This window comes from Haemorhous mexicanus, chromosome 17 (assembly GCF_027477595.1).
Source record: "Haemorhous mexicanus isolate bHaeMex1 chromosome 17, bHaeMex1.pri, whole genome shotgun sequence".
NCBI classification, from domain to species: Eukaryota; Metazoa; Chordata; class Aves; order Passeriformes; family Fringillidae; genus Haemorhous; species Haemorhous mexicanus.
The window spans coordinates 11,558,070-11,695,276 of record NC_082357.1 but is presented as its reverse complement, the minus strand read 5'-3'; the positions used below and the strand labels follow the sequence as shown (position 1 = coordinate 11,695,276).

Here is a 137,207-nt window from a genome sequence, read left to right as displayed (position 1 = left end):
TGACATTATGTGCCTCTCTATTGAGGATATTTCACAGCATTGCATCTCTACAGCATTTCATTAGCATAAGACTAATTTTTATACCAAGGTCATTAATTAAAACATTAAATGATGAAAACATTGGCATTCCTGAAACCTGCCCTTGAGAAACCTGGTCAGCCCTTTGCTTAGTGCTTCTCTGCTCCTCACCACCCCCACCTTTTATCCCACTAATTCCCACCTCCTTGTTTAATTAATAGGACGTGAGACAGGTGAGGCAACCAGGCTGTGAAACTGCCTAGAAAATCAGTTTTGGGGTAATGATGGAATAAAGGGCACAGCTTAGGGAGGTGACAGGTCTGCACCCACACAGCTTGCAAAGGTGACCCAGCCCTGAAGTGTACACCTCAGCAGCCTTGTCTCTGAGGGAGGAGGGGACCACACAGGTGCTCTTAGGGACAGACTGAGGCCCTCTGTGGTCACAGGGACAGCCTGCTGTTAGTCACTGCCTTCTCAGGAAGTGGGAGCAATGTGGGGATTTAAAGGTCTGTGTCTGAACTTAGTTAGAAAACACCCCAAAACCTTCCTCCTTGCATACATCCTTCCACAGTGATGCCTGCACTCCTTAGCAGGAACCTCAGCCCGCTCCTGGAGCACCACAAACCTGTCCCAGAGATCTTGCCATGGAAAAGAACAGCCTTAAAGCATCTCCACATCCCAGAGGGATCTCTCTGTTAGCACTCACTGCATGTGGATCACCAAAGTTACTCTGTGTGTGTGTGTGTGTAAAGAACCCAGGGGCCTGCAGAGAGGACACTGAAGTGCAAGGGACAAGACAGAGAAGGTCCCCAAAGGACGGAGGATGCCACAGTGTCCTCAAGGAGCCATTCCAGAGCCTGGCTGGTGGGAAGGTCAGTGCACACCTCCTCATGGCCCAAAGACTTTTTAACTCTTCTCTCCAGCTGAGTGGCAGGCAAGAAGTAACCTCAGTGATTGCATTTCTTTGTATGACCCCATCTAAAACTTTCTGCATCAGATAAACAACTCCCAAGGGTCAATTAACATGTCTTGAGATGATTAGAGTCTGACACTGATGAAACCCAGCAGTAATTAGCAAATTAAAAAAAAAAACAACCCTTTTGATTAGTACTCAGCATAATTCCCTCCAATTATTCAAAGTTCATGACTACAGGGGGTGGAATATCTCCAGGAATATTTATTTATATCCCTATTTTTTTCCAATCAACTTTGTGAATCTAGTTAATCATCAGCACTTGAACTTGTTAACTTGGAGAGTTTCAGAGCTGTCACTCTGTCTGATTGCTGGAGACAGCCCGTGGAAGAGTTTGGGGAGCACAGAGAATCCAAATACCTGTCTCAGGCAAAGAAAAAAAAAAGAAACAAAAATAAGAAGAAAGAAAAAAACTCCAACTGAGTGCAGCAGCAGAGAAAATAAAAATACCCTGTTTTCCCTCTCTTTGTTTCGAGTCACAGCTTGGTGCTGGCATGTTTTGCATTAGCCTGTCAGACAGTGCTTTGCAAAGGCAATACATTTCCTTCTGCACAGGGACAAAATCCTCTCCGAAGGGATGCTCCTGCCTGCAAAGCCCAAATATCTGGGCAGGAGCAGCCCAGGCAGCCAAGCTCCCCTGAAAATGTGCTCCGTGGTGATGCATGCAAAGGATGGTCTGAAGCTGTGAAGCTCCTTGTCTGCAGGCGCAGTAAATCAGCTCCCCAGGCAGCCCCCCCTGCTGGGGCCGGGGCAGGGATGACCTGCCCACCATTCACGGGAAGGGCAAGCCGCAAAAAAGCTGGAATTGCTCTGGAAGTCGCTGTTGCCTGCAGGGAAGCTTTGCTAAAGCATTTCATGCCTGTCTTCAGATGGTATAAGAACAGTTTTCCTGCCCTAAATCCTCCCACATCCTTTCCAGCAGGGAGCCATGAAACCACTCCTTCACTACCCCTCCTCAAAGGGAGGTCACTGCTCCAGTGACCAGTGCTCCTGGCTGAATGGGGGACCAGCATTCCCACACTGCTGTGACAGGGAAAATGTGTGATCCCACCCCACTGCCACATCTGCCCCTGAGCTGCTGCTGTGTCCCTGCTCCCAGAGGTGGCTCCCCACCTATGGGAGAGGCAGATGAAGAGGGAGTTGGAGATGCTAGCACTTTGAAGGACCACAATGGTCTGAGCACCACGAGGCTTTATCAGGAAACTGCTCCAGTCGAGTCAGAAAAAATTTACACTTTGCAGAGCGGACAGGCACTCTCTCATCTTCTGGCACAGGCTCTCAGCATCCCCATCTCTGCTGGCCCCTGCCTCCCACCAGCCACATCATTTGGGCAGAGACACTGTCCACCCTGGTGGCCTGCAGGGACTGCCCTTGTTGACCTACATGGGCAAGTGCCAGGGGCATGGGGAAGTGGCCACATGGAAAGTGGGCTTGTCAGGCTCTGAGCTGCAACTCCTCCACCCTCTGCTTCATTAAAAACTTCTTCTCTCCCTGACTGAGCCCTGAGGGATGGAGAAGTCTAGTCCTAGATAGGAAGACATACACTTAAACCTTTCAAAGCCATTTTTCATTGGACTTTTCTATATTCATCACTGCAGACTAACAGAGATTTTCTCTCTAGTTTAGATGATTTTTTTTTTAATTTAATCCTATCCAGAGAGAGCCCTCTAGGGAGCTCCTAACCCTGCTTTAATAACATGCTCATTAGCGAGGTTATTCAGGGAGTGGTTTCTATTTGACACTCCAGCATCTTTCCAATTAATGTTGCTTTAAAACAAGCAAACCTTAAAAAAGAGAGAATATCAAACAGCTCAGAGTCAGCACTGCAGGAAGCCAGCAATTCCTCTGGATTTTCATCTCCCTTCTCTCCAAAACTTGGTTCTTAGTATCGCAGCCATTTGATGAGACAGAAGTAAATTAAAAGACTACAATGTCCTGCCATCTCCATAGCTCAGGGGAGTTAAATGAGAAGCCACAACACCAAGTGGGACAACAAGGGGGGTTTAGTTGAGCTGGATCAGGTCCAGCACGATGCATTCTCTGGGCCATGCAAATGCAAGGTTGTACCAATGCACACAGGTACTCTCAAGGCCCAAGGGACAACTGAGTGACATTTCCTGCCATCTCTACAACTGGAAATCTCTCCACCAGTTCAACACTGCACAGCACAGGAGGTCTTTCCCTTGGTCCCTCACTTGAGGCTCCCAAGGGGAGGTCACTGCTCCAGTGATCAGTGCTCCTGGCTGAACGTGGGACCAGCATCCCCACCCTGCTGGGATGGGGGTGGGTGTGTGACCCCATCCCACAGCTCCATCTGCTCCAGGTGCTGCAGAAGGTGAAGCATTGCACTGTCAGGACATGACTTATTGAAAACCATTTCAAAACATGCTCAATTTGCCCAAGATAAGCAGGACTGAAGCACTTCCTCCCCTGCCCACCACTTCCCTGCTGCAATAACAGGACATATTAATTTCATTTTAGGTGTAGAAAATTGAAATCTGGGTCGGAAGCGTGGAAAGCAGAGGCACACAAGGTACACAGCCACTGCAAAGAAATACCACCCCTGGCAAGTCAGCAGCTACAAAGGGAGCAGCACAGGGACAAATGCTGCATTGTCCAGCACCAGTCCAGTGGCCAAAGAGAACTGCAGCAATTTGTACCCAGCTGAGCTTGGCCCCCAAGGGCTGAGAGCAAATACTGCTTGAGCTAGGAATGAAATCAAAGTGGTGAAGCAGCAAGAGAAAAAAGTGTTCAGAGCCTGTGAGTTCCTAGAGCTGGTAACAATCTCAAGACTTGTTACCCTTGGTGTTGTCCCCAAGTCACTGCCCACGACTTGGACTGAAGTAAGTGCATACCAGTGCTGCCTACCACAGCTCACACACCTTGCTGCTGTGATGCAGGGAATGTCAGCGTTGCCTGGCTGTGGGAACAGATCAACTCTGAGTAAGTTTTCTGGCATCCTCTGCTCTCTATTATCACAAGTCCCCCTCAGGCTCTTGTCTTTGCCTTCCCCAGCCTTACACAGAATTTTGGCTCTTTCCTTGTTAATTAAATGACAGCCGTCTGCAGCCAGAGCTTGAATTACACCTGCCTAAAGCGATCAGCAGTGATTGGAACTGTCGGATCATTTTGATTGCAAAGATTCCCACACGAGTCAAAACAAGCAGGGAGTGCAGGCATATGCTGAGAACTCTTATGAGGCTGAGACTATTTCCTTTCTGCTCACAAACACCCAAGGCCTGTCCCAAGCTCTTCTCTGCAAGAGTTAGAGCAAGGCTTAGCAGAGTGTATTTGTTTCCCTTGGGCTGCAGCTCCTTGCAATGGTTTGCAGTGGGAGCAGATGATGCTGCTGCTGGCCAGAGCTGTTTGTGGGACCCGAGGTAGTGCTAGAGATGAGGCACAGCCCACGTACATCCTGCTCTGCTGTTTCAGGATTATTTCTTCACACCAGGCTTGCAGCAGTTGATGCTTCCCTGGCTTGTTTTACAGTTGTGGTGGAAGAAGAAAAGCCAATGAAAGGGATATAACTGAAATAGAGCAACTTAGAAGCAGGCACATAAAGATGAAAGAGTACAGATCAGTGAAGCTCTATGGGAGCTCTCCCCAGCAAGCATCCTGCCAGGATTTCCCCAGGGATTGTCCACTCCTGTCTCTACTGCACTGCGGTGCAAACACCAGCCCTCCTCGGCAGCTCTTCTCCACTCCCCCATAAAGTCTTGACTGCACACACATCAAATGGGATGCTCAAGACTTCCCAGGACATCAGGAAAAGTCTATCCCAGAGCTCATGGGAGGCAGTGATGGCACACTGGGAGTGCTACAGGAGGACTTAAGAGTAGCCTGGGGAGAGGAGGGTCAGGCACCAACTGAACCCCTGATCCCCTACTTCCATCAGCTCACATTGAACCAGGCACATGTAAAATGTTCTCAGTAAATATCAAACCAGCCAGGAAATGGACAATCCAAGAATTCAAAATTGTTGGTGAAATCAGGCTGAATTTGGGAAAGTTTCAATGAAAATCCCTGGGGGAAGAAGGAAGAAGAAAGATGTTGCCCTCAATAAATGAAATTTCTAACTTTGGTTCCAAAGGACAGTTTTCTTTAAGACCAGACCTCATATTTAAAGTGAAGCAGGGAGAAGGCAGGAAAAGTGTGCATCAGGTTAAATAACCTAAAGCAAAGTATTTCAATTCAGGTCTAGTGAGACAGCTGGGGTCCCCAGGTGAAAGACGAAGCAGGGGGAAACTAAACCAAATTTTCCCCCCAATTTATTGGATCAGATACCAGCCAAAAGCCCTCTGACTTGCCAGCTCTGCTCTCCAGCCCAGGGCCGTGCAGGGGCACAGGACACTGCTGGGGGAACGTCTCCCTCCTGCTGGATCCCGCTCAGGAGTTGCGGTGCCCCTCTCTGTTGCTACAGAAACAGCCGTGATGTCATCCCCGCAGATGGGGAGGCAGCGCGGGAGCTCCCGGGAAGGGCAGAGAGGTCACCCAGGACTGCATCCTCCCTGTGCCAAGCCCCAGGCACTCTGCCCCCGGGCATGCAAAGGTGTGCCGGGCAGCACAAGAGCTGCAGGGGAAGAGGTGAACAGATTTGTGTCCTCGGGAAGCACATTTTAAGCATTTTAAGTACTGAAAACTCACATTTTTTTGGAGGTCTGGAATAGATTCTTCAATGTATTGGTTTGGAGCAATAATGACATCCAGTGGCTGGTTAGCTTAGTTCTCAAGGGGAATTGTGCATGAGCATCCCCTGTCCTGTTGCTGCTCAAGGGTGTTAGAGAGGGGCAGGCTGGAGCAAACGGGGCTGTCTGCAGGTCACTCCACACTCCTATTGCACCTGGAAGGAGCAGCACTAGGATGAGAGGTCCAGCAGCTAAAGAACATGCTACCAGGACATGCTCCTGCTGCATCCTCCCCAGCAAGCCCCAACCCTGCTTCTTTTGAAGTTAAATCTGTTGGTTTCAGGGAGAGAGCAGAATGAGAGCCAAGAGCTCTGCTGCTTCCAGCAACCCTGGGCTTGCTGGAGAAGCCTGTAGGGTGAAGATCAACCTACAGCAGCCAGTCAGCTGCATGGGTGCTGAACACTGACATGGTCTGGGCAATTGAGTGATGGGAGCTGAGACATCTGAGGCCAAGCTGAGCAATTTTTGTGCCCAGGGAAACCAGGGAACCCTGAAACACTGAGACAGCATGGCAGGTTACGTGGGCCACAGGATGCCAACACAGAGCAACGCCACTGGATGCCACTGTGCCCGTGCCAAGGGTGACACTGACTGCTGTGCCCCACAGCTTTCCCAAAAATTGCCCTGAAAGGGGTCCCCAGGCACCACGTGGAAGGGTCCAAGGCCTGGGGCACATTGCAACCTCTGCATAGAAGAAACACTTTTGTCTGCATGGTGGGCAGGAGCACATTTCCTTGGTGTCAGGCAGATGGTCTGGAGTCAGCATCTCTTCCCAGCCCTGCTGTCCCTCCTTCAGTCCCAGCCAGGCTGCGTGTGTGGCATTTGCAGAAGCAGTGGCTGGAGTTCCTCTTGGCAGACCTCCTCCTGCAAGGTCAGGCTCCCAAGCAGGCACAAAGCCAACCTTAAAAAACCAAGCAGCATCTCAGGGCCTTTGGCAAGATGCAGTTGTGTCCCTGTTGCCCAAACCAGGGAATGGGACAGCACAATTTGGGGATCTGAGGCATGGCATATTAGCAGATTTACATGGGATTCAATGAGATTCAACCCCTGGGGGGTGGCTTCATCACATCACCTAATGACAGCAAAGGCAAGAGAATGATTTATTTGAAGCCAGAGCCCAGTCGTTGGGTTTTTAAGGTCTCTGAACGCATCCCTCGCAAAAAGCCAGGTTAGCAAAGCCTGTCAGGAGTGGTTTCTCTGCTCATCCCTGCCAATGATTACTGGGTCAGGCAGAGGTTTCACTCTGGAGCTGATGGCTTTACATGCATGGATGTTCCCTGTTCCCCTCAAGGCTGCAGCAGCAAACACAGCTCAGCTCACGTGCGCCTGCCCAGACCCCAACCAAGGCAGTGAGACGTGAAGGATGCAGTTATGCAAGCAGAGAGCAGGCTCCAGTGCCTTTTCCCTCTGAAACTCAAAAATGTTGCTGTCAGAGGGGCTGGCACGGCATCCCCCCACATCCCTGCCAGAGCAGACAGGATGACTGGGATCAGTGCTGTGCAGGCCATGGCTGTGGCACGGTCCCAGGAGCCTCTCACCCCTTGACAGCAGCCTTAAAGCTCTCCCTCACATGTGCTAAGAGTGTGAGATTTGCCCCACATCCGCTTCTCATCTGTAACAGCATCTCAGGGGGAGCCACCTTTGTCCTGGGTGAGCAGATGGAGCCATTCGTCTCTGAGGAACCTGGGAGAATGCTAAAGTCAATTAAGGCAGGGTACTAATTGCAGAGGGTCAACAGGCATCTCTCACCACCCTGGAGGATGTGCAAAGACCCATGAACAATCAGGGACACAGAAGATCAGTGGATTTGGGGAATCATCATTACAAACCAATTTAACAGTGAGGCCATCACCTCATAGAACGATCTGTGCTCTCTGCAGTGACATTTTCCCACTATGGGTTGCACTGGTTTCTATCACAGCCTATAAGCTCACAAACACCTTCATTTCAGTGCTGTGAGGGCCTTGCTCACACTCCTCACTCCTTGGAGAGAATTACTCCATGTGCCCAATGCCCAAACACAACTGCAGGTGGAAAGTGCCTCCTGGCATTGCTGTTAGCAGGGCAAGTGTTTGCTTTAACAGCTGTATGGGCCTCCAAACTGCCTCTCTCCAGCTCCCAGGGAAAAGGGAGTTTGCCAACAAATCCCACAATTCTCTGTGGGATGTTTCACCCAGGTGAAGAATGAATAGGCCTCTTGTTCTTTTCTCCTTTTAAAATTAACAGCAAATGCTCAGAGCCACATCTGCATGGGAGATGCACTGTAGAGTCCACTGTGTCCCTCTCCTGCTGTTTCTGACAGACCACCAGTGTCTCAGCAGTGCCAGGAGAGGAGGTGCCCTGAGGCTCTCCCCTTGAAGTGCCATGTGCTACTGTGACAGGGAAACCTCTGCTGAAGGGGAGATCAGCCACAGCTGGTTCAGGTGCTACCTTGGCCAGCTCACTGTCTGGATGGGATGTCTTTGTCTTTGCAGAGCCTGGCCTCAGGAGCCTGGGGGTCTCAGCCAGCTGCACAGAGAGTGGGAAGCAATCCAGGACAGTCCTGCTGTGTAGGTTTCTCAAGCAAGGAGCAGAAGAAAGAGATCATTGCAGGAAAACTTCTCAAATGTGTTGTAAGGATTTTTTCTGAGGGAGACATGAGGGACAGCCAGCCTTTGGGAGAGCAGGGAAACAGAACACAGGTCTGGCTTCCCTGCTTTCATTTCAGAATGACAGAAATTATGGAGTTGGAAGGAACTCACAAGGATCATCGAGTCCAGATCCTCAGTGAATAGCCCAGATAGGGATCAAACCCACAACCTTGGTATTATTAGCATCATGCTCTGACAAACAGAGCTAATTTCATTGCTGTTGCTCATTTCTGGTCTGAGGTGAAAGGAAAAAGGGGGAAAGAAATGGAAAGGAAGGGTGAAAAGGGAGGGAAAAAAAAAAAAAGAAAGAAAAGGAAAGGGAAAGAGAAAAAGAAAGAAAAAGAGAAGCTATTCCAAACCCAAAGGACCTTCCAGGCTAACATTTAGTAGGTTTTCTCCTGTTATATTAGCACTAGACAATCAAACTGTTCAGCACAAGGTTATTTCACTCCTGTTCAGCACAAGGTTATTTCCCTCAAGGATAAAGCAGTGACCTGGTGAATGCTTCAGAAGATCTAACAGACATGTTATTTTGTTCCTGAAGGCAGAGGGATCACCAACAGCTCATGCTGGTCTCTGATGGCCTCATGCTGCTGGATGTGATGGGTTTGGAATGAGATAAACTGGATGTCTCAGCTGGAGGAAGCCATCCCAAGCTCTGCCTTTTGTCCCAGGGAGGAAGGGACCCTATTCTCTGGCCAGCAGCCTCAGACATGTGGCAGCTCTGTCCCAGCTCACCTATGCAGACACGTGGCTCTGCTGGGCTTCCCAATGTGCTCTTGCCAGCTGCCATTGAACAGCTGCCACTTGGCCCCCTGAGAGGTTTCCTCATGCTGGAAATGCATCCAATTCTCCACTGCCTCTCAAAATGTGGGAACAAATACAGATCCTACCCACAGCATCCTCCAGCTACTGCCACAGCCCCCTCTGCCTGCACTGGGGACACTGAGGGATCTGCTGCCCAATTCCACTGCAGGGCCCAAACCCCAGCCAGTCTCACTGCTGAAAAGTGGGTTTCAGTTATGCAAATGGATTTTCTTTCTCTTGCAGCTCATGGCCACAAGGTACAGTTTTGTCAGTCACTAATTAAGCAAAATCATATATTTCCTTCCTCAGGCAGGGCTCCTTACACCCTTATATCTTAGGCTGAATATCCTCTGCTTTCCTCTACAGATTTCATTTCCTTAATCTTTTGTCCTGTAACTCCTCCCTGCAACTTCCCATGATGGTCCCTTATTGACATGCCCCAGTCTGGGATTCATCTGTAGCATCCCTGTGCTGGACAATGCAAACAGATCCTGGATATTACACACCAAACTCCATGTGGTACCTCACTCACCACAGGATCTTTTCCTTCTCTTCTCTTCTCTTCTCTTCTCTTCTCTCTTCTCTTTCTCTTCTCTTCTCTTCTCTTCTCTTCTCTTCTCTTCTTCTCTTCTCTTCTCTTCTCTTCTCTTCTCTTCTCTTCTCTTCTCTTCTCTTCTCTTCTCTTCTCTCTCTCTCCTCTCCTCTCCTCTCCTCTCCTCTCCTCTCCTCCTCTCCTCTCCTCTCCTCTCCTCTCCTCTCCTCTCCTCTCTTCTCTTCTCTTCTCTTCTCTTCTCTTCTCTTCTCTTCTCTTCTCTTCTCTTCTCTTCTCTTCTCTTCTCTTCTCTTCTCTTCTCTTCTCTTCTCTTCTCTTCTCTTCTCTTCTCTTCTCTTCTCTTCTCTTCTCTTCCTCATACCTCATACCTCATACCTCATACCTCATTTTCTTTGAGTGTTCTGATTTCAACCCCCACTCACCACTTCTGTCATATTCCCTCTCATTACACCTCATTTTAGGCCTCTAGTTTACCAGGATTGAGTTATATTACAAAGGCTAGAAATGTCCATGTAGTTAAAGCTCTGGGGCTCAGAGGCAGGGGTTTAACTCCCCTCCCTGACACACTCTGTTTGTACAATAAGGTGCTTAGATATGACACCAGTGAGACCCATAGAAAATCCCTCTAAGGCTCATTTATGGAGGATGGTAAAGAGCATTTGAACATCCAGTCCCTACAGGTGCAGAGTTGCTCAATCTCACTCCTCCTACTCCATGTGACTCTTCTGTGGAGTTTAGAAACCTCAATATTCCCCAGCCTAGCACTGCTCTGTTGCTAGCATAAATCCCAGCTCCCCCGTGCTGCAGCAAGCCCTTTAGAGCTCTTTTAAATGACATTACCTTTTCTTTGTATATTTTTGATCCAAAGCACAGGAGAAAGCTAACAGAGGGAAATCAGCATTTTAATCAGGATTGGTGATGTGGCATTTCATAAGCAAGTCAGCTTATACATGGGTTTGGATGATACAAAAATTGGCTAGTGGGAAGAATATTTACAGGAGTCTTTTCCCAGCTTTGGAATTAGAGAAAATAATCCTACTAAATTAAACAAAAGTGATAATAATATAAGAGAGTGCTTCTTAAACACAACAGCATCCTTCCTTGCCAGCAACATAGAATTCAATGTTTTCAACACATGTATAATGCATTTTTAATGTAAACGGCATGAGGCAAAATTCCAGCATAGGATGTGAAATAGAAATTGTTCAGGAAGGGAGCTGGGGAAATTGCTAACGTTGCACACAGAATGAAACTTTCTCTAAATCCCAAGCTCTGTCTGTGGGGCATTACAGAATCAATACCATTATCGCTGCACACCATGGGCCGCTTATTGCTTTTAATTATGTTAGCAAAATAAAGGATCCTTTCTGGCCAGACTGGATGGACAATGTTAAGCCATGCTGGCAAAGCTGGATAAACCTCATTAAGGAGAATTTGGCAGAGAGAAAGATAAGGCTGCATGCTCACCGAGCTGAGGATACTTCAAAGGGAAAAAAGGCTTTTGATAATGGATTTCTTGGGAGTCACAACATGACTGGGCACCTTACTCATCCTGCAGCCAACTGCAGAGGAGGGGAGTTCTTCCTGGGAAAAGGCCCTCTGCTTGCCTTGCCACCTCCACAGCCATGTGATGTAATAGTGCTGCACCACACCCTGATTGTGGGATGACAAGACTCTGCCCCGTTGTTTTAGTGCCCCTGAAACCACTGAGCATGCAGTGAAAGGATTGTGGCCCCAGACATGCACAAAATGGGATGGCAGAGCCCTGCAGATCAGCTGCATCCAGTGGCTCCCAGACTGTATGGACAGGTGGGCTGCACATTCTCCTGGGTTTGCTCCACTTTGTTTGAAGGGAAGATGTGGCATTCACATTCTCTGAAAAATCCCTTTGCCCAGGATTTTTCTCCTGGGAAGCTGAGAAGCTTCAGAGAAAAAGGAAAATGAATTCTTATCTCATTTGCTTCTCCTGTGTTGTGCTCACATGTGGAATGTGTTTGGAGATTGTTTACCCACAGGTGATTGTTTCATTGCATTCTGCTGTGAGTTGTTTTGACTCAATGGCCAATGAATGCCAAGCTGTGTTGGGACTCTGGAGAGAGTCATGAGTTTTCTTTATTATCCTGTTAGCTTTCTGTAAGTATCCTTCCTGTATTCTTTAGTATAGTTTAGTATAGCATTATTTTATATAACATAGTATCACAAAATAATAAATTAGCCTTCTGAGAACATGGAGTCAGATCCATCACTCCTTCCTCCGTCTGGGGGCAACCCAAATACAACAGGAAGACACAGTGAGGGATGAAGGAGCAGGGTTATTATGCATGCAGACAAGAGTGATTGGGGAGGGATGGCAAGGACACTTTGGAGACAAGGTTAGAATTCAGAATTATTTAGACAAGTTGGATGAAATGGCCCCAAAAACTGAGGTGAAATGCAAATGGGGACAACAGCCAGGCACTGCATTTCAGCAGGAAGCACAAACTGCTCACATCCAGTGTGGGAATAAACAGAGACATGGCTTTTCTTCCAGAAAGGAGCTGGGATAATGGCAGTTACAAGGTAATAGTCTCTCCTGCAGCTCCAAATGAGGAATGGTTCCTCTCCTTGCATAGCTTAACAAGTAGCAGAGAAGAGATGTTAACTTTGTCTCCTCCTCAGCTTAACTATTCAGGTGTTAAGGCCTTTAAAAGATAACCTTCTGAGGAGGGGAACAGTTTGTCCTGCACAGCTGCAGCAGACAGGACAAGATGTCACAGGTTTAAATTGCAGCGTGAGCAAATCAGGTTAGACATGCAGGACTGTTTACAGGGTCTGGACTAGATAACTTTGGGATGCTGGAGAGTCTCCATGTCAAGAGCTGTAAACTTTTCTTTCCTGTTAGTCTACAGGTATTTTCTTCCTTCTGTGATGTCTAAAATGCTGTCTGGCAAAGGAATTTTAGAACTTTACCCATCCTTGAGGCAAGGAGCTTGTCTTGGTTCCCCTGAAGCATTTTCCCTAGCACAGGGGAGGCAAGGCCAGCTCATCATGCTATGTACTAAGACCGCTCTGAATATTGGGAAAAGATAGAAGCAATGCTATTTTTGAAGGCAATATTGAATATAAATAGACCTGGCAAGGTGCCAGTTTCAAAACAGAACTGTTTCCAATAGCACTGGGCGAGGCACTCAAAGAGTCTTTTGAAAAATCCATTAAGGCTCCATCAAAACAAGGAGCTTCTCAGGATGACAGACACAGAGGTGCCTCCTTCAGCTCATTCATTGAAATAGAAAAATCATGCATGTTTTCTCCTTATTTCCTTTCATTCAGATTCAGCCCCTTAAGAGGGAAAAAAAAAGTAAATTAAAGTTTCTGTTGCAGAGAAGAAGGCAGCACCATTTCAAGTTTTAACAGCTCTTCTATTGATCAGGCTTAAATCAGATGTTAAATCAGCTGTGCACTGCCTGCAGTCGAGCTCTCAGCTCCGCTGCACTGCTGCTGACAGGGAAAGGACTTAGCAGGAAAGCAGAGAGCTCCTGAGTCTGCAACCCTCATCTGGTGCTCAAAGCTTCAAAATGCAGAAGCTTTCAAGTCTGAAAAGCCCAGGCTTTTGCCTTTCCACCAGTAGGTCTTTGAACACCTCTGGGTCTTTGTAATAGCAGCATCTGCTTCATCATTTCAATTTCTGCATGAGTCACAGTTCCCCTCATGTACTACTTTTCCTTTCCCACTCTGCCTCAGAGATAAGAATTCACTGTCCCAGAGCAGAGATTTGAGAAACCTCAGGCAATGGATTCATGTCCAGAAAAAAATGAATCTTATCTATGACAAAGAGGGAAAAGGAAGGGGGCGAAATGTGTTTGTAGTAAAATTGTTAAGAGACCAAATCTGTGCTTCCTTAGGAAGTTCCTGGGTTGTAAAGCACCAATTAATGTGCACATGATGTGAAATATGAATAGACCAGGGCTTTGACTCACCCCCCCAGTGCAAAACAAGGGAAGAGCTTGAGTCGGCAACACAAGTAGCAATTTCAGGAGGGAAAAGGGAAGCCTTTCATTTGAACTGGATGTGCCTCCAGCCACAGCAGAGGGACAGAGGAAGTAATACAAGTTAGGAAGTGCCAAGATGTGGAGATGTGAGAAAAGGGCACCTGGGGTCTGCCCAGGCCCCTTGCCAGATGACAGCCCTGGGTCCTTGCAATTATTTCCATCATGAATCCAACAACCACTGCAGGTTTGCACACATAAGCGAGGACCTCAGATTCCAAAGGAACAACACACACTTCAGCTGTGGATCCCCAAGCACTGGGTCGTGCTGATCAACCAACCCACTCAGTGCCTCTGGCAGCAGAGTATGTTTAAAATATTTTAGGAGATGGGACAAGGATAAAATTGCTGAGAGAGCCAGCAGAATGATCATTTGATTCTTCAGAAGATGCTTGTTCTACATGATTGCAGCTGAATGCTGGGGACAGGAGGAGATAAAAGGGTGATACGTCCTTGATTGTGACCCCCAACTGTCCCAGGCAACACAGCATTGGTGCCCTGCTTTACCTGATCCCTTGATTGATATTGGGGACCCAGCAGAGTTGGTGTTCAGATGCTGAGGACAAGCCAAAGCCATTTCTGGTGCACTCTCTATTTACAGCTGCAGCACAACCAAATCCATCAAATGGGAAGAGTTCAGTTGTCACTGTCACATCCTGGAGGAAGACTGGGCTGACTCAATTAGAAGACATACATGAGTATTGATTATTGCCAAGTACAAATTCTCTCTCCCTCTCAACTATGTGGTATACTGTTAGTTTATTTTCCCCCTCCAGGTTACTCTTAATTTCAAAATAACGTGATTGTTGTTGTTCCCAATGTACAATACAAATTGACAATATAATGTAGCTTGTACTACCACAATCCTACTGGCTTCAGAGGAGTTAGTAATTCAGCCATTTGATTTCCTCATATTTTTTCCCTTTTTACTTGTGGATTCCAAGTGCTCTGAAAATGTATTTCTTGTTTATGTTCAAAGCTAAGGCACCTCACAGCTGCAGGATGCCTGAAAGATCTTTCTTGCCCTTTGACTCTACTATAGAGGGGGCTGGATCTGTTCCAAAGATCTCATCCTGTAATTGCAGCCATCAGTCACTTATTCCCAGGGAAACTTATTTACAGGGCATCAGAGTGAGGTGAGGGCAGATTCCTGGGAGCCAACCCTCTGTGTATGCTGGGACAACTATTTTGGAGGGGGCAGCAGAGACTGTGAGCTCTCTACTTCAGCTTACAGGCTGGGAGTAATCAAGAAATGGATATTGCAAGCTACAGTATCCCAGGGTAAATGAAGTGTTAGATTCCACCAAACAAATCTGCCTAGAGACCTTTTTATTCAAGTGGGAATCCATCATCCCTGTCTCTGGAAATAAAGCCATTAGGATACCTTGCCATAAACTCATGAGACTAAAAAAGAGTCTCCCTCATCTGAAAATGGAGATCTTGTGGTCTTGCACAGCAAACAGAAAAGTCCAACTTTCTACACAAACATCATCACTCTCCTGCCCTTCCAGGGGAGTCTGGGAACTCAAATTCTCCCACACCTGCAGTTTCCTGCATGGAATTGGCAAAATGCACTGACTGCATTGAATAAGCCTAGAGACTCAGAGGTTCCATGATCTCAACAGGAGATATTAAAATTCTTCATCTTCCTCTTGCCTGATGAAAGAGGGATGAACTGTGCTTGGACCAGTTTGAAATTAAACTATTTCCAGTGTATAACATCTATTGCTCTCCTTAGGGATGACTCAGATGTGAGTTACATATTTCTGGTGGAATGGTACTGGAGAGGTCAGCAGGGCCAGCACTTCAGGTCTGTATTTATGGATATCATCAGAAAAGTTTTATTGGATACATATTTTGCATCACTCTCTCTGGAGGATCTTGCTACTTTCACAGTAGTTTTGTTCTCTTGTTTTCAGTAACTGATTTTATACATGTATGTATACAGAGGGGATTTGATTAAGAATTCCTCAAAGTATGGAGAAACATTGGGAGTTTCCTACTTTATATAGGGAAGGAACATGGAACTCCAGCCTTGACTGGAAATCCAAAGGGGCTGGAGTGGGTCTAACCCTCATACTTGTCACCACATCACATTTCCCTCCTCTAAAAGAGGGCTGCCATGACTTGTCCTGCACAAAGGCCACCTGCCAAGGCTGTTTTTTCTCCCCAGCAAGACGTGCTGTTTTCTCCATTTAAGTCACCTATCAAGGGCACCTGAGTACCCTCCTTGAGAGCTAATCCTGCTGGAGATTGCCCCAAGGAGCCCTGGGCTGTGTTTCAGAGGGTGTAAGTCTGCAGCACACAATCCCAAAAGCCTTCCTGCCAAGCACTGAACCCAGCCTTCCCCAGAGACAGTGCTCACACGGTGGCACAACTGAAACATGGGATCACTGTGTAGATAAATACAAAACCCATCTGCATTCAGATGCACCAGTGAGAGATTCAGTACCAGTCCTGGTTTAGCACCTTGATCTAGGTACACATGCGCTCATGTGTCGTCCTTTCTCCAAAATGTGAGACATCCTAAGATTTTCACCCAAATAGGGAAAAAGGAAGAACTATTTTAAAGGTTTTCACAAAACCAGCATGTCCAGCAGGTAGTTTGGGTCAATCAAATGTTTTCCTTTGCTCACTTCTCCTACATAAGATAAAATGTGGATAAAAAAATCGACATGAAGTGAAATGACTGCAACTTTGTTTGAAAAATCATCAAAGCAGAACACTGTAACCTAAAAGTTACTTTTGAAAAGGGAGTGATCAAAACAATACAGCCTGATGTGTCGAAATAACATTTCCAACAAAAATTCCTTTAACAACATTTTCTCAAAAGCTCTTCATTGCACCATTCCCAAAAGGACCATTCCTGGTGATAACATGAAGAGATCACCTAGGAATTTTCTCCTCTTATGCTTCCTTTTAAGGCAGTGGTGACATGCATTGGTCTCTCCTTCTCTCTGCATGTGCTGTCTATGAGACTTTTAGTCTTTTGTACCAAGTCCTGTTACTAATGTTGGGCATGGGAAGCAGGTGTGTGAGATGCACAGCACCACAGGTGTGTGAGATACACAGCACCACAGACCCTGCACAGCTCTATCACATTTGCCTGCAATAATGGGGGACTCATTGGACTGACATTGATGTCCTCAGGACAGCAGTGATCTTTCAGAAGGAAAGCAGCCCCACATGAAGGTCACACAACAAGTTTTGCCCCATTCGTATTGGTAAGTACAATGTGCTGCTGTTTGCTGCTGTGCATGTACAGAGCAGATCCTCAGATAAGAGGGGGTGTGCTCATGCACTTGTCAGCAGAGCATTGAGATGTCCAGCACGCAGCAGAAATATATATAGGAGATGACTGTTGGAGCATGATTGTGTGATCCCTCAGCCCAAGATAGTACATGCTGAACTCTGTCCACACCAGTAGGCTGGTACAGACCTGAACAGAGCAGAATGAATGCCCTACTTCATCATGCAGGTGTCACTTCTCCTGACTCAGATTCAAGTACACTCCTGGAGCTGATTGCAGATTTCAGCCTACCCTTGCATATCAAGCACATATTCGATGTTCCAGGGACTCCAGGAAACAAAAAGTCAGCACGTGGTCTTCCCTACAGCCCCTGAGGCTTGTTCATCCCTGGTGGAGCCACATAAAGAATGAGTTTGGCCTATTTTGTCAGATGCAGGGATATCTGTGGGATAGTATGTTCAATCCTTTATGTCATCTATCTCTTCTCAGCAAAATGTATCTGTGATTATTTCTCCACTTGGTGGGTTTTTAAAATGCAGAATTATACAATAACCCTCAAACTGAAGGAGAGCGGAATAAAAATGTTTAATTTAAAAGTTTAACTAGTCAAAACAAAGTTAGGGAAAGCACTGAGCATCTCAGGTGCTGGTTAACCTATAAATGAAAAATAATGAAGGCTGGAAAAAGGAATATTAAATTAAGTGTATTCTTAGAGGAATCATATCTTGGCTCATATACAAGTCCTCAGTGCTGCAGGAAAGGAATGGGAAGACTGAGCTGGAAGAAAAGGGAAAATCAGTGTCTTCTCATGAAAAACAAGGGAAAACATTAGTAGCTTGGGTAGAATGGAAAATAGCTCCACTTTAAAAAGTTTAGGTCACATTCATACCACATAACAGCAGCAATGTGTCTTGCCCTCAAAAACAAAGAGTCCCATGTTCACATACAGCTTATCCAATCACACAGCCCTGTAAGGGTTGTTCCTGAATGGAGCTCCTGTCTTAGAGAAAAGATGGAGCTGTAGTGTCAGGAGAGCACCCAGAGATGGAGCTGTACAGTTCTCTTTCTCCTCCAGACAGGGATACAGTCCCGTTGGAACACACACTGGCTTTTGCAGACACAGCCCCCTTCCTAATTTATGGCAAGCCGCCTCAACATCCTCCCTGGATGCCTTCCTTTCCCCTGGGCAGGCATTTGGGACCCAGGCCCAGTGCAAGGGCCATCCCCTCCAGCAGCAGGTTTGGGGACAAGGGTGGCTACAGACACAACATCTGCTGTCTCCAGCTTCTCTGTGGGAGCTGATGCTGTGGGATCCATGTTGCATTGTTGTCTAGAAAAGTAGAAACTCCTCTCCAAAGCTCTAATGTAGCTTCCAAGTCAACAGTAAAAAAACTTCTGCAAAGAATGCTGAGTTGTAATGCTGGTCCCAGCTGGTTTGGGGAACATTGTTCTGTTGGAAACTATATTTCATGGTCTGTAACTGTGACGGGGTTTTCTGAAGATGGCCAAGCATGTGGGAACACTTCTCAGTCCCTGGAAGCTAATGGTTGTTCCTCAGCACAGATTTACAATATAATTGAAAAAAACAAAAAGAGAAAGAAAGACAAGAAATTTTGATTAACACTGTTCTTAATCACCAAAGCTTTAGCTGGAAACTACCTGTTTTGCTAGCCCAGCCATAACATGTATCAAAGGACTGACAGCATAAAAACCAGAGAGGAGAACAAAAATAAGAATGGGGTACATTATGGTCTCACTTGCTCAGGAGCAACTCCATGACATAAATAGCTACTCTGCATTTATGTGGTTGCAGAAGTTCAGTTTGTCCCAGTGCCTTCTCAACAATGAGCATTTGTCCTGCTTTCTAATCTTTAGGACTTTCCCCTAGCAAGTGTTCTGCTCTTATTTGTCTTGTTTGCATGATATATCAGGAAACATCTCTAAAAAGAGACATCAGTCTGTGGCATGGAATTCTCTCTGGGAAATAATCTGCTGTGCTGCAGGCTGTGTAGGGGAGATCTGTTACCATTTAAGAGCTGTCCCATTCAAAAACTGCTGAAGCAAAAAGGAAAAATTCTTGGAGTCAACCCTGAAGCAAAGTCCCAGCCAACAACAGGGAGCCCTTTTCTGTTAGAAGAGCCTCTTTTCAGTTAAGACTTTCATCCAAGGTTATCTGAATGCTTGCAATCAAATGGCATTTTGTGCTAACATTAATCCTGGTGTCCTGGCCACCTTCCAGTTTGAGTAACAACATTCTGCCAACCTAAATTCTCCAGAGGTTTCAGTAGGATGGAATGTTCTTCTTCCTTTTTGTCTTCCATTTCTGGGTAGTTAATTCTGGGCAGTGCAAAAGACTGACCACCTTCCAACCCAGTACTGGCAGCACGTCTATCAGGAGGAAAGTGGACCTTCAAGTGGGAAGGACCAAAATCCTGCATGAAAACACATAATTAATAATAAATGGCTTTTAAAACACTTCAGCACTTTTCTTTTAAATTCTGGCATCAGTTGAAAATGAAGGGCTAGAATACTACTGACATCTCTGAGAAAGTTTATCAGCAATCCCAGTAATCAGAACAGAGAGGTGCCTTTTAACTTTTAATCAATACACTTGTGACACAATTGAAAGGGAGATGTTACATAAGGAGGTTTTTCCCACTGGAGAAAGCGCTGACAGTTATTGCACTGAGGAGAGGAAGTCACCCAGATGGACTCTCCGTCACACTAATGAAGCCATCTCATAACTGTAACAGAGACCTCATGTATCTGCTGTGACACTTAGCAAATCTGGGCATGAATAAATAGCCAAAGTCCAATTGAATTAACCTCCAGCTGATCAGCCCTACTAAACAAATTATCCTAAACTCTGAACAAGATTAGAAGGACTGGCACAGGCCAGAATCATGTGGCAGGAGTGTTAATTCAGTTTAACAAGTTTAAAACTAATCCTCCAGTGTTCTCAGATGTCAGGGTTTCAGGGCAAACTAGTTCCAAAATGCTCTTGGAAGGGTGAGAAAAGGAGGCTCACACGAAGTTGAGAACAAAAACATGAGCTCAGCCTAGAGTCACCTAAAGATACAGAAGAAGAATTGCAAATGCAGAGCAAAGAAGGATTTAGGCAGAGCATTTCTTACTGAAACAGAAGAGAGTAGGAAAATAACATTGATTTCCTCATGGAATATTCCAACCTCATTTCCAGGATGAAACTTAAAAACTTGATAGCATATCTGCCTTTCTTAATTATCATGTTTCTTGAGCAGAAACAGGAGATAAGCACCTATGAAATAAGGGACAATACTCCATTTTAATGCCATTTTCTCCAGTATATAATTGTATTTTCTTCTAAGAGTACATTTGTACAGTCCATCAAAAGCCCAATTAAATTATCACAAACTTCAGCTCATTACTTAGAATGGCACTAACAAACAACTTCAGTACTTGTTTCTTTTTATGTTGATTCATAAAAGAATTTATATGGTCAGTTAAAATTAACTTTGAACTTCGACTTCAACTGACTCAATATTTTGCAGGGCTTTGGAATATTAAATCTGCTTCCAAGAGGAAATATTTATTTGATTACTCTCTAGACAGAGGAGGAGATGTAGTAAACTCCACAAGTTTTCTGAAATGGAGATAACCAGGATTAGAAACTCTCCTAAAAACAAACTCCTGCAGTACATGCACATGATGCCTCACAAAATCTTTCAAATCATAATAATCTTCATAAATGTATTTCCAATCTTCTGTTATAGGTATGTACTTCAATAGAGCTCCCAGATTCCTAAAATCTCTCTCTTTTCAGTGAGTCTGATTAGTTTAGGCAGATGAAGACAGAAATCTGAGAGTCTCTACGGCCCACTAAAGGACACTTGCCTGTACTCTCCTGCCTTGCCATGGAATGTCTTTATGCAAGACTGACTTGGATTCTTTCCTGTGGCTTCAGTTTTATGTGCTAAACTTAAGCACCAGACAGCATGATAATTTTGACTAGATGGCAAACAAATTGAATGTATCATGACAGAGACATTCAGACACCAGGCAATTCCACCATCTTCAATATCTTCAACACATAAAGAACTTAAAAATCAGATTAGGCAAATTTTCACCTAATATTCAGAAGTAATTAATAAATCATTTTGTTACTGTTTCATTGGCAAGGCATTGTTGCCCATTTTGTTGAGAACTGCCTGAATGCTTCCACATATTTGAGTGTTGAAAATTAATACTCCTGTAATTCTGAAACTTTTGTTACACAACCCTCAAAATGGAATCATGACTTGTCTACTGTGTACTTGGCTGTTATTTATGCAGTTTATAAATGCAAGGTAAATATTTGTTCTCATTTTCTACTGTGTGCACTGCCTGATATCTCCAAAAGTTAACAGCAGCATTATGAACTGCAAATGATGACATATTGTCAAAGTTGAAACCATTTGGTTAGATGCCTCTTACATTCTCAAATATTCCCAATGTAATTTCATAACTGTCTTGAACATAATGAGACAATGGATTTTTCCTCCTTCAACAGTGTAACAATGAACAACTATTAGAACCACTTTATTATTTCCAGAGTTTGAGGGATCAGTGGCCACAGAGAAAGTATGCCCTTTTCAACCAAGTTTTTAATTGTTTTCTCACTTGAAAGAGGAGCTAATTTATTACTGGCAGCACAGAAGGCATTTGTCTCATCAAGATATATCATTTTAACTGTGGGTGAATTCTAGACAACAACACTATTTAATTTGCTGTCACAATTAAGTGATTTATAGGACTGACTATACTATTAGCATCATACTAATACTCTGACATTCTTGTTACTTCTGCAAGGGCTATGGAGTTATTTTCAGTGCTTTCACACTTCTCAGGAACAGAGGGGTATGAGTTTTACTCTTAGAAGCTATGCCACAGTAATTTTTACAATTCACTCCATTTGCATGTTGTCTTCCATCTGACAGATCACCACAAGCACCTGAAAACCTCCTACATAAACTGTAGTGAGCTTTAAGGCAATTACTGCTGTCTTTACTGATCCATGGAAATAATTCCTTTGGCCACTGCAGCAATACAAAGCTTCTGCTGCTCTCAGAGAAGATCTGCTGATGGATGATAGCATCCACAGGCGCTGTCATGGTTGTGATCTATGAGGGGCTGTTATTTGACAAATGAAAATTATGTAAACAGTACTCAAACTCAATCTTGCCTCATGATGACTCTGTCTGTTCCATACCCCCTGCCTACAGTGCCCAGAACAGCCAGCTGTTATCTCATGATAAATATCGAGGATAAAATTATCATCAGACAGCACCAGGTTGTCTGCATGATGTAATCCTGACTCTTTTAGGTAGCTGGAGCTCTTTTAGCTCTCTTAGGTAGTCTGGAGTGTTTCTGGAGGTGTATCTCACACATTTCCAGAGAGTAATTTTCATTTCAGTGGTTATTGAAATAATTTCTGCAGAAATTTTTGCAAAGAAATCTAAGATGTGCTGGTTTTAAGGGTACTGAATATATGAAAAGCACTTCTGTTTGAGATCAAGCACCCCAGAAACTGTTTTCAGCAAAGTCCTTCTGCAGGTGTGACTTGCTTCACTCTTGCCAGCCTCTGCAATCTCAGCAGGAGCCCCTTCCCAAAATTCTCCCCCAGCACCAAGTTTGCTCCTCTCTCCTCTTAGCCCCATGGATCTGTAATCCTCCTCCCCCAGCCTGCAGAGCAGCTCAGAAAACACCAATGACACAGCATAAAAAAGTCCTACAAGGTCTGGAGTTCTCCTCTATTTATAGGTCGCTAAATCTGACTAAAAAAAACTTCCACAGAGCACCAGTCAAATTGCTACCTAGATGTTTCCAGGCCCAGCCAGGGCCTGCTGGCTTACTGCCATGTTTTTAAATCCTACCCTGTGCATTGAGCTTTCTCAGGAAAATCTGCTAGTGCTCATATGTGGGCTGTTACTATTGACACAAACATTAATGAACATTCCCCTATTGCTTCCTTACTAAGCTGCAAGTGCAAGAAACCAAAACAATAACATGACCTGACAGTCTTAGGCATGTAAGCACATCCAGCACTTATATTTCAGACGTGCAGCTGAGTGCAGCTCACTCAGAAAGGGAACAATTTGGGTTTAAGTGTTATGTTTGTTTTTTTCTTCTAAGACTATGTTTTTTGCTGGCTGAATTCTACACTGGGAAAAAAAAATCTTTCATCAACAACACAGTAGGTTGGAGTGGTTCTGCAATGCCTGATGGATTGGCTGAGCCTTCCTCTCACACAGTCAATAAGAGATGTTCCATACAATAAGAGCCATGGGGACAACTTCAGAACAAAGCAAACCTCTTAGAATTGTCTCTCAGAATAAGAACTTATAATCTTGTTATCCTAGGGAGTACAGCAAAGGGAACAACGCACTAGAGAGCCAGAATCCCCTCATCTTCCTTCAAAATATAAGCACATAAACTGAGAGCCTCAGAGCTTTAACTCTGAGATGCTGTTCAGGTATCACCTAATCCTGGACACATCTGAACTCCTCAGCAGCTCACACTCCAACCTCAGGTTCCCCTGCACACCTGATGTCCCGTGTGCAGAAGCTGCTCAGCTGTGGTCCTGTTTGGCAGGCTTATACCTCTATCAGGAGGAGTTCTAGAAACCCAGGGATAAACCAACCAATGTCAGGTGCACCAGGGGTGACTCTTGACTGCAGACAGCTGGGTTCAAAGCTCTTTCCACTCTGCACCAAAGGACAAAGCCTCTCTCTGCTGACTGCAGCCAGCCAGCCAGGGAGACCCGACTGCTGGGCTAAACAGCCCCAGGTGTGCTCCTCTCCCTGCCTCCCCCAGGGCCTCGATTCACTATCTCCTCCAGACTAATTAAATGCAGTGGGGATGGCTTGCAAGGAGAAATCCAGGAGGTGAATTTCTGCCATTCTTCCACTCCTTTTACAATGGCCCCATAGAGAGAGCCCTCACACAACCCCGCACCACCCACACCCCCGACCTTGCTGTGACAGTAATAAGATGAAAAGCAGAGTTCTGATATTGTCTGGCCCGAGAAATTTACTCACAGGCAGCTCTACTTCATGTACCTTATTTATAACAAGGGTCAGAATAATTCCCAAGCAGCTCTTGCATCAGGGAGCAAACTAATTCCTTTCCTCTCTCCTCGGCTGCACAGCCCAGAGTCCAGCTGCACCCGAGGTTCCAGCTCACAGTCTATATTTTGCATCATAAAAGATACAAGAGAGAAATCTAAACTGGAGAAGTAATAACGTGTAAACTAATAAACCAACCCAGCACTTTGATAGTGAGGCACTCCCCAGAGCAGGGATTATTAATGGGTGTCCTGAAACACCATGTGTCTATGTTCGAGAGTAGTGGGAAATATTTCTGATGCTCTGTGGATCTTACACATATGTTCTTATAAAATCAGTTCAGATAAATGCAAAGACTAATATAAAAGCAGCCTCCCTCCAGCCTACACACACAGAGGCACTTAAGCAGTTTAAAAAGAAAAGCAGTACAAAACTGCTTGAATAAATAATAATAAAGGTATTAAGCTGCAATGTTAGGAGTAGTTTTGCTTGTCAAAGTATGGGGCTGCACAGTCATTCATTTTCTCTTATAATTGAGATAGTGACATGCATGACTTATGTTTCTTTGCCAGCAAGTGCATGGGGATGGAAGAAGGGATCTTGAAATCCTGTGAAATCTCCAGCTGAGGATTTGATGGCTCTGAAACTGCTATCGGTCTCGATTCTTTATTTCCCTCGAACCATAAAATGGGTTATATTAACAATCTGTTATGATGGAAGACAGTTTATGAAGCTAAATGTAATAACGTTTGCAATGTGATCAGGGATCTGTGGAGATAAAGTGTTGTAGAAACCAGGAGAGTGAGTATGGATACAGATCCTTCTCAGCCAGAAATGCTGGGAAGCAGATGACAGGCAGACAGACCCCCTCAGGAAAGGTCCCATTACCTGTCCTGGCGTGTATTCTCAAATCCCCATCCTCTCAGTCACACAAACAGGAGTCTTCTCCTTAGTTCTTTTAATGTATTCACTTTCAGTGATGAGGATTCAGTGCTCAGTTGCTTCAGCTTGCTATATCCCATCTCAGCTACATCCCAAAATGAGACATCCAATTGACTGAAACTGTGAAAGACAACTTTTTTTTTTGTCCCAAACTAACGCAAAACAGCAAAGAATGGTGTTTCCATGTAAATCTGAACTACAGTGGACTCCCTTTGTTCCCCTGTCATGTAAAAAATAAAATGAAGTCTGGCAAGGATGGCAGGAAGAATCCAGTCCTTTGTGTCCTGAAGTAAAGTTACTCTCTGGAGAAGGCAGAGCAGGAATAAACTTCTTTATGAGTCAGAAGGTTTTACTGACAATAGCTGCTATTATCTCTGTCAAACAGGCAAAGCCTCGAGTGATTGTGGTAAGCAAGAAAGAGGAATGCTGTTTATTCAGTGCTGGAAAACAGACTATTTGCCAGACTGCAAAGAGTACTGAAAAGGTATCGAGTCTCTCTGTTTGAATTAACCACAAAAATAACCTGCTGAATTAAAAGCTCTTCCATGGATCTCTGCTGCTCTCTAATGGTGCATTAAAGGATTCTCAGCACAAAGTCTATGTGTTTCTCCTGTAATCAAGTTTTGATATAACTTTTAATGCGAAACAAACAAAAGAAGTATTCATGAGGTCCTTCAGAGGTGTTACCTGAACAGATAACCCATAGATCAGGTAGCTATTGCTGTACTCATGGCCAGGATATTTGGGATACGGTGAGGATGCTGGCAAAGGAGAGCTAAAACATGGGAATGCAGGTTTTGACTGTATTTTAGATGCAGCAATTGCAAGAGTCTGGGAGGTTGCAAACTTCTGGGAAATGCCAATTTTCAGGGCTTTGTACAAATTAGAACACAACATTTTTATTCATGAGTACCAGTATTTCAAAGGAAAAAATTAGCATTGTATTAATTTGGTATAATTAACAGAAACGAATGTTTGCACCTGGGACAAGCACATTTGGTTTCACTCTCCTCACACAGATGTCTTTATTTTATCCCCCTCTGCCAATGCTCACTCAACTAATGACAAGACCACTTCCATGACCAAAACCAGCCTTGTTTTCATAGAATCACAGGATGATTTGGGTTGGAAAGGACCTTAAAGATCATCTTATTTCACCCTGTCATGGGTGACAACTTCCACCATCCCAGGTTGCTCCAAGCCTTGTCCAACCTGGCCGTGGGCACTTCCAGGGATGGGACAGCCACAGCTGCTCTGGGCAACCTGTGCCAGGGCCTCAGCACCCTTATGGGGAAGTCTGAGTCCTAACAGCAATATACATTTCTTCCCTTTAAGTTTAAAAGCATTCCCCTTGTCCTATCTCTGTCTATATAAAAAGTTACCTCTTTCACACAAGCCCTCTTTATAAGCCACTTTTATTAAGATGGGAAAGCACACCTGGGGTCTTACAGTGTGGCCTAACAAAACCCAGTACTGGGAGCGGTCGTATCCCATGGGGAAACAAAGGGAAAAACAATATTCACAGCGCTTCTGTGTCCCCAGGGTCACCTGTCCCCTCAAAGCCACCCCCTCATGGCGCGGGGGGGAGCCTGCCCTGTGAGTCCTCCCCAACTCCCGTGTAAAAAGTGGAGAAACCGGGCGTGGAGACCGGACCTGGGGAAGGGGATCATCCTCGGGAAAGGGGTTCATCCCCAGGGGAAGGGGATCATCCCCGGAGAAGGGGTTAAGTCCCGGAGGACGGTCCGGGTGCAGCAGCTCTGCCCAGGGCGAGAGACCGTGAGGACAGCGCGGGGGGGCCGGAAATGGCGCCTTGCTGCGGCGGGTAATGGCGGCGGCGCTGAGGGAAGGGGAGGGGACAGGCCGTGAGGGCAGCGGCCGCCCTGCGCCATCGCCCCCCGCCGGCTGCGGGAGGGAGAGAGGGAGGGAGGGAGAGAAGGGAAAGGAAAAGAAAGGCGCCGCTTCCGCCACGGCGGGGCGGGCCCGGGCGGAGAGCGGCGGCGCGGCAGGGCTGGCTAGGGTAGGGGCGGTGAGGGCTGCGGCCCGGCGGGATGGGGTGGCTGTCTCCCTGTCTTTCTCAGGAAAAGCCTGGTGGAGCCGGGGTGGAAAGCAGGGCTCGAGGTTTCCCCCTCGGTACTAGCTATCCGCGTTGGAGCCCCTTGTCGGAGGCAGCGGGGCCATGCGGGGGCAGTGATGCCATCGCTGCGGGGCTGCGAAGTCCCCCACCCCAGTCAGGGGTGCGGGTTTGCACTGAAATTAACCGTGGGTATTTCAAGTTATGGGAAGGATTCGGTCTTTTTGTAGCTCGTGGCGTATGTTTTTTAATCTAATGTTGTCACACTGTTGTCGTTTTGTTCTTTTTCGGAAGCGATGGAAGCGAGTCCCATCGTGACGTCCAAGCAGCGAGAGGAGGTGGTGCACGGGGTGCCGACGGAGGTGGTGTGCACGGCCTTCTCCAACTCGGTCCTCGTGGTGGTCACACAGTACGGCAAGATGGGCACCATCGTCTACGTGGACCCCAACACCATCGGCGACAACGTGGGCAGGCCCTCGCTCACCACGAAGGTGCTGCTGGGCAAGGATGAGGTGAGGTGAGAGCGGATGCGAAGCGCAGAGGCAGCAAGGATAAGGGGGAAATGTAGTAGGTGGGGCTGTGCAAGTTGCCAGGGAGTTGATGAATCACAGCAGTTAAGCAGTGTTTGAATAGTGATAAGATTAATTTTAAAATGAGGAAAGAGGGGCTCATCAGAAAAGTATGTGTGCTCGTCTGCTCTTGGACATAAAAGTTTAACTAACTGTGAGTGGTTTGGCGATCTGTTGTTTTTATCCTACAGGATATGGATTGCTTCTGCATGTTTATGGAAAGTTTGATAAAGCTCTGTTGATTTAAGGGTTGCAAGATTAAATATGCAGCCATTGATAACCTTTTTGGATTTCTGTTCCAGTCAGTTTGTTTTCCTTTTCAGGTCTGTTTTGCCACCCCCATCCTCCCCCGTCTATTACAGCCCTATAATGGACTTTAGTTGCCCACTCCCAAGTGTGCCTGGCAGCACCTTCCCATGATAAAGTTTAATTTGTTTTGCTTCAACAAAATGAGGTTTTTATTGACCATTTCACAAAGCTAGAGAGAAAGCAAATGTGTTTCTAAAAGCATCAACTGGTCAAACATTAAAACAGAAAGTTACAGACCTACAAGATTATGAGGCTTTCCATAAGGGTTGAAGCTATCACATATTACTTGCTAGCTTTAACTAGACAAGCTATAGCAACACAAGTTCCTGATTCTATCCATGACTTCCCCTTGTGGAGTTCTTTTTCTTGAGCAATAGCCTTCCCTTTTTGGGAGATATTTTGCTTTCCCTGCTTTGATATCTGGAAATGCTGACCACCTCCACTCCCAAGCTTATTTTGGGTTTTATTTGGAAATGGGAAGTGCTATGTTTACTTTGTTCCATTCTATTTTTAAATAATTTTAACTAACTGATCTAAAGTTCAAGAAAAGTCTTTCACTAGTTTGCTGCTTTCCTGCCTGTCACCGCTAACATCATTCTTTGGGATGTTGCACACTTCCAAACAATAGCTAAAATCAAGCAAACTCATCCTTCTGACAGAGACACAGCTCTGGGTGTCAGTAAACCCTAGAAAAGCTGGGTGGTTCAAAGCTGTGCTGGATGAGGTTAGACTGGGCATGAGAAAACACCTCTTCACCAAGAGTGTGTTCAGACACTGGAACAGGCTTGAGGTGGTTGATGCTCTGAGCCTGTCAGTGTTTAGGAGCCATTTGGACAATCCCCTGAATAATGTTTTAACCTGAGCTGTGAGTTGGTCTGGCACTTGGGCTAGATGTCATTGTAGGTGCCTTCCAAGTGAAATAGTCAATGTTGTTCTGATCTATTGTTGTTAAAGAAAGCTCATGGGAAATGTTTTATCCCTTTTTTTACCTCCTTCAGCCTCACTATTTATTTCTGCTTTTCATGATTCTGTTAAAATAAAAAACGTGTCTGTAACACCAGGCATACAAAAACTTTGTATATAACACCATTTGGGGATCTCTAGGAATTACAAAAATAACATGTTTTTCAGAGCTTGTCAGTGGAACATCCCCTCTTCAAAACAAGTTTTTAAACAAAAAAACTGTACTTGCAACCTTCTTTAGAAGCCTGGCTGTGAAGGAAATAAAGGCATTTAGATCCACAGCATTTCATATAATTTAACACTGGTGCCATAGTTCAGGTGGGAGGATTATGGAAGGAAAGATTCTCCGTACTGAGTTTCCAAGTTTCCCAGACAGTGCTGAACTCAATTCAAGTGCAGCTCCAGTAAAGTTGTTTCAGGGTGGTGTGGGTGGCTGGCACACTCATGGGACCCAACTCTTCCCTTTTAAGCTGGTTGAGAAAGTGCTTCCTGAAGTTCACTGTCCCATGGCTTGCCTTTGCTGATCATGTTGGAACTGCTCAGTCTGAGTCCAGGATCAACAGGTTCTCCACGTCACTCCAGGGCTCTTCCTCTCCTAACTCCTGCAGGAGGACTCTCCCATCTGTAGGAGTGTACATCTGTATCCATTTGCTTTTCAGCCCCTCGTTCATGTTTGTGCCAAAAACCTGGTGGCATTTGTGTCGCAGGAAGCTGGGAACAAACCTGTTCTCCTCGCCATGGCTTTAAAGGACAAAACCATGGAAGGAATACAGGCTCTACGAGAAGTGATCCGAAGTTGCCAAGTGTGGTGAAGTTGTGCCATCTGGATTCAAGGAAATGATCCTGAGCCCATGACTCATCACCACCTATTTAAAAGGACTAGAAATGAAAATGATGGAATGTCTTTGTGGTGGTTTTGGATGTCCTGAGGAATTTCATGAATTTTTCTCTACTGTGTAGAACATTTGTGGGTTTTCTAACTGGGGCAGGTTTGCAAGTCCATATAGACAGTGGTGAGACGAGAGCAATTGTCTCAGCGTAGGAGAGGAGTGCTACTTTTATCATGTTGGGTGGGTCATTTGTTTGGGAAAGGGCTCGGCTCTGCACATGTGTCCTGAGGAGCAGCAGATGCCAAGCTCTGTAGCTGTGCCATACCGCAAAGGGGGAACACCCAGTGCAGAGGGAATAAAAGAAACATTGTCAAATCTAATTTTACCTGTTTTCTTTTTTGCTTTGTGAAAATCACTTAATTGAAATACAAGCCTTGGTAAAAAATCAACAGTTGTATAATGGGAAAGATTTTTCTTGCCTTTTCACTCTGATTTTAAAGAGAGGCAGATCATGACGCTCTGCAAATTTCATGAAAGCTGATGTCAGGGTGGAAGACAGGAACCCAAAAGAGTGGTAAGAAAATAATTTCTGTCAATGGATTACGTGGAACCAACACATTGGAGAAACAGAACACCCATAGGCTGATCACCTGCAATGAGCATCTGTCTTAGGAGATGTGGGGACAGATGGTTTAAGGGGTTACACAGGGTTGTTTCTGACAAGTAATTTACAGAAAGTGTCAGATTATGTTGTATGAGCTGATGCAAAGATTAGCCAAACTTTTGCCTTTTGCTTGGAAAGCATGTTTGTTTTTACCTCTTGTAATAACAACAAGTAGTAAATTTTTAAGTGAACTGTTAAACGCTTTTGTCACTTATGAACTTGACAGCACAGATGGAGGCCAGGTCTTGGATTCTGGGCAGGGAAGAGTTGTGCTAAGACCAGTCAGTACAGTAGAATCAGCACAGAGCCTGTGCCTGCCCCACCACGGTGATCCAGCTGCCAGGTCGTTCTGCTGCTAAAAAATCCCCTAGAAGTAGAAAAGCAGAAAATGGACTTGAAAGGACTCTTTTCTCTGAAGTAAGAGTTATTTACAGCATTTAAAGGGATTATGAGAAATGAAACTATCTTTTAAAAATATGTTCAGACACTGCAGGCTTCCAGCTGCCCTTGACAAGAAACTTCATCTAAAAATAATTTTCTAAACTGTGCTTCCAAGAATCAAAGATTCGCATCTGTCAGAGCTATAAATTTTTCCTCTTTTACACTTCCTTTTTTTCTTTTTTTTTTTTTGTCTAGGAAGGCAGAGAGAGGCATGTGGAATTCTTATTGTCAATCTTGGTTTGCTAGTAGGGATTCTCTCCTGACACAAAACTGAGGCTCTTACTGTGTCCATAGCTCCAGCAGCTTGAGGAGAACATGCATGAATCAGCAAATTGGATGGAAATTGCATCTCCCACTGTGGTGATACAGTGGCATACCACTGCTGTGCCCCAAAGAGCTCAGTGTTACTACCTAAAAGCCAGGCCCAAGTTAAGTACCTTCACTTCCTGGCTGTGTATGTGCCACCTGGTCTGCATAGGGCAGTGGGTAAGGAAGAGCCAGGACAGACTTACCTTGCTGCCTTTCCATATGCAATAAATTACAGCACGAGCAATTGGTCCTTCGACTTTGCTCCTCTCTTCTGCACAATAAACCACGGGGAAGGCCTGCTCAAACAGCAGGCACAAGGTGCCACCAGCTGCCTGCCTTTTAGTCACCGCTCTCCTCCCGGTAGGCATTAATTCCCAGTTGCTGGGAAAGCTGCCTCTGCCACCCAGGCAGAGCTCTTGCCCTCGGCCGCAGGACGTGTGCTGGGCGGGGGGCAGCGGCGTCGGGCCGCGGCTTTCCATCCGTGTTTGCTTTCCGGGCGTGGGTGCTGAGCACGGCGGACTGGAAAAGTAAGTTGGGTAGCTTTTCTGCGGGAGACAAAGCCCGTCCTGCTGCTCCAGCTCCCGCGGGGCCCGGGGCGCAGGGAGGGCGCTGGCAGGGTGAGCCGGGCACAGCCAGGGGGTGCGGGTAAGGTAAGTGGGGCGCCGGCGAGCCCGGGGCACGGGAGGGCCGGTGGGGGGCTGGCAGGGAGAGTGGGACGCTGGTGGGAAAAGCGGGGTGCTGGAGGGACCCTGGGAGCAGCGAGGGCGAGTGTGGCACTGGTGGGAGCCGGGGAACAGCGAGGGTAACTGGGGCAGCGGCAGGGCCCGCGGCCAGCAGGCGGGCAGGGCTGGGACGGTGTCCGGAGGAGGAGTCTACAGCGGTGCAGGTGGAGGAGGGCACGGAGGATGCAGAGGCCGGTGCACGGCAGCCAGACTCCCTCCCGGAGGAGCCCCAAAGGGTGAGTGGGACCCTGGGGGGTGCACAGCGGCTGGGGCAAACTCCACAAATCAGGGTTGACCCAGTCATTGATTCTGAGCACCTGTGGGAGCCGCTGGGAGGGCAGAGCCTCCTCTAAGAGCCTTATGCCTGCGTCATCCACTCCTCCAGATGGGCTTCAGAGAGGGCTCTGTGCTGCCCTGCCGCGATCTGGAGCTGTGTGCTGTAGGTCCTTCCCACCGAGTGCCTGGTGGTGGTGTGGAGAGGCTGGTCCTCTCAATAACCCGAGTGTCCCGGCTTTATCTGGCAGCAATCAGGAGGAAAGGCATGTCTCCTGCTCTGGTGGGGCTAAGCCTGGATGCTCCCCGCCCCAAAATATGAGTCAAGGATCTCAGAGGTGCTCCTGGGGGGCGGCGAGTGCTCACCTTTCCCTGCTGACTTGTTTCACCCCACAGGGGGCTGCCACTAAGCTGGGGACTTGTCCTGAGTGCTGCAGGTCACAGGGAGGGATGTGAGCTGGGAGTCTGGGCTCTGGCAGCCTTCAAATGGAAGGGAATCCCTGGCAAGGTGAACAGCCCCATTTGCAGATGGCCTGCCTGAACACAAGCTTCACTGCTCAGTTTATCTTTCAGTTCTCACTTAGCCTCTCTAATATCCCAGGGAGTGCATGTAACAGGTAGACTCTGTATGGCAGATTACCTGCAAGGTGTCTGAAAACAGACAGATTGGATATGGCTCAGTCCTATCGAGGAGCTGAATTTTGCAGCTGGTATTATTCCCGGTGTCTCCTTGCTGCCTTTGTTTTGGAAGTAAATGGCTCTCTAACTGCATTGAATTGCCTGACTACCTTGCACAGCCGGGATCTAATTACCTGTGGAGCTGGGAGCCCTGTCTGTGAGCGGCACCGAGGCTTTTGCTTTTAATGACTTGTTCCTCAATGTTCCGAGTGTGACAATGTCGGGGAGGCTGCCAGGACTGGCTGTTGGTGCCACTGTGCTCACACCGCGATGGCTGGGAAAGTTAATAGGAGATGGGATGTCTTGGGCCAAGCATCTGTGGCACAGCACTGGGTTGAAAACAGAATAAATGGATCTAGTGAAGAGCACAGCTCTCTGCCGTGTCTTGAGGAGTAAGCTGGATCACTAGAAAAGTGAGTAGAAAAACACAGCTAGAAAGAGTGAGTTTTCATCCTGCTCTGTCATGATGCTGTAGCAGAGGCAAAGCGTGGCCAAATGCAGCCATTTAGCCCCAGCCAGCAGAAAAGATTGAGGAGTGACTGGGAAACAAGGCACAGCTGGACTCTCATCTCCTTCCCTGTGCCACGAGCTATCTCCGTCCTCCTGTTAATGTTTACAAGGCAGGTCCGGCAGCATCCAAGTCTGTCCAAAGACCAGATCCCGCCCCGGCTTTCCCGGGATCCTTTTTCCTGCTGGCTGGGGCAGGAGCACAGGACGGTGTCAGGGAGGAAGAACGCGGCTCCCTGCTGGCTGTGTAACAGTATCGGCCCCGCTGCTGTCCCCGCCGCCAGCTCCAGCTCCACTTTCCCGCTCGCAGCGCAGGTACTCGGGGTGAGCTGCTGGGGCCTCGCCAGCTGCCGCCCGGGCATCTCCGCTTACACGGACTGCTGCCAGGCGGAGCCGGGGAAAGGTATTTTTAGGGCTGTTGATCTGACACCAGCTGAGTTTGCTCTCCTGTGAGGTTGGGGTTCGGTGAGAGGGCAGAACAGGGAGCTGCAGGGTCAGCTCTTGCTTTGGTTTGTTTTCAGTGTTTAATTGGACCGAGGTCATTCCCTACCACTCTTATCTGTGGCAGATATTTTTGTGCTTCTCTCCTGTTCATGCTTACAGTTTTACCCCAGGCGATAGTTACCCAGCAGCTAAAATATTTGTTTTTTAACAATGCTCTGAGAAGCATCTATATTGTTAGAGTTCAGCTTGCAGGTTGTTGGATTTTTAAACCACAATTGTTGTACTTGGGAAAAAGCAGCTTTCCATAGATTAACAGAAAGAAAACCCAAACATGGCAGTTTGTGCATCTGTTGACCTTGAGATATGAAGCTGCCCTATAAATAATTGCTTATTATTAGGTTGGTCCTTGCTGTCTGTAGCCACAGGGTACACAGTGTCCGTATGCCCAGCCATCCTCTGCACCAGGAATGCTCAGTTCCTTGGGGCAGCCAGCTTTGAGGAGCACACACCAAGCAGGGAGATGCCATAGCACTCCTGCATCCCCAAAGGGCAGCAGCTCTGCCTCTGGCATGGAAGACTTGCTCCCTTGTGCTTAATTTGGGTGCAGGAGGGACTGCTGGCTGTCCTTCAGGTCTTGGGGTTGGCACTACTGGCACACTGACACCCCCACAATCCCAAAATAACTGGGTGAAGAATGTGGGTGACACCAAATGCCTGGTTTCTTGGGCAGCCCCAGGCTTTGCCCACAGCAGGCCACACATGATGAAAGGAGCCAAACTTGGGGGGGTACTTGGTGTTTTCTGGGCTCCCAAGGAAGATGACACAAGTGTCCTGATGGCTTGTTGGTAAGGGACTCGTTATTATTCTGGGTAAGGGATTGGTTTAACCCTTAAGTCTCTGGTTTCTGATGGAAAAGATGCACAGATCATTCCCTTTCAAGTGGGAGTGATTCCTGAGAAAGCAAGAAGTAAAGCTGGGAAGGAGAAGAAGTGTGTTTTTTGTGAGACATGGGAACTGCATAGACCTCCTCAGGGAAAAGAGGGTCTGCTCCTGAAGGATATTTGCATTTTTTCTGCTGGGAAAAGCAGACTCAGTCATGGCAAAGGGGCTGGTTTGGGTGAAGGACCCCCTGGAAAACCCTAGGGAGGAGATAAACCTCATAGGAGGTTTGTACATGCTGTGTGGGCTGGAAATCTGCTGGGACCTTCCCTGTCCACCACTCTCCTTCCCTCTCCCTCCCTGCAGATGAGTAATGCCACACGTGCTGTGCCCTCTCCCGTGGCACCTGGCACGCCGGGGCCTGGCACAGCAGCCAGGCTGGCCTCAGCCCCACCATTCTCAGCTGTTGCCCTGCTTACGGCTGCCCACAACAACTCCCAGGAGGGCCAGCAGCTTTTCCTGACCACGACAGCAGCACAGGTCATCTCTGGCATCTTCGTGTGGACAGCACTCATCATCACCTTCCACCAGGTATGGGCTGCAGCAGAGGTGGGGCTCAGCACAGGGGTTGACATGAGAGCAAAACTATTGATTGCCCCCAAGTCCATTGCAAATCACTCAGCTCCTGGTATTTCTTCCTGTTGCTGCCCAGAGGTGATATCCCTGCTGTCAGGAGCCTGGTTCTGGCAGCTCATAAGGATGGACTTTGCCCACACTCTCCCCAGCTGGTTGCCAGAGCCAGGAGAGACTGCAGGGTATTGGCACTGCCCAGAGGCAACACCCAGTGGGGCATTTTGGGTGTTTGGGGTGCCCAGCACCAGCTGCCTTGAGGCATACCCCGAGTGGGCATGGTGTAGGGGGCTGTTCAGGTCCACGCTGCTGAAGACAGGCCCAGGGCAAGCAGCTGTCTCCAAGCACTGGGATAGGGCTGCACAGGGGAGGACACATTCCTTACACAGCCCAGGGAAGGAACCTGATTTCCACATTTTTTCATGCAAGGGATGGGCCCAGGGACTGGGATGGAGCCTGTTGTGTGTGTTCATTGCAATGGGACTTTGGTGGAAAGCTGGCAGAGCTCTCACCCCAGAGAGGAGGGTCAGCACAGCACCCCTGTGCCTTGGGGGCTCCCATCCTGACCTGTGGCAGCCACAACTCTGCATGCTGGGCACTTTGCAGATCTACACACACCTGAGGAATTACACCATCCCCAAGGAGCAGCGCTACATCATCCGCATCCTCTTCATCGTGCCTGTCTACGCCTTCGACTCCTGGCTCAGCCTCCTCCTCCTCGGCAGCCACCAGTACTACGTCTACTTCGACTCGGTGCGGGACTGCTATGAAGGTGAGCACAGCACCTGCTCAGCACAGAGGCTGAAGGCATCCTGCTGACCTGCCTCTGGAGCACCCTGGGTTGTGAAGTGGCAAATCTCCATTGCTTTTGCTTCCCACTCTCCCTTCCTCCATGAAGAAGTTTTCCCCTTCCTTCTCTGCTGGCAGCAGGGAGGGGATGCTCCCCACACAAACACGAGCTGCTGCCTTTCAGACACAGGCTTGGAGGGACCCCAGCACCACAGTTGTGGGAAAGAGGTTTTCTGGCTGCCTGTGGGGTAGAAGTACAGCTTCTTTAAAACATGAGGCAGATACACCCAAGAAATTGGGGAGTTGGGGTATGTTGAAGTGCAAGGGAAATTTGTCAGGGTTAAGGCTGTTTTTCTACCTTGGTCCTCTCTTCCTCAGGAACTAAGTTGTGTGGGCATTTGCATTACTTCAGGTTTGGTGTATATGAAAAATAAGTGGTGAGGATGTCCAAGAAAACTGTTTAGGACCTGCTGCTTGTTGGCCACCAGCCATTTCGCTGCCCCTTAGCAATTTTGAGGTACTTCCATGCAGATGGTCCCTGGATGGACTGTGTGTGCCCACAGGAGCTGCTGTTGTCTGTAATGAACTCTGTGCACATGGTGCAACGTGTCTGACTTCACTTGGAAGTCAGATAGATTTGATCTGCTGCTCCTCTCACTGGGCTCCCACCCACCAGCATCCCAAATCTTGATGCAGTGCCAGGTTGGATGAGGAAACACCTGAGCAGGAAGAAATTTGAGATGAAACAACCCCCTCCAGGACTTCCATCAGTCCTGTTGATCCTGTCTGCCCTTGCCTTGGCAGCTTTTGTGATTTACAGCTTCCTGAGCCTGTGCTTTGAGTACCTCGGAGGGGAGAGCACCATCATGACAGAGATCCGAGGGAAGCCCATTGCGTAAGTTCCAGCATCCTGTGAGTTCCTCCTCCACCCACTTTCCCCACCCAGCACCCCCAATGGCATCTCCTCACCTTCTGCTTCCAGGTCCAGCTGCTTTTATGGGACCTGCTGCCTTCAGGGTATGTCCTACTCTATTGGGTTCCTGCGCTTCTGCAAGCAGGTGGGTACCCTGTGGGGAGCATTGACTCCACTTCCCTCAGATGAGGGCTCTCTGGGAGGCAGGTTCCTTCCCCACAGCCCTGCCAAGGGGGCTTAGCTTCATTATTCACTTAAGATGCTGGATTTGGAGGCTTTTTTCCTCTGAGGGAGGCAGGTCACCAGCTTGCTGGCACCTGGCCAGCAGCAAGGCAGCTTGCTGTCCTTGCCTCTGACTCACTGCTGAGTCAGGGTCTCCTCCCACTGCAGAGCTCAGATTGCCATCTCTGTCCAGTCCCAGGTTAGCCTGGATGCTGTCTCACTCCCCAGGACTGCACTGTGGGCTGAATCCTGTCACCTGTCTGTCCCCAAGCCCTCTGGTCCCCCACCTTGGACTGGCTATGCTGCCTTTTGAGAGCTGCCTTCTGGAAACCCCACTCCCTCACATCTGCAGACCTTGTGCTGGTTCATATTTCACCCCAGAGCACTGCTCTCTCCTCTGTGTGTGTCCCTGGAGCAGAGGGGTGGAATGTCCTACTGCTTGTGGTACACCATGTCTCTTCCCTGTGCAGGCCACGCTGCAGTTCTGCATTGTGAAACCCCTCATGGCAATTGTCACCATCATCCTGCAGGCATTTGGGAAGTACCACGATGGAGACTTCAAGTGAGGATGCTGGGTGGGGCTGGGGGAGGTGAATGGGAGAGGATGGATCCCTTCTCCATCACCAGTGTGTCCTGCCAGTCTCCCCAGGAAGCTGCTCCACGGATAGTGAGAGCACTGTGAGCCCAAAGTGCTGGGGAACAGAGACTCACTGCCCCCAAACAATAAAGGGACAAAAGTCCTGTGAGCCATAATAAATTAAATAATAAATTAAATAATAAATTTAAAAAATAATAAAAAAGGTCCCACCAGCAGAGAAGAAACTTTTACCTCTGCCCTGCTCCCCCTCCTGGGCTGTGTTCTCCCCCACAGCACAGCTATGAACCCTCCCCTTCCCCATTTGATCTCTCTTTGCCCCCAGCTGCACTTTCTTTGCTCCCCACAGCTCAAGGCAGCAGCTCTCTCTCTCTCTCTCTGCCTGCAGTGTCCACAGTGGATACCTCTACATCACCATCATCTACAACTTCTCTGTCAGCCTGGCCCTTTACGCCCTTTTCCTCTTCTACTTCGCCACCATGGACCTGCTGCGCCCATTTGAGCCAGTCCTTAAGTTCATCACCATCAAGGCTGTCATCTTCCTCTCCTTCTGGCAAGGTGGGTCCCACCATGGATACTCAGCTCTTCTCCTCCCATAGCCCCACCTGGATCAGGGGTGGAGGAGCAGAACTGATCCCTCTCCCTTCCCCCACACAGGGACACTGCTGGCAATCCTGGAGAAATGTGGGGTGATCCCTGAAGTTCAGATCATCGATGGGAAGGAGGTGGGAGCTGGGACAGTGGCTGCTGGCTACCAGAACTTCATCATCTGCATTGAAATGTTCTTCGCTTCCATTGCCCTGCGCTACGCATTCACCTGCCACGTGTATAGGGAGAAGAAAGAAAACTCAACAGGTAATTCTTCCTCACTTCTTCCTTTCTGCAATGACTAAGAAAAGAGGAAACCTCCCTTATTTTATTACTATCCTATTACCAATGGGATGCTAAAAGCTATAAGAGGAATTTCTTTACCCTGTACTCCATGCATTTCTTCTCCCTCTTCCCTCATGACACCCACTAAAACAAAGGGGCAAGTAAGGAGACCATGGTGTGGCTGGGCAGGATTAGGGGATGGTGGTTTTACCCACATGCTCTTGGAGAGAATCTATCCTTTGAAACATGGAGCTGGGATTGCCTTCTTTCTCCTTGGAACTTGGAACCACAAGCTGACGTGGCCCACAATGAGCCCCTGATCTCAAATTTCTAAGTGTCCTGGAACACTTGTACTCATTGATTGTCTGCTGTCCCATCACCCTCCTGCTCTCACTGTTTTGCAGCAAACCTTGCCCCGATGCAGAGCATCTCAAGTGGGCTGAAGGAGACCATCAGCCCCCAGGACATCGTGCAGGATGCCATCCACAACTTCTCACCCACATACCAGCACTACACCCAGCAGTCCATGCAGGAGGCAGAGCGCAAAGCACCGGGGGACAACGGGCACGTGGCCTCCAAGATAGATGGACAGAGCAGCAGGAAGAGCAAAAACATTGAAAAGAGAATGCTAATCCTGTCAGATGAGGAGCTGTAGGAGGTATCAGAAGAGACACTGACACTGAAGAGGTTTTAACCCATGCAGAGGAGAGGTGTCTTGAGGCTGAGACAGCCTGGGCTAATCAGAATACTGAGAAGCCAGGAACTCTATCCAAAAAGCCAGTCTCTCAAAGGGAAGATGCAATAACCCAGAAAAGGTTAAGTGAAATAGTGCCAGCTTCTGCTGTCATGGATGAAGCTGTGTTGGACCCTGTGATGCAGCCTGGGCTTTGCTGCCCCACTGCTGCTGTCTCTCTGCCAGCCCTGTGCCAATGCTGGGGGATGCCAGGCAGGGAGGGGAGCTGGGGTGCAGGACAGACCCGCCGCCCTTGCCCTACTCTTACCTCCAAGCAGTGCTGAGGCCTGAGAGAAATGCTTTTCTCAGCACAGTTCTGCTCTAGTTTCTCCCAATTTGAGTAAAAAATGATCTCCAAGGGCTCCATGGAGAAAACCAGCCCAGGAAGGTGACTTCGCTTCACCTCAAAACCCGGTAAAGGTTGAAAGACGTCATTCCTTATTTTTACATCTTTCCCCCTCTCCTTCTCACAGCAAAGCTTATAGAGATGTGTGAAAGACCTTCACCGTGGAGAAAGAGTAAGTCATCCTCTTCTCCCTCCAGATGTGGATGCAGCTGTCCAAGTAACTCCCCTGAGAGTGTGGCAGGACCTCACTGGGACTAACCAGAGGTCTGCAGCTGCGTTTCTGAGAGCTGCCAGTGACAGAAGTGCTTGTTTATGTCTAAACCAGCTTATCTCTGAATGGATCAGAAGTTAAAAGGGATTCCAGCTTCCTTATCAGAATCTTTATTAGGGAACCAGACTGTGACTGGTGGCGGTAGGAATTCACTTACTGGGAACTGTCTGTTCCTCCTAACCCTTCACTATTCCCCATCCCTGGGCTTTGCCTGACCTGTGAGAAGGCAAGCAGGAGCTGAGGCCAGCTGGGTGACCATGGTGAGGATAGAGAGGTGCTGAGCGATGTTGCCACGTGGGGCAAGACCATAGGCAAGGGAAGACTGTGTATGTAGGGATGCTCTTTGGTTTTAGTCTAATTTCTATTCTCTTGTTTATGAGATGATCCCTGGGAATGAACTTAGGCACTGGTTGGGTAGTTGTCTGGGATGGTAGCTGGCTAGTGGAAGGATGAAGGCAAATCTATAGCCTCATATTTGAGGTCATGTGGCAAACAAACCAATGGATAAGTCTTGGAGCCCTTTTAAACACAACTCATAGAATTTGGATCTTTTTTTTCCCTGTTCTGAAGCTGCAAAATGTAAATCACAACACAAAATTATTTATTTTTTTTTCTAATAAACAGCAATTTCTAGCACCAAGCAAGCAAGCATTTTCACTGAGCTCAGCAAGCAAAGCCCACGATCTGCCTGTTCCTGCTATAATGCTGATGCTCTTAAGCTTAACGTCCTCCCTGCCCCTCAATGCTGGCCCAGCAGAAATACCTGCACACGCAGCATCCTGCACATTTTGGCATTCCTACAGGATTTGTGCTCATCTTTTTCACTCCACAAAGAACGTGTGTGTGTCCTGCTTCCTCTCCTTGCACAGCACCTCTTCCACCCCTCAACTAAACTGAGGACACAGCGGTTCAGAGGTGCTGGATCTGGTTTAGCTAAGCTAAGCCCAGACTCCAGCACCAACAAGACAAGCTCCGTTTTTTATTATTATTATTATTGGAAAAATCTTACCATGCTATAGCCCTGACTCCACATGAGCAACCTACAGTTCAGCCAGTCCTGCAAGTCTCTCTAGTCCGAAGGAGCACTGCTCATACCTGCTCAGCCGGTGAGACTGCTGCCACTTTTCCTTCAAGGAGATCCATAAACAAGAGCCAGATGCTGTGCACAGCCAGGCATTCATCCAGGATCCTGCACATTCTGGGAGCAAGACTGTCCTGCATAGAAAGTGCAGCCTCAGTACTCGGGGACAAGGCTGCTTGGCTTTGTAACACAGCCAGCACAGAAGCAGGAACATCTCAGCTGAACATCTTGGTCTTCACCCCTCTGGGAGAGGACAGCCACAGCTGCAGGAACAGAGGCTGCTCTGGCTCCTGGGGTGAGGACAGACTGCAAAGGTGATGATGGCACATCTGCTGGCGTGCTCTCAGCTGCTGAGATAAAGACTTGCACAAGAACACAGCAAGAACCGTGGCTGTACTTCATTGCACAAATGATCGACTCCGGTGCATAATGGGCTGCCTCCACTGCTCTGCCAGCAGGTGCAATTCCCAATGCAGACAATAACATTTGCCTATTTATGTCAAGCCCTGATTACTGTATTATATGTAAAACAGATCTTTCTTGCAAGCCAAACAAGGGGGGGAAGAAAAAAAAAAAAAAGTCAGCTGTGACTCATGCAAGCCAGCAGTGTGATACCAGCCTGAAGGAGCCGTGCTGGGCTGGACACCAGCTGGCTGCCGCGACGGCAACAGCAGGCACCCTCCCTGCTCCAGCCTGGGCCTCCTGCTCGTCCTTCTTCTTGGAGAGGGGAGAGAGGCAAGAGCTGATGGCTCAGGCTGGGCGCTGTCATGGCCCTCAAACTCTTAGGCTGTCAAAAGGCATCCATGGGGAACAGAAATGCCACCGGTGATGTAGGCTGGACGCGGTCTCCTCTGCTCACGCGTCTCCTCCACCTCCTCAACAAGGACACGGGGAAAGCTGGCGGTGAGCACACGGGTGACCTACACAGGAGCCTGCTGTGCCTGGAGCCATGCCAGCAGGCAGCCCAGGAGGAACAGGCGTCTCTCACTGCCAGCAGCAGGCTCCAGTGGTCGGCAGATTTGTTTTCCCGTTGTCGCTTGTCCTCGGCTTTCCCCAAGGACAAGGCTGAGCTGCAGCTATCGGATCTCCTGGTGGTTTTCGGGCTTAGATCAGGCAGGTTTACACCTCACTCATGTCAGGGATGATCATTACAGGCATACCTTGCCTCTACACCTGCAGGAGCTGAGGCTGACCTCCCTGAAAGCAGAGGGGAAGGAAGGCAGCCACTGGCACCACAGCAGAGGCAGCTCTCATGCATGGCTGCTCGCTGCACAGCACCCAGTCAGAGACAGACACTTCTTTTTTTGGGTGCTAGCACTCACCAACAAGTCCCTGGGCCCAGCTGCTGACAGGCACCAGACTGCCAGACCTGTGCCAGTGAGCAGGATTTGCTCTTTTGCCACCCTGTTCACACAGACCTTCTATGCTCCTCCCCTATGCATGGTGAAGGTTGAGTTTTCTTTCACTTATGAACCTTCACCTGGCCCATTCCTGATGCCCTTTTCCTCCTGAACTAATGCTCCTCCATCCCTCCAACATTCACAACTGGCCCACCTCCCTGTCCCCTCTGTTGTCACCAGCTCCTCACTGCAGTGACTCCAGGAAGGAGCCAAAGCAGCTGATGCTGCTTTGCTCAGCACAGAAACTGCCATCACCCTCAGGCTTCACCCACGTGCCTGCTCAGCCAAGCCTGCCTGGCCCCACCTAATGACCATCCATTACCTGCTGACACACAAAGCCTTTCAGCCCTGCTCCTCTTCACTTTGCCCTACCTCTTAATTCCAGCTCTGGCCAACACACCCATCTGTCTCCAACCTACTGCCTCAACACAGGCCAAGTGTTTTACCCCCTTCAGCTGTTCCTTCAAGAAACTGCCACTTGAAACAGGGAATTAAAGCCAACACAATCCCTGAAAATCCCAATCACTGGAACAAGGTATCACCTTTTTAAAATCCCCAACAGGGAAAAGCAAAAATATGAAGTATTGATATAAGGGGTTAAAGCAGTTTATTCACAAGCAGTCACACAGGGAAACCATTAAGGGATATTTCACAACTAAAGGAAGAGAGCACTTCCAGACAGGTCACAGTGTCTCCAAGCCACAAGTGGCTTTGCTCAGCATCACAACTACAGGCAGGTGCCTGCTGAGCTGTCAGTCCTGCTTGTGCTAACACAGACAGCCCCTGATCGTGCACAAAGACAGAGCCCCGGGTCAGGAACAGACACACGTGGTCTGAGCATGGCATTGACCTGACAAACAGCTTGGACAACAGCTATCCCTGGAGCACATTCCAAGTGTCCCAAGAAAGCACCACAGCAAGGCTGAGATGGGCTCCAGGAGGTTGGGTCAGATGATTGCAAAAGCCCAAGCTGCCATCCCACTCGCCTTAGCCCAGCCTGCATCCAAAAAACACATGGCTCACCGCAGCGCCACGGCCAGCCGGGTGCTGGGACAGACAGCAAAAAAACCCGAGGAAAACACTCCACTGAAGATCAATTCAGGCTCCAAAATGCTGACCATAGACCAGGGCAAGTCTGAAACCAGAAAATGCTTTATTGGAAAGGTACAAAAAAACCAGTCACTGCAGCTAAATTTACAGCAATAAATTACGTTGTGGCTGTCAAGAGAAGTAATGGACACATACACAGGGCTATTCGCCTTACAAACAGGAATCCACATCGCTTGGTATATCAATAATTTATTTTATAATAAAAAAGCAGCACAAAAATAAATATTGAAATGAAATTACTGAGTAACCACAGAGGATAGAATGAGCTGGTGATAAAAAACAACTTAAAACAGAAGACTTCTATCATTAAAAAAATTAAAGCAAGTATCCACCATCTACGGAAACACCCCAGCAGACTGAAATACAGACGAAGGAAAACAAATCCACATTACAAAAGTTTTTCGGTTTTGTTTTGTTTCTTTTTTTTTTTCCTTTTTTTTCTTCTTTTTTTGCCTTTTTTTTTTTTAAATAAAAACAATCATGACAATGAAGTTTAAATGATTCGAGAGAGAAAAAACTGCCACCTTCTCCTCCTCCCCGGGTCTGAGCCATCCCGTGGCACAGCTTGCCTCCGCCCCGGCCCACCGCCAGCGCCTCGTCCCTCCCGCCGTCCCGGAGCTGCCGTGGCACCCAGGTCTCTGCACTTTGTGGTCTCCTCCTGGCAGATGCAGAGCTGGGCAGGAGCAGAGACGCTGCCTTGTTTCAAAGGGATCTGGAGCTGCCCTGGAGGGAAAGGTTCCCCACTCCCAACAGAGAGCACAGCAAACACGTCTATGAGAACAGAGGTGTCCCTTCCCGACGCCTTCGTCTTCTCCTGCCTCCCACCCAGCCTCGCTTCCCACGTCACACTGTGGATGGGGAACAACCAAAGAAAGGCCAGGCCCAGGGGAGAGGATCCCAGCACCCAAAAATCAGAGTGCCCGCTCCTCCTCAGTGGGGTCGGGGGGACAAACTAAGAGGGGCAGAGAAGGGAGCCATCCAAGGTACTACAGCAGAGAGAGGCGGGAGGTGCGGCTGCGGGACGCATCCCACGCCGCCAGCTCCCCACGCCGCGCTCGCCCTGGGTGTCAGGCTGGCAAGTGCAGGACGGAGAGAAAAAAAAAACAAACAAAACAAAACAAAAAAATTAAAACACAACAGAAACAAACCGAACCCCAGAGGAATGCAACGCGACAACCCCAAGCTGGAGGGCCCTCCAGGGAGGAGGGTGGAGGAGCTGGGTCTCCAATGCAATCAACAGCTTTCGGGTCATTCCTCCCTCCACGTTACCTTGCAATTCTGATCCCTCTGTGGAAGTTTAGCCAGGACATTTCATTCTCCTCCAGGTCACCACCCAGGGAGCCCTGGACTGGCAATTTCTTTTAATAAAGATTTACAGTATCAAACTTGGAAAAAAAATTATTTTTTTTCTTTTTTACGAAAAATCTGTACGATAAAATGTATATAATTATATATTTATATATATATTTCTCTCTCTTTAAATATTTCCACGTGGTCCTTATGGATATCCAATATGGATTACCTACCATGGCTATGGTATCAACAGCTTTAACAACACCCAGGCCTCTTGTTCTTTATCGAGTGACCAGAGATTTAAGTGCCTACCAGCACTAAACTAGCAATCACTTGGACAAGCCTTTGGCACCCTTCCAAGAACTGGAAAAAAAAGAAATACTTGGCCACAAGGGAAGTGCCACATAAAGATATGTTTCTCAACTCATTCCAACAGCAAGAAGACCCCAGGAACAAAGTTCAACCTCTGTCCCCTTCAGTGAGACAGGTCTGATTTCCCCGGAGGGGTGTCAAGGGCAGCCAGAGGGTGTTCCTATCTAGCCAGGAATGTTATGGAGCTCTGGAGCTGTTTTAAAGACTGGAAGCATTTGGGCATTTTCAAGTCAACTGGCCTTTTTCAATGAAGTTTTCATTTAAAGCCCCAACAGTGCCAGGAGTCTCCATTTTGCCTGTTTTTGGAGGCACCTGTAAGGTCTGGGAAAGTGTCCAATGTCTGTGAGCTGGAGAACATGAGAGGACCAGGAAATGACCGTAACATCTTTCTCTTCCTCAGCTTCTGCTGTGGGAGTCAATAACTGGTACTGATACACAGGACATCGATCTGCCTGTTTGGAGATAGGGAGGGAATGGAGGAGAAATGAGGTAACACTAAGTGCCATCCAAACTCTACGTGTTGGAAAATCACTTGAAGGAAACTTCCTGCTCCCCTCCAAAACGTGTGGATCTGGCAGGGGGAACGAGCCTTCAGGAAGCATTTCACTGACACCCTTTCTGGCTCAGTAAAGTCACGGCTGTCGATGTTGGGGACTGAATGAGAACCAAGTCTGAGGTTTCTCTTTTCATTAACCTATTTCACAAAGGATCCTCCTGGGAAATCCAGAGACTCCGATGACAAGGTGAAAAAAAAAAAAGAAAAAGCAAGCTAACAACTTCTTCCAAAGACAAGTAGGGCTTCACTAAATTTCTACCAACTTACTGCCATTCAAGGCAAGACAAAGCCTCAAACAACAAATTATACTGGGTGTCAGATGCCAGTTCACTGTCCTCTTTCCAACAACGGTAGCACTTGATTATTCTCTTTCAGTCCAAACCACTTATAAATTCTCCGTGATCTTTGTTCCAGAGCCCAAATTCTCTAAGCTCTTCTCCTCATCTCAAAACCTCAGCAATCTCATTCTCTTCTCACCTGCATGACAACAGGCATCGTCCATTCCATAAGTCTCTGACCTGCCCTACAAAACACACAGTCCCTTCCATTTCCTACTTCAAGAAGGAAAAAAAAAAAACAACAACAAAACACACAAACACCAACATAGCTATTTTTTTTTTTTTTTACAGTGACCTGGAAACATTCATTGTTTCATCACTGCTGCGTGACAGCAGAATCTCTCCTTTCAGCTTCCCAAATCCTGCCCACTGCCAAGCCAGAAATCCCTCTCCCGAACCACTGCTCAGAGCCAAACAAACGACTTCTCCATCCCAATTCTTCTGCCCCCTACATGCACATTGATTTTCCATCCTGCCCTCATTATAACTCACCCACTTGCAAGAGAAAGCATCAAGTTTCAGGGTCACATTCACACAGGTTGTCTGAACACTGAGGGTTGTTCACTGTACTCTTTGGATCCCAAATCCAGCATCTGATGTGCTATGGAGAGGGAAAGTCTCTTGAAGCTCCCATCTGACCTCCCCACAGCCCTTCTCTGATCACCAAGGACTGGTGAGCACAGCTCTCCAGCTAAGGATGCTAATTGCTAACATACCAATGCTTTTGTCAAAGAGGAGACTCTAAACTTCTCTCCTCCTGGCTGAATGCTATTACCCTCTAGTTACACTTCAGTGCTTTAGAAACATCTTTCCAACACCCTCTGCACAAACCCCTTCTGGCAGTGCTGATCCCAGCAGAACTGTCCCACCTTCTCTCCCAGCCAATTCTGCCTCCACCACTAATACGTGCAGCATTTTTCCTCCTCATCTCTCCTTCTCCTCCTCACCACACTGCTCTTCACAGCATTTACTGTGCCTCCCTCCCTTCAGCTTCAGGTAACCCAGGAAAAAAAAAAGCTGCTACTTCAAGACTGTGGATCATTTGGAAGAAATAAACTGCATAAATATATCCAATTCACAGGCACACCTTTGGGAAGGAGCTATCAGGAAACTTGGGCTTGGAATAAAGGAGGCTGCAATGTAGTTTTTTTTACAGGCCACACAGGTAACGGGGCATATTAAAATATGTAAAATATATATTTTTCCATATTTTAACAGCATGGATTGAAAACAAAAGGTTATTCTTAATGGGTGTGGTCAGACCCAAGCATTTATCTCCATCATCCTCCCACTCCCATCCACTGTTAGCAGGATGAAATCAAACCCAAAAAGCCTATATTCCTGCCCTCATAACATCAGGTGGAAGTGGGGAAGGTAGGGGAGACCCTTCTTACAAGGAGTAGGAGGCCACTAAAGGAAACTCTTTTTCCCATACATTCATCTCACATGATGATTTCTACGGTCCATATGTTTCCTGGCTCTTGAGCATCATTCACGAAGACTCCGGAGGCTCCTCAGGTATCTTCTCCCAGCTGGAAAGCTGCCCACAGCTGAGAGGGGTTTGTGGAGGCAGAGGGAAGGAGGAAGCAGATCTTGCAATTTGTACTGCATACAGAGCTCAAATCCTGGACACGAGAGGTTGATGGAGCCACTGAGTCCAGACAGAAGCAGCCAGTTAAGTTCCCTTTGTAGGAACCCTTTGGGTTTGTTTGTTTTTCTCTTTTCTTTTTTTTTATATTCTTCTGGTTTTTTGCACTTTTGGAAGAGACTTCTTAAAATGCCAATTCTTGCCGTGACCAAGGACTCCGGAACAATGCATAAGAGCCTTATCCCCTCCCCTCTGAAAGGCTGCTAGTTCCCCCCACCGAGGGCACTAGGAGGCTGCTGAAAAGGGCACAGAACTGGATGAGATCTCGGCTGATTTCACGATGGTGATGACACTGGTGGTGGCAACTTTGGTCGGGGTAATAGGCCCTCGCGCCACAGTACGAGCAAAGGTCTGGAGTGCTTCGTACTTGGAGCGCAAGGCATCCAGCTCTAGCTTCATGCTGCTGTTTTCTCTGGCCAGCTTCTCCACCTCTTGCTGCAGCTCAACCCGCTGCCTCTCGAGCTCCTCTTTCTGAGTCACACGCTTGATGCGGCAGCTGGCAGCGTAGCCCCGGTTCTTCAGCGTGCGCCTCCGCTGCTTCAGACGGATGACCTCCTCTTTGGTGAGACCCCTCAGGTGCTGGTTCAGCTCCCGTACGGACATTGACACGAGTTCATCATCACTCAGCACTGGGGCATTCTCTCCTGACTCCTCCTTTACCTGCAAATACCAACAGCACAGGGGTAGCAGCAACCCGACGTGAACGGATGCTCCGGGTGGCAGAAGGAGAAAAGGCCACCCCTCATCAACGTGACAACCCTACCTGGGAAATACTCCTAATGTGCTGTGGAGAGCACAAGCTCCACTAAAACATCTGGGTTAAACACGGCAGAGATCTGAGCATTGCAATTTTCTGTGGTTGGGGCACCCTCTTAGGTCAGAGAAAGCAGTGATCTTTACATAGCCAATGTGAACCCAACAGCAAGGGGATAAATGTAAAGTCAGCTGAAGCCTTTTTGTGTGAAGTCCTTTGTCAGGACCTGGAATTCATAATGAATGCTAAAGACGACACCTTATCCCAGCATTATGCTGGGACACCAGTGCAGCATCTCAAAAGCAGAACAGCTGCTTCTGTGCAGGGCTTAATTCAACATTTTATGGTTTTTCGTTGAAGATTGCTCATTTGAGTTGTGAACAAAACCAACCATGCTTGGCTTCAAGGACTGCTTGATTTGGTTTTGCTGGGGCACAGCATGTAATAACTGAAGTTACATGAGAAAACCACCAAGGCTTTGCCCTTTCCTCAAGCACATTTGCCACCATATTATTTTCAGAATCAAAAAATTGTTTAGGCTGAAAAACACCATCAATACCACTGAACACAACTTTTAAGACACCGTCCTTTTGTCTTTTCAGATTCTGCAGGACATATGGAATGAAGAGCCAAAACACTAGAAAGAAATTTCAACCACGCATGAACAGCCCAGGCACAGACCACCATCAAGCTGGTTTGTCTGAGGCATTTACTGTCTCATGGATGTGGGAGACACCAGCTGAAAAAGTCCCTTCCCCAGTGCCTCCCAGTCCTGAGAGTAAAAGTAGTTCATTGCCAAGACTGGGAGCACTGGTTTCAGGATGCTGCCAATACCTCCTGTAGTCAGAACTCTCTTGGATAGCTGCTGAGATATGCCAGCCTCCATGCCATCCTAGAGACTTCAGGCCTCTTTCTGGGTAATGCCAACATTCTTCTACCCTAACCTTTCCTGCAGACAGTGGGAAATTGTACCAGCACCCATTCCTAAGAGTCTCTCGGAATGAAAAAGAACAGTCACGTACGAGCAGCACGGCACAGCGACAGCCTCCCCAGCCACCCAGCACCACCCACTCAGCCTCTTCCCTACCTTTAATGCCTTGTTCGGTTTGGGATTAGTCGTCATAACCTGAGCACAGTCTTCCGGACAAAACTGCTCAGAAATTGCAACTGGAAAAACAAAACAAGGTTTCCAGGTTAATCACAGAGACGAGGGCAGGAAGAAGATACCCAACACACGGCCCAAACCCCCAAATCAAGCACCATTAAAAGAAATAAGCACACAGTTGTTTGAAGCACTGAGATGGATTCAGATATCATTTACCCTATTCAGATAAGAGAACGAGAAATTTGTGTTGACAAGTGCATTGCTTTTTAACACCCAGACCTCGTATTTTGCTGTTAACCACACTAAGATGCAGCAGAGAAGACAGGGCAGGGAGGAAAGAAGGACACCCACATTCATCTGTAAACAAGAGTCACACTAAGCATCACACACCACCTTGCCATGTGCCACCCCTTCCCAAGGGGAGAATGGAGCGTGGCCTCCAAGGCCCCGTCACTGGCTCACCTCCCTCTGGAGGCATCCCAGACGCTCCAAATGGCCTATTAGGGACTGAATTAAGAGTTACCTCTGCTCATAAAAGGCACTGAAAAGCCACAAGACAACAACTCCCTTCATTCTCATTTTGATGATTATTAGCTCGGCTCGAAATTGAGCCAGCAACCCAGAGAGAAGCTGCCTGGTTTGTAACCTGCTTCCAGCGCTGTCCCCACCCAAAGGAGACGCTACCAGAAAACCCAAACAACAGAAACAAAAGCCCCCCCGATAACAAAGCCAGGAAGGAGTTCACCTCTCCCAACACACCAAGACTGTTGCTTCCCAATCCTCCAGCGAGGAGGACTGGGAAGAGCAGACCTGCTTGATTATTTCTAGTGACGTGGAGGCATGTCCATCCACAGCCAGCCCGTCCCCTGCCGTGACACTGCCCTTCACTCTCACCTTAGCCAAGACTACACCCCTCCAACCAGCTCCCTGCAGAAAATCCACCTGCCCACACCTCCACCCAACCCCTTCACCCCGTGGTCCAATGGTACCTACCCTGGGAGAGGCACCAGCAGCCGTGCCACCATCACAGCCTCTGCTATGGCTCCCCAGAGGGGAGGGGTGAGGCGCCGGTGCCCCCGACACAGGGCGGCTTCGAGGGCTGCACGCCCGCGGCACCGCAGAGCTCCTGTCTGGCGGGAGTCCTCGCTCTCCCCCCACCTTCTCCTGCCCAGCCCAAACCCTCCCCATTTCCACGTCTGCATCGTGTCACACATCCTAATCATTCATGAAAAATCCAGCCAAAGCATCCCAAGCATGATTCCCTTCTGATAGTTGCCATGGTGACCTTGGGAAAGTAGCCAACCCGGAGACAGTCGCCATGGAAACAGAGAAGCCCAAAAGCAATAATGACTTCAGGTCATGTCTGTGCAAAGACATCACGAGGTCGTCGGAGAGTAAACAAACTCATTCATATCTGCAAACAGGGGTGTCGGGATTTGGGGGGGTGCAAAGGTGGGGTGTGGGGACCAGTGGGAGCCGAGTGGGTGAAGGTGCTGGCTCAGCCCGTGCTGCTGTCACTTGAATTTTATCAGTCAAGGCACCTCATCATCACACGACTTACATAAAAATCAAGATGAAGAGAAGGAGGGGGAAAAAAATAATCCTGTAATTGCAGAGCTGCAAGATACTATCCTAGATATTAGGGAGTGTATTTAGGCGCCTCCTCTATTTTTAAGCCTGAGACAGCACAGCTCTCCATGTCTGGAGGAGGGACAAGGACAGCCGCACAGCACACAAGCCAAGATGCTCCGTGATGAATGGACCACTTACAGCAACTGGTGTGCGCTGCATTTTCTAGAGCATCAGCGAGTCCTTCCCTGCTCTCCTCCAGCACCGAGCCCCACCCCGGGCACACCTCCAGCTACAGCAGCCCCTTGTCTCGCCAGGACAGCAGGAGTGGGCAGGGCACGGGGCAGGGGGGCGAGTCCCAGCCCCCCTGAGCTGCCTCCGACAGACGGGGATGCGCCCAACCTCTGTCTGCACGCTCTTCAGAGCACCATCTCCTGCGAGCACAGGCACCTCTCCAGAGCCCAGCACTGCCCTCGCACCGTCCATCGCTTCCCCTCCACACCAGGCATTCGCTGCCCACCCGTACCTCCCGGCCGGAGCCGCAGACGTAGGCACTGGCAGCCGGGGGGGAAGGAAAAAGCTCCTTGTCTTGGCCGAGAGGTCTCGGAGCTGAGGAGCGCAGCGGCGCTGCCAGTGCGGAGAGGAAAGGGCCGGCAGCCCCCTCCCTGCAGAGGCGCAGCCGGGCCGCAGGCAGTTGGTGCCATAGTTATGCAGTGAGTCACCAGCTGTTTACAGAGTTTGAGCGCTCACATTCCCACAGCATCAGAAACTCTTCCTTCCCTCGGCGGCATCCCCCCTCCCGCGCCGCCCCCATCCCTACAAGGGAAGGGGCGCACTGGCCGCTCGCCGCGCTGCGAACGCCGGAAAAGGAAAGGCAAAAAGGAGGGGGAGGCCAACGAGAGCCCCGTCACACCCACCGACTGCACAAAAAGCCTTTTGATCCTCACCCAGCGCGTCTTCAAAGCGTTTTGTGCGCCAGCCGATGGAAAAACTGAACGCGGCCACTTGGCCGCGCGGAGATGGAAAGAAATGTAAAGTATCATGGAAAACAAGAGGCGAGGGGTGAGGTTGCCTCCAGTGGGGGTCAGCGTGAGGGCTCACCTGCCACCCTGAGCAATGCTCCAGCTCTGAGTGATGAAACCCTGCTGGTCACCTGTTGCTCCATGTCACCAAAGCAACAGCTCCTTACCCTGCACATTCCTCAGAGGACAGCACAGGCGCTTGGCTCGACGTCTTCTGCTGCACACCTGTCTCCCCCCACACCAAAAGACCCTGGATGGGCCAGCATCCCTCAGACATAGGCTGGGATCCACCCTACTGCACATGGGGCCATGGCCAGAGTTGCTGCTGACACATATTAACGAGGAGGTTCAAGACACCATCAGGAACTGTGATGCCAGACCCTCTTAAAACAAGGGTGGGAGACTGTGGGCTGTCCTGACCCATAGGGCAAGATTTCATAGAGCAAGTAGAAACACTCAAACAGGCTCAAGTCTCACAGTCAGATATGAGTGCAAGGGTGAGTCTTATCTCTGCACTAGGTGAAGGCACAGGTGTGGTCTGGGCTCCTCTCGAAACCGATACAGCAGCACTCACAATCCTCACCAGCAGTCCTCCAGGGCCCTGGGCCTCATCTCATCTACCAAATCCTTCCCATCAGGATTATTTGGGACTATTCAGCTACCAGCAAGAAGACACTAAAAATCAGCACGTCATCTCCCTTACATTTGTTACTTACAAAGCAAAACACCGCAATGAAATCATAAACCACTCTGCAAACAAGTCATACCCAGCAGTGTTCCCTAAACATGCCGCACAGGGGTCTTCTGGGACCCTGCCTGCGATTTGATTATTAGAACCCTTTTAGTCTTTACCCTACTCCTGCCCTTCTTTCCTTAATTGCATTTGCTGCATCACATCTAAAATTAGGAGCTCAGCTTTTTGGAACAAGGACCGCGCTACATCCCTGCTCTGTAAGCAGTACAACACATTCCGAATGCCACATCAATAAAGCAGCAAGTAGTATTACACCAACTGTGAGGGGAAAAAGCTTTTCCAGAGCTGCTCCACGCTCGTATTTACAGCAAGTGTTTTGACTGTGGGTTACATAAAGAGCCCTTGTAATTCTGCAATAAAGTTACCCATTGACAGCCTTGCCAACGCCCTCTCCCTCTCTCAGACAGCTCCTGTGCTTCCCGCAGCATCCTCCCAAAAACCTGGAAGTCTCCAGCTGACATCCTAACTCTGACAGTCTCAGCTTAGAGCATCTAGAGATCCCAGTTCCTTTGCTTTGAAAGGGAAAGGCAGCAGAAAGCCTGACTCAGGCAGAGGTAGGACAGAGCTTTCCACACAAGGCTTGCAATTAAGAAAGAAAACATGCCAGAGTGAGATTTCAGACTTTCCACGCTACAGGGCTTTCCAAGTGCATTACACATTAAGGAATTACTATAAAATCACTGCCGACACCCGACAACTGCAGATGAACTTGAATTTTAAAACTCTTTCTACACCGAAAGACAAGCCCGGCCACAACACGACTGCCTGGCAGACAGCCCTGCTGGTGTTTAGCTTCCATCCTCACACACATAGAGCAAACTGAAAACATGCAAGCCTCACCTTCCGCCAGGCCAGCGACGACTTCCCGAGGGCAGAAAAACAGCGCAAGGTTCAAGCGGCGACGGGGACCTCTGCCATCACGTCTCAATTCGGCACCGACAGCTACGCAGGGAATACTCTACTCATTCCCAAATGCAGCCATTTAAATCCTAGGCAGCTGTTTAAATTTCTCGTTTATCCTCAAGTTGCTCCCAGCTCCAGAGCGCTAGCCAAACGGATGTGCCTACCACGGGTAACATCTGAGCTGACAGGTGAAGGCAACTACAGATGCTTAAATCCTCATCGCCGTGCCTCTGCCGCTCGGAGGCACGACACGGATTTCCAGCACATTGCAGCATGGTAGGCAGAGCACCATCCCTCTCCCCATCACTCAAAAAGCCATTCTCCTGCTCTGACAACCTTCACACATCCTGTAAGGCAGACTGACGCTTGTCACTCATTTGTAATGAGAGCGGGGAGGGACGGGCTGGTGGTGTGAATCAGAGAGTAGAGAAGCATATGCGAAGCAATATATTTGACATGAAGAGGGAGAAGACACAAGGAGGGGGTGAGTCACTGTTTACTGTTCTAGAGGAGCTCCACGCAGCCCTCGCCCAGCTGGCCAGCTTTCCATTTCCCTTATGGATCGGAACCAGCATCCAGCAGCAAAGGGGAGATTCAGGAACCTTCAGAGCACATTTGAGAGCTGCCAGGACACAGCTCTCTGAGGCACTCTCTGGGGAAGCCTGGACATGGATCAGAGAGTCTTCAGTGCTTTGGTAAACAACCTAGTCAGAAGCTGCAGAGAGCCTGTGGTTAGGGAGCAGGGATACAGAGCACCAGGCGGGTATGTCTGTGTGTCACCTCTGAAACTTCACTGGAGGAGGAGGCTGAAGGGGAAAGGTATGTGACAGCCAGCCCTGGTACTGACAAGCTTACAGCACTTTTTCCATCACGTGCTTGTAAAACATGGTGACAGAGATATACTGGAATTACACCTCAGCATCACCAGCCCAGAGATGCAGCTCCCCAGCCGGACAAGCTGAGCCACCAAGCAACAAATAACTTTCTTGGATGCACAGCCAGAGCGTGGGGCAGAACTGGGATTAGGATTCCTAACTTTGCTGCTCCTGACCCCAAGTGCCAGCCATTCAAGTCAGAGATCTTCACTAACTGTAATAATGGAATATAGCAGCATTGCTATTTGGCGTCCTGCAATATTGCAAAGCAGTGGGATCCACTATGCAGCCTGTCCCTCAACTCAGGAGCACAGTGCCAGGGTAATTGCTCTCATTACTGCCTTCCCCCAGCCCTTGTGCTGATGGTCACAGAGCACTGCATCACTTGGGCTTGCTTCATGCTTGGAAGACTCTCTGCCCAAGTTTGAAGATAGCCTCAAACAATAGCTGAGACAGAAGTGGAAATTGCCTGTTCATCTCTACAGGGTGCTGAGCCTGAAACTTCCTGATAATTGAAAGTGCTAGCACCGCTCAAGTATTTCACAGCTGGATGTTTACAAAAATGATCAGCGAGCGAGCTTATCCCGCAAACCCCGACTGCCGCAGGGGCCAGCGCTCCCAGCTGTCCTTTCTTCGTTTCCCAAACATCTCACACAGCTAGAGATTTTCAATACCAAGTCCTGCAGCACATTCCATGCCATTAATCATCTTCCAATGCTGATGGAAATCAGAGGGTATCAAGCTGATCTGTATTTTTCCCTTTCAGGAGGCACACAGCAGTACTGAACTCCATGCCGCAACAGATTGCTGAGACGGGCGACGACGCAGAAATGACATAAAACATGACAAAGCACGCTGTCCTTGACAGGCAAGCAGGGAAAAAAAAAAATAAAAAACCCAACAAATTTCTACCTCTGGTTCAGAAACAGTTGTGAAGCAAGGCAAGAAGCTGGCGTAATACAGCCAGGAACACTTAACAGGGCTCAAAGCCCTGTCAAGCTCAGAGCCCGCAGAAGCGGGCAGGGTGTCCTGACGGCCAGAGTCACCGTGTGCCCAACCTTGCGGCAAGTGCCCGTGGCTGCTCGCCGGCAGCCGCAGGTCCGGCAGCCCGGCCGGGCGGGAGCAGAGTTAACTCCGGGGCCGCGCAGCCCTGCGCGCTCGCTGCCATTGGGCAGCCGCGGCGTCCATCAGCCCGAGGAAGTGACTGCACGAGGAAGGCTTGAGGAAGGGCAGCACCGCGGACACACACGGAAGGAGAGGGGGGAAAGAGCGGAGGGGACGCACGCTCGTTTCATCAGTGAGAAAAAACCACACCAGGTAAACTCATTCGCTGCTAGAACCCCGACAGCACCAGGCGCTGGGCTGGGGCGCAGGGCTGTGACCGCCACAGGGCTCACAAAAACTGAAAGTGCAAGAAAAAGGCGTGCAGCTTTTCAGGGAAACACTTTGCTCTCACTGGCTCCCTCCACCTTCCGCAGTCCCAGCTCAGCTTTAGGCACGCTGGCAAAGGAGGGGGCGGCCAGGTAAAAGCGAAAATGGAGGCCTTTCCCTTTTCTGTAACAACTTTGCCCAAAGGGGGCTCGTTCCTAATTTGAGACCTCATGGCCTGCTTTCAGCAGAATCTGTAAAATAAATCCTCCACGGAGAAACCCACGAGGGAGGGGAGCGCGCTCTCAGCCCGAGGAAGAGGAGGAAGGAAACAGACCCTGACACAGTGTGAGAGTTTGGCGATCTCAGTTCCCGTCGCTTGTGGCCTGGATATTTCCCCACCTTACGCCGCTGCCATCACGGGGAGGTTGAAGAGGTTCCCCCCACCCACCTCCTCACTTCTGATTAAAACCCCAAACTGTCCCGCACCCACCAGACAGTCACGCGGCACTGCCCGCTCCCGGAATGTCACCGTCCCCTTTCCTCCCACGGCCAGTCCTGGGCGGCCGCACAGCACCCTGTTTGCAGGGCGGCCCCATGCACACGCATCCCTCCCTCCCCACAGGCTCCGGGACCAGCCCGAACACACCACGCACCTCTCCCTCTTTCCACCCGACCAGCAGCTGTGCTCAGCAGAGATAAGCCCCCCACCCGCCGCATCCCTGACCCTCAGCCCATCCGACGGGCAGCGACGCGCCCGCCTGGCATTTCCCGGTGGCGGCGGCTGCTTCTGCCCGATAACCCGGGGCGGACAGCAGATCACGAAGCCGCCACCACGCCCGGCCAGCGCCGCACGCCGCGGCCACGCTGCCCGGCCCCGGCTGCGCCCCGGCTCCCTCCGTACTACAAAAGCTGCTATTTTTAGTCGGCGGAGCGCGCGGCGTCACAACAGGTTTCCTCACATGTATTTTAAGAGCCATTCAAAGGCAGAGGCAGGCAGCGCGCTCATCCTCGGGGGGAAGAAAAATAACAACAAGAGACAGGGAAAGCATCACCCCGGCAAACACCCAGGGGACCCCCAGCCCCGTGTCCCCGAGGGTGCGGGGGCGCTGCCAGCCCCGTCCCACGGGGGTTCAGCGGTGCCGGCTCCGCACTGGTGCGAGGTGACAGGGAAGCTGTGACGGCGGGGCCGTCGCGCCTCCGCCCCGCGGGGGCTTCGGGGGCCGCTCGGTGGGGGCGGGCGGCGCTCCCCGAGCCCCCTCCCGCTCCCCCACGGCGGGACCGCCGCCGCCCGCCCCTCGCCCCCCGCCGGGCCCCACGTGCGCGCCCGGCCCGGCCCGGCCCGGTGCGAGGGGCGGCGGCACCACGTGCCCGGCGCGGTGGTGACTCAGCACTTTTACCTCCGCCGCCCCGCCCGCCCGCGCCCAACCGGACCCGACCGGACCGAGCGGAACCCGGGCCGGACCCGGACCGAGCCGCCCCTTCCCCCGCGATCGAGCGGCAACGCGCGGCCACCCCCCCTTCCCGGCTCCGACCCACCCCCCCGCCCCCGCCCCCTCCGCGCCGCGCCCGGGCGGCTCCTCACCTGCGTGCCGGCGGGAGCGCCCCGTGGCGGGGGCGGCGGTGGGGGCGGCGGGGGCGCGGGGGCGGCGGCGGGGGCGCTGCGCGGCTCCCTCCTCCCTCCCTGCCAGCGAGTCCCGCGGACAACAACAAGCGCGGGGCGGCCGCCTCCCCCCCGCCGCGCCGCCGACCAACCAGCGCCCCCGCCGCTTCCGGCATGGCGCGTCACCGCGCGCGTCACCGCCCGGCCCGGCCCGCCCGCCGCGTCACCCCGGGACCGCCCGCGCCGTTCATTCATGGGGAAGGGCGCGGGACGGGCGGGGCGCCGCTGCCGGCACGTAGTCGCCCCCCTTCATCTTCATCCCCGTCCTTATTCTCATCCTGGTCCCCATCCCTCCGTCATCTCCATCTTCCTCCCCATCCTCACCCTGATCCTCATTCCTCTATTATTCCCCCTTCATCCCCATCCTCATCCGCGTCTCCTCTACACCACGCCCCGTGCCTCCTCCCCGCTGCGGGGCTCACCCCTCTCCGACAGCTCCCTACCACCCGGATCAGTCCCGATGGCGGGGGCGCAGCGTGGCCGGGGGTCTTGCACGCTCTCACACGGGTGCGTTTCATAGAATCGTGAATGGTTGGTTAGGGAGGGATCTCAAAGCTCATCGCGTTTCAACCCCCCTGCCATGGGCAGGTACACCTTCCACTAGACGAGGTTGCTCCAAACACCATCTAAATTGGCCTTGAACACCTCCAGGGATGTGGCATCCACAACTTTTCTGTGCAACCTGTGCCAATGCCTCACCACCGTCACGGAAAAGATTTCTTCCTGACTCTAATCTATACCCGCTCTTTGTCAATTTAAAGCCATTACCCCTTGTCCTGCCACCACATGCCCTGGTCAAAAGTCCCTCTTTAGCTTTCTTGCAGGCTCTCTTCAGACAAAGATGGCAATAAGATCTCCCTGAAGCCTTTTCATGTCCAGGCTGAGAAATCCCAATTCTCCCCTTTCCTCATAGGAGAGGTGCTCCATCCCTCTAATCAATTTGGTGGCCTCCTCCGGTCTCACTCCAACAGCTCCATGTCCTTCCTCTGCTGAGGACCCCAGAGCTGGACACAGCACTGCAGGCGGGGTCTCACAGAGCAGAGGGGTAGAATCACTTCCCTTGACCTGCTGCCCCCTCTGCTTTTGGTGCAGCCCAGGAAACGGTTGGCTTTCTAGGCTGCAAGCACTTTGTTGGCTCATATCCAGCCTCTCATCCACCAGCACCCCCAAATCCTTGGAAGGGCTGCTCTTGATCTGTCCATCCCCCAATCTGGATTGATACCAGGAGTTACCCTAACCAGGTACAGCACCAGCCCTTTGCCTTGTTGCAGGGCAAATGATGGTGGGGAAATGTATCCTGGGCATCCCAGTGCTCTTGGGAGGACTTGCTTGTTCCTTGGGCTCCTTGAGGTGACCAGCATTGTCATCCACTAGCTCTGGACCAGCCTTTGCCAGCACTGCCTGTCCTGCAGCACCCTGAGCTTTGCAGCAGGGCCAAATCTTGCCCAGGGCTGGATCCTCAACCCAATCTTTGCACTTTGTTCATACAGTTGTGTGAGCTGCTAAACACAGCACCCTGACCCCAATGGTGTGAACATCATTTCAGACCCTGGAGGCATCCAATAATGATGATAATGCATCAAAAAATGTAGTAACACAGGCAATTGACTAAACCAAACTGCCTCCATCTCAGCTGGACTTGTTTTGATTTCTTTGTGTCCATAACAATGTTGGAAGGTCTGTGTCAGCCCGGTGCAGTTTGTGCTTTCCAGCTTTGGGGCCAAATACTGGAGCAGCTCTAAGGGCCATAATTGACATTGTGAGTAAGATCCCATCTCTCCCTGCTCCCTTTGAACAGCACAAGCTGCAAAACACAGGGAGCCTCATATCTGGCACAGCCCTATGGATCTGGGCAGCCAGAGCAAGGTTTAGTGAATGCACCTCCCTGATGTTGAGAAATCCCTATTTATCATTGGAACTGATCTAATGAGGTTGGCTAATGCTCCCAGGTGATGGGTGGCATGAAGCTGCTGTCCAGTGTAGCTGCAACAGCTCTGGCCTTCACCTCTCCCAGATTTGCAGGCACTGGTTGAAATCCTGCACTGGGTGCTGGGACAGGGTGAGCTAAGGGCTAGAGGGCAGATTTTAGCCATCACTGTGGTCTCTGGTCTCTGCTGATGCCTCTGAGGTTTGTCTCCAGATCTCCTTTCTATCCAGGAAGGTTCTAGTGGCTCAGAGAGCCAAGACAAGCAAGGACAAGGATGCTGGGTGTGGGAGCCTTTGGGGCCAGTGATGTCCCCAACACAGCCACCTGCTCCTTGTGCTCTCTCTGAGTGGTGATATCCAAGAGTGGTCAGAGCCATCCTAAATCATCCAGGGTTTATCCCTGAGACATCCACGAGATGGTGGTCCTCAAGGAGGACCACCAGAAGGGATGGGCTGGCTGCATCCTGGACGGGGGTTTCACCCTCTGTGGTGACAGCCCCACACATGGGGCTCACCAGAATTGAGGTATTTCCCCCTGTTTCTGCAACAACACAGGATTTGACAGATCACATATAGCAGGAGGGGAGCGGCTGTGTCACCTGAAATTCTGTTTCTGGATGGATTGCCCTGTTCACAACAGGTTACTTTTCATTTTCATTCCCTGGGGAAAGTACCTCTGCTCCAAAGGTCTGTTTTCATACGCTGCTGAACTTTAGACAGGGTGGCCTTCAACAGTAAACAAGGAGCAGCTCTCCAGTCCCTTGAAAAGTGGGAAAGCCTGTGCAGCACACACACTTGTTAAGCAAATGAAGAGGAGTGCATGGGAGACAGGATGGAAACTTGGATGGAGAAAGATTCTGGGATGTGTGGGGTTTTGTGAGTCTGGCCCAAAACACACCCAGCATCACGATTCTCTGAAGCCACTGAGCAGGGATAAAGTGCTCTCAGCCAATAGGAGGGCACAGAGGTTTAGTCACCTAAACAGAGGTTTAGAACACCCAAATAGAGGTGTTCGTTCTTTGGGTTTTAACACCCTGCCTGCATTAACTGTGGAAAAAACTAAAAAACCCGCTGCTCACCCATGCTCTCAACCCTTGAACAGCAGCGAGCGTAGACACAAATATTAAAAATAAAATTTAAAAAGGCACCCAACGCGGAAGAGCGAGCGGAGGAGGGGCGTGTGGGGATGCGCTGCTACTAGAGAGGCGCGGTAGGAGCCGGCCGAGCCGCTCGTCGGGTGTTTACGGCGGGGCCGGCGGAGCCGCAGCGCCGGGAGCGCTGCCCGCCCGCCGCCCGCTGCCCGCCGCCCGCCGCCACAATGTCAAGAGGAGACACGTGTATGTAAGCGCCGGCACGGCCGGAGCGGGGCCCGCAGGCGGGCGGGGGCTCCCGGGACGCGCCGCTGCCCGTGCCCGCCCGGGGACGCCCCCGCCGTGTGTCCCCCCCCCGGCCGTATGTCTGCCCTCGGCTGTGTGTCCCCCCCGGCTGTTTGTCCCCCGGCCGGCCGGGCACTGCCCCCGGGTGCGTGTGGCCGTGGCGGGCAGAGGGCCCCGGGGTTCGCTGCCAGCCCGGAGCCGGCCGCGCCTGGGGGAGCGGCGGGCGGCTGCACAAGGCGGAGGCGCTGCCGCTCGGGGAGGTTCGCGGCCGGGCCCCGGCGGGTTGAGCCGTGGTGGTGGCCCGAGCTGGGAGAGGGCTGGGGACTAAACGTGTTTGTGGGGGATGGAGGCGTTTTCTGAGCGTTTGCAGGGAGGAGGGTGAGGGGAGCAGGACCTGAGTGAGAGGGAGGAGACGGAGACAAGAAAGTTGTGGCTCTTTTTTAAGATGCTGAGATTGCTGCCTGCAAACTTAACAAGAGCATGGGGGTCTCCTTTGCTCAGAGTATGGGAGGTGTTTGCCTGAGAGGCTGTCAGAATCAGCATTTATCAGTGGAAAACAAAGACTAATGGCATATTCCCAGACATCCCTTGCTCAGCCCTCCTCCGGTCTAAAACCTCTGAGTCAGGGCTTTGGACGATGATGACAGAGGATGCTCGAAGAGGATGCTCAGAGCAGAGGAATGCTCAGAGCAGAGAATGCTCCTCACCTCGGAGCTGCAGCTCTCAGCATCACAGCTCTGTTCCCACAGGAAGAGCAAGCTCGGTTTTGCTTGCACCTTCCAGAAACACTGCAGCCCAATAATTCAGACCTGGGAAAAACTCCTTGAGGGGCCACTGTGCCACCTCCCAAAAGCAAATGGTGCTTTGACCTCTTCACAGAGAGCAGCAGGCACACTTTGACCCTTGGGATTGGTGGACAGTTGGGTGTCAGTGTCTCCCCACATTTAGCAGGCTCAGGACCACCTGACCTTGGCAAAGCCTTCCTTTGCTGAGTTTGCCCGGTGCCTCTTGGCTGAAGGTGCAGATGTGATGCTGCAGGGTGCTGAGGGAGCATGCTCTGCCCAAACCACAGGCATCAGGAGAGGGGAAAGCTGTCCTTGAGGCCTGGGCAAGCTCTCCCCCTCTGTCTCCTTCACCCCTTCCATCCAGCAGCAGGACAATGAAGTCATACCAGAAGCTGACGACAGCACAGCCAGCAGCATGCCAGCTGGAAGAGGAGGGGGCTGCCTCGCTGCCCTCCGGCCATGGGAAGCTGGCCCCGTGGTGGGTGGGCAGCGGGCTGCTGGTGGCCTCTGTTCTGCTGAGCACCATCACTGTCTGGGTGCTGCGGCAAGTGTCGGGGGGCTGGCTCAGACCCACAGCACCCCCAAAATGCCTCGTGGTACCTGAGAGCCATCGCTTTGACTGCTACCCAGAGCGGCGCGTGGTGGTGACCCAGGAGCTCTGCGAAAGCCGAGGGTGCTGCTTCATCCAGAGTCCCCCCCTGGCAGAGGGCAAGCAGGGGGTGCCCTGGTGCTTCTATCCCCCTGACTTCCCCAGCTACACCCTGGAGAGCCTCAACCAGACAGCGCTGGGCGTGGTGGGGCTGCTGGTGCGGAGGGAGAAGGCCTATTACCCCCGGGACATCGAGAGGCTGAGGCTGGATGTGGAGTTTGAGACGGACACACGGCTGCACATCAAGGTGAGCTTCCTGCTGGCTGCCCTCAAGAGCCTGTGACTGTGCTCCTGACCCTTGCACCTGCCATCCTGTAGGGAACCATCCCTTGCTTGGATCAAGTCTGGAATCTGCTGTGCTCCAGGCATGACTGTGTGTAGCCAGTGAGCATCTCCAGCACTTCGCCCTCTTGCTTTGCTCGTCTTTAAAGCCCTTTTTCTCCCTTTTGCAGGTAACAGATGCAGCCAACCCACGCTATGAGGTTCCCCTTGATGTTCCCCGGGTGACGAAGAGAGCAGAAAACCCCATCTACAGTTTGAACTTCTCCTGGGACCCCTTTGGGGTGCTGCTGCAGCGCAAGGCAACAGGGACAGTGCTGTAAGAACCCACCTCATGCTCACACTGTGCCAGGTGGAGAGAAGCTTTTCCCACCCTAGGCAGGCTCCAGCATGATTCCCAAAGGTTTTCTATTAGAAAGCCCATGCTGTGACATCTCCAGCCAGTTATTACCCTTTGTCTTGCATCTTCTGAGCGGTGCTGACATGGGCATGTGGCAGCAGATGGCTTCCTGGCCCTGGGCTGGCCACATGCTTGCTTTGGCCATGGCAGACCTGTGTGGAATCAGCATCTCCCCAAAAACTTCCCAGTGCCCTGATTCCTCCCAGGATGCTACAGAAGGCAAACATTGTGTAGATCCCAGCACATCACCATTAAATGATCTGGTGGCTCAGGAAAAATGTCGGAGAACAGTTGTGGTTTTGCCCTACTCTGCTTTTGGGTTTTCCGTGGCTGTCCAAGCTATAGGGACACCCACAGCTCCAGGCTTTTTGTGGAAAAGGACTGTGGGTGACTTTGCTGTACAGCTTCTGTCACCTCCACAGCTTTGCCCACACTAAGTTGGTGGTAAGCACCACCAAGTCTGGTCAGGGTGTGTTTTGGGATTTTCTTTCCTCCTCTTTCCCATTTGCTGGTGGCTGTGGTCCATTCTGTACTTGTAGCTGCTTATCAGTGACAACAGGCTGAGAAACCCCATGGCCATATCACCTCAGTGGTTATTAATAACCTGGGTGGAAACTTCTGGTGTCAAAGGGAAGGCTCTGCTGTGCTGGGTTGGGCTATGCCTTGTGTCCAGCCAGACCTGAATTTGCTCCTGGGCCAGGGTGTTGGAGGCTGGATGCAGGGTGGGATGTGCTAGACTTCCCCTTGAGATGCTTTGAGAGGGAAGAGATCAGTTATTGATGGGCAAATGGATGCTAATGAGTCCCAGAATCCTCTTTTGACCCTCTCTCTTTCTTGATGTCACCCTGGCAGGCTAAACACCACCGTGGCCCCCTTGATCTTTGCTGACCAGTTTCTCCAGATATCCACATTACTCCCATCCAAATTCCTCTATGGGCTGGGGGAGCACCGTGGCAGCCTCCTGCACAGCCTGGACTGGAACACCCTCACACTGTGGGCCCGTGATGTCGCTCCCACGGTACATCTGCCCCCTCCCCGTGGGGGTGCAGGGGATGAGGGCAGGAGTGCCACTCTCCTGTGCCTTGGACAAACCCTGGGAAAGCATGGCAGGGGTGGGCAGCAGCACTGGGAGAGGCTGATGAGCAGGTATGTGCCAGGATTTCAGAGCAATTGCAAAATGCTCCTGGCACTCCAAGAGCACTGGGTGTTTCCGCTCCACCCTGCTCCTCGTGCAATGTGTTGTGGTGAGGCAGGAGGCTTCCCCCTCACCCAGCCCAGCTCAGTGGCAGCCCCTGAGCTGGAGGAAGAAGCAGCCTCCCATGGCCTTAAGCTCCAAACCTATCCTCATTCCTTGCCTTATGCTCCAGAGGAGTGACAGATGCCTGGTGAGGTGGTGGCAGCATATAAAGCTCAGGATCATTTATTCATCTTCAGTGACATGGGGCTCTCCTGCTTTGCCCTCTTTGCTGTCTTACTGGGCACCTTTCCTTGCAGGAATCCTTCAACCTGTACGGTGCCCACCCCTTCTACCTGGTGATGGAGGAGGGTGGAAATGCTCATGGTGTTTTCCTGCTCAACAGCAACGCCATGGGTAGGTGTCCAGGGGACCCCAGGCCAGCTTGTCCATGGTGGAGGACCTGGCAGATTGGGACAGATGGGAGCTGCTGGAGTGGCTAGTTTGGGACCTTGGGGTGAGAGGAAGCCATAAAAAGGAAAGATGTGGTTTGATGGCTCCGTTATTGAGCACAGCCATCTGTTTCCTGGCTACGGCGAGGCTCTTTAGCAACTGCCGAGCAGTTTAACCACACGCCCAGCTGCCGAGCTGCCATCAGCAAAGCAAGTCCCCTGCATGCAGGTCCAAGCCCATTCCCCTGCTCCAGCAGCAGGGCACGGCTGGGGCACAGCCAGGGGTGCCATCTGTCACCCTCGCTCTTCCCAGCTGTGCTGCGCCAGCTGCGGCCGTGGGACCTGCCCGTGTGAGCCAGCTGATAGCACAGCAGCGCCTGCGGGCTCCTGCCATGCCAGGGACGGCACCAGGACCACCCGTCCCTCCCTGCAGCTGCCTCTTGCAGCCAGCTGGGATGATGCTGCTCACCCCAGGGCTCTGGCAGCTCCAGCTGTGCTCAGCTCTGTTGCCCTGATGCTGCTGAGGAAAAGGCTGCTCCATGTGAGGAGCCCTTCCCAGGAAGGGCCTGGCACCCACGTGCTTGCTTGTACAAGTGGCTCTCAATTCACTTAGGAGGGGATTTCGGGGGAAGAAGCATGAAGGAAAGCACTGCACTGAAGTGCTTAGTCTTGGTCCAGAAGCTGGCACAGATTTGAGATTAAAGAGATTTTCAAGATAGCATAAACCCATGATCTCTCTGGGCTGTGATGATTTAAGCTTCCAGACACCCATATAGCATCTGCTGAGTGGAAGACAGGGATTTCTCTATTCCCCTGAGCATTGCCTGTGGTGCTGCTTAGGCCTCATCATAGGGGCTAAGGTCTGGGGGTTGCTTCCCAATTGTCACTACCTTTTTCTTTTCTCTTCTCTTCTCTTCTCTTCTCTTCTCTTCTCTTCTCTTCTCTTCTCTTCTCTTCTCTTCTCTTCTCTTCCTCTTCCTCTTCCTCTTCCTCTTCCTCTTCCTCTTCCTCTTCCTCTTCCTCTTCCTCTTCCTCTTCCCTTTCTACCTTCCCACTCAAAGAGGTGGCTCTGCAGCCTGCTCCAGGCCTGACCTGGAGGACCATTGGAGGGGTGCTGGATTTTTACATCTTCCTGGGGCCCGATCCCAACATGGTCATCCAGCAGTACCAGCAGGTGATAGGTAAGTGCCCACACCCCAGCACAGCTCTCTGCAGGCACCTCCTTCATGCCCACATCCCTGTCTCACCCCAGCTTCACCACCATCCCCAGCCCTCTCAGCTGGGGAGGGATCAGCATCACCCAGCTGTCCCATCCCCAGCCCTTCCAGCACACTGCAGTCAGTGATCACCTTTTATCCTCCCTCTGCCCTTACCTTCCCATCCATTTGAGATGCTGCTGTCATCTTGGGAAACCCCATCCCTGCTCCCACTGTCCCACTGCAGGTTTCCCAGCCATGCCACCCGTCTGGGCTCTTGGCTTCCACCTCTGCCGCTGGGGCTACGGATCCAGCAATGGGACCTGGCAGACCGTGAGAGCCATGAGGAACTACCAGATCCCCCAGGTAACCCCCAGGCCTGTGGGGCAGGGAGTGCACTCTCCATCACCCATTCCTGAGCCTCTTTCCCGCAGGATGGGCAGTGGAATGACATCGATTACATGGACGGGTACCGGGACTTCACCTTGGATTCCCAGAAGTTTGCCTCCCTGCCCTCCCTGGTGGAAGACCTCCACAAACATGGGCAGCACTACGTTATGATCTTGGTATTCCCCCTCCTCTCCCACTGTGCTGTCTTTGCTGCAGGGATCTCAGACAAGGGCATAATGGATGCTCCTGGTCCCAGCTGGTCATTCCTGGCTCTGGGGATTTTTGTAGGAGGCCAGTTCCCAGTGCTGGTCAGGCAGCTCTAAACTGACTGGAAATCCCCCTAATGCAGGGACCTTGGAGACACAGCCAGGTTCTTGTGCTGTGCTCCTGTCTTTCTGTGGGTACAAGGATGGCCCTGACTCCTGTGAGAGAAGGAATGGAGGAACTGTGGGTCAGGCAGTTTAACTTGTGGGTGCTCAGCTCAGGTGCCCTCGCATCCCCATGAGTGCTGGGGTCTTATGACCTGGCTGTGATGTCCCTTCTTCTCTCTGCAAGGAGTGGGGGCATGGGTTCTGCTTGCTGGAGGCAGTGGAGACCAGCAGGTCCTTGCAGGGGGAAGTTGGATTTCCTCCTCATTGAACTCTGTAGTAGCCCTGTCCATGACCTGACATTTCTTGCATAAGAGCAAGAGTTCTTGTATTTGTCCCCCCTTCCCAAAACACCATAACGGGTCCTGGGGACTTGCAGAAGTGGCATTTTAGAAAACATGCCTGGAAGCGTTGAACACAAGTTTCTCTTCCCCTTGTGGGGAAACAGCCACTGTGTGTGGGCTCTGGCTGACCCTGTCTGGGTTCTCTTCTGTGAATCACACTGGTCTGACCAGGGGAAGGAGCCATGGTCTGCCTGGAGTGGCACTAACCCTCTGCTCCATCCCCAGGATCCTGGCATCAGCAGCACCAGCCCCCAAGGCTCCTACTGGCCTTTTGATGAAGGCTTGAGACGGGGCTTGTTCCTCAACACCACCCAAGGGCAGCCACTCATCGGGCAGGTGAGGAGCTCCAGGGGAAAATCCCAGCCCAGTGGGCTGTGCAACACCACGGTTGGGATTTCATCATAATAGAGGGAAAGCCAAGTGGCCAAGGGACTTCTCTGGGATAATTGCCAGAGCCTGGCTCAGCCCTTGTCCTCTTGTGTGTCACCTCCTGGTGTCTTCACCAGCCCAGGGACCAGCCCCTGCTCAGCAGAGGAGCCTGTGGAAGTCATATGAGCTTAACAGAGTCAGCAGTGCTGCCTAAGGCTGATCATCTGATTTCTCTCCCTTCCTGTTTCTGGGGTGAGGGGAGGTTGTCTGTGATGAGCACTGTGCCTCGAGACCTGCTCTGCAGCTGTTCCCTCCCACTTTGACCCCTCTGGCTGTTTTCTCCCACCTGCTCTCTCTTGCTGTTTCCAAGGAGGGAGCTTTTGATGTAGCCTGAAAACACAGGGGAAAATGAATTGGCTAAAATTCCTGGAATGAGGCAAAGCACAGAGAAATCATGGCTTTTCTCTGACATGTTCTTGGTGAGGTGGTATCAGACCTTGTGCAAGTGGGGACAGAGCAGCTCCATCAGCTGCCACTGCCCACAGCCTGTGGAGACTCCTCAGCACCTGGTACTCCTGGTACCATGGAGGTAGGAGGGATGCTGTGTGTGTGTAGCACCCAGGACTCGAAGCATTGGCTGGGTTTATCTTCTGTCTCATTGCCTGTTTCACCCCCAGTTGAAATCCCTGGCATGCTGTGGTACCCTGTTCCCCATGGTGGCTCCCCACAAATCACCTGCTCGCTGAACCCATGGATTTGTGGTGTCTCCACAGGTCTGGCCTGGTTTCACTGCCTTTGCAGACTTCTCCAACCCAGACACACACCAGTGGTGGCTGGAGAACCTGCAGCACTTCCACGCCCACGTGCCCTTTGACGGCCTCTGGATCGTAAGTCCTTCCTTGCCCATGGGTTGCTCCCTGCCAGCAGCTCAGCTCATCCTGGTGTGTGTCCTGGCAGGACTGTCCCTCAAATGCAGCTTTTCCAGGTCTACCACTAATCCCAAAACCACACACCTGAAATTGCAGCGCACTTTTCTTTGCTTAGGACATGAATGAGCCATCCAACTTCATGGATGGGTCTGAAGATGGCTGCCCTCCAGGAGAGTTGGACAACCCACCCTACACTCCAGGTGAGGAGGGAGATGAGATACAAGGCTGTGCTCGTAGGTACTGTGTGCTTTGAGATGGCTGCCAACTTTGTAGTGAAGGAAAACCATTTCTAAGACACACTGTGTCTCTTTTACATGCTGAATGCCTCCATCCCTTCCTTCATGTGCCAGTATCCATGTCTAAGCCATGCACACTTGTTAGGGCCATGTCAGGGTGCAGAATGGGGCCATTTGCATGAACTTTTGGCTCTGGGTTGGCAGTGACAGCTTCCTGTGGGAGGGCTGACCCAGAGCCAGCAAGTGTGGGGAGTCCATATCCCCTGCACCCCAACTGAGTCCATCTGGGCTCTCCCTCCTGGCAGCCGTGCTGGGCGATTCCCTCTCTGCAAAGACGGTGTGTGCCTCAGCAAAGCAGAAAGTCTCAGTGCACTACAACCTCCACAACCTCTATGGGCTGATGGAAGCCAAAGCCACAGCAAGGTACCTGAGCATCCCACTTCCTGACAGCCTGGGGATGGGTTGGGACAAAATCCTTCTCAGAGCTGAGTAGGAAAAGGATGGGGATTTGAGTGTGGTCTGAAGTGGAGAAGCTCTGACTGCTCACAGCTTCTGTGATGGGAATAACCCAGAAGAGGGGAGCTGACACTGCTCTGGGAGGAATGGGTGAATGAGGCTGGAAGCCTTTGCCATACTGTTCAGACTGACTTTCCACCCCTCTGCCAGGGGGCTGGAATTTTCCCTCAGCTGTTGTGGAACAAGGCAAACCCCTGGCAGGCTGCTCTTACCTTCTGTCCCCAGCTCTGCTGTTATTTTTCAGCGCCTTGATCAAGATCCGGGGGAAGCGCCCCTTCCTCATCTCCCGCTCCACCTTCCCCAGCCAGGGCCGCTACTCGGGACACTGGCTGGGTGACAACCGGAGCCAGTGGAAGGACATGCATTACTCAATCCCAGGTGGGTGGCACAGAGCCCCTGCCAGCACTCCTAGAGCTCTCTGCTGGCTTGGAGGTGTCTCCAAAACTGTGCCCTGCTGACTGTCCCTGCCCTCAGGGCTGCTGAGCTTCAGCCTCTTTGGCATCCCTCTGGTCGGGGCAGACATCTGCGGTTTCTCAGGCAGCACCTCGGAGGAGCTGTGCACCCGCTGGATGCAGCTCGGGGCCTTCTACCCCTTCACCCGCAACCACAACACCCAGAACGAGAAGGTCCAGGGCAGTGTGCCCAGGGGGAGGCATCCTAGGGCTGGGATGTGGGATGGGGGATACAGGATATGGGGTGTGGGATGGGGGATGCAGGATATGGGATGTAGAATGGAGGATGCAGGATATGGGATGTAGAATGGGGGATGCAGGATATGGGATGTCAGATGCAGGATATGGGATGTAGAATGGAGGATGCAGGATATGGAATGTGGAATGGGGGATGCAGAAGGTGGGGTTAGGGGTAGAACAGCTGCTGACTGCCCGTGTCTCCCCCAGGCCCAGGACCCAACAGTGTTCAGCCCCGCAGCCAGGACAGCCATGAAGGACGTGCTGCTGACTCGCTATTCCCTCCTGCCCTTCCTCTACACCCTTTTCCACCGTGCCCACCTGCAGGGGGACACCGTAGCCCGGCCCCTGTTCTTTGAGTAAGGCCATCCCCACCAGGAGCTGGGGAGATGCTGGGGCTGAACCAGGGAGATCCAGCAGCGTCTCCATCCTACTGCAGATTCCCTTGGGATGAGGCCACGTGGGAGCTGGACAGGCAGTTCCTGTGGGGCCGGAGCCTGCTGGTAACACCAGTGCTGGAGCCTGGGGTGGACTCAGTCACAGGTTATGTCCCCCAGGGCACGTGGTACGACTTCTACACGGTGAGGAGCATCACGGCATTTGGCCGAGGGCTGGGTGATCCCTGCTTGGCCCTCTTGGGGCTGTGGGTGGGAAGGCCTGGCTGAGCCCAGTGTGCCCTAATGTAGGGAGGGTTGGGGATGGCTGCCCTGCAGACTCATGCCTGAGCTCTGGTCCCTCACACTCATGTCTCTCGCTGCCTGCCCAGGGCTCCTCAGTGAACAGCAGTGGGGAGATGTTGAAGATGTCAGCCCCTCTGGAGCACCTCAACCTGCACATCCGGGAAGGTTCCATCCTGCCCACCCAGGTGAGTGCCCACCCATCACCTCCCTGGGTGCTGTCCACAGTGTGTGTGTATCCCAGCACCTCAGCTCCTGGACCCAGTGGTCATGGCCCTACAGAACCCATTTCTTTGAACCCCAGAAACCAGGAACCACCACAGAGGCGACCCGAGGGAACCCCCTGCGTCTCATCGTGGCCTTGTCCTCAGATGCCACTGCCTGGGGTGACCTTTTTTGGGATGATGGCGAGAGCCTGGACACCTTTGAGAAGGGCAACTACTCCTATGTGATGTTCAATGTCACACAGGTGGGATGTGGGGAGGGCAGGACTGGGGGGTCCCATGGTACCTGGTCACCTTGAGCTCATGCTGTCCCCTCCTACAGAACATCTTCACCTCCACCGTCCTCCATGCCAGCACTGAGGCCACCAAGGTCACTGTTGGCACACTGAGCATCTTTGGGGTGCAGAAGCCGCCCAGCAAGGTCCTCCTGAATGGCCAGGAGAAGCCCTTTTCCTACCTGGACAACCAGGTATGGCCCCATTTCAGAGTGTCCTTTGCTGGGTGGGGGCCCCCATCCTGAGGGTCTCAACTCCTCATCATCCAGGGTCACAGTGTGACCAAAGAGGGGGGGTGAGGACTCTGTGTGGCTCTCCTGCCATGCCAGGGTTTAGGGGAAAGCATCCTCCCATTTCCCTTCTGTCAGGGCTGTACCCCAAAAGGTCTTCTCTCCCCCCACAGGTTCTCAACGTGAGTGACCTTGGCATAAGCCTCAGCCAGGGCTTCTCCCTGCAGTGGCTGTGAGCAGGGGGCTGTAGGGTCACCCCACCTCGCCAGGACACCCTGCTGGGAGATGGTGCCACGGAGGGGGCACTGGGGACTGTCACCTGCTGCTGCTCGTCCCCCTCCTGCACAGCTGGGGACAGGGGGTGTGGGATGGGGGCTTGTATGCTGGATGCTCCCTGCATGGTCCTGGGTGGGTGGGTGCTGTGGGTGGAGGTGCGGGTCCCTGCTGTCCCCACTGCAATAAAGGCATGTGGAGAACTTGTCCTGGGAGCGTGATGTGGGGACAGAAGGGGTGGCATGGGGGAGAAGGGGTGGGCAGCCAGTTGCTGCTGTTTTAGTCCTTGACCTCGGTTCTCCTGACTCCATCACCCTGATTTCAGCTGCTCAGTTTTAGCCCCAATTCCAGCCCTACATCCACCCCTCCAACTTCGGGCACTACTTTCAGCTCCCCAATTTCAGCCCCTGATTTCAGCCTCCAATCCCACCTTCTCGATTCCCCTCTTTGATCCCAGATCCCCCAATCACAGAATCATTTAAGCTGGAAAAGACCTCCAAGATCAAGTCCAGCTGTGGACTAATCACTTTTTCACACACCATGGCGCTGAGTGCCACGTCCTGTCATTTCTTGAGCACCTCCAGGGACGGTGACTCCATCACCACCCTGGGCAGCCCATCCCAATATGTAATCCCCCTTTCCCTGAAGAAATTCCTCCTGATATCTGGTTTATCACGCCCTGGTGCTGCCTGAGACTATGTCCTCTGGTCGTGCTGCTAGCGGCATGGGAGAAGGAACGGATCAAGCACCAGAGAACATCTTTTCTTGAGAAGATGTTGACATATTCCGCATCTCGCAGCCTCTCTGACCTCGGGGCCCCCCGGAGCCCCCCGATCCCCCGGCGGTGCAGTTCTCCTCCCGCCCGCCAGACGGCGCTGCCCAGCGGGGCGGGCCGGGCCGGGCGGCGCCGCTGCGGCGGTTCCGGTTCCGTGTGGCCGCGGCCATCGGTCGGTCCCGGCTGTTGGTCCCCGGTGTCTGTCTGTCCGTCCCGGCTGCCGCTCAGTCCGTTCCTGGGCCGGTGCTCGGCGGCGCCATGAACCGGCCGAAGGCGGCGGCCGTGCGGCGGCCCAGCGCCGTGCCCAAGCCCTCCGGTGAGTCCCGCGGGGCCGGGCGGGCGCTGTGGCTCACTGTCGCTGGCTGTGGCTGTCGCTCACTGTCCCTCACTGTCGCTCACTGTCGCTGTGTCTCCCCTCGCAGCGCACCCGCCGCCCGGAGACTTCATCGCGCTGGGCTCCAAGGGGCAGAGCGGCGAGGGCAAGGCCGCCGTCACGCTGCTGAAGCCGGCGCCTCCCGGGCTGCCCTCGGAGCGCAAGCGGGACGCGGCCGCCGCCTTGGCGGGCCCGGCGGGGCTGCCCGGGCTGACCAAGCGGCCCAAGCTCTCCTCCACGCCGCCCCTCAGCGCCCTGGGACGCCTGGCAGAGGCGGCCGTGGCGGAGAAAAGAGCCATCTCGCCCTCCATCAAGGAGCCGTCTGTCATCCCCATCGAAGGTGAGGCCTCGCTGCGCTCCTGCCGTCCCACGGAAGCCTCGGGGGAAACTTCTCCTTTCTCTGGAGTCTCATCCCAGGAGTCGTTCTTGAAGCCCACACTGCAATTATGTGCTGTCCTAGAGGGTTTCCTTCCCTGGATATGGGGCTGAAGTCAAGGTTTTCTCTTCTGTTGGCACTGGGTTGTGTTCATTCTGTCTGACAGCTGTTCAGTAGCTGTATGTGAAATACTCCTTTGAGGAGATCTCAAAGTCTGGATTGTGGTATTTTATTCACGTACTTCTTTAGCACACTCTGGGTCTGGTTGTTGCCTTTTGAATTGTCATTCCATTTCTGATGTTGGATATATTTGCAGAGGAGTGTGCTAGCATGGAAAAACAATGAAGGGGCATTTTCAGTTGTGAAATAGATCTTTTAATGGCAATTGAGTAGGGAAAAGCTGTTGCAGGGGCTAAAAGTGAGCTGGTCTGTGCTTTGCTGTCCCTTGTGACTGGTCCTGCAGCACCTCAGGGTGGTCATTTGGCATGAGGGTAAATGCTGATGCCTGTGTGTTGGTGGTTGCAGTGGTCCCCACGGTGCTGCTGGATGAGATTGAGGCAGCAGAGGCAGAAGGCAACGATGACCGTATTGAGGGGGTGCTGTGTGGAGCTGTGAAGCAGCTGAAGATGAACAGAGCCAAACCTGACACCACTCTCTACCTGAGCCTTATGTACCTGGCAAAAATCAAACCCAACATATTTGCCACTGAAGGTGTTATCGAGGTGAGGACTCACAAAGTCACTGACGGATCATTCCTGCCAAACTGTGAGCAGAGTTGCACTTTCTCTGAGGCCAGAGCATGGTCTGCATGGCTTTGTAAATACCAGAGCTCTGTGGCTAGCTGCTGCAATTTGTATTTCTCTTTCTGCACCTTCCCTGCATGCTTTATCAATAGATGAATAGTTTGGTTATTTTATTATTTGTGGATGTTATTCCAGGCACTGTGCAGCCTACTCCGAAGGGATGCCTCCATCAATTTCAAAGCCAAAGGGAATAGTCTTGTGTCTGTCTTGGCATGCAACCTTCTCATGGCGGCCTATGAAGAGGATGAGAACTGGCCAGAGATCTTTGTCAAGGTTGGTGAACTGAGGGGGCTTCTGCTGGACTGGGCAGTCGTGGGCAGACTGGGTTGGGAAATGTGGATGTTTTGGAGTAGGAGAGCAGCACAGGATTTATTACAGCTGTAGGGAAGGGGGTGGCTAGTATTGTCTTGTCTGCTGTGGGAATGTAGCTGGAGGAGGCAGAAATTGGAGTCTGGGCCCATAATTTTAAAGAAAAATCTCCATGGGTTTCTGGAATTTAGCCTCCATTACCTTTTGCTGTCTTATCTCTGGTCTTTTCTGAGATATCTTTGAGAGTCTGTATTGATGTAAGTGTTGCAGAGACTCCTTGCTTTCTCTTTGGTATGTTGGGATTAAAATAGCTCATTAACTTAAAAAGCTAACCAGCTTCTATATTTTGATGGCAGAAGTTGTTGTAAAGTCTTTCTTGAGAAGGTGCCCAGTAGAGCTTGGGATGTGGTGGTCTCTATTTTTGCTCTTATGTGATCATCTAGTCTGGTTTTCATCCATGCACTGGTTAGGCTAGTTTCCTACTATATTGGAAATTCATAAAAACTCACAAATACTCCTTTGATTAACCCTGTGAAAATGGACTGTGCTCCCTGCTGCAGGTGTACATCGAGGACTCCCTTGGGGAGCGCATCTGGGTGGACAGCCCTCACTGCAAGACATTTGTGGATAACATCCAGACAGCTTTTAACACCAAGATGCCTCCTAAGACCATGCTCTTGCATGGAGAAGTTGGACGTAGTGGAGGGGACCTTAGTGCTGGTAAGAAGATATTTGGGAACCAGGAGCAAAGGTTTAGGGAGAGCATGGAACCTGCAGTGCTTACTGACTTGTGAGAAGTTTGATATTAGATGGATTCACATAGACCAGGCTTTGAGTTCCAGGCATTGCTTTTCTTCTTTCTGGGGCTTTCTCATGTCCGGGGGATGTTTGAAGGTAGTGAAAAATGGACCTGTATGGGATGCAGTGTGAGAGGCTGTGGTCCTGCTGAAAGGGATCCTTGAAAGAAGCTGAGCAAACCAGAGCACAAGTGATTGATCTCTAGGGAGAGGAGCTGTGTGCTGTGTGCAGTGATTGACCTCTAGGAAGAAGAGTTGTCTCATGGAATGTGCTGTGTCCTGGTCTCTCTTAGGGAGTAGCCCACACCCTTCCATGACAGAGGAGGAGGACAGCCAGAGTGAGCTGCTGATTGCAGAGGAGAAAATGAGCCCAGAGCAGGCAGGCCAGCTCATGCCCAGGTACAGTGCCTCTTCCCCTCCTTACACAGTCATGTGCAGGTGCATCTGTAGATGTGTCTGTGCTCACCCACCCTGCAGAGCTGTGGCAGGAAGCTCCTCTGTGCTCCTGTAGCATCTGCAGGGGGATGTTGATAAAGATAAAGCTGGTGCCAAGAGAAAAGAGGGGATTTTCTTGGTTTGCAAGTCCTACCACAAACAAGAAAGAGTGCTGATCTCCGGACTGGCTTTTGTGGAAATGAGTAAAGTTGAATTTGTGTGGCCCAGGTATGAAGACCTTGCAGAGAGTGTGGAGGAGTATGTGCTGGACATGCTGCGGGACCAGCTGAACCGGCGCCAGCCCATGGACAATGTCTCCAGGAACCTCCTGCGCCTGCTGACAGCAACCTGCGGCTACAAAGAGGTGCGCCAGATGGCTGTGCAGAGGCTGGAGATGTGGCTGCAGAACCCAAAGGTAAGGAGAGGAGCTGCTGAAGTACAGCCCTGGTCTGCAATCCAGCCAGGAGGGCTGCATGCTGTACTCCAGTTATGTTTCTGGGCTGTAATGGCGAGTGGCTGGAGTCTTTCTGCTCTTTTTCTGCAGTTGACCAAGCCAGCTCAGGACTTGCTGATGTCAGTGTGTATGAACTGTAACACACACAGCTCAGAGGACATGGAAGTTATCTCCAACCTGATCAAAATCCGTCTCAAGCCAAAAGTCCTTCTCAACCACTACATGCTGTGTGTCAGGTGAGTGACTGGGTCTGTGACAGGAAGGGAAGGCACTGTGGGAGACATGCCCAGGGACTTGACAGTCTCAATGTCTCTGCACAGTGGTTTTAAATACCAGCTTGGGACATGGAGTGTCTTGTGCTCATTTAAATGAATTTCATTGTCCTAGAAATCTTTCAGTAGTCCTTTGATATTATCCTTTGATATGCCCTGTTCTACCCTTTTCACTTTTGTGTGCTAAATACTTCAAGGAGAGACAAAGTGTCCAGCTGCAATGAAATGTCAATTCAGGTATCCCTCGTCTTCCCTTGCAGAGAGCTGCTGAATGCACACAGGGATAATCTGGGCACCACCATTAAGTTTGTGATTTTCAATGAACTATCAAATGCAAGAAATCCCAACAACATGCAGATCCTGTATACTGTGCTTCAGCACAGCTCAGAGCAAGCTCCAAAGGTAGGTGCAGTGTCTTGGATGACTGATGGTAACCCCAGACCCCACCTGACAGATTTAGTTGTTTTGAGGCTCAGGTGAGTCTTTTCACAGACAGCTGTCTGATATTTATCATACTATTTTGAAATTATATGATTATTCTTGGTAGGAATAAACATTAGTGGGCTTTTTCTAACTCCCACATTCTGGGTGATATTGCAGTTCCATGAGAGAAACATTGTTACAGCTCCCCAGGGGTCTGAAGGATGGGATACCTCCAGCATGGTTTCCTTCTGTCTCTTCATTTTGTGGATGCAGACCCATTACAGTGCCCTGACAGTTTTCTCTCTGTGTGGCCCCAGTACCTGGCAATGGTGTTCCAGGACCTGTTGACCACCAAGGACGATTACCTGCGAGCGTCACGGGCCCTGCTGAGAGAGATCATCAAGCAGACAAAGCATGAGATCAACTTCCAGGCCTTTTGCCTGGGTCTCATGCAGGAAAGGAAGGAGGCCCTGTATGCAGAGATGGAATTCAAGGTACCATTCCCAACCCTTGTGCTGCTGGAGGTGCCAGCAATGCTCTGAGCTCTTTTGTGTCTGCTTTCCTGGCCGTTCTTCCTTTTGCTCTTTGGTGTCTGAGTCACTATTTGTGTGTCTCATAGCAGCACTGCCATATCTCATTTCCAAACATCCACGTTCATCCTTTTTGATGACAAAACACTTCCAGAAGGCAGCGCTGGCTGTTGCTATTCAACTCTTTTTTTTTTCTTTTCTATTTTAAGGAGCGGTTTGTCATCCACATAACCGACCTGCTAGCTGTCTCCATGATGCTTGGTATCACAGCCCAGGTGAAGGAGGCTGGAATTGCTTGGGACAAAGGAGAGAAAAAGAGTAAGCAGAAGCACCTAGGTTCCCTCTGAGGATGAGCATTTTAGTAGATATCTGCCACTGATGTTGGGAGAACATCTGCTAGGGTTGGGAGCCTGCTGTCATCCTGGGGCTGACAGAGATTGGGGATGTGGCATTTGCATTGCCAGTGCATCTTGGATCTATGGAAGCAGTGGCTGAGAGGCTGGGGAGAGGGAGCTGTGGGTGGAGGGGCCTCAGGCCTGAAGGGGCAGCTGTAAGGATTAAGGGGCTGGGAAGGCAGGCCTTTGGTGTGGCACTAACGTGACTGCCCATGTGCCTTCTTCTCACAAAACTAATCCATTTGTGCTTTGTGTTGGGGGTTTTGCTGCAGCACGTGTCAGAAAGCAAAGAACATGTTCTGTCAGAGCTGGGGGACTCAAGTCCTTCTCATATTCTCCTCTGGCTCCCCTTCTCTAGGGGAAGGTGTCCTTGCCTGTGGTGCAGGAATTGGAACAAAATGATCTTTAAGGTTCCTTCCAACTCAAACCATTCTGTGATTTGCTGTTGATGCCTCAGAGTCCTGTTTACTGTCTTGAAACCACCACACTTTTGATGAGGCCCATGTGTGTATTTTGTGCCCTGACTGTTTTTCAGACCTGGAAGTGCTGCGCTCTTTCCAGAACCAGATTGCTGCTATCCAGCGTGATGCTGTCTGGTGGCTCCATACAGTTGTTCCATCTATCAGCAAGCTGGCTCCAAAGGACTATGTGCACTGGTGAGAGTCAGCCTTGTCATGTCTGTGCATAGCCAGTCCCTTCCCCAACACTGATATATTATGAAAAGCCAGGTATACACCAGGATTTGGTTAGATTTCTCTCCCATTTTCAGACAGGGAGCAGAAACAGTTTTAGCAGGGACTGTCTCCCTCTCTGAAACTTCTTCAGATGCATTCTCGTACCAGAAATATATGATAGTGGAAAATATTTCTGATTTATATTACTCAGGTCCACTCCATAGGGGATTTTTAGCTATCTGACCGAACAAATTCCCTTTGGACTCCTTGTTGTTTTTTTGTTTGACATCCTTTTTAAGACTCTGTGGCTGAGGGCTCCATAGATCATTCTGTCTTCTGGAGGACAGGTGGTATCCTGGGGTCTTGACACACACAAGGCATTACTGAGGCAATTCAAGCCAGAATTAATAGTAAGCAACACAGGTTACTGGAAGTATAAAAGTCCAGAGCCCATATTGATTGCATAGTCCTCTCTGTTCTGAATCATGTTGTTACTGTTGGTAGACTCACTTATCTGAGGGGGCTCCTTCATGTGCACGTTGGGAAGCTTTAGCAGGATTTGAGGGAGACTGGGCTGTTGTATGTATTCTTAAGCCTCACAGATGGTGTTTACTGTCCTCTTCATCTCTACAGCCTCCACAAGGTGCTCTTCACAGAACAGCCAGAAACCTACTATAAATGGGACAACTGGCCCCCTGAGAGTGACCGCAAGTGAGTGCGTGCCCCTCCTGTGGTGGGTGCAGGTGGGGAGCTGCTCCAGCTGGAGGCAGAGGAATGGCTGTTTTCTGGTGATCCTTATATAGCTCTGTGTTAGAAAGGCTTGGAACTGTGCTCAGATTTTCTTCATCTGTTACACTGCCATAAAACTGGAGGGTGTTGTTCCACTCTCCATCTGTTCTTCTTCCTCCTTCATTCCTGTTCCCTGTGCCAAGCCGTTCTGTATCTTGACACTGTAGTTGTAAGGAGAGCAGGCCCACAGTGTGTGGGTAACTGGGGTAATGTTAGGGAGCTCAGACTCAAGGTGGCTGAACCATAGAGGTACTAGGCACTGCAAATGATACTCAGATAATAATTTGTTTCAAATAGTTGCATTTGGAGCTGGAGATCAGGGAAAGAAGCTGTGATGTATCTTCTGCTCAGATACGTTGTAAGGTCTGTGGAGGGTTCCAGAAGCCCTCACACTGCTGTCCAAGGTGTGATGGATGTCTCGTGTCTCCTGCAGCTTCTTCCTTCGGCTGTGCTCCGAGGTGCCCATCCTGGAGGACACGCTGATGCGCATCCTGGTGATCGGGCTGTCGCGGGACCTGCCCCTGGGCCCCGCCGATGCCATGGAGCTCGCCGACCACTTGGTGAAGAGGGCTGCAGCTGTGCAAGCAGATGGTGAGGCTGCACAAGCTCCCACCAGCAAGTGCTGGCTTCTGTCTCTACGTCCTCCTATTGCCACCCAGGGCTGAGACAGCTCCTACCACCTACCAAAGAGCCTTTGCATCACTTAAAGCATATTTTAGTCGTGATGGCTAAACATTTGGCTCAAAGCCAGCTGTGCTGCTGTTGCTTTCTCACTAGAGAAGCTTCTTATTTTTTCTTACTGTTTCTCTCTGTTACTAATCTTGTATTGTGGAGTGTTTGGGAAATTATTGGTTGTGTGGAGAATGAAGGACTGTGAACAACCACCCAGAGTTTTGAGTCAGCATATTTAAATTCAATTTAGTCCTTTGTACATACTGTAAAATGAAATTTATAGGCTATGCAAAAATGGAAGGATTGGAAGTTAAATTAATTAACCAATTGTGTGCTCTTTTCAAGTCCATTATTGGGACACTTACAGAATAGCAGTTACAAAAGCAATCTTTACTCTTACTCCTTTTATGAATTCATTTAGCATTTGTCTAAATTCCTGCATTGCTGGTAAATACATCCATTCAGCTGAGCTGTATGTGTTTGTGGCAGAATTGAGGGTGTTGTCAGAGTTTGCTTCTTAAGCATCTTACATGCTCTTAGTGCTGACTGGTTAATGGCAAAGAGTCCTTGTAGAAGGATCTAGACTTTGCTTGCTTTGTTGCTGTTCAGTATCCTCTCAAAATGTGTCCAGCTTCTCATATAGGATTTTAAATCCTGCACCATTTCATATATTGGAAGACTCAGAATTAGAGTGAAAACTTGCAGCAAAGTTGAAATGCATTTCTAGTTCTTCTGAGCCCCAAAAGTTTTGAGCAGATTGTTGCTTACCTGAAGGAGTGTATCCAAGTTCTGAAAAAGTTACAAGTATCATATTGGATGCATTTGGGAAACAAAGTACCCTTAAGAATTTAAACCAGATTGCTACTGAAAAGCTCCATATCCTTATATATTGACTTAAAGGATTTTTTAAGTGTTGTTGCTCTTTAAGTGTTGATTTTTAGTTTTTGTAATATCACAAGAGCAAGCCCACAATAACATAGTTGCTTGAAGTAAAATTTTTTTATACTGTGCTGCTTTTCTTGAAGGACTTTGAGGCAGGTAGACAGGTCAATAACTTGTTCAGTCTTTTCTTCTCCTCCAGATGTTGAGGTCCTGAGGGTAGAAAGAATCCAGCTGATCGATGCAGTCTTAAATCTGTGCACTTATCACCATCCAGAGAATATCCAGCTACCTCCAGGGTAAGACTTATCACATAGATAATCTTGCTGTGATCTAGCTCACTTTCACCTTGTGACTAACATTCCAGCTCACAGATTTTAAGATGCTTTTCTGTATTAAAATTTGTAGTAACAGAATGACAAGGATTTTCAGGGTCATGTTCAGGTGGATATTTCTCTAGGGCAATCAAGACCCGAGTCATGGAATGTACTTTGGTCTGCAAGCACTGACCTTTCTGCCCTAGAAATCTTCAGCCGAATCCTGCTTTCCCTCCTGAAAGGATTTTTATGTGGGTGTGGGTGTCTTTTTGTTGGGAAGAGCACTGAACTGTCATGACTGAATCTAAACAGTGCATGATTAAGGAGAAAAGAAGACTTGAGATGGGCTTAAGGAAGCAAACTTGACCACTTATCTCTATTGATGGCTTTTGCAGGTACCAGCCTCCAAATCTAGCTATTTCTACTCTCTACTGGAAAGCTTGGCCTCTCCTGCTAGTAGTGGCTGCATTCAATCCTGAAAATATTGGTGAGTTTGGACATTTCTCAGGATGCCAGTTCTGCTGCAAAAATTGGCTAAAGTGCTTTCTACAGAAGTCTGGTTGCTTGTGTGCAAGGCCTGTGCTGGGTTGGTGAGGTAACTGCACTTAAATAACTGTGTATCCCCTGTGGGTGAAAAATGTGTGCAGCTGGGATTTGGACTAGCATGTGGCTGGAGTTGCCTTGTTTGTGCTCTGAGTGTTAGGAGCTGTTCTCAAGTAAGCTTGTGTTTCCCCACCTTGCAATGTGTTAGAGTATATTTAAAAACTCTATTTTTTTCCTGTATTCCTTACTGTTCTTCTCTGTTGCAGGTCTGGCTGCATGGGAGGAGTACCCCTCTCTAAAGATGCTCATGGAAATGGTCATGACCAAGTTAGTATGATTAAATCCCTATGTATATCAAACAGACCACTGAAAACACACATTTCTGAATTAAGTTTGTGGCATGCAACTCCTTCCTTTCCAGTGGGACTTGTGTAAAATCAACTGGCATCAACACTGCAGTTGGAGTGGGAAAAGTGCCTTCCCTCGACAAGAATATTATAAGCAAGGGATTAAAGCTGAGAAAAAGGGGGAGGGGGATGACTGCTGTGCCTTGCTGAGAAGGTCTCAGTCTCCTGGCTCCACTGAGAAACTACTTGGTTTTTTCTACGTTGTCTGTCAGAGCTGAGGTTCTCTGTTCTTTCTGACTGTGGTTCTTGAATTTTGAATAGAACAAGATAAGAATTTCCTTTTTTTAAAACTTATTTTCTCAGTAATTATTCCTATCCTCAATGTACCTTGACGGATGAGGAGACACGCACAGAGATGATTAATCGTGAACTTCAAATCTCCCAGAGAGAAAAACAGGAGATTCTTGCATTTGAGGGTCATCTGGCAGCTGCATCCACAAAACAAACAATTACAGAAAGCAGCAGCCTGTTGCTGTCCCAGCTGACAAGTCTGGACCCTCAGTAAGTAGTCTTCTGCATTCTACTATCATTATGAAATCCTAGTTAACAAGTCAGGAAACCCTGCTTCTCCACAGGGTGGTTGATGTGGGGAAGAAGAACCCTGTGGTGTGGTAGCCCATGGGATCACATAATCATAGAATGGTTTTGGTTGGAAGATCATCTGGTTCCAGCCTGCCTGCCACCTTCCTATAAACCCCTCATGCACTGCAGGACTGAGTGATCCTCCTCACATCAGAGTAGAGGTCTGTCAGCCTGTAACTTGCTGTTTCTGTGACAGGGGCCCCCCTCGCAGACCTCCACCACATGTCCTGGAGCAGGTGAAAAGCCTGAACCAGTCTCTTCGCTTGGGCCACCTTCTGTGTCGCAGTCGCCACCCTGACTTTCTTCTCAACATCATCCAAAGACAGGTGAGCTGTGGTGGGACTGGATCCTTTGCCTCTGAAACTTGAGCAGAGTGAGAGGCAAAAGGAAGCTAAGTGAGATTCAGGGGAAGGTGGTTTGCTGATCAGGAATTAACTGATCAGTGTGCTGCTCTGATCTATGTTCTATGTTCTGTGATCTGTGTTCTAACTGATCTATGATCTATGTTCTGCTGACCGTGTTACTCTCATCCTTCCCAGGCCTCATCGCAGTCAATGCCATGGCTGGCAGATCTGGTTCAGTCCAGTGAGGGCTCCTTGGATGTCCTGCCTGTGCAGTGTCTTTGTGAGTTCCTGCTTCATGATGCTGCTGATGAATCGACCTCAGGTGAAGAAGAAGAGGAGGGTGAGAGTAAGGACCAGCGTGCCAAGAAACGCCAGGTGAGCATTCTCTTGGGAATCCTTTCTGTTACCTACTTTCTGTGCATCCCAGATTTGATTTCACTGGACAGACCAACTTATCACTCCACAGAGACAACAGAAACAAAGGCAGTTGCTTGGACGCTTGCAAGACTTGCTGTTGGGACCCAAAGCAGATGAACAGACAACCTGTGAGGTGCTTGACTACTTCCTGCGGCGCCTGAGCTCCTCCCAGGTGGCTTCCAGGGTCCTGGCCATGAAGGTGAGCAGAATGAAAATCGTCTTGACTATGGTCTGTCTGAAGCCCAGGACAGAGCCCTAGGTTATCTTGAGTCCAGAGCAAGGACAGTGAAATTGTTCCATGTCACCCTCCTTCAGTGACTTGTCTCAATCTCCAGACCCCATCAAATACACTTCTGCTCCCTGCTGCTCAGAGGTTATTGTTCAACAGCTAAGTTGTACTGAAGATAGAGCTGGATTTTACTGTGTTTCCTGTGGAGTTCAGGTGTAGGCTCAGGAGATTGTGTGCCATGTGGAGTAATTGGCAGAGGCTGTTGTTTGTGAGTGAGTGCCTGGTTCTCTGGAGCATAGACAAGGCAAAGAGAATTGCAGGAAGCCTCACAAAGATCATGCTCAGACTGAAACTTCAAGCAGGGTATCTGTCAAGAAAACGCATTATATGAGATGAAACCTATTGTGTGCTGTATTTGGGTCCTTCTGTGATGTTTGAAGCATGTTTCTGTTAAATTCACTAGTATGAAGCTAGCAGTCCAGCTGCGGCTTCATATGCAACAGCTGTATGTGTGTGACTTGTGCAGGGCCTGTCCTTGGTGCTGTCAGAAGGAGGGATGCGTGATGGGGAGGAGAAGGATCACCCCATGGAAGAAGACTCTGGTGATTCTGAGCTGCTGCAGGGATATCAGTGGCTGCTGAGAGACCTCCCAAGGCTGCCACTCTTTGACAGTGTGAGAGCCACAACAGCTCTGGCCTTGCAGCAGGTGGGTGGAAGCAGCTGAAGGAAGCAGTGTCAGGGTTGTTCTCTTTCTAGTAGTGCTGAAACAGATCTAAACAAACTGGATCTGGCTGTGATATTGTTAATGTTTATGTGCTTGCAGAAGAATTTTGCTTATGCTGGTGCTTGTTTTCATTAAATCCTGATTTCTAATGAAAGGAGTTCTCATTCCAGGCCATCCACATGGAGACAGATCCTCAGACCATCAGTGCTTACCTGGTGTACCTCTCCCAGCACGCCCCAGTGGAGGAACAGGGACAGCACAACGACCTTGCTCTGGTGAGAGGAGGGATTGTTTGGGGACACATGGCATGTCCCAGGACAGGGGTAGGCATGGGACTTGCTATACCACCAGGATGAGTTCTAGGGAGTGTGTTACTCTGAGAACTGCATGTTTGTGTCTGTGCATGGGTTGAAAGGCAAACCTGTGTCTTTGGTTTTATAATGAAATGGTAATCAGAGCAATAAGCTCTGGTGCAGCAGCCCATCAGCTGGAATGGGGAATGCAAGAATGGCTAGTGTTTTGATGGAAATCCCACCACCTGGCAATGTTTCATAAATAAGCAGGTGCTAAACCTGCAGTCATATATGTTTGGGGAGAGAATGGGAAGTCAGGACTTCAGTGGTGGGATATGTACTCCCCTATAACCAATACTAGAGTTCTGGGTTGATTTGTTTGTGTGAGTTTTTTTCTTTTTAGAAAAGCTTTTGGTGATATTTTTTTTATTATGATTTTTTTCTTTTTTCTCCCTGGGTACTTTTTTTGTTGCTTTTAAGACTCATGTGGTGATATTGCCTCTGTTTGGATACACAGAGGAGATTGAATGATAAGTGTCAGGAGATCTTTTTCTTCAGAGTCAAGCTATGTAAAGACTTATTTTGTAATGGGGGTGCATCAGAATGCATCTGTGCTCCACTGGGACACTGTAAGATGAATGCAAAGCAGCAGCCTTTTCCCTCCTGTGTCAGTTCTACTCTTGACTCCACAAGCTGATCTCCAGAGTGGTGTGTACTGGGCTGATGATGGGAGCTGGAGAACATGGTGCAGTGAAACAGTGGGACCTGGCTGTGCTTTGCAGTGAAGACCTCCCGGATGTTTTCTCCCTGCAGGATGTCGCCCGACTGATCGTGGAGCGCTCCACCATCATGTCCCACCTGTTCTCCAAGCTGTCCTACAGTGCTGAGTCAGATGCAGTGCTCGTGGCTCTGCTCTCCATCTTCTCCCGCTACATCAAGCGCATGCGGCAGAGCAAGGAGGGCGAGGAGGTGTACAGCTGGGTGAGTGCCTCCTGCCTTGCCCCAGCAGCTCACAGACACTGGGCAGGCTAACAGAACAGAAGCCCTTAATGGATTACTCAATTTGAATAAACCAAGTCCAGCTCAAGAATTCCCTGATCTGAAAATAATTGGATTGTGACATACTATCAGAGCCAAGCCTATGTGTTTGTAGAATGTCTTTTTAACTTTTCCCCAGTTATCTTTTGTGGCCACTGTTGGAGATGATGGGAACTATGGTCTGACTAAATTTGTCCATTCTCATGTTTTCCTTCCTTTCCCCACCTTTGCTCACCCTGTCTTATCCTGCCTTTTTCCAGTCAGAGTCCCAGGATCAGGTGTTCCTTCGCTGGACTAGTGGGGAAACAGCCACCATGCACATCCTTGTGGTCCATGCCATGGTTATTCTCCTGACACTGGGGCCACCTCAAGGTCAGTGAAGTATGCTCAGATTATTTTGGGGGGTAACGGTCAATACAGAATGGCTTTTCTCTATCTGCTGTCTCCTAACAGGTCAGACTGGTGTTAATCCTATCCACAGGCTTGACCCTTGCAGTACATGTTTGTAGCTGTAAGATTTATCAGAATATTGCTGCAAAGAGTGAAGGATTTGCAGGTTGATTTATTTTTCTTTTTGTTTTCTGCAGACAGCAGGAAATGCCAAAACAATGGTGTGTTCTGGTGTATTGATAGAGAGGGGCAGGGCATTCTAGATGCTTGTGAACATGGGAAATAATTTTTTATCCACTCTTAAGCAGGGGATGGTGATTTTTACACCTTACTGGATATATGGTTCCCTGAGAAAAAGCCCCTTCCTACTGCTTTTCTGGTTGACACCTCGGAGGAGGCCCTGCTGCTCCCCGACTGGCTGAAGCTGCGGATGATCCGCTCCGAGGTCCCACGGCTCGTGGATGCAGGTGAGCCTGTGCCATGTCTGTTGGTGTTTCAAACCCTGCTGAAAGGAAGGGGAGAGGCTTCCTTGCTCAAGTGTGCCCAGCCATCCTATTTGGATGCCTTTGGATGTAGCCATCTGTCACTATTACTTTTAAAGTAGGGGATTGAGTCTGAATGGATATTCCCCTTTCTGTGTATTTTAAAGGAATGGGAGACTCTGAATTGAGGTCCCATCTCTTTTACAACAATTCAGATGGAACTAAGCTATGCAATCACCAGACAACAGGCACAGCACTGTGGAAAGCTGTGCCTAAAGGATGTAAGCTAAACCTCTGGTTGTTCTGGTCCTTGTACCACTCATCAGTGCTCTCTTTCTTCTTGGTATTCAGAGCTTTCATCCCATTTTACTAATTAAATGACAGCTGTCTATAGCCAGTGATTGAATTATTCAATAATTCCTGCCTGCAGCCATCAAGAGATAGGGTGGAAGTTATTTTTTAATACGAATTATTGCATTACTGAGGTTCTAATAAAATTAAACAGAAGATCAGATTAGCCAGTGAGTGAATTAACTGGAAGATGCAATAAGGCAGCAATGATTTGCAGAGGAAAGAAAATATAGTAGGCAGCTGTCAGACTTCTGGCTTTAGGCTCTCTGCAGCTCTGTCATTAATGTGTCACTGTTAGTCCAGACAAAAGCATAAAGATCAGATAATAAAGATGATCCTCAGTGTTTGTCTATTGCAGCCCTGCAGGACCTGGAGCCACAGCAGCTGCTTCTCTTTGTTCAGTCCTTTGGAATCCCAGTTTCCAGCATGAGCAAACTTCTGCAGTACCTGGATCAGGCAGTATCTCATGACCCACAGACACTGGAGCAGAACATCATGGACAAAAGTAAGAGTTACAGAGGAGGCTGACTAGGCATTTAACTTTTTCTTGAACTGTTTCCATGAGTATCTCCTGTGACTTTCTTGGAAGAATCCGAGCTAGTTCAGCAAACTTTGTGCACAGGCTGCTTTGGCAGCTTGTTGTCACTGTAGACACCTGGGTGGCCCTTGGCTGTATTTCCCAAAATTGAGGAGGATTTTTTTGGATTGGAATGTACAGAGTCAAAAAGTACTTTGGAAGATACTTTGTAAAGGAAACAAAGCTTTCAAGGCATCATGTTTACAAAGTCTGTGGGAACAGCAGATTCTCTTGTCTGTAGGAGCTGTACAAACAGCCAATTCTGTCCTGCTTTAATGAAGAGGGAAAGATGATGATGTGCTCTTATTTCCTTCTTTTTTCAGACTACATGGCTCATCTTGTGGAGGTTCAACATGAGAGAGGAGCAACAGGAGGCCAGACTTTCCACTCCCTGCTTACTGCCTCCTTACCAGCCCGCCGAGGTACTGCCCAGGATAGCCTAAATATCAAAGTCATCTTCTAAACTTCCCTCCTTTGTTGCTGTTGAGAGGAACAGGCAGAGATGTCTTAAAAAGCAGGCATGTTGTTATAAACCAGCAAGATGCAGTTAGACACCAGTCCTTTGCTAGAGATTTTTTGCTTCTGGCAAAGAGAGAAATTCCAGTATTTTTGGAGTTTATTACAGTGACTTTTTCTGAGTCATATGGAAAAGTAGGTCTTCCTTAGAATTAAGAGAAAAGCTGCTGAATTTCTCAGTGCTTGGAGGCTGTAAAGCTGAAGGTGATCTGGTGTTGGGGCTCCAGATGCTATCTACCATAACAGCATTTTCCTTTCTTTCCTTTTATTCCTCTTGCAGACAGTGCTGAGACTGCAAGGTCAAAATCTAGTCCTGAAAACTCTCAAAGTCAGAGTCGGATCCGGGCCTTGAGCCAGGTCCGTGTGCTGGGCCCAGAAGATGATCTGGCAGGCATCTTGCTGCAGGTACTGTCATAACCTCCAGCTGAGTAGCTGCTTCCCTGCAGCAGCTTTACAAAATCCATTTCTCTTATACTTGCATCTTGTGACTCCTTATCCTGCAGTGTTTGCAGGCAATAAATATGAAAGCTCTGATGCAATGAGGCTGTGCCATTACAGCCTGGTAGAGTTGATACTGGCAGGAATTTTCTCTTGTAGTTGGAACGTGATGTGGCTTTTGATCATGCCTGGTACTGTCAGTACCTACTAGCATGTCGCTGTCTCTGCACCTTGTTTGTTCTGTGCATAGTGCCTTTCCTCTCAGCAGTGGAGGCAGGATTTGTGAAATGCTCATAGGGCCCTGGCAGCAAAGCTGTGTGCAAACAGCATTTGTACTCTGGCTTGTCTGCTTACAGAGCTTCCCTCCCTCCATTGACTCCAGAAGGAGCCTACAGGGAATTAATTGGCCAAGTCGGTTGTTGGTGTTTGGGTAGTAGGATTCCCCTGCAGTGTCAGTGTGGATAATCGTGTTGGGGTTGCAGAGATGCTGCTTATGTTCATGTGCCAGGCACTAGAATATAGAAAAAGCTGTATCAGAAGGTTCCCGTGAGGCTACAGTCTGTATAACTGTACAAGGTAAATCACTCCTCAGCCTCGGGGTGTTCATGGTACAGCAAGCCTTTCATTGTCAGTCATAAATGTACTCCCTGTTGTATCTCCCCAGCTCTTCCCACTGACCCCGGACCCGCGGTGGCAGAACTCCAGCCTGCGGCCACTGGCCCTGACACTGCAGCAGTCGCTGGGGCAGGAGCTGGCCCACATCCGCCAAGGGGCCACGCCGGAGAGCGGGGTCACAGCCAGCGGGGCCACGGCCAGCGGGGCCACGGCCAGCGGGGTCACGGCCAATGGGGCCACAGCCAGTGGAGTCACAGCCAGCGGGGTCACAGCCAGTGGGGTCACGGCACGACTACTGCAGGCCGTGGCTGCACTGCTCAACTCCACGCATGGCGGTGCCCTGGTCATGGCCATGCACCGCCACCACTTCATCTCCTGCCCACTCATGCGCCAGCTCTACCAGTACCACGTGAGTGCCTTGGGAGCATTTCATAAAGAGGCGTGAGGGAGAAATGGGAGATCTGCAGGGCATCTGCTCTGCTGTGTGCACACTTTGTAATGCTCAGCTCAGGCTGCCTGGTCGTGGGCATCTGGATGCAGGCTGGCTGCATTAGGCTGGCACTGTTGAGATTACCTGCAGAGTTAGTGCACCTTACCCAGCCTGGTAACCATTTTTTGGATTTAAAACTGTAGGTCTCTGCTGGCTTTGGAATCTGTAGATCTGTGCTGTTCTGTAGCGTTGGACATGTCTTGCAAGCCAAGGCATTTGTAGACAGTTTGAGAGCTGAAGTCTAATTCATAGAGTCATAAAATGGTTTGGGTTGAAAGGGACCTTAAAGATCATCTAGCTCCAATTCCCCTGACATGGGCAGGGGCACCTTTCACTAGACCAGGTTGCTCCAAGCCCATCCTACCTGGCTTTGAACACTTACAGGGATGGGGAGTCCAGAACCTCTGGGCAACCTCTGCCAATGCCTCACCACCCTAACTGTAAAGAATTTCTTCCCAGCGTGCCGTGCCACAGGACACTGCCTTCTCCTCGCTCTTCTTCAAAGTGCTGATGCAGATGCTGCAGTGGCTGGAGAACCCTGCTGTGGAAGATGGTCCCCTGCGAGCTCAGCTGAAGGCCTTTGCTGTGCAATACTCCTCAAGGCACAGGATCAGTGATGGTACTGGCACTGGGCAGCTTATGGGACTCAGAGGGGACAAAGTGGGACAAGAAAGAGACAAAACTGCACCTGGAGCAGGAAGTGTCATGGCAGTCTTTTAGACAGGTGTCATAAGGAGTTACAAAATAGCACATTGTGCTGCAGAAGCTCTTTGAAGTTGTGAACAAGTGTCTTAGCTTTGGGGGCTTGCTGTAGACACCTGGTAACATCTCACCAAGCACAGCAGATCTCTCAGGGAAAACTTAAAATTTCTCAGGCCAGGAATTCTGTGTGAGCTATAGTTTTGGAAGATGAGCATGCAGGGATGCCTCTCACAAGGAACAAGGTCGCATTATGACTTACAGAGTTGTTTATCATCTGCCATCCCTTGGGAGCAGGAGTCTAACCAAGAGCTTGGGCATGGAAATGGGTTTGTGGTTATAGAGCTGCTTCTTAGCCACATGTCCCTGTAACAAGCTGTCAAGGGTTCTGGTGGCCATAAGTGGCAGTAGAATGTATATTTGTATGTTTGAGTAGTTGTGCCCTGGAGCCACATGGGGAATCTGTAGGAGGGAAGTCTGATGTGGGGGTTGGCTTGTCCCTGTGATGCCAGTGCTGTCATTTTGTTACAGTTCGAGGTGGCTTCTTGCACCTCACAGAAGCTCTTTCTTTCCGTCGTGACCTGGACTTGATCAGCTCCACAGTCTGTGCCATCATTGCAACCCTGAAATCAGGAGAGAAGTGTAATGTGGAGCCAGAGCTCATCAGCAAAGGTATGGATGTCCTTCTCCTCTCCTTTGCAGCAGCAGCTTGAACTTCCAGCCCAGCAAGGCAGTGCCTAGTGTGCAGGCTGTGGGAATCTGCCTTCTCCTGGATAAGAAAATGTGAACTGATCTAAGCTTGGCCCTGTCTTGTATCACCTCCTTTCCCCCACCGTATGTGGGTTTATAAACTGTGATCTGGGACTCAGATTAAGTCTCTAAGCAAACTGTTGGTTTCCCCTAACAAAAATAAATTGAAGCCTCCTATCCCAGATAAAAATGGCTTCCCTCTTCCTCACTGAGCCTGGCTATCAGGAATAATACTTGCAGGGTTCCATACCTTTCACCACACCCTGGAGTTAATGAGTGGCATCTTTCTCCCTCTGCTAGTCCTTCAAGGTCTGATTGAAACCCACTCTCCATACCTGGAGGAACTCCTGACTGTCCTCTTCTCAGCTACTGTTGAGACCACTGCCAGGTGTCCTGCCATGAAACCAATTGCTGTGGTATGCTCCTTGTTGCTCCAGGACAAAGAAGAAACCCCAGTAAAGAAGGAGGTGGAGAGCTGCAGGTGAGCCAAGGCGGTGATGGGAATTCACAGGTAGGTCTGGGTGCATGGTATCACCAGTGACACTGGCCTTGCTTTGTCCACAGTGCTGAATCAGCTTGGCCAGGGCCTGCCTCTGGCCTTCTCAATGACTGGCTGGAGATGCTGGACCCAGAGGTCATCAGCAGCTGCCCTGATCTACAGCAGAAACTACTGTTCTCCTGGAACAAAGTAAGAGTTGTTGGGTAGAGGGACTGCTGTGCTGAAACAACTTTCTGGGGTACTGACCTGCACCTGGAAACAGGGAAGGGCTAGTTTTATGTTTTGCCACAGGGTACTTGTAGGAGTTCCAAAGCAGTACAGGCAAACTAGGAGGACAGTTCTGTGCAAAGCTCACATTTGTCAGTGCAGGGCTTATGTTTCCTCTTATCTTTATATTTCCTCAGCTTTGTTCTTTTAAGGACTTCAAAGTGCTTTGCAGACACAGCACAGTCCAATAACAACCCAGCCAGCTGTGTTTTCATTGGTATTTTTGCAGACAGATCAATAGCTTGCCCAAAGTGCCATGCCAAAGTTAAGGCTGAAACTGAATTTCACATCTGATGCCATGTTCTCTCAGAAAGTGCTGCCCTAAATCCTCGTGCTGTCTGCCTGTTTGCCCTCCTGGGTTATCATCCTTCTCCAGTAAACATGGCATGTCCTGCAGCCACCTTGCTACCAGGACCTGTTCATTACATCTCTTCCTCTCTTGGTGCCTCCAGGCAGGGTCCCAGGTGCCCTCCTTCCGCCCATACCTCTTGGCTCTTCTGACTCACCAGTCCAGCTGGACCACACTGCACCAGTGCATCAGGCTTCTGCTTGGCAGGAACAGGGAGCAAAGGTGAGTCTTGTTTGGCCTAGCCAAGGGATTGAGTTGGGCAACTCTGTCTGAGAAGAACAAGACCTGCCATGTTCATGATGTGTCTGCCAGGGGTCAGCCAAGAATAGACTTTGTGAGAAGGATGCAGATTTCAGTCTTGCTGATTTGTGTACCTTGATATAAATATTACCTACTGTTTGGTGGAAGCAGCACATAAAGATTTGGCTGTGTTCTAAACAGGAAGTGCTAATTGTGGGTAATCCATCTTGCATTGCCCTTGTTGGTAGTCTTTATGAACACAGGGCTTGCAGGATGGCTTGGATTGCAAACTGAGGACTGTCTCTGTACCTAGGCAGGCTCTGATGGATCTTTTGGTTGTACTAAACTCCATTTCCAGTCTTTTTTCTAACCCTTTCATGGCATCAGCCTCCCAGTTTTGATCTCTGCAGCAGCCCTAGCTCTGAGCTTCTGGACACAGCTTTCAAATACTGAAGTTCCAGTGTAGTAGTATTGTTACATTTATGGACCAGGACATGCTAAACACTAATAACAGCAATACTTCTAAAACTGGTAGTATTTCAGTTTATTATTTTTTTCTTAATTCCTTGCTCAAAATTTAATTACTTTCTCAGTTCAAGGTAACTGCTGTGATAGGGACAGTAAGGTCATTGGTCTGATTGTACCAACTGTTTGTGTTGATGACCAGCTCCTGGCTTTGGTGTAAGGCTCCATGTAGCCCCCACACTTGCTGAATGCCATTTGTTCTGTTCTGTACCCTGTGCTGTGCTTATTGCAACAACTATTTAGTCATAATCTGGGAACAGAACCAACCCCCTTCTTGGGACTTAATAGGTCCTATTTTTACATTTGCAGATGTTTCTTTCTTCACAGCACTCATCGTGTTTAGTGATGCTTCCATGTGTTTGTGTGCTGCCCTAGGGTTGTGTTGACTGTAATTGCAAATCTGTCTCCTTTTGTCTTCTGGCAGGTTTGACCCAACTGCATCCTTGGATTTCTTGTGGGCCTGTATTCACATTCCTCGGATCTGGCAGGGAAGGGACCAGAGAACTCCTCAGGTATTGGTTCAGTTCTTCCAAGATTCCTATCTGGATGGAGTGAGAGGCAATGTTTTCAGAGTGTCTGATTTTTCCATGGCCAAGAGGTGGCTGGAGTGATTCAGGTGCAGTGTGCCAAGTTTGCTGCCTGTACCTCAGCTGATTACTTAGTTGCTCTGCTGTTACATATTACAGTGGCAGTTTAGAGTCCAGAAAGCTGATAGAAACACATAAAGGTTGCCCACTTGGCATTTCCCCTGCAACAGTTGCCACAATATCTGGTAAAGGCACAAGACTGGAGTGGCAAGCAAGCTAAAACTCAGCATGGGCTAATTGCCATTTTACAAAGAGGAGGCTATGTCTCTTCTTCACAGAACTGGTGACTGAATTATGCTTTCTGACCCATCACACATGCTGAGATGGAAGGAAATTAAGAAGTAGAGGAGGGGTAAAGAGGTTCTATTTGGGGCTGTGATTCTTTCAGAGCTCTAGATATGGGGCCATTCTTAAGTCTGGTTCTAAGTTTCCATTCCAGTCAGGGAGGATGTGACAAGAAGGAACTAAGGATCTTGGGATTTGGTGTGGAATAATTTGGGGTGTTCTCTTGCCTTACAGAAGCGCCGTGAGGAATTTGTGCTCCACCTGAAGGCATCAGAACTGATCAGCATGGTGGAGCTGATCCTGGCTGAAGCAGAGACCAGATACCAGAACACTGACGAGGCCTCCTGCACACTCATCCAGTCTCGACTGCCGTTGTTGCTCAGTTGTTCTCATGGAGACCTTGAGAACATCAAAAAAGTGACAGAATATTTGACCAACTGCATTCAGCAGTGGGGAAGCAGGTGAGGGTGCAAATGAGGAGCATTGTCTGCTGGAATTGTAGCTCTTGGGCACAGGCAGGCAGGTAATGCTGAGACTTGCCAGTATGTCTCCATTAATAATGTCATGTTCCAGAGCCTATATGAAAGTGCACACTATCCTCCCAAGGTCTGGGGGAATAACAAGTGGTTTTAAGTGGTACTCAGCCCAGGAAGCTGACTTCAAAAGTGAAATTTAAGGACCTTCTTGCTTTTAGGACTTCAGAATGAAATTCTTGACATGCTTAAGGCTTTTTCTTTTGTTCTTTAAGGCAGTGGTTATTTTTGATTACTAGTTCCTAACGTGGGATTTCTTGTCTACTCATCCCTTGAGTCACTGCTTGTAATACATCCTGCTTCTGACTTGCTTTCAAAGCTGAATGGAGACCAAATTGTTTCCTAACAGCTATTTTAAGACTGTGGAAAGAACAGGAAGATGATGTTTTTGTGGCAGTGAAAGGAACTGACCTAATTCCAGCCTTGCTTATGGTGATATTAGGAATGATTCTGAGTGACTGTTGCTTTCTACTGCCTCCCAGTACAGACTATTCCAGGGATTTCCAGGGGTTCCAGGTGTGTAGAGAACATGCTGGTTAGTCTGAATAGTTGTGGTTCTGGCTTTTTTTCCAATTGGGATGGGGCTGACTGTGAGTACCACATGCAGGAACTCTGCACTGGAGATGTAAGCAGAGCTTTCTTCTCCTGTGCCCTTTGAACTGCAGTTTTCTAACTCCAAATGGCCTTGTGATGGATCCCCATAGACTGTGGCTGGATCTGTGTAGAAAGTGAATGATTTGAGCTGTTCAAAAGAAGCAAAGACTTAAAAAACACTGTTTAAGATTATTGATGTCTTTGTTTTCACATGCTCTGTTTATCACATGCAGGAAGGGTGTTACTAATCTGATGGGTCTTGGATGTTTGCTGGTTGAACTAATGTAGTGTCCAGTGGCTGACCTCTCCCTTTCTCCTTTAGCTCTGTGGGGAAATGCTGCCAGGACCTTCTGCTGCAGATGTACCTGCAACTACCTGAGCTCCTTGTGCCTATGCCTGAGATGCTTCTTACCAGTGAAGGAGCCAGAGACAGCAGCACTTGCAAGGTAAAGTTAGAGGCATGGGAAGGCCCCTTTTCAGTTGTGTATGCACAATGAATGCTACCTTGATGCCCAGTTTAGAAGGTGAGGGCTGGCAAAAGCTTCCTGGGTGACTTTGGTTTCTTTATTTTGCTTTTCTGCTACCCCATCCCTGCCTGCACTCTCCCGAGCAGAGAGTTCTGGTGTGGTTTATTTGCAGTGTCCTTCTATAGAATAGTATAAGCTCCACAAGCTTCTGTGTGCCAAAGGCTTCTGTAAGGCACAAGTGTGCAAGCATCTGATCCTGCTTTGATGTCTGTAGGGACTGTGGACTTCAGATCCCATGCCAGCTGGAACACTGCATCTGCTCACAGATTCTACCTGAAAATAATTTCTGTTAACCCCCCTGTGTAGCTGGAAAGGAATTGGGAAACACTGCTGGAGAGCCAGGGGCTGGTTTATGCATTAAACTTCTTAACAGTTTGCTCATTATTTTTCTTGCAGCTTGATGCCCTGGTTCACAGATTCATTAACCTCCTCGCAGACACCAGTGACTCCAAGTCATCCGAAAGCCGCGTGTGGGATGCCAATATGGCCTGCAGGAAGCTGGCTGTGGCTCATCCCATCCTCCTCCTTAGGTACCTCTCTCCCCCTGTGTGTGGCTGGGGCTTATTGAAAAGCATCCACCCTTGTCCTAGAAAGGGAACAAACTTGCAGCAATCACAATGGTGGTGAGAGAATTCACCTTCATGTACTGAAGTCAGGAGAAAAGGCAGCAAAGTTACATCTTTAACAATGAGGCAACACCTTGTGTCTGTCAGGAAGTAATCTTGGAATTGGAGACTAGGGAACAGAGTATGGGTGGGAAATGGGGCATGCTGAGTCTATCCATACAGGGATCAAGACAAGAACTCTGAGAGAGGCTAAGGATTTTGCCTTCCAGGAACTGAGGTAACATGTACCTTTGAAATTTTCTTGTTTGGTGTTTCAGGCACTTGCCAATGATTGCAGCACTGCTGCACGGCCGTGTTCACCTCAATTTCCAGGAATTCAGGCAGCAGAACCACTTGACCTTCTTCATCCATGTCCTGGGGATCCTGGAGCTGCTCCAGCCGCAGGTGTTCCAGAACGAGCACCAGGCGGCACTCTGGGACTGTCTCCTGTCCTTCATCCGTCTGCTGCTGGTAGGAAAATCCCTGCTTCCCTCCCTGTGCCGGCTGCTGGCCACTAGATGGGGAAGCTCCTGTAACAGAGGGCCAACCTTGGTGCTTCTGATTTGAAGGGAAAGCCTTCCTAAATGCCTAAGAACAAAAAAGTGCATTAAGTACCTTGGAGAGCTTGAAGAAGAGGCAGCAGATCAAGAAACGGCTCGCTGGTACCCAGAGGAGCAGGATGGGGCAGTGCATTGCTGCTGTTTTTTGGTTAACTCTCACCTTCTTGATCCTTTCCCAGAACTACAGAAAATCCTCACGGCACCTGGCTGCCTTCATCAGCAAGTTTGTGCAGTTTATCCACAAGTACATCACGTGCAATGCCCAGGCAGCTGTCTCCTTCTTGCAGAAGCACTCGGATCCACTCCAGTAAGCTTCCTTATACCTGTTAGCCCATGCACAGTCAGATTGCCAGGAGCTAATCAGACAGAAAACAGCAAGAGGATGTGACAGAGTAGCTGCTAATATGGCACTTTTTTACCCTTGGCTCCCTTAAGTCACCACTGAAATGAGCAGCATATCTCTTCTTTATAGGTGAAAACTGAGCCCAAGGAAGTCACATAATGACTTTAACTCACATAATGGCCTAAATTTTATATTGAGGTATTATAGTGCCCTGCAGCCTTTCCAGAGAGGCAGCTGGAGAGTCTTTCCCCAGAGCAGTGGCTACAGGGTCCCACCTACAGATATGTGGGGAAAGTGCATTTGAGTTGCAGTTATGAAGAAAGGAAAAATCTTGTTTCTGCTTCTGAGAAGCACTTTGTTTCAGTGTGCATACATGTGCTCATGCCCTTATTGCCATTGAAAGCCAAACACACCACCTCTTTTTCCCAGTGACCTGTCATCAGACAACAGTGACCTAGCAATGCTGAAGTCCCTCCTGGCTGGGCTGAGTCTGCCTAGTAAGAGTGGCATCTTGGACAGGGGCTCTGACGAAGAGAAGGATGGTGAGTCTGAGTGGGAGGCGAGTTATTCCAGCTGGTAAACCTGCAGTCTGTTTTGGAGAATAGGTGTTTTTGTGGGGTGTGTACTGTGCTTGTTCTTGTAACAGCTCAATGTGTTTAGAGTGGAGAATGGCACTTGTATGCTCAGCAGTTGGGAATCAGTGTTTGGGATGGGTTAATTTGTTTTCCTGCCAGTGGTATCACTACTGGAGCAGAACAGCTCTTAACAAGGGTGAGTTTCCTGCTTGTGGATTTTGCCCTTTTAATCCACACTTAAGGACTGACCTGTTGGGGGGACTCCAAGGGTCCATCTAGTCTTCCACTGCTGACAGCTTGCACAGCTTGCATGGGAAAATTATTCAATATTAAAAGAGCTTGCAAAGTTTCCTCCTTAGTGTCAGCTGAGGGGGTTACAGGAGGTGCACTGAGATTAGAGACAGTGTGAGACAATTGTATCTCAGCATTGCTGGTGGCTCATGATACACCACTGCCCTGGTGGGGAATCCTGGCCAGTCCAGAGGCTGTCAGGAGTGCCCTGCTCTGTCTCTCTCCCCCAGATGAAGCAGCTGCTGGCTCTCTCCCCCTGGTCAGCGTGTCCCTCTTCACTCCCCTCACGCCGGCTGAAATGGCCCCGTATATGAAGAGGCTCTCCAGAGGCCAGACAGTGGAGGGTGAGTGAGGACCTGCTGTGCAAAGACACAGGGCAAATGCAGACGTTTGTCAACCTTGTTACTTATCTGTCAGCAGCAGCCTGGTTTCCTGTTGCAATCTTGTGTTTGGAAGTCACCAGCAGTTAGGATGTTGTTCCATTTTTGGATTAACTTGTCCATAGCCTCCTGTGATTCTATGACAGAGGCTTCCTATGATTCTATTATCACTTAGCTCAGCAGTACTTCAATGGCCCTTTTAGGCCATTTGAGATTGGCCCTTCTGGGCCATTTGATGGCCCCTTTGGGGCTCTTCAAGGATCTTCAAGCATTTTGGGAGACAGTATGAGTAAATCAAGGAATGCTGCAGTTCAAGCCAGGTCTGAAGTGCTGATAGGAATGAAATACCAAACTGATGAGAAGCAGGATTTGCTAGAAATCCCCAAATGGCCTTCATGGAAGAAAACCATGTTAATCTGACATATGGGAACAATAATCTCCAAAGGTCTTCTGAAATTACAGGTGTCCTGTGTTCAAACCTAAGTTGTGACAGTTTTCCTTCTAAGGCAGAATAGGACAAAAAAGTCCTGCCTGTACCCTGTTTTTTAAAGAGACATTCTGAAGGTCTTTATTTACAGAAAAAGGTGTTCTGAAACAGAAACCTCTCATCCATTGCATTCCTTCCTCTGCCTAGGCAGGTTGGAATGTGTTGATCTGGCACATCCCTGGTCTTCTCCTGTCTGAAGAACTGCCTTTATTACACTACCTCTGTGTGCAAGTGGGAAAACTTGATGGCTTGGGAGATTTGTTTTGTGGGGAAAAAGAAAAGATTCTTTGCTGGATCAGTGAATTTCAGTCACCTTTTCAACCTGTGTCTTCTCCCAGACATCCTGGAGGTGCTGACAGACATTGATGAGATGTCCAGGCGGAGGCCAGAAATTCTTGCCTTTTTTGCTGTGAGTATTGGTGTGTCAAGCTGCCACTGGAAGGAATTCTTCTCACCAGAGTCTGTTGCACAGCCAGCTTAAGCACTACCCTTCCTCTGCTTTTTGGGTGGTTGTTGCAGCACCTTAGGAGAAAAATGTCCTCATTTAGCCCTGCTGAGGGCAGACAGTATTTCCCTCCATTGCATACTGCCTCAGCTATCATCTGCTGTATGTCAGAGGAAGAATTAAACCTCTGTCCTCTTCCCAGGGCCAGGAGAGAACAGAACAGCTCTGTTGAATAAGCTGGAAACTAGGGAAAACTCAGCTGTCCCACATGAAATAAGATTACAGAAGGGTACTTTAAAGTATTCAAAACCAGGATAATCTGTCTTACAAAGAGGGATTTCTGGGGTCAGCCAGTACCTGCTGGATTTGTGTTGGGCTGGATTGGTGTGGAGGGGGAGTAATGCCAGTCTGAGGAGTTTGTGCTCCCTGAATGGCCCCGTGATCCACATTTGTCCATCTTTCAGACAAACCTGCAGAAGCTGATGAGTTCATCAGAGGATTCCTGTCGAAACCTGGCCTTCAGCCTGGCTTTGCGCTCCATCCAGAACAACCCTAGGTGAGCACTTAACTGGAACTGAGGCTCTGCTGGCTGATCTGGGGCTGTACTGACCCTGCCATGTTTCACTCCCAGCATTGCTGCAGATTTCCTGCCCACCTACATGTACTGCCTGGGCAGCCGAGACTTCGAGGTGGTGCAGACAGCGCTGAGGAACCTGCCTGAATACACCCTCCTTTGCCAAGGTACCTGGAGATCAGCCACCTTTGGGCCGTGATTGGCCTCACAAGGGTCAGAGCTGGGGTGCTGTGCTCCCCTGGGAAGTTGCCATGGATTGCTGTTGCTTAGACTAGACTGTCAATACCAATAGTAGCTTTGGGCTGAGCTTCACAAGGGGGATTTGTCATAGAGACAAGGGAGATTTCCTTGAAGCAGATTTGCTCTCTTATGGTTTTCTCTGAGTTGTGACCTCTCACATGATCACAAAGCCACAGAGCTGTTAGAGGGGGGATTGTACCAAGTTCTTATGGAAGGGGAGATTTCTCAAATGCTCACCCAGTGGTTGTTGGTGGATTGCTCTTGCACATGGAGCCCTGGGGCCATTCCTCACTCTGCCTTTCCCTTTCCCAGAACATGCAGCAGTGCTGTTGCACAGGGCCTTCCTGGTGGGCATGTATGGCCAGATCGACACCAGCTCTCAGATCTCAGAGGCCTTGAAGATTCTGCATATGGAGGCCATGATATGAACATGTGGTTCTGGGAGTTCCACTTCCAGAGGAATTAATTTAACGGATTCATCAGCTGCATTACAACCCTGTAAGGAGAACAGTGTCTTGCAACCCATGTGCTGGAGGATCAAAGAGGTGATATGGCAGGCCAAACTGTGCTGGAAAAGAAGGTGCTGACTGAAGATCAGAAAAGGGCAAGGATCAATCTGGCTGGCTGAGATGCCATTATTGTGGGAGAAAAATCTCCTAAACCTTGTGCCAAACAGGGACCACTTCCTTCTTGGGGTCTTGGGGCAGCGGCTGTTGGTTTGTTGTTTGGGGTTTTTCGTCTCTCCAAGAAGGCAGAGCTGCTGGGAGAGCAGAAGGGAGTGAGTGATGGCCCTTGCAACTGAAGTGTCTGCACTCTCTGTGTTGGAGAGAACATGCAGATTTGTGCAGGGGGAGAGACCACTTTGGTTTCTGGGGGTGGGTGGTTTTTTTTATTTTATAATTAAAATTCTCTTTGTTTCCATTGTGCCTTTTTCTGCTCCTTTGGGCGTAGCTTGACATCCCTCTCACCCTGTTCTTCAGTCTCTTGTTACTCTAGACAAAGCATCTCTGGAAGACCTGTCTGCATGGCCAAGTGCTCACAGAGCTGTCTAGGCCTTTTACAGGATATGCAAGAAATGGAACAGATTTGGAAGGGTCAATGAGGTACTATGGATGAGTTGGGTCAGTACCAGCTGCTGACAGGACTACTTTTAAGATGTTCGTTGGAAAACTTTTGGTTAAAAACAAAGACTTCTTGGTATATCTGCAAACATCCTAGCAGCTGGCCACTGTCACAGTGGAGGCTTTGAACCAGCAGCTGGGTTTCCTCCTTGGGATCTGCCAGTTCCTCCCTGTGACTCTTCTGACCACTGCTCTCTGGTCCTTGCCTCTGATAGGGGTGGGGGTTTATTTGCCACCTGTCATTTGAGGACAGAAAATCTTCCTTTCCCTGCTCCGGAGAAATTACTGCTCCCTGTGCTTATTCTCCAGCCTCACTTAATTCTAATCATCAGTTTGTTCTCCTGTCATTTGTCTCTATTCCTCTGGTGCTGCTCTTGTTGGTAGAGAAAACTGTAGTATAGTAATGACAAACATCCTGGAGGAATTTTATCTATATCTCCTTGCTGGTGACAGGGACAGTTGTGACCTCATAGGTGGCTGGTGGCAAATATTGGCTGTTCTTGCACATGAGGAATACCACAGCTAAGCACTTTAACTGGTGTGTCAAAATATGAATGAATGTCCAGCTGGCTTTGCAAAGAAATGGAGAAGGGGGAGAACTGAACCTCCCATCAACTCTAAGTAGCCTTGTCTTTAAATAGAGATTAGAGCCATCAGTTATGGATGCAGCATGCTCTTTTCCTCAGCAGCATCTGCTTTGCATCCAGAGCCACTACTGTGGCAATTAGCTCCATGTAAACTATGTGGAGGAACAGCTGAAGGAGATCAAGTCAGTGGAATGGGTTTCCTAAGGGGCTCAGTGACAGCAGAATTAATGCCTGTCCAAGGAGAGGCAGGAATCTCACTGGGAACCCTTTCCTTAGTCCCTTGTCACACATCATTGAGGCACTGCTCAGTTTGTCAGGGCAGGGAGGTAGTTCTGTTGGTGCTGCTGTGGGCCTAGAGCAGCTGGGAACTTGTGGGACTTCCTGGAAAAGGGCTCTTAAGGACTTTTGAGTCAAGGAACAAGGAAGATGTCTCAAGACTTATTGTGCAAGGACAGTGAGTCAAACATGATAGTGGTGCTTTGGTAAAGATCCTCTCTGCAGCTGGGGCTTTCCAGAAATTCCACTCTGGGGCTGCAATTAAAAACATTTACAGGCAAAACCAAACAATGTGGTTGGTTCCAAATTATCCAGTGTCTGTTTTGCAATGTCTGTGGTGAGCAGAGCTGCTCCAGGATGCCTGGGTCACAGGAGCAGGGCATGCTTGGATGTTGGCAGAACGACTTCAGGACCCCCCAGTCCAGAGCAGACAGGCTTTGCAGAGCTGTGTGGAAAGAGATGTGTCTGGGAAGGTGGAAGGAGCATCCCTTGAGCAGCAGCAGGAATCTCCTTTTGGGAAATCAGGAAATGAAGTCAAATGGAGATGATGTGGGTGGAAGTTACTCTGCAGAGCTGAGACTTCCCATAGATCTCCCAGTACAAAAATCATCTTGTGATTTGTTGACCTCTCCTTTTTGCTGTGTTGAAGGTCCCCACAATGCATTTTCTCTGCTGCCCTCCTCTGCTTGGACCCAGTGGAGCTAAGCAAGTTGCCTTGGCTTGAAGCACATCATCAAAACCAGATCAGTGCTGACAACAGGGCTGTCAGAGGGTGCCTGGCTGTGAGGAGACAGCTCAGGGCAGGGCCCCATCCCTGCTGTCAGGAAAGGCAGCTGTGACAGCTCTCAAATGGTTGGTGACAGTGGTACTGATGCCCTGACACTCGCCTGCCTGTAATCTGTGCTCTGTAATTTCCATCTCTGCCTGGCTGAGCACCTCCTCTCCTCCCATCCTGGCTGAGCTGGCAGTGTCACCCTTCACAGCTCATCCCAGGCTCCTCCTCGGGCTGGGGCCATCTTCTGTGTCTTCAAGAGCTTGTGCCTTGTTCACAAGAGGAGGTTTGTGGTGAGGAGGTTTGCAGGGTCTTTCCTGGCCCAGCCCATGGGTCCCAATGACTCACCCAGTGCAAGTCACTGCTCCCATCTGCCTTACAGACAGCACATCCCAAGATGGTGCAAATGCTTGTTCAGACACTTTTTTACCATCATCCCCTGTAGTCAAGAGCTTTCTAAAGAGAGCTGGGCTGCCAGAGCTCCCAGGTGTCTGGGGCTGGGGAATGTGTTAAACACTGCCTCGTGGGGAGGCTTTCTATCTTCTCAGATACACTGGGAATCCCTTGCCAGCTGTAGGGGGAAGCATGATGGGTAGGAGAAGACTGGCCAGAGGTTTGTTTCTCATCCTGGGGCTGCACCCAGCTCAGGGCAAGGCTGGCTCTTGTCCAGCATGCACATGATGGACCTCCACTGCTTGGCTGGGCACAGGTGAGCATCTCTGAGCTGGCCATACCATACACCTGCCAGGCCCTATGTGGCTGCAGTTGTGGTCCCTCACCTGTGCCAATGTTCTGGAGGTTTGTGGCTTTTTGGCACAGCTCTGGTCAAGGTTGTGCCTCCCAGGAACTGTGAGGGGTATCCTGGAGCAGCATGTAAATTTGGTCATGAGCAGGATATGACTAAGCACGGAGGTGCCTGCCTGTTCCTGCCTCAGTGGCTGCTGCCTCTGGGACATGCTTGGCATTGGGGAGCTGGACAAGCCCCACCACTGAGCTCAGAGGAAGATCTGCCCAACCTGCTACAACAGCAGCAGAAGCACAGGGATAAGTGTGCAGGTAACAGCCACGAAGTGGGATTTCATGGCTGAAGGCTGATGTTGTGCCAGCCATGAGAAATGAGAAAGGGTAAAGAGAAGCCTCACCTTGCAAGAAGCAGCAGGCAAGAAGTCTTGTGCAAAATGAAAAAGGAGAGGAAAGCTCTCCTTCTACCTGGTGTCTGTGAGTGGAGCCTGTTCCCAGGACTGCTCCCTGGGGCTCTGCCATCCACTCCCTCCAGCCAACCTCATCTGTGACCTCCATCAGTGACAAATGCAATCCCGGCCCTGCCTGCCCTCAATTAACTTCCTTCTGGCCATACCACAGTTCAGGACAGTACAGTTCACACTTAACTTGAGGGCTGGTTTGCTAAAAGTTAAAAATGGTAACTTTAGGAGTGTCAAAGCCAGCCCCATGCCAGCTAAGTGGCCTGGCTGCTCTAGGGGTAGCATTTGCCTGAGGTGGACTGTTCTCTGTGTTGCCTGTCCTGGTATTTAGATAATTTGCCCCTAAAGTAGCAGAATATAGAGCTTGAAATTTCCCATCATTTTAAAATCAGAAGACCTCTATAACAACCTATCTGCCTGTCCCATGTTGCTGGTGGTGTTTTGGTATCAGGCTGTTTGCAGGACCACCATCTCTAACACAAGAAGATACTGGCAAAAAATGTCAAGACCCCCAGCAACAATTAAAATATTAATTAAGCTACAGTATCCCAGTCATTGCTGGGTAATTATTAAGCTGGAAGAATTGCTAATTGTCTTATTAGCATTAAGCAATTATGCAAATAATGGAAAACATACCATAAGGGTAATAAAATTACCTCCCTTTCTCTCTCTCTTTTTCTTTTTTTAAACCAATAATGATATTCAAAATCTAAAGTGATGCATATGGTTTTATTGTGAGTATCTTTAGAGAGAGTGACACCTCTAAGGGTGCTCAGCCATTTTGGGGCATCCCAAAACACATCTACCATGAATTCTCTTGCAGAGCTTGTAGTGCCCCACACGAGGCCATCCCCTGGTTCTGCACCCACCAAGGCACCAACACAGGGACACAGGGTGGCCAGGACTGGAGACTCACAATTTTATACTGTCACAGATGTTCTAGGGGAATCCCTGTTCTCCCCCTAATAAAGCATATAGTGCTTCAGGTTTGGTCTGGATAAAAACAAGGCAATTTGTAGTTTTTCTGTGAATTCAGTGCAGGAGTGGAAAGTTCTGGCCTTTAGAGTTGCTCTATCTCAAGGATTTTATTCCTGTGAAGTTCATAACCTGAGGCAAGAGCTGGCTTCTTCTCCAGGTGAGGTTCCAGCTGGATTTCAGGATTCAGGAATAAGCTGAATGATGAGCAAGAGTTTTTGTGCTCCTTGAAACAAGACCTCACCCTCACTACCAGGAGAAGCAAACTTCACTTACTCATGTCTACAATGGGCCTGGAAAACGTGAAGAGCTTTTTTGCTTCAGCACGTTCACACTGTTAATCACTAACAAATTTTATTGGTTTTACAGGCTTTAAATTCTGCTTTACTGATAAGACATAGCATTTCAAAGTGCCCAAGCCAGTTCCTGCTCCAGGGTGTGTTCTGCTCCCATGGAGGTGCCTTGATAAACCTGGGGTCACTTCACCCAGTTGCATGATCCAAACAGGTTTTGGTCTCCAAAACACATCTTTGCTTTCACTTTCTGATAAGAATGGGGATGTTCTCTCCTGGAGAACCAGAGAGACTGTTCTGCCATGGCAGTGCAAAGATTGGGGATCACCATCATCTATGTCCCCTCCTTGTCAAGCAAGGGGAGATCACCTTCTGAAATAAATACCACCCCCAACCCTCTTGGAGTGCTCCTTTCAGCTCCCTGGGACTGGTGACCCCCCCAAGCTGCTGTTAATGCCCTTTCCATTTTTCCTATCACCTGGTGTGTAGGATGCAGGATGTGAGCAATCTCTTATCTTTGTTGCCTGGAAACAACTTTCTGAAATCACCCTCTAGCCTGTCCCTCATTTCACTGCACTGGGGGACAGAAAAGCCAGCAGGACATCTGGCTGGTGGGTAGGAGGGACAAGGGAAAGAGACTTCTTTCTGTTTTGATGTGATATTGTATAATACCTAGGTGATAGGACACTCTTTTTTCTGATGATCACTGGTTTTGGTCCTATGAGATTTTAGGATAATGGGTTTACTATTTATGAGCTTCTTGGGGGGATGTGTTGCAGAGAGATTTACCAAAGTGCCTTTTCCTGTAACTTCACATTTCTCTTTCTTCTTCTTGCAAGAATGGAAGAAGTGGAAATTCTTGTTCAGACTTGAATTTCATAATAACTTTTTTTCTGCCACTTTTACAGGTCAAACTAGTCAGACTCTGAGGGGAGGCAGGTATCATGTGGAAGCATTTCTGCGTGAGTAGCTGTGAAATTGTTGGGGCTTTCTTTTCCCTGTTTGAGGCCTTTCCATCTCTGTGGAGTCAGCCTGGCTGCCTTCTGGGAAGAGAGAGCTGATGAGGCATGTTACTGATGAGACAAATGCTTTTTCCTTCTTCTTTTAAATCCCTCAATTTAATTCAAGCCATTGGCACGGGGATGTATGAGAGCTCTTGGCTACGACACACACTTCCTATTGTTGGGAGTGAACAGCTCTGCACACAGCCTAAGGCAAAATTATGAAGTAGCTCAATTTGATCAGCTGATTTCTCACAATAGTTAAAAGATGTGATTTTTTTTTTTCCTATGATGTTATGCTGTCTTATGAGAAAAAAAAAAAAGCATCACTTGATTCTCAGCTTCATGAGGCCCCACATTTCCTGATACCAGGAAATGGCCCTTCCTCCCCTCAAGTCTTCAAGGTGACAAATGTTGGTTGGGTTTTCTTGGGCTTTAGGGTGGCCAAGTCAGGTATTTAAATTTTTTCTCCACTAATGGTAAAGTCCATTGGTTGCTGCATATGGGAACCAGGATAAATTTAAGAGGTGATGGCAGAGTAATTCCCACTGGTCATAGTCATAGCAACTGTCAGGAAGCACCAGCATTTCTCTGGTGCAGCCTGGTATCTAAAAAAAGAACTGAAAAGGACTGAGGAAGAGCAATAAGAGTGTCTGTAAGTAGAGAAGAATAAATCAGTTCATGTCTGTGGATTGCTGCTCCAACAAGCTTCCAAACACACCTTGGGAAGGGAGCTGGGGGAGCAGGCACTGTGCTGCAGGACACACTTTGCTCCATGAGCCAGCTGTGCATCACAGGTGGGAAACCTCACCCAGCAGCTCTGGGAAAACTCAGCAGGGGCAAAGTCTGCAAAAAAGGATAAGGACCTTTAAGGCTCCCTTGAAGGAAAAGGTGTAGAAAGGAGCGGTACAATCCAGAGTAAGGATTTGTAAGCACCATCCCCTGAGGAACATCCTCAGAGAACAGCAGCTGTGGGTAATAGGCAGCTGCACAGGCAGCTCTGCTCCCTTCCTGCCCTCTCCTCTCTCAGTGTGTGTCAGTTTACCTGTTGGTGCATTAAAGGCTCATCAGAGCTGCAAACTCCCACAGAGCTCTCCTCCAGAGGTTGCACAAGTCTCTGCTGCCTGTACTTTGGAAAGCCATTATTGGGCCAGCAGCAATACCCTTACTGTATTAGCAAACTCCTTCAGCAATGTCATTTTAATCACCTTAGTGGAAAATGTGGACCTGATTCTTCTGGTGTACCAAGGGCTGTACCTTCAGACTAACCCCCTCTTGGGATGCACAGCTTGGAGCCAGCAACTAATAGTTTCTTCTTCTGGTGCCTGCAAGCCTGGATTTGTGGTATGAAAATCCTGGTGAGAAACAGGGCTCAGTGCAGGAAGGGATGAGGTGAGACATGGTGGGCTGTGACACACAGGGAACCACAGCTGCTCTGAGCCCAGCCTGGCTTTCCACTCCGTGGGTCTGTGTCCCCTGCCACCCAGCCCCAGCTGCTCCTTCCCAAAGCACGAGGTAATGAGAAGGGACTGGCTGCATTGGCTCATTGAGCTGGGTTTGTTAGAAGACAGATTGTCATGTTAAACAAATATATTTTAAAAAAATTAAGTCTCATTCCCTGGGCCGTGCCCCATCTGGGCCATTAAACCTGAAAGGGCTAAGTACAGCTGTGTCAAAGCTGCACTCAGGAGCTGATTTTCACTGTTTGTAGGATGGCAACTGGCAACCACTGCATTTCCAAACCTCATTTCCTTCTCCTCCTTTCCCAGAGCTGCACTATGTCGATTGGAAGCGCAGCAGGGGGTGCACACTGCTAAACAGAAACTCCACAGACACATTTCCTAAACCCAGCACTTCCTCTTTATTTCCTACCAAGCCCTAGGATACCTGAGGATGGGAAGGGCTGCTCACTGTTAGCCAGGATTTTTGTAAATTATACAATTTTATCAAAGGTGTTGTGGAAATGTGGGGCAGCTCTTCTTTCTCCAGCAAGTGTCTTTTTTGAGGGAAGTGAGGGGTGAAAACCCAACTTTGAGTTAATCTAGCATTTCTTTTGATTGGTCCCTTGGTAATCTGATTAATTTTGAGTGCAGATGTTTCTGCTTTCCATCACAGAATACACCCAGGACCTGGGAGCAGCCTCACAGTGCCGTAGTTCCTCCTCACCACACCACTCTTGTTACAGTTGTGCAGCAACATATGCTAAGGCCTTATTACAAGGGATTCCTATAAATGGCATAAAGGATTAATAATGTATTTATAACACAACTTTTTTTTAGTATAAAGTGATCTATAAATTTGTAATAAATGTTTTATAATGTTTTTGTAGCCTGTTATAAATGATAAATGGGAGACTATAGATGCCACATCAAATATTCATGCTGCATTGTGTGCATTATTATGCCATTACTGTTCAGGAAACCATTAATAATAAAGTGAATGGAGATGTAAAAGTTGCTGACATGCCCAGCAAGCCATTTATAATGAAATGTATAATCCTTACCATAAAGTAAATACATTGGCCAGTGATTGTTGATGAAATGGAAACACTCTGAATTATTTGTGAGGTATTTATATATTAATGTATATTATCCATATCATGTCACAGAAATGCCGTTAATGTATTATATGTATTATTGATTATTTTCCCCTAATTTATAGGCAGCTGTTTAAGTGTTACCTTGTCTCTTCTCATGTTTTGCCAGCTGCATGAGGTCTGCTGAGTTATTTTATGGGATGCGTGTGCTGCGGGGCAGCTGTTCCGAGCTGGCCATCGCGGCGCTGGAGCGAGCCCAGGGGGACGGGACGGCAGGGGGACCCTGCCCCTCCCCGAGCCACCCGGGGACGAACCCGCGGGGCTTTTCCAGCCGGAACGAGCCCCATGATTCCATGGCACTGCCGATGCCTGATGCCCTGCCCCAGCAGGGACAGACCCCCTGCTCCCGGCTGGCCTCGCCACAGCGAGACCTCTGGGCAGGCTCCTGGCTGGCTCCGGGCAGGTTCTGGGCAGGCTCCGGGCTGGTTCTGTGCAGGTTCCGGGCTGGTTCTGGGCAGATTCCGGGCTGGTTCTGGGCAGATTCTGGCAGCCGAGCTTCGTCCTCCCTCCTCCTCCTCCCCGTTCTCTCTCTCCAGAAGGGCTCTGGCGGCTCCTGCACCGCTCGCCCTGGGTGTTACCTGGTGATGCTGGGGATGAATCCGCCGCCCCAGCTCAGGATTATCCAGCGAACAGTTACATTTAGGTGCTTTATGGTGGTTTTTAACTTTTTCTCCTCCAAAGAAAACATCCCTCCCAGTGACTAAATATGATTCACGCCTTCCCTGGTGGTCGCCCCTTCGGGCAGGACGTTTCTGTGTGGGAGCAGAGGAAGTTTCCCTTGCCCTTGGTGCGGGCCCCCTTGGGCCGGGGGTGCCGCTGCCCGGTTCCCGAGGCGAGGCGGCGCCTTCTCCGCCGCTTCTCCGCCCCTGAACCGCCCCTTTCCCCGCCTCCCAGCGCCGGTCCGGCCGCCACCCGCGGGCTGCTCGGCCCGGGCTGGGCACCGCGCGGCGCGGAGGGTCCCGGCCCTGCCCGGCCCTGCCCGGCCCCGGCCGCGGCGCCCTCCGGCTCCCCGCGGGCCATGGCGGCCATCCAGAACCTGCAGCTGTGGTGCCGGCAGCAGTGCGAGGGCTACCGCGATGTCAGCATCACCAACATGACCACCTCGTTCCGCGACGGCCTCGCCTTCTGCGCCATCCTGCACCGACACCGCCCCGACCTCATGTGAGTACCGTGCCGGGCATCGAGGGCCGCGCCAGGGCTGCCGGCCCGGCGGGGCCGGGACCCCCCGCTCGCGGCCCGGGACCCGCGCTGGGCTGTGCCCATCCTGCCATCCATCGAGCTGTGCATGGGATGTGCCCATCCCACCGTCCATTGAGCTGCAGACCCCGGGTCCTCCATTCACCCAAGAGCCCTCTCCAGGCTGTGCCCATCCCGCTGTCCATCGAGCTCTGCATGGGCTGTGCCCATCCCACCGTCCGTCGAGGTGCAGACCCCGGGTCCTCCATTCACCCAAGAGCCCTCTCCAGGCTGTGCCCATCGCACCGTCCATCGAGGTGCAGACCCCGGGCTCTCCATCCACCCAAGAGCCCTCTCCAGGCTGTGGTCATGCTGCCATCCATTAAGTTTGGATGGGCTGGGGCTGGCCTGCTGTCCATTGAGCTGTGGACCCTGGTCTTCCACCTTCCCTGGGCTCTTGCCCTCCCTGTGGGCACATCACCAGCAGCGTTCTGCTCACACCCACGCTGAGAATCTCCAAGAGAAAAGCTCTGCTCTCCCAGCCTACGTGCTGGTTTTTTCCATACATTTTTCCTTTTTCCCTTTTCTTCCCTCAGTAGCTGGATTATAAATGTTCCAAATGCGTCCTTTCCATTGCAAAACAAGTTCAGGCACTGATCTTTGGGGCAGCATTTCCTTCTTTGCTGTTGTGTTTGCTCTGGCTGGGCTCTTGCTCAGCCCAACAGCAGCACAGTGCTCACAAGTCGCGAGGCAAGGGCTGTTTAAACAAAATGCAGTAAAAGGGCAGGGCCCCACAGCCTCTGGATTCCTGCACATCCTTGTTTTTCCCATCTAGAGCTCTGTCTGTGGGAGCTTAAGTGCTTTTCATGTCTTGCTGGGGCCATTTCTGGTGCCCTGTGGGTTTTGAGCTGTCCCTGCCCAAATGTTGACATATTGGAAGGTGAATGGCCAAAGGGAGTCACAGATCCTGCTTCATAGCTTTTTTTTTTTTCTTTTGTGCTCTTTGAGGTGGGATTGAGGGGGAAGATGAAGGCAATGGAGCCCTGGAAAGAGTGCCCAGGAGTATTGATTTAAAGCATTAGGTCTCTCCTGGTCAGATGTGCCCAGCTGGGTGAGGAACAGATTAGGTGGTCTGTACTGCAGTTCTCCTCCTGTCCTGTCTTCTCCCTTTTTCTTCATGCTCTCAGGACAGCCTGCCACATGGGTTTGTGTGCAGCCATCCTTCTGGCAGGTGTCTTGCTTCTGGCTGAACCCAAGAGAAGGCCTCTTGTCTTCTCTCCTCTGTTACCTTGAAACTTGACAGAAGCTGGAGCAGGCTTGGGCAGCAGGAGGTTGGCACCCTTTGTTGTCCCAGTGCTTGTGCCGTCACCGTGGTGTTGCTGTGTATGACTTCCTGACATGTTGTCATGTCCATGTGACTCCAGATATTTCCTTTCCTTCCTTTGATTCACAGTCCCAAAAATACAAAACACCGGGGCAGAAGGGTTGAGGTGTTCTCGTGGAGGGGCTGGGACTGCTTCCTGCAGCTGGCCCATCCGGAGCACGGCTGTGCACAGGGGCTCAGCGATGTGAGAGCTGGAATAATCCTGTTGCCCAGTTTAGTGAGTTGTTTATAATCCTTGAACTGTGCAAAAAGGGTTGTGGATAGACATCTCTTAAATAAATTTTCCTGTGCTGGAGAGGGAAGATGTTCCTTGAGGCATCTGTCTGTTGCCATTAATTTTCTTTTATGGTGGGCATTCTGCCTGACTTTATTTGGGACATCACAAAAGCTCTTTCTGACTCGGACCAGCTCAGCAAGGGCTGCCTGAAGGTTAAAGTAAGAGAAGCCTTTATTTGTCACCTCCTTCATCCGTGTCAGTGCTGTAATCCAGGAAAGCACCACGTGTACTACTGGCTGGGCAAAGTCCTGCTGGAAGGAAATGGTGCCTTTGGGTGGTTGGTGGCCAGGGTTGCCAGCTGCCATGTTTCAGATCCTGGGGCAGAATGCTTGTGCAGATTCTCCATGTATCCCAAAAAGCTTCTCTGACTGTTCTGCATGTGTCACTGTGACTTCTGCTTCCCAGGGGTCCATCCTTGGCTCCTGTCCTTGCGTCTACCAAGGACCTAGTTAAAGATTAAAAGCACCAGACTGAAAGTAAAACTAGAAAGGGGTGTTTGGGGTGTTTGCAGCAGCTCTTCTGCATAGGTCACTTGCAGAACATGAGTCAGTCACAGCATCAGTTTTGCAACAGTGTGTTTTCTGTCTTGGTTTACACAAATTACATTCTTGGACTGAATGCAGGGGATTTCTCCTGCAGGAGCCTGAAAAATTACCAGGAAAACTTCAAGCTCAAAACGTGGACATAAACATGGGCTTCTCTTGTGAGGTATGAGGCTCAGAGGGCAGGCTGATGTGGGTCTCTCCTTCCTTCCTGTTTTCTTGCTGGAAAACGTATGGAAAATATGATAACTTCTCTCAGACAGCCAGTGTTGGCTTGTGTGTTACCAGTGAACAGGGCAAGCTGTGTAAAATTAGAAATGCATTTCCCACTCACTTCCCACTCATGCAAGGATGCTTGGGGGAGTGAAGATCCATGCTGAATTACCATGGAAATCCACTTTTTTGTCCTGGATAAAGAGTGCTTCAGAGTCAGTCCCAGCTGGGCACAGACACTGTTTCAGGCAGGCTCCAGGCCATTTTCTGGGATGGTTGTAGAGCCTGGGGACATCTCTTGTCAGAGGAACATCAAGCCCCATGGCAGCATGGTAGGAGGCTGAGGTCAGCAGCTGCCACATGTGGTGGTGAAGGTTGTGCAAGCTTCAGCCAGGATTTTAGTGGCCTTGTCCTGATAAATGAGTTAGAAGAGGCAGGGGAGCTGTGCACGCTCACGCAGATATTAATGCCAGATGTCAAAGAAAGGTTTTGATTAAGATCCTTCTCTTCATCCAGGATCTTGCTCTTTCCCAGACTGCAAGCTGCTGCTCTGGGAATGGGCTGGTGGTGAAATCCCCCTTGGCAGCTGATCAGCAGCAGTGCTCTTTCCCCCAGCAGCATTTCCAGGTCAGTGGCAGCTCAGCAGGGCAGGATGAGGTCACGCTGGCCCTGCTCGGGATGGGTTGTCAGCAGAAGGCTGGGGTGAGGCAGAGCTGCCTGCTTGGCTTGGTGGGTTTGTGCTTTGTGTGACAGACCTAGGCAGGGGGGAATGGCTCAGGGTTCATTTTGGCAGCATTCTGTCACTTGCCAGCCAGAGCATTCCTCAGAGGAGGATGGGCACATGGGGGACATCTCCCTCCTGGAATTCCCAGCCTTGTCCCACCTTTGCATCTCCAGAAAGAGCACAGCTGAAAGGTCCTGCTCGCAGCAGAGCATGCTGGATTTGAGCCCCCTGTCCAAGGCTGTAAGCTGGCAAAGGGTGCCTCACTCCTTTACAGTGATCCTTTTGACTGCACATCTTATTGTCTCTAGAAAAAGTAGCACAAAAGTGCCAAAAAGCAGAAAACTTTTTTGGTGCCATTGAGGCTCTGGGATTTTTTTTTTGCTCAGTCTGCTCCAAGGTCAAGTTTCCAATCAAGTTAGTGCTTGCAGCAGCAGAGATTCCTCCTGTCTGTGGAAGCACATGTGCTTGCAGAGGACTGTGGCATGTTTGTGAGTGCTGGGTCTCTGTAGCTGGAGCAGGGGGTGGTCACAGAGATTTGTGGGCATGGGAAATGCTCAGCCACTTATTTGCTAAGGGAAGGGTTTTTTTTTTTTTCAGAGCTAAAAAATTCTCCTGGTTTAAAACAGGAATAAAACTATTCCTGTGCTTGTGAACTCCACTCTGACTTGTTTCCAACACTGGAGGCCTCTCTTGGGTCACATTTATATTTTTCACATTTTCCAATTAATTCAGTTGCCTGTGTTTTCTCAGTGGAGAACTCCTACTTCTCTGTTTGTATTACCTTTGCTGTCTTAGGATTACATTGGTCCAGAGAGCTTTGATATTCCAAGATAGGAGATGCACCAGCAAGATCAATTTCCAAAAGAAATACTAGATGTAAGCAGTTCACCTGACTAGCCAGGGAAACAACGATGCTGAGAGGTCGGGGGACTCTTGAAATGGCCAAATAACCTGGTTGTTTGCACTTTCTTTTGAGGAATAGAAGGGGATTTGAGACATTCACCATCAAAAGATTGGGGTTTTTAGGTCTCTGCTGCATGTCAGGGAGTGCACACACCACCACAGCAAACATGTTGAGTGTGGCTAAGGTCACTGACTGACAATAAATCCAGTGTCTTACAAGTCAGAATGACCAAGGAAGCTGGAGCTCCTCTCTGTTCTTGCAGTGTTTTGCTGCGTTTCCATGCTACAGAGACTGGGAGCAGAACTGGGAGTGAGGCAAAGAGCTGATATCACCTCCTTCAGCTGGGTCTTAAAAAAAGCCAGTTTTCTGGCCTGACTTAACCCAAGGATAGTTTTATCTATTGTTTCACTAAGACTTTTTTGGCACGTGATTATTTTTGTTGCTCTTTTTAATCCATTGTCTCAGGGAAGGGAAATCTTTGGGCAGGAGCACTGCTTGAAGAAAAACCTCTGCAATTCCCTTTGATTTTGTACAGGAAGGACTCTGTGGTTTAGAGGTGGGATGTGCCTTGTCTTTGTGTGCTCCCTGGGGGAGTTTAACCTCAGGGTCTTATCTGCCATTCCTTCTCTCCTTGTCCCACATGGCAATACCAGATGTGGGAAGCAGGGGGGAGGCAAAGGCTGTGGCATGATGAGCAAGCCTGTTTAAGGTTCCTCTCTTATTTATGATGTAATGCTCCACTTTCTGTGCTGAGGAGATAAAGGACCTGGCTTGCTCCTTGCTGTTACAAGCAGTGGAAAAAGTTGCCCTGCTGTGATACAGATCATGTGTTTCTCTCATGAATAGGGTGCTGTGAGCCAGCTTTGCCCTGGCTCTCAGAGTTACCCTGACTCATCCCAGAGGAGAGGGATGGGCTAAGAGGGTGGGTCCACACTGGGTATAAAGGTGCTACATACAAGGAATGCCAAGTTGGTGCTGTTTTCTGTTTATCAGTGAGAATTCCCTTCTCAGGTATCAGCCTCTCGCTCAGCTCTGTGCCAGCAGACACAAGGATTGGAAGGTGAAACGGGGTTATCAAAAAGGAATTGACCCTGCCAGCTTGCCTGGGCAGGAGGAAGCAGTGTTGGAAAGCAGGGCTGCCAGCCAGCAGCCAGTTTTGTGTTCCCTGTTTAGCAAGTGGCAGTCAGTTTCTAACAAAGCTGATGATGCTGTTTCCTAAGCAAGGGACACGCTCTGCTGTGGCTGAGGGAGCACTTCCAGAGGGCTCTACTTGCAGCAGCACAAACTCTCCCCTGTGCTTTCATCCTTGTCCCAGCACATCCCAGGTTCTCAGTTCCCAGCACAGTGCAGGGAGTGTGGTATCTGGGGTTGGACCAGGGGAGGGAAAGCAAATCTGGGGAGAGGTGAAGAGAGAAGTGATGTCTGGAGACAGCAGAAAGGAGTTGTTGACTTTGGCTTGGATTTGTGAACAGTAACTGTCACTTCCTTTTCAGTTACTGATTATGAGCACAAATCAAAAGTTACAGCCCTAGGGAAAGCAGACTAAAATTTCTACTGGCAACTTTGGTGTTAGCAGATGCAGTATGATGTGGGCAGAGGTTTTCCCAGGCAGATCCCTGGTGCTGGTTTTGTGGAGCTCTGCCAGAGGAAAAAAGAAGATTTGAAGCCAGAACTGATGTGTTGCTGGACCCAGGAGCTTCTGAGATCAGAGGATATGGGTGTGTTGGAAAAGCATGTGATATGTGCAGTGTGTGAGGGATCCGTGAGAGACCTCCCTGGAGCTGAGCTCTCTGTGTGGAGACAACTTTCAAGGCAGGAGAGGAACATGGAAAGTGCTTTTGGGGAGAGAGTGTTCATACCTGGCCAGCAGGTACTGGTGTGTCTTTTTGAGTGGGAGGGAAGCAAGGCTTTTCTGGGGGCCAAGAAACCACCCCATGAATTAGAGGTTGCTCCTGGCTGTCTCAGCAGAACCCCTCAATGTGCCTGGGATGTTTTTGCACCAACATGTCCTGTCCACAGTCAGCTGTGGGAGTCAGCCCTGCAAAGGCAGATGTGCCAGAATTGTCTTGTGCTGCCTGTGGGCAGATGCTGTGCCCGCTGCACATCTCTGTCCTGGGTGCAGCAGGTCTGTGACTCTCAGGTGGGACCTGCCATGCTGCCCTCTCTAGAGCTGTCCAGGGGTGGATGGGATGCTCTGAACCCTGAGCCAGCGCTGGAAGTTGTGCAGCTCACTCTACATCACCAACCTGAGATTTTTCCTCTTTTTGTATTTCAGAAACTTCGACTCCCTCAGAAAAGAAAATGTGTATGAGAACAACAAGCTGGTAAGTGACTTTTAATGTTTACTTTTGGTCTAGTCTGGGATGTGGCACTTTGCTCATGTGATTTAGCAACAGAAACCCTGCAGACACAGCGTGCCCACGGTGCTGTGTTCCAACCCTGTGCCTTATTCTGCACCTTCCAGCCTTCTCCTCTGGACAGCAATGTCCAGCCTGGCTGGCTGCTTGAAAGCACCTTCAGACTGTTCACTCTTCTTAGCTGGCCACGCAGTGATGCCTGTTCCCAGTGTGTCCTGTGGCAGCAGGAGCTCAGACAGAGCTGCTAGAGCTCAGAACATGGACATGCTGAGTGTGTGATGCTCCTGAGGGGTGGAGCAGGAGCTGGGAAAAAGCTGGTGTGAGAGAGGAAGCACAGGGAGTGTCCTCCCACTTCTGTTCCTTCCTGGTGCAGGGGATCCAGGTGGATACATCCTAACACCTGTCTGGATGCTGCCTGGACACTTCACTCCAGCCTGCTATTGGAGTTTCTCATGTTCTTTCCACAAAGGAAATAGAAGCTAGGCAGGCCAACCCCCTTCTGCACTGGATTCTAGCATGGTCTTAGTGATCCAAGGAGGGATTTTCCTCTCCCTCTCTCCATTGCAAAAGGAAAGGCAGTGAATATTACAGCACTTCTCTTCCCTTGGCGTTGCTCCATGCAGTTTCATGGCTGCTTGACAGGAGCTTGGGATATGAACAAACCATGGCAGCTTACCCTTGTCTGGGGTGGAGGAGTGACACACTCTCAGGCAGTGAACTGGCTGAAGTGCTTCTTGCCTCTGGAAGAGCTAAATTTGTCCCCTCATGGCTCCTTAGCTTCTGCTCCCCTTCATCCCTGGCCATGTCCTCAGCTTCCATCACAGACCCTCTGTGCCCAGGCTGGGGCTGCAGCCTGTGAGCAGTTAGTGACACTCTGGGGTCAGCCCTGTGTGTTCCTCTCCTCAAGGGAAGATTCAGACCATGCATTTTGCCCTGGAGGTTTGGTGTTTGGCAGGAGTTGGGGCCTCTTCTCCATGGAAGCATATCTTGGCTGAAGTGCTGAGGAGTGTTGCTCCTTGTCCAGCTGGGCTGATGGTGTCTGCTTGTGTCTGGGAAATGAGCTCTGCGAGCTGCCTCTGCTGCTTTTATTAATGAAAAGCTTCTTTGTGCTTCTCATAAAGAGTTGTTCCCCTCCTTTGTTGCAGTCTGTGTGTCCCCTCCTCCCCCTTTCTGAGTTTCTTTTATGGCCTTTGTTTTGCTCTCTCTTCCTTACTCCACCTGCTGTGGGGTGACTTGTCTGTGTTGTCCTTTCCCTGCTGGTGTCCTGGCTGTGCTGTCTGTGGGACTGTCCCTCCACCTCTCTGTGCTCCTGGGCTGGCCTCCCCCTCGGGCTGCTCTCCATCCTAGCTCCTGCACTACTTTGCTCTCTCTGGCTGTCCTTGGGATACAAGAGGGGCTGATGTCTCCCAGCATTATTGCTCTGCTATTGTCCAGACCCTCCTTGATGTTTACTTGTTAGAGCCTTATTTTCAAGGGCTGTATTGTGCATGAAAACAGCCTTGTTTGAGCTGCAGTTTGCCATATAAGGTCATCTGTCAAGGAAGAATGTGTCACTTCTCATGTTCTGCAAGACCAGCCCCAAACCCTAGAAAAATTTCAGTTGCTGGCCCTTTTTTTGCTAGAGATTTAAGAAATATATAAAGAGGAGGAAAGTTTCTAGAGGCCTTGGAGTCAGTGCTGGTGGAGGGTGGTGTGGTGTAGCAGGTGGAGCCTGTGCCAGAGGGAACCTGTGCCAGGCTAGCTCAGGTGGCCTCAAGCATATCACTTTCCCATTTTGCATGGACATGGCAGCAGTGGCACTTTTCTTCCCCTGGAAAGCCCTTGGAGCTGCACTGATGAAAACCATGATGCAAAAACATGTTTGTCCTTTAAAGAGCAGCCTGGGCAGGCAGGCAGAGGAGGAGGGTGACTGGGTCCTGTTAGGTGCTGATCCTGTTGGGTCTCCAGGCAAGAGCAGCTCCCAGGAACACGAGGGTGCTGCAGGCACAGGGAACACCATGTCCCACTGGTGCTCTCTGCGTTGCTCACCTGGCTCTGCCCAAACCAGGTGGGAGCACAGAGCATCCTCCTCTCTGTGGTCCAGGCAGCCCCTGGCTCGTGTTCCGTGCCCGTGACCGGTGTCACCTGTGGCACAGTGTGGCAGGAGGTGGCATGACCTGTGTTCCCACTAAACCTCACCCCAGCAATGTCCAGCAAGAAAACTTGACTGGTCAGACCAGTTGTGCAGCCAGTGCAGTGGGGAGCCCTCCAAAGAATGCATTAAGTACCAGTTTACAAGACAGGAAAGTGCCAGGCTGGGCTGGCAGCTGGGGTGACACAGCCGGTGGTAACTGGCTGAAAGCATTTTTAATGTCTGCTCTGTTACATTTTTACTGGGATACTGAATGGAAAAAAATGTAATTATCTTGCTGAAAAATAGTGGCTGTTTGTTTCTTCTAAGCAGGAATGGTTGGCTTGTACACCAACACTGTGTGTGTCCGTGCCAGAGGTCAGATGCGGAGGGGTTTAATATATTCAAGGGGTTTTTTAACCCTTTCATTGTGGACTTTAGCAGCAGCCTTCCTCATGCCTCTGGTCCTGCAAGTGCTGTTTTCCTTTGCTGCATTGGCATTTCAACAGGGATGCTCCAAAGGGGGAGAAAAGGATTTTTCCCCATAATTTGGGAAGGAACAAGGCTGGAGAAGGTCCTTAGTGAAAGCCCTAAACTGAGCTGGGCAAGAGTGAAGTTTGGTTGCTGGAGTTTTTTTTTTATTTCTATTAAAGGCTTTTTTTCAGAGGCAAGAGAAAATTGCTTTCACCTCCTTTACCTGCAGTTTCAAAGCAGAGACACCAGAAAGAGGAGTATTTACCCCAAATACATTTTAGGCAGCATGGAAACAGTTAAACTGGAAGGGAGCTATGTATCAGGAATTTTTCTGCATTACACCTCTTTCCCCCCTCTCTGCTCTGGGAGAGCAGGGTCCCTCCTGCAGCCCAATTTTCAGATGGAGAAGAGCAGGCAGTAGGAGGCTGGAAACTTTAACACAGCACTCAGAGATGAAAGCTGCCTGCAAGCACCTACCAGCCCACCGTTAATTGGGGAGAGCTCAGGTTGGGCTGGGAGCCTGGAAACAGCTCTGCCAGCCTGGACTGACACATCCCCTTCTGCCAGCCTGGCTCTCTGCAGCTGTGCACTCGCACACACAGGCAGGCTGGAGGAAGAGCAAGGCAAGCCCAGGTGAGTTGCTGTGCACTGAGCTATGGCCAGCTTGCCAGGCCAGATTTTTGGCTCCTTGCCTGGGTTTCTCAAGGCAGTGGCTGGAAGCCATGACTCCGTTGGTTCCTATGATGTAGGAGTTAAACTGGTGCAGCTGTTCCCCAGCAGAGTTATTTTTATTAGAGTGGGGCTGTTTTCAGTGCACTTTCTTACTTATGATGAGGAGCAGCTCTGCTGCCTGCCGTGGATAAAACCCCTGTATTTTTATTTTTATTTTTTTCCCCTTCTCCAGGCATTTCGGGTGGCTGAGGAGGAGCTGGGGATCCCAGCCTTGCTGGATGCAGAGGATATGGTTGCTCTGAAGGTACCAGACAGGCTGAGCATCCTCACCTATGTTTCCCAGTATTATAACTACTTCCATGGAAGGTCTCCTAGTAAGTACATGTTCCCTGGAGGGCTGGGAAGGACCAGGGCTTCATTTCATGCTTTTCCTTGCCTCCTGACAAGCTTGGAAAAAGCAAAATAAACTGCACAGAGGCCTTTTTGGTACCAGAACTGTTTCACTGGGGGGATCTGAACTCTGCACACCAGCCTACAGTTGCACCAGTGCTTTTGGAAGGGTACAGGGCCATGTCTTGTCTTTGGAACTACAGCCTTAAAATTTAAAATACAGTCTAAAATTTCTTGTGGTCCAGCCAGAGAGGAGCACGGAAGGTTCCTCTCCATGGTCACCACCTCAGCTTTCCATTCTTGAGCACCTCCACCCCGTTCCAGTCTTTGCCACACCTGAGGGCTGGTGAGAGCATGGAGCAGAACAAGGCTGAGCTTGTCTGTGAGGCTGTGCCAATGTGACAGCATCAGTGGTAGGGCTTGTACAGCACAGTAGCACTGATAGAAGGGAGGAGAAGAAAATTATCACCCTAACTGACATAATTGTGATAGAAATTCTGTCAAACATAAAACAGAGCTGCCAAGGCATTATATTAATGTACTGGAGAGTTTAGCTGGGCTCACTGGAGCATTATTTTAGTCTTGGTTTATATTTGGCTTTAAGCTCACACAAAATGAAGTAATATAATAAACCAATTTCACAGGGTCCTCCAGAGGAAACTTTCTAAAGTGGGACATGAATGACTTAAGTGGTTAAGGTGAATGTAAATGGAGAGATGTGTATAGAGAATGTCCTACATCTTGGAAGGAAAGCACAATTCACTCAGAGCTGCCTTTAATGTTTCAACTCTTCCTACTTCTCACCTCTTTACACATTTAGGCATGCTTTTTCTCTCTCTCCACAACTTCTTCCCACCCCCTCTTCATTTTTCATTTCTTGTTTTAAAACTGTTCTGATTGAAATCAAACAAATTCCATCATGTTCGTGCCAAGTGCTGAGAATCTGGGTCAGGCTGGGGTCTTTGCCCCCTCCCCCCTGCATCTTGTCTACCACATCATCAAGCACAGCACATTTTTATACTCCCACAAGTGTCCCTCAAAACACTTTGGTTGCATTCCTGTTGCTGGGGTGAATGGGAATGTCTGAAAATGAGCCCAGCCTGGAATGTGCCCTGTGACACCGAGCGGAGTTGCGGACTCACAGTCGTGCCCTTCAGATGGGTTCCAGCAGGACCCCGAAACAAGCAGGACACAGGAGGGCAGGGAGGGAGAGCAGACAAGGTTTTAGTGAGGTCATGCTGTTGTGGATAAGCAGAGTTGAAGCCACCCATCTTTGTGCTGGGCTTTGGGAATTCAGTGGGTGGCACACGTGGGAAGTGAGGGGCAGTCTGAGCCTGAGCTGTGTGCTGGGTCGGCTGTCCCCTGCTCCCTGCAGTAGGAGTCCTGGGTGTTTATTTGGAGAGTTGGCTTTCTTGAGGGCAGACTGCTGGGAACTGGGCTCCCTCTCTGCTCCCTGCCCTTTCTGTGTTTACTGAGCAGGGTATAATCTCTTTTCAGATGAGTGGCCATTGAAGTGTCACTTGGAAAGTGAAGCTGTGGCTCAAATATCCCTCAAGGAACACAGAGACATCTCATTCAGAATAAAAAGTGGTGCAAGAATAACATCCCTGTGAGACACTTGGGGTTTGTGTCTGTAAAAACTTTGCACAAAGCCTTATTTCCCAGGGAAGGTTCCCTGCACTTCTCAGGGCACAGGGCACCATTTCCTGCTTGACTGAAGTGTGTTGGAGATTATCTTTCCTCCACTTGTAGTGAATGTTGAGGGGTCTTATTTCATCTGCAAAGAAAAGAGAATGGGGCATTTTCAGGCTGCTTGTGGCAAGTCTTGGTTTCCACATTAGCACCTCTATGGCACCTCCAAGTCTTTGCAGAATTACCCATTTTTAGTGGTCATTTCCACATTCAACAAGGCTGTTTGCTCTGTGGGAGTCCCAGCTGGGATGTGGGGTGGACACTTGCAGCAGTGAATGTTCAGGCTCTGTAGGAAGTCTGGAGCACAACAACTTGAATGAAGCAAACCCTCTGTTTGCAAACCCTTCAGCTCCTTAGCCATAACACCTCTGCCTGTTCCAGCAGGGCCTGTTCCAGCTGGGATCAGTTCCAGCCAAACCATGGGCTGGAATTGAAAACCCAAGGTCTTGTTCTCACCATTGATGGATGGATTTCTTCCCTCTTGCATTTCTCTTCACGAAATTCCCTGAGAAGAGAAAAATCAGCAGGTTCAGAATGTTGTTACAATTCACTTGTTGTCTCTTGCCCCTCAGTCCAGTACAGAACTGCTCATGAAGGAAGTCTGTGTCTTGTGTGCTTTTCATGTTACCCATCAGGCACCTCTGGATATTCTTACTTTGTAAATTATTCCTAAACCAGTGAGTTTTCCTTATGTTTCCTTAAAAATATTCCCTTCTTCCATTCTTCCAGTTGGAGGCATGGCTGGAATCAAGCGTCCTTCCTCTGAATCTCCAGAGCAGCATCCTGGGAAGAAAACTGCTCCAGAGCCTCCTAAGCCAGTGCCACCAAAACTGCCTCCTGCCCACCCACCAGCCAGAGCTAAGCCAAAGGAAACCTCCCCAGTTACCACAGTAAGAAATGTGGGTTTGGGGGTTCCTTATACCTTAAATCTGTCCAGTGAGATGGACAGTACTGGGCTAGTCCAAGGCTCCTGCTGGTAAGGACTTAGTCCCTAAATTTAATTCAGAGGTCTGATTCTGGCATAGATTGAGGTGGGAGTCACTGGAATAACATCAGTCAGCCTGGATACTTCCTGAACAGGATGTGGGTGTCTTAGGACATGGATGGGCTGTTCCTAGATATTGGGGATGGAGATTTTTACAAGATGTAGTGTTATTTTTGCTAGAAAACATTGATCCAAATATTTGATACTGTTTCAAAGCAGAGTAGGGATGAAAACAGGATAGAAGCCCTTTCCCAGCTCATTTAAATCAGAGACCTTTGCCTATAGGCAGACAGGGCACCCTGCTCCTCTGGCTTTGTGGGAACATATTCCCCATGCTCTGCCCTTCCAAGGGCTGTTCCACTTCTGTGACTTCTATGACCAAGGGATTGGAGGGAGAGGGGATTTCCTGGGTGACTTCTCTGTCCTGGCTGTGCATGCCAAACACTCTCCTTCTTGGGAGATTTGTAGCTGTGCTCTTGTCTGCTCACCCTCTGCTTCTCCCCACAGAAAAGGGTCCTGGCAGAGAGTGGAAATGTCCCCAGCAGCAGCTGTGGGGTCTGTGGGAAGCATGTGCACCTGGTGCAGCGCTACCTGGTCGATGGGAAGCTCTATCACAGGAACTGCTTCAGGTACAGCAGCTCTTCAAGGCAGGGGCACATTCCTGGGGCTCACAGAGGGCCAGCCTGGTTCTTTGGGACTGGAGAGAGTGGTGTGGCACATTTTATTCAGAGTGGAGGCAATCTGGGCTTGCTCTTGACCTGTGTGTAAGGGAAACTGTCTCCACAGGTCTGTTTTCATCTACACCTTTCCTGCTTCAGGCTGTGCTATCAACACAGTTCTTGTTCTGGTGCCTGAGGAATGTGCACACAGGCACACACTGTCAGTGGATGGTGGAGTCGTGCCTGCACTCCCAGCTGTGTGTCTCCCAGCACTCTGGAGGATGTTTCCTGAGATTTTTGTATCCACAGGTGCAGGCAGTGTTGGAACTTGCTTCTTCCTGGAAGCTACAAAGCTGGGCCTGAGCCCGGTACATTCATCTGTACCAGCCACCAGCAGCCTGACAATGTCCAGGTCTCTGGTCTCCACAGTACTGGGAAAAAGCCTGACAGTACCCCAGCCCCTGCTGCTGCCAGGGTGTTCCAGAAAGCAGCAGAACCCAAGAAACCAGAGCAGGTGTTGAAGAAACCCAGCCAGGAAGGCCTCACTAATTCAACCAAGCCATCTGTTTCATCTTCTGGAAGCTCTGGCTTCAAAAGTGTAAATACTCCATGGTCCTCCTCAGCTGTAAATAAATCAGATGAGTGCAAAGGTGCCTTGTTGGGAAATAAAACAGATCCCCATGAAGGCACCCCATCAAAGCCTCCTTGGACATCCTCCACAACAAAAACACAGCAAGCCCGAGAAAACTTTTTTCGGTCTTTGGAGTCCTCCAGCAATAAAACTTCTGAGACTCAAAAACAAGTCCAGTCTCCTCATGGCCCTGATAAAACTGCCCCTGCCAGAGGCACTGCTGAGGTCAGTCGAGTGAATGCTGGGAAGGATCAGGCACGTAACCACATTATACAGGCTCTGTCTGCATCAGGCACTTCTCCAAGCAGGCCAGGAGGACTCAGTTCCACTGGCTCCTCAGCACCTGGCAGGTAAGCACTATTTCTCTTTCCCTTTTTACTGCCAAGATGTTCCTTGGGATAATTTGAGAAGCCTCTCCCTGCATCTTTCTTTGCTTTGTCCTGACTGCTCTTGTGGCTCAGTTTTAAGGGCATGTAGAGGGACACATACAAATCATTGGAACAGAGGCAAATAAAAAGGTCCATCCTTTCAAAAAGACTCACCAGGTTGTTCTTTTTTGCAGTGGCAAGTTTTCTCCCACCAGTTCTCAGAGTCCAGCTCCAAAACCACAGTCCAGCAAAACAGGGTGCACAGCACCAAAGCAGGAGAAGATGACAGACCCTGTGCCCAAGAGCCAGGCTGCCAGCAAACCTGTTGACTCTTTGCACAAGCCAGAGTCAAAAGGCATCAAAGGTGAGGATGAATGAGTCACACAGTTCTGCCTGGACACAGCACTCCCACTTTATGCCTTCTTCTTGGACAAGTACAGCAAATGTGTCCATGACTCCTGTCTTTTGTGTCTGTGTTTTCTGAGCTGTGGGGCTCAACACACTCCCTGTGTGCACTATCCCTGTGCAGCTGCTCCCTCTAGCATGGTGAGTCCTCCTCTGAGGATCTCCAGGTATCTGAAGTTGTACTTGCTGTCATCAAGCACTGGGATCATGGTGGCTTTCAAAGGCTTAGGTTTTCCCAGATGGGAGACCTTGCCAGAGCTTTGGGATGGTTTTTTGATTGTAGTTGCAGGTCACCCAGCCTTCTTGTCTGTTTTGTACCAAGCTTCCATCATGGTGACTTAGCAGTAGGCCAGGGGATGATATCTGGGGGTTCCAGTTGTCCCAGGCACTTTTAGGTGGCTGGTATTTTTTTGGGCCAGAAGAGCTGTCTGTTTGCAGTTTGCTGTGACTTTGTGGGACTTTTTGTCTCTCCCTCTTCCCACCCCAGCCTTTAGTCTCTGAGATCTGAGCTGTTTGTGTTGTATTGCTGTTGAATGTGCCTGTTCGTGTACTCTGTGGCTGAATTTCTGTAACTGTGATTGATCTGAAAGTGACAAAATGCCACTTAGATTACCTGCTACCTATTGTATCTGAATCTGTCCATGTTAAACTTGTTGAGCTGGTGCTGGTTTGCTGCAGTAACATCATAGTACCTGCCCAAGTGCATGCTTTATCTCCTAGGATTCTCCTGAGACTCAAATCTGGCATGTTTCTTTTTATTGGATATTTTTGTTCTTGTGTATTTTTATTTACCTTGCTGTGTTCTTTTCTTCAGGAAGCACAAATGTTGCTGACAACAAGTCTGAGAGCCCAGAAGGGTGGAGATCTCGGTTGAAGCCTGTAGCCAACAAGTGAGTGTCTTTGGAGCTGGTGGGTTTCCATGACAACTGTGACCATCCCACGTGGAGATCCACACCAGGATGTCCAGAACTTTTCCTGTGGACCATTCAGCATGAGGGATTTTTCCTACCTTTGTCTTTTTTCTTTGCAGGGACCAAGATGGCTCTAAGAAACCTACTGATAACTCCCAGGTGGCAGCAGGGAGCCCAGCACTGAAGGAGCCAAAGCCAAGCCCATTAGTAGTCCCACCAGCAAAGCAGGACTCTGGTATGAAGGAATAAAAGCTTTGCCTTTATTTTGCTCATCAGGAAGGTGCCAAGCATTGCAAGGCCCATGTGAGGAATGTGTTGGTGGAGAATGTGCCTTTGCTTTCAGGGATCTTTGCTCTCTGCACCTGCTTTAGCCTTGTGGTGCCTTTATTTTGTGCCTTTGATGGGTGGCCTCCCATCCTTCCCCAGGGAGAGGGACTCAGTAGCCATAGGGTTCCCTTCTTCTGCAAGGCAGCCAGCAAGATTCCACTTACTCTCTCTTGCATGCTTGTATAATGTTGAGAAATCTTAGTGATGGTTCCCAGCTGTTTATTCTTCTCCCAAATGTTTATTCTCCTCTTACTCTGGCCCTGTAATGAGTGTTTTTTCCCTGTTTACTTTGGCTTATGCCCTTCATTATCATCAAGAGAGGAGAACTAGGACTAGAAATGGAGTTTGGTAGTGGTGACTGCCAGAGACATTGGGCATTAAAGGGATTTTATGAGATAAGGGTTGAAATTTCTTACCCAAAACCTGTCTGTGCTTCTTAATCCAGCTTCATCTGGTGGATTCACGAAGAAGTTGTTGATTCCCAGCTCAGATCTTATCAGGAGCTGTCAGAATTCAAAGCAAGACTGGAAAGATCCTGGAGGGTCTGCCAAGAAGGAGGAAGATGGCAACCAGTTGAAAACAAGCACTGCTACATGTAAGATCTCTTCTGCCTACTGAAGTCACTCTCTCCCCTGCACTGTCAGGGAGCAGCCTGAGTGGTCAGTATGGGTTATGTGTCCCAGAGTTTTCTGTGACTATAACCCTCTGGCTGCTGTCATGAGGGCAGAGTCTGTGTAATTGATTTTTATTAGCCAGCTTGGCCTGAGCAGGAAGCAGCACGGCCAGAGAATTCAGTGGGAAAGGAAGACATTGAAATAGGAATTTTTCAAGGTCCTGCCCTGTCATTCTTTGGACTTAGTGCTATGAAGAGGATCATCTCCTAATTTGGGGAACTGGGATCCAGTTGATGTCTCTGTCCCTCTTCAGCTGAGTGGCTTTAGGAAATAAAAGGGATGCAGAGAACTGCCATCCAGAGACTCCAGCTGTCAGGACCCACAGGAGCAGGAGCCAAGACTGCTGTTTCTTTGATTTCCAAAGATGTCCTGACCAGTTTGTCCCTACTCTTGATCCAGTTTCTTTCTCCTGTTTGTTCAGCCCCAGCTTTACTGTGCACCTCTCCTCCAATGCCCAGTTATCCTTGCTCTGACATATCCCACAACAATGCTGAGGAAATTTTCTGGAGCTAACCTGATGTTTGCTGCTGTCCTGTTTGCTCAACTTCTTTGTCTCCCCTTTCCTTACCCCATCTTGCTGTGTCTTACCTGTCTGGAGTAGAAGATTCACACAGCAGGGCTCAGTCCTGCCCCTGATGTTTGTCTTGGAGCAAGCAGGATGGGTCCTGGTGGATCAATGACCTCCTGCCTTACTTTTTGTCAGCTGGTTCCAGTATTAGCCAGCACCTTTGACAGCTGCCAAACATTCAGTCCCAGTTGTGTTGTCTTTTTTAAAGGTTTGGTGTGCCTCCTTTGCCAGCATTTTCCCAAAACTTCCCACCTCCTCTTTCCCAGCCTCAGCCCCAGGGTTCAGCACTAGTCTCTCCCAAGCAGTGAGTGAGCTGTTAAGATAAGGGAGGCTGGGTTTATATCTGTCTTTCTAAAGGTTAATGATTGCCATGGGGGAGGGCCATTGGGGAATGTTCCTGGCAGTGTCCCCCCACTTTTCCCCGGCTGAAAGGCTGGTTCCTGCTGCTGTCACTGGGCAGGCTGGGGGTTAGGGACAGAGCTCTTGCTCCTCTGTGTAGATTTTTACCTCTGCACTCAGAGAGAGCTGTGAACAGTCAGCTGCTGTTCCTGCCCTCCATCCTGGCCTTGTGTTGAGCTGGTGAGCATTTCTGTAGATCATTCATTTTCTTTGGTGGTAGGTGGTGTTTTCTGCTGAGAAAGGAGGCTCCAGGGGTTTCCTGCCAACTGTCCTACTTCCAGCTTGCTGGCAAGCAACCAACCCATCCTGTGTCTGTCAAGCCACAGCCTGAGGGTATCAGGAGATATCAGATCCTGAGCTGGTCACAGGGTGTCATTTTACAGGCTCTTCCCCTGCAGTGACCCTGGCCTTCACTCCATCAGGGGTGCAGCTTTCTGCTGTGGTTGGAGGTGCTGCAGAGGCCGCCTGCAAGGAGCCCAGAGGTGCAGGAGTGAGCTGGGAGAGGGAAGTGTTGTTTAGGCAGACAGCTCAAGGCAGGACAAGTCCCTCTTGGAGGAATCTTTAAGAGAAGTGTGAGTTGCAGGCAGTGCACAGGCAGCAAACCAGCAGCATCCAGAGGGAAGAGATCCCTGACAGAGCCCAGCAGTGCAGGAGCAGCACAGCCACATCCAGCATCTTCTCCTTTTGCACTCCTTCTAGAAAGCACAATAGAGCAAGGGCTGGGCAACTGGAGAGCTGTCCTTGAGCTCTTCCTCAATCTCCAGAGACTCTCAGGAGGCTCCCCTAGTCTGTCTGTCCTGCCTTTCTGCTTGTGTGTGCTGAGCCTGCATTGCTGCTGCCTTTGTTAGAGCCCTGCTCTTTGATAGCAGAGTTTTCCTCCCTTATCACATCATCCACTCACGCCTCTGTTCCCTCTCTGTGGTAATTATCCAACCCAGCCCCTTGGGTATCCAAATACCTCACACTCTTCTGTAGTTATCCTTGCAGCACAGTTGGGCAGAGGAAGCTGAGGCACAGTGGAACAAATACACATTGCTTAAGGATTGATTTTAATAGGTGTCCAGAGCCTGAGTAAGGCTGTGTAGTGGGGCCGAAGGGACTTCTCACCTAGGAAGTGTTTTGTGGGAGGAATTGAACCTTAGTTTCTTGAGATCTACACTGAGGTCCCCTAGACCATCTTTGTTTCATCAGTATTTACTGATACTCCTTTGTAAAAGAGCACTAGAGGGATGTTTTTAGTATGACTTGGTGTTTGCTGTGACAGTAACCCTGTCTTTCTGTGCTGTCCTTTGGAACCTTAATAAGGAATGGGTTTTGCCACAACAAATATCTTTGGGTTTTAACAAGATAGTGAATGAACATGCAAGTCAGTATGTTGGGTGGAAGTTCCAAAGTCACACCTGAATTAGGTGACTCTCTATACCCTGGGGTTGAAAGCAGCAACCTGTGAGCTGAGTGACCAACCAGAAGGAGTAAATCAGGCTGTGAGGATATGTCACTTACTTTGGTCAGGCATATGGATGCATGTGTATCATCTGTGACCTCTGTTGGGTAGCTGGGACCTGTTGTGCTCTGGTAGTCTGGGACAGGCACTGTCCCACACCATAAAATGATTTAAAGGTTGTTGTGATGTTTTTATCTCTCTTCTAGTTGAACTCGCTGTTCCAAAAAGCAAAGGGAAGCTTCAAGTGGTGTCCCCAACCAAGGTATGGCTGGAAACCAGGTGTAAGGGGAGCAGGGTGGGGTCATTAAATATCCTTCTGGTGTGCTTGTCCACATATATCTAAGTTTGTCTTATTAGGAGGGTTTATTTGGATACCCAGGGAAAGGGTGAAAGGCTCTGGGGCAGAACAAGGTGGAGAAGCTGCTGGTTATCTTCCATGCAAGGAGACAATCAGAGCTGGAACCAGACAGAGCCAAACAAAACTATGGCAGACATTGCATTCCCCACAGGAGGAGGGAGAATGTCTGCAGACTGACTGGTGTGGGGGACTTACCACTGACAGAGATGTGTCACAGCCTTGCAGTGGCCACTGCTCTTCTGTGAGCAGCCAGCTCTGCCCCTCTGCTGGCCGGGCCCTCCCAGGCTGTGGCTCTGTAGCTGGGCTCCTTATGCCCTTTCCCATCTCTGTTGTGACCTCAGCAGGCAGTCTCAGGGTTCCTGAGCTGCATTTGGTCCTACAATTTTTTCCCTAGCTGCACCCAGACTACCTCCCTGAGGAGAAAATCCAGGAGAAGGTTTGTGCCATCGAGAAGCAGCTGGACGAGCTGGAATTGAAAGGAGTGGATCTGGAGAAGCAGCTGCGTGCCTGTGAGGGAGGTAAGGGAGCCCTGGTGCCAGCTCTGCTCTGCTGGGGGGGTGTGGGGCTCAGGTCCTACCCCTGGGCGCTCTTGGCTCCATTTTTAGGCTGCATGTGAGTCACCAGGTTGCCAGAGGTACCTGGTATACAAAGATAAAGCCCAGAGGATTTTGAACCTTCTCTGGCTGTTTTGTAACTTTATTTTTGAGCAGGTCTTGTGTTTATTTGGGTGAGGATCAGAGTTTTGGGAGTCCTGTAGCAGAGGATCCATAAGCAGCTTCCTTGAATCCACAGGGAGTGACCTGCATCCCTTGGACCCAGGAGCTCCAAAGATTGCCTGTTTTCACTGGAGGTTGCTTGGGGCTCACATAAGTCATCCTAGGCTCTCCCTCAAGAGATTGTGTGTTTGAGCCAGGGGGGCTGAACTGATGCAGCTTCTTGCCCTTTGTCTCCTCTGTAGATGAGTCTGAGGATGCCCTTATGGTGGATTGGTTCAAACTGATCCATGAGAAACAGCTGCTGCTCAGACAGGAATCAGAGCTGATGTACAAGTGAGTACAACCAGAAATTCTCCTGTCTGCTTGTGCACTTCCTGTGGGCAGTGGAGGACAGGGAATGTGGCAGCCCAAAGAAATCATGTGCCAGTTGGTGGGATGAGAAGGGTTGAGGGTGTCCCTGGGAGAACTGCCAGCATCCTCATGTATTAGCTGGTGGGCTTTGAGCACCCAGGGCCTGTGAAGAGGTCATGAGGAGGGAAACTTCAGAAATGTGATGGAGGAAGATTTCCTCTGAGCCACCAGCTCCTGCCCAGGTGGTGGGCAGCACAGAGATGAGGCTTTAACATGACAGGAGAAGGATCCAACCCTGGGGCATGACAGGGCAGTAACTCATCACTTCTGTCTTTCCTTCCAGGATGAAGCAGCAGAACCTGGAGGAGCAGCAGTGGAATATTGAGATGGAGCTGAGAAGGCTCATGAGCAAACCAGGTAAGGATTGGGCACACTGGGAGTCCTGCTGGCCCCAGGAGCTTCCACCTTGTGTGCCAGCCCTGGGATGTCCTTTAGATCTGAAGGCACTGCAGGGACTGCACTGTGGCTGTCCCTGGGCAGACTCCCTGTGACATCCAGCCCACCTCTGCTTTGTGAGGGCATGTAGGATGTGCTCCTGAGTGTGAGGATTGTAAAATTAGCCCTGCTGGAGCAGGATGGAGGCAGGAGCCACAGTGGGGAGGTACTGCCTGTAGCTGTGAGATGGGCTTCCCTTGTCTTGTGCAGAGGAACTGAAGACTCCCAGGGAGAAGGAGCAAGAGAAGGAGCTGCTGGAGTCGTACCTGAACACGGTCAATGATCGGAATAATATTGTGGATTGCCTGGATGAGGACAGGCTCAGGTGAGGGTGGGAAATGAGCCAGGCTCAGATGGTGGGAAGTGAGCCAGCACTGCTGTATTTGCACTGCTGCCCAGGCTGTAGGGTGGATGAGTGGCTGTAGTCCAGACTTCTGCTCCATGAGAGGTGGGTGGTCACCTGTCATCAAGCATCTTGTCCTAAATGCTGCTGTCTTTGCATCCTTGGCAGCTGTTGGGAAGAGATCAGGACCACTGCCCTGTTCTCTCTCAAGCTGAAGCTGCTGTGAAAACTGGGCTGTGAAAATGTGGAATGCAGGGGAGGAGAGGGAGAGGCTGGAGATGGGGAGGCTGCATGCAGTGTGGGAGATGCAGGAGCAGTCTGGGAACATGAAGTCAGGAATGTGCTCATCTGCTGCAGCAAGTGGAAGAACAACTGTAGCCAAGAACTGGATCCTTCCCAAGTTCAAAGGAAAACTGTGTCAAGTAGCTGAATTTGTGCCTCCTGATCCTGAGAACAGCCTCCATTCCCTGACCTCAGAGCACCAGCTCCTGCATGTGGGTTCTGGTACTGCTCAGAACAGGGTGGTGACAGCAGTGTGCTTGTCCCTGATGGCAGTGAGCACCTCTGTAGCACCCTGGGCTACTGTGTCTCAGCTTCACTCATCTGGGCTGTGCTGGTGTCTCACCACTCCGTGAACTCTGATGATTCATCAGCCAGCTGGGAGAAAGTCTGGAAATCCCCACACAGGCCCTTGCTTTCAAGGGAACCAGATGGAATTTGCTAATGTCTAAGACTCTAACTGTTGGGTTTTTTCCTGCAGCCTTCTCAGGGTGTGCTGTGGAGGTTGGTCCTTTCTTACTGGGGAATAAGAGCAGTATTTGCATGGCCTTTGGTATCTACCAGCCTGTCACAAGCACAGGAAACTTTTCTGATACCATGCTGTTCCATTACAGAGAGAAAGAGGAAGACCAGATGTTGGCAGACATGATACAGAGGTTGGGTAAGGGCCCTCTCTCCTCTTCCAGAGCAGCACTGGGGCTCACTGGGGCTGTGGGTCTCAACCTGCTCTGTGTCTGCTCCCTCTCCTGCAGATGGATCTCTTGAGAGCCAGGAGCCAGAGAGGAAGAAGAACAAGTTCCGCTTGTCCAAAATATGGAAGCAGAAAAAACAAGAGTAAAGCTCAGGAGCTTGGTGTTCCTTTCCCAGTGGTCCAGAGAGACCCATCAAAGGTGTGGTCCTTCCTCAGTCCTGAGTTCTTGGAGCTGTGCAGGACTGTGAGAGGCCCCAAGAGGCCTATCAAAGGTGTGGTCCTTCCTGAGTGCTGCTTTCCTGGAGCTCCTGGGCTCTGAGAGGCTCCTGTGCTCCCTGACGTGGAGACTGCAGGTTTGCTGCCCAAAGGGACAGTGTGAATCCCCTCTGGCCCTGGTATGGAGCCCAGGGATACCTTTCCCAGCACATGGATTTGTAAGACTGTTTTCCTTCTTTGGCTCTGGGTCCGAGCTGGTTCAGCCTTGTTGGCAGCTCAGGAGGGCAGAGCTCAGGTTGCCCACCCAGTGCATGGGTCAGTACAGTCCTGAAAGCAGGAGCATGGCCCTGCATGGCACCCCACAGTGTCCCATAGCTGTCCCCAAGGCTGCAGCCAGGACACTGCACTGGGCTGTGGAAGGGCCATTGTCCCTCCTTTCCTCCCTCTCTGCTTGTGCTGTCCTCTTTGGCCAGGATCAGAGATGCAGAGAGGGAGATGCTACAGGGCAAGAAGGATTGATGGTTTCCCTCTTACCACACCAGTGCAAACTGGAGGCTCCATGTCTGGGGGGAGCAGAGAACAGAACCTCTCTGTGTCTGTGGTGTGGGATGTTCTCCACCCACAGCAGTTTCAGCAATAGTGATTTGTTTCCAGACCTCTTTTGGAAGTTGCTGTAGGCTGATTTCTCAAAGCCACGAGAGGCTGCTCACTGCTTCATTCCCTCTGTGGGGGAGATTTGTAGCCTCCTTATTTCTCTGACTGCTCAGTGAAGCAGTGTTTTCATTGTCTGTGGCCTATCCTGATGAAAATGAACAGAACTCTTATTTTAATAACCTGGTGCTAACTTGGGAGCACAAGGGAATTCATGGATTTGCCTCACCCCTGAGTCTTCTGCATGGGACCAATATTTCAGTTCCTGAGCTCCATCCCTGGACATCCAGTGCCCTCAAGGGGTGTTGTGGGTCACCTTGGTGAGAGCAGGAGTGTAGGAGCAGGTTCTGGGCTGTTGCAGGGAGCCTTTCCACTCTTCCCTCAGTGCAGCCAGACACCTGCCCTGGGTGCACCCTCTCTTCCCAGTCAAGCAGGGATGGAGACAGCCATGGAACGATCCGATTAATTCATGATGCCTCTGGTCTGTGTGGACCTCCTCCCTCCACGCCAGCTCCTGGGGGTTCCTGCGGGCGCTGTTGGCCAGCAGGAGCAGGGGTGGGTTTTGCCGGAGGAGGTTTGCTGTGCCGGCGGCAGAGCAGAGGTGATGCATCCCTTTCCCACGAGGTGGCAGTGGGACTCTCCGGGCAGGGATGTGCTGGGGTGGCACCAGTGCCCGAGGGGCTTCCTGGAGCCCGCAGGGGGGACCAGGTATGTGCAAGTGCTGGGATACCCCCAGCCTGCATATGCTCTCACCCAATAAAGAATTACTGGAGCAAATCTCAGCATCCCAGTGTGATTTGGGGATACTGTGGATATGGCTGTCCTGGGAGCACTGATAGTCCCTCTCTGCAGCTCCTGGTGTACCTGTGATGGAGCAATGCTTGCCCACAGCCTGCAGGGCAGCTGCACAGCAGTGGCACCAAGGGGATTTTCACCGACTTTGTTTAGGTGTCAAACTCACCCCTGCTGTCAGGTAAATGCGATTCCCCCCTTGCTGCTTTAGCATCACACACTTCCCAAAGTCTGTGGGGTCCCAGCCTGGCCAGCAGATGTGGGAGAGGTAAGAGGCAGAGCTTGTTCTGCTACAGCTGGACCGTGGCATTGGTGACATGGTGGCAGAGCCGCAGTGTCACTGGTGGAAGGCTGATGGAGGCTCTGGCACCTCTCTGCCCCTGAGGGCCTGTGCTCACCCAGAGGGGAAGACAAACTGGTCTGTGGGGGCATGCTGACCACAGGGGCTGGCATGCTGTGCCTTGCCATCCTGGTCTGCTTCTCAGGAAGCTCTTTCTTCACTGGTGTGTAAACATGAGGGGAGGGAGGAGGGCTCCTCTTCCAGGCCTGGGAAGTGGCAGCAAATCCCCAGAACTAAACCTGCCTTTGTGGGCTGCCAGCTGAGAGGAAGGGAGCTGAAACCATCTCTGCTGAAGGAGAGAAACATCTTTCCTGGTGAGCTATCCCAGGCTGTCCTTATTGCTGGGCTTTCATCTTTTCAAGCTCTGATTCTCCAGCCTCAAGAAGTTTAGTCTGCATGGATTTGGGGGTTGGTGGCAGCATCATCCAAACTCATCCAATCCTTCCCTCTCCAGCCTTCACTCACTTTGAAAACAGGCAGGAAATGGACCTCTGCAGGAATGTGATAACAAAGTGCTTAAACAACACCCCCAGGGCCCTGTGGTGGCAATGGCTGGACCTGCTGTTGGTTTGCTTCTGTGAGAAGGCCAGGCTGCTGCCAGATAGCAGGCAGGGGTACACCTGCTAGCTACCTGCCCCAATAACAGGTTTTGAAGAGCAAACTGCTCCTTCTCCCATCTGGAGTCTGTTTGAGATGGCAGCCATGGTCTAAGGGATATGAGGTTCACCTGGAAGTGCTGTGTGGGTTTAGGTTCAAGTAGTCTCTAGGTAGAAAAATACTGAGAGGGAGGGGAGACAGAACCCAGCCTGCCTCACCATGCTGCTGGTGTGAGGCTGACTGCAAGACTAACCTCAGTTATTTCTACACCAAAGATGGGAGGGTAAATAGTGGAGTAGTGATCCAACACATCCTGCTCAGAGTCCCAAGCTCCTGTCTGTATGGATGGAATGCTGTCTGGCTGTGGCCAGGCTATACCAAAACCAAGCTCTGTACAGCCTGTCCCACAGCTCCTGCACACCCTGACAAATGTTGATGGTGACCATGAGAGCAACCCAGCTTGTTCCTCCTTCCTCTGCCTTGAGTTTGGGACTCATAGGATTTGCAATTCCACCATTCTCCTAATCCAGTGCTTGAAACGAGCCCTAGAAGAACTAAGCTGTTGGCTAAGGTGGAGAAAAGGAATGGCTTTTCTCCAGCTGGCTGCTTTTAGCTGAGCTGATTCCCCTGCCTGACCCCTGTTTGCTCTCCTGGCACAAGCAGCTTTGCTCACCCCGTGGAAGTGCTCCAGAAGGCAAAGCAAGAGGATTTGGCCTTCGGACTGAGCAGCAAGGGAGGTGCTGGGAAACCAGCTCTCGACTGCCTCTCCACAGTGGTCACTCCTGAGTAATTAGGCAATCCAGGCACCCTCCTAGAACTGAGTGGGAATCAAATTCCTCTCCCTTCTCCATGAGAAAGGGCTGTTTGTGCTCTGCTCCAGCCCTACCAGACGCCGAGCCCCGAGGTCAGGCTGGCAGGGGGTTGACAGATCCATGGCTGTGTGCGTGTGGGTGTCTGCATTTCGGTGATGATTGAGGCCTTAATTACTCTTCTAGGTCAGCTGCTCCACTTCCAAAATGGTTTTAAGGGGGCTGAGCTTCCTGCTCATTTCCTGATGGCCTCCAGTCGGGTTCGTGGCCTCACCAGCTCCTGGATACCTGGAGTGCTGCTGCTGCTGCTTTCTTTGCAGCTGAAGACGAGTATGGGGGCTGCACAGGGCCTGGGGCTGCACCCCTGAGCCTCTGCCATTGCGGGGGCTCTTGGGGATCCTTCTGCAGGTTTGGGGTGCTGTTGGCTTTGTCACTTCCAGACTTGCAAATGAAGCTGTGATTAGGCTGTGTGTGTGTGTGTGTGTGTGTGTGTGTGCGTGTGTGTGTGTGTCTCTTCTGCTGTTTTCTTTAATTACAATCTCCGAGGTAATTTCTGACGCATCATTAACAGTTCTGAGTAAACAAGGGGAATTCTCCAAATTATTTGCCATGAGCACAAAGGGAAATCGACTTTCATCGTCTCCCTCTTCATCCAAGTAAGAAACTGATCTGCAGTGAGCATGGGGATGTTGTGGCTGCCCTCTGATGCTTTGAGTCTCTTTGAGACAGAGCAGCAACACACCCAGCTTTTCCAGCTGACTGAGGCCAATTCTGCCCACAGCTTTTTGTCCCCACTGCTGAGCAAAGTGTTTGGGACTCGTCACCATGCAAAGTGCTTCTTGCCCATGACAGCTTTGGGTGCTGCCTTTGAGTGTTCACCTCCTGTTTCCAGCTGGATGAATCGGAGCACGAGCTGCTCAGGAGATGGGACAGTGCAAAAGCATCCTCAAGGCTGTGTCTCAGCTTGGAAGGTAACACCCTGGTCATGGCTGTTGGGTTGAAGGGTAATACTTGAGACCAGAGTGGATTTAATGAGGGAAAGAAGGAGCAGTGATATGGAGAGAGTGCAGGGCTGTGGAGGGAAGGAAGGAGCACTGAAACAGAAGAACTTGGAGCCCAGGAAACTATGTCTGAAAAAAAAAAGAACTAAAGCAAGAACTCACAGGGATGCTCCTGTGCCCTGTGAGAGCTACAAACACACCTGGCAGTGGGAGGAGGTGGCTGGAGAGGGCTGCTTAGCCGGGTGGGAGAGCACTCCAACCTAGTGCAGGGCTCAATGGAAAGGGGCCTCATTAGAGGGGTGGCACGTGGAGCTCAGAGCAGGCAGTGCCTCTTCTGGAGCATCCCTACCCCTGCCCTGCTCTGACAGCCCCTTCCTTCACCCACGCTCCAGCACGGTGGCAAAGCATCTGCGGCAGCAGCCGAGGGAGCGAAGATTATTTATATTCATGCTGCAGCCCTGCCAGCCGTGCCTCTGTTATCTGCCATGCATGAATATTATTTGAATACGGAGTTTGTCGTGACTATTCTTCCGCGTGAAACGAGGGATTTGCTGTGGGATGGGAGCCCTCCCTCTGGCTGTCAGGCAGGAGGGGTTTCCTTTTCCTGTCTCGTTGGAAGCCGCGTCCCCAGCAAGGTGAGACAGTGGACACTTTTTCTCTTGTTAATATCCATGTCTAATCTCCTCTCAGAGGGGCCCTTTGTCCTAGACTGTAGCCAAGATGAGTAATTCAGGGATAGATGAGACGCTATAATTGGTTTGTGACAAATTAAAACATTTTTCCTTCAGAGCTGAGAGCAGGACTGTGGTCTGGAGCTGTCAAGCGTCACAG

At 49.8% G+C, this 137,207-nt stretch overlaps 7 protein-coding genes across 17 annotated transcripts; 5 read left to right on the top strand and 2 right to left on the bottom strand.

Moving 5' to 3' along the window:
• Window positions 1–26,991: 26,991 nt before the first annotated feature.
• PSMG3 (proteasome assembly chaperone 3) lies at window positions 26,992–30,087 on the top strand. 3 transcript variants are annotated; one of them, XM_059861418.1, is made up of 3 exons: window positions 26,992–27,224; window positions 27,331–27,548; window positions 29,348–29,530. In XM_059861418.1, exons 1-3 carry the CDS (start codon window positions 27,014–27,016, stop codon window positions 29,399–29,401), a joined length of 483 nt encoding a protein of 160 aa, XP_059717401.1. In that variant the 5' UTR covers window positions 26,992–27,013; the 3' UTR covers window positions 29,402–29,530. The 3 variants fall into 3 exon arrangements, with proteins under 3 accessions (XP_059717401.1, XP_059717400.1, XP_059717399.1); XM_059861417.1 differs by lacking the exon at window positions 29,348–29,530 and adding an exon at window positions 29,537–29,753 and having other exon boundaries at window positions 26,996–27,224; window positions 27,331–27,553; XM_059861416.1 differs by lacking the exon at window positions 29,348–29,530 and adding an exon at window positions 29,537–30,087 and having other exon boundaries at window positions 27,012–27,224.
• On the bottom strand, window positions 30,085–33,663 carry LOC132335488 (uncharacterized). The gene is made up of 3 exons (XM_059862064.1): window positions 33,412–33,663; window positions 31,325–31,993; window positions 30,085–30,738 (listed from the first exon to the last, which is right to left on the bottom strand). Exons 1-3 carry the CDS (start codon window positions 33,661–33,663, stop codon window positions 30,727–30,729), a joined length of 933 nt encoding a protein of 310 aa, XP_059718047.1. The 3' UTR covers window positions 30,085–30,726.
• Window positions 31,520–40,636, top strand: TMEM184A (transmembrane protein 184A). 3 transcript variants are annotated; one of them, XM_059861413.1, is made up of 9 exons: window positions 31,520–31,648; window positions 34,991–35,215; window positions 35,861–36,026; window positions 36,740–36,938; window positions 37,026–37,101; window positions 37,649–37,740; window positions 38,162–38,331; window positions 38,431–38,628; window positions 39,051–40,636. In XM_059861413.1, the coding sequence occupies exons 2-9, from the start codon at window positions 34,991–34,993 to the stop codon at window positions 39,299–39,301; spliced, it is 1,377 nt and encodes a 458-aa protein (XP_059717396.1). In that variant the 5' UTR covers window positions 31,520–31,648; the 3' UTR covers window positions 39,302–40,636. The 3 variants fall into 3 exon arrangements, with proteins under 3 accessions (XP_059717396.1, XP_059717397.1, XP_059717398.1); XM_059861414.1 differs by lacking the exon at window positions 31,520–31,648 and adding an exon at window positions 31,650–31,766; XM_059861415.1 differs by lacking the exon at window positions 31,520–31,648 and adding an exon at window positions 31,946–32,079 and having other exon boundaries at window positions 36,848–36,938.
• A 3,124-nt stretch (window positions 40,637–43,760) lies between these two features.
• MAFK (MAF bZIP transcription factor K) lies at window positions 43,761–57,806 on the bottom strand. Of its 2 annotated transcripts, none has more exons than XM_059861420.1 (3): window positions 57,730–57,806; window positions 49,636–49,715; window positions 43,761–48,454 (listed from the first exon to the last, which is right to left on the bottom strand). In XM_059861420.1, exons 2-3 carry the CDS (start codon window positions 49,669–49,671, stop codon window positions 48,020–48,022), a joined length of 471 nt encoding a protein of 156 aa, XP_059717403.1. In that variant the 5' UTR covers window positions 49,672–49,715; window positions 57,730–57,806; the 3' UTR covers window positions 43,761–48,019. The 2 variants fall into 2 exon arrangements, with proteins under 2 accessions (XP_059717403.1, XP_059717402.1); XM_059861419.1 differs by lacking the exon at window positions 57,730–57,806 and adding an exon at window positions 53,839–54,250.
• LOC132335165 (lysosomal alpha-glucosidase-like) lies at window positions 55,953–71,771 on the top strand. 5 transcript variants are annotated; one of them, XM_059861407.1, is made up of 20 exons: window positions 55,953–56,093; window positions 62,262–62,790; window positions 62,996–63,141; window positions 64,075–64,240; window positions 64,717–64,813; window positions 65,910–66,029; window positions 66,292–66,410; window positions 66,479–66,610; window positions 67,372–67,482; window positions 68,289–68,402; window positions 68,560–68,644; window positions 68,986–69,103; window positions 69,441–69,574; window positions 69,671–69,822; window positions 70,096–70,244; window positions 70,325–70,466; window positions 70,652–70,750; window positions 70,867–71,031; window positions 71,109–71,255; window positions 71,465–71,771. In XM_059861407.1, exons 2-20 carry the CDS (start codon window positions 62,269–62,271, stop codon window positions 71,525–71,527), a joined length of 2,781 nt encoding a protein of 926 aa, XP_059717390.1. In that variant the 5' UTR covers window positions 55,953–56,093; window positions 62,262–62,268; the 3' UTR covers window positions 71,528–71,771. The 5 variants fall into 5 exon arrangements, with proteins under 5 accessions (XP_059717390.1, XP_059717392.1, XP_059717393.1 ...); XM_059861409.1 differs by having other exon boundaries at window positions 55,974–56,093; window positions 62,259–62,790; XM_059861406.1 differs by lacking the exon at window positions 55,953–56,093 and adding an exon at window positions 60,935–61,070.
• Window positions 71,772–72,486: 715 nt separating this feature from the next.
• On the top strand, window positions 72,487–100,549 carry INTS1 (integrator complex subunit 1). 2 transcript variants are annotated; one of them, XM_059861992.1, is made up of 47 exons: window positions 72,487–72,655; window positions 72,762–73,052; window positions 73,614–73,810; window positions 74,027–74,164; window positions 74,761–74,920; window positions 75,291–75,396; window positions 75,661–75,847; window positions 75,977–76,122; window positions 76,419–76,560; window positions 76,899–77,075; window positions 77,321–77,429; window positions 78,042–78,162; window positions 78,814–78,891; window positions 79,403–79,560; window positions 80,723–80,819; window positions 81,233–81,324; window positions 81,647–81,707; window positions 82,091–82,288; window positions 82,566–82,695; window positions 82,909–83,088; window positions 83,180–83,329; window positions 83,886–84,065; window positions 84,254–84,358; window positions 85,190–85,357; window positions 85,675–85,786; window positions 86,113–86,271; window positions 86,996–87,142; window positions 87,538–87,636; window positions 88,011–88,135; window positions 88,833–89,192; window positions 89,733–89,892; window positions 90,504–90,644; window positions 91,023–91,203; window positions 91,287–91,410; window positions 91,941–92,059; window positions 93,027–93,114; window positions 93,709–93,935; window positions 94,924–95,047; window positions 95,525–95,658; window positions 96,012–96,204; window positions 96,473–96,600; window positions 97,066–97,178; window positions 97,733–97,846; window positions 98,708–98,778; window positions 99,279–99,370; window positions 99,446–99,555; window positions 99,941–100,549. In XM_059861992.1, exons 1-47 carry the CDS (start codon window positions 72,598–72,600, stop codon window positions 100,054–100,056), a joined length of 6,666 nt encoding a protein of 2,221 aa, XP_059717975.1. In that variant the 5' UTR covers window positions 72,487–72,597; the 3' UTR covers window positions 100,057–100,549. The 2 variants fall into 2 exon arrangements, with proteins under 2 accessions (XP_059717975.1, XP_059717974.1); XM_059861991.1 differs by having other exon boundaries at window positions 86,110–86,271.
• Window positions 100,550–109,388: 8,839 nt separating this feature from the next.
• Window positions 109,389–133,614, top strand: MICALL2 (MICAL like 2). Its single transcript, XM_059861994.1, has 17 exons — window positions 109,389–109,612; window positions 115,947–115,995; window positions 119,517–119,658; window positions 122,096–122,256; window positions 122,859–122,980; window positions 123,320–123,991; window positions 124,204–124,373; window positions 125,229–125,304; window positions 125,445–125,560; window positions 126,098–126,247; window positions 128,944–128,999; window positions 129,490–129,613; window positions 130,054–130,144; window positions 130,506–130,579; window positions 130,868–130,982; window positions 131,894–131,940; window positions 132,032–133,614. Exons 1-17 carry the CDS (start codon window positions 109,470–109,472, stop codon window positions 132,115–132,117), a joined length of 2,394 nt encoding a protein of 797 aa, XP_059717977.1. The 5' UTR covers window positions 109,389–109,469; the 3' UTR covers window positions 132,118–133,614.
• The last annotated feature ends 3,593 nt before the right edge of the window (window positions 133,615–137,207 follow it).

Excerpts from the sequence above, each read along its gene's own strand:
- PSMG3 (XM_059861416.1), top strand. The coding sequence starts at position 27,014 with ATGGGGTGGCTGTCTCCCTGTCTTTCTCAGGAAAAGCCTGGTGGAGCC. Across the intron at positions 27,225-27,330 it reads GGTTTGCACTGAAATTAACC|CGATGGAAGCGAGTCCCATC; the intron begins GTGGGTATTTCA and ends CTTTTTCGGAAG. Across the intron at positions 27,549-29,536 it reads TGCTGCTGGGCAAGGATGAG|CCCCTCGTTCATGTTTGTGC; the intron begins GTGAGGTGAGAG and ends TTTGCTTTTCAG.
- LOC132335488 (XM_059862064.1), bottom strand. The coding sequence starts at position 33,663 with ATGCCCGGGCGGCAGCTGGCGAGGCCCCAGCAGCTCACCCCGAGTACC. Across the intron at positions 31,994-33,411 it reads GATGCTGCCGGACCTGCCTT|ACTCCTCCTCCGGACACCGT; the intron begins GTAAACATTAAC and ends GCACCGCTGTAG.
- TMEM184A (XM_059861413.1), top strand. The coding sequence starts at position 34,991 with ATGAGTAATGCCACACGTGCTGTGCCCTCTCCCGTGGCACCTGGCACG. Across the intron at positions 36,939-37,025 it reads ATCCGAGGGAAGCCCATTGC|GTCCAGCTGCTTTTATGGGA; the intron begins GTAAGTTCCAGC and ends TTCTGCTTCCAG. Across the intron at positions 37,741-38,161 it reads TACCACGATGGAGACTTCAA|TGTCCACAGTGGATACCTCT; the intron begins GTGAGGATGCTG and ends CTCTGCCTGCAG.
- MAFK (XM_059861420.1), bottom strand. The coding sequence starts at position 49,671 with ATGACGACTAATCCCAAACCGAACAAGGCATTAAAG. Across the intron at positions 48,455-49,635 it reads AACCGAACAAGGCATTAAAG|GTAAAGGAGGAGTCAGGAGA; the intron begins GTAGGGAAGAGG and ends TGGTATTTGCAG.
- LOC132335165 (XM_059861407.1), top strand. The coding sequence starts at position 62,269 with ATGAAGTCATACCAGAAGCTGACGACAGCACAGCCAGCAGCATGCCAG. Across the intron at positions 70,245-70,324 it reads GCCCGGCCCCTGTTCTTTGA|ATTCCCTTGGGATGAGGCCA; the intron begins GTAAGGCCATCC and ends ATCCTACTGCAG. Across the intron at positions 71,032-71,108 it reads TGATGTTCAATGTCACACAG|AACATCTTCACCTCCACCGT; the intron begins GTGGGATGTGGG and ends CCCCTCCTACAG.
- INTS1 (XM_059861991.1), top strand. The coding sequence starts at position 72,598 with ATGAACCGGCCGAAGGCGGCGGCCGTGCGGCGGCCCAGCGCCGTGCCC. Across the intron at positions 78,892-79,402 it reads CCCCCTGAGAGTGACCGCAA|CTTCTTCCTTCGGCTGTGCT; the intron begins GTGAGTGCGTGC and ends TGTCTCCTGCAG. Across the intron at positions 99,371-99,445 it reads TCCATCCAGAACAACCCTAG|CATTGCTGCAGATTTCCTGC; the intron begins GTGAGCACTTAA and ends TTTCACTCCCAG.
- MICALL2 (XM_059861994.1), top strand. The coding sequence starts at position 109,470 with ATGGCGGCCATCCAGAACCTGCAGCTGTGGTGCCGGCAGCAGTGCGAG. Across the intron at positions 115,996-119,516 it reads TGTATGAGAACAACAAGCTG|GCATTTCGGGTGGCTGAGGA; the intron begins GTAAGTGACTTT and ends CCCCTTCTCCAG. Across the intron at positions 125,561-126,097 it reads ACCAGCAAAGCAGGACTCTG|CTTCATCTGGTGGATTCACG; the intron begins GTATGAAGGAAT and ends TTCTTAATCCAG.